At 52.6% G+C, this 136,095-nt stretch overlaps 6 protein-coding genes and 1 long non-coding RNA gene across 19 annotated transcripts; 4 read left to right on the top strand and 3 right to left on the bottom strand.

The window, feature by feature from the left end:
- The first annotated feature begins 1,209 nt into the window (after nt 1–1,209).
- On the top strand, nt 1,210–6,963 carry SUPT4H1 (SPT4 homolog, DSIF elongation factor subunit). Its single transcript, XM_004747302.3, has 5 exons — nt 1,210–1,366; nt 1,929–2,035; nt 5,750–5,805; nt 6,085–6,138; nt 6,593–6,963. The coding sequence occupies exons 1-5, from the start codon at nt 1,298–1,300 to the stop codon at nt 6,658–6,660; spliced, it is 354 nt and encodes a 117-aa protein (XP_004747359.1). The 5' UTR covers nt 1,210–1,297; the 3' UTR covers nt 6,661–6,963.
- Nucleotides 6,964–21,974: 15,011 nt separating this feature from the next.
- Nucleotides 21,975–47,709, top strand: TSPOAP1 (TSPO associated protein 1). 11 transcript variants are annotated; one of them, XR_001178616.2, is made up of 32 exons: nt 21,975–23,186; nt 23,983–24,090; nt 24,376–24,504; nt 25,092–25,271; nt 25,811–25,996; nt 27,209–27,286; nt 27,373–27,456; nt 27,672–27,761; nt 27,953–28,075; nt 28,327–28,431; nt 29,691–29,741; nt 30,169–30,189; nt 30,941–31,145; nt 31,766–31,938; nt 33,114–33,229; nt 33,513–33,622; nt 36,641–37,471; nt 37,620–37,771; nt 38,127–38,498; nt 38,584–38,802; nt 39,148–39,330; nt 39,905–40,765; nt 41,383–41,482; nt 41,574–41,728; nt 42,331–42,499; nt 42,878–42,949; nt 43,355–43,387; nt 43,584–43,687; nt 43,772–43,843; nt 44,071–44,181; nt 44,814–44,903; nt 46,565–46,686. XR_001178616.2 is itself a non-coding variant. In XM_013053660.2 (32 exons), the coding sequence occupies exons 1-31, from the start codon at nt 22,857–22,859 to the stop codon at nt 44,841–44,843; spliced, it is 5,553 nt and encodes a 1,850-aa protein (XP_012909114.1). In that variant the 5' UTR covers nt 21,975–22,856; the 3' UTR covers nt 44,844–44,873; nt 46,565–46,703. The 11 variants fall into 11 exon arrangements, 10 of the variants coding, with proteins under 10 accessions (XP_012909114.1, XP_012909111.1, XP_012909115.1 ...); XM_013053660.2 differs by having other exon boundaries at nt 44,814–44,873; nt 46,565–46,703; XM_013053657.2 differs by lacking the exon at nt 44,814–44,903 and having other exon boundaries at nt 24,376–24,501; nt 46,565–47,709.
- A 12,920-nt stretch (nt 47,710–60,629) lies between these two features.
- Nucleotides 60,630–70,687, top strand: MPO (myeloperoxidase). Of its 2 annotated transcripts, XM_004747318.2 has the most exons (14): nt 60,630–60,741; nt 60,873–60,950; nt 61,073–61,166; nt 61,497–61,672; nt 61,885–62,008; nt 62,102–62,231; nt 62,334–62,540; nt 63,417–63,735; nt 66,128–66,288; nt 67,427–67,682; nt 68,036–68,206; nt 68,836–69,073; nt 69,751–69,965; nt 70,599–70,687. In XM_004747318.2, the coding sequence occupies exons 2-13, from the start codon at nt 60,875–60,877 to the stop codon at nt 69,956–69,958; spliced, it is 2,160 nt and encodes a 719-aa protein (XP_004747375.1). In that variant the 5' UTR covers nt 60,630–60,741; nt 60,873–60,874; the 3' UTR covers nt 69,959–69,965; nt 70,599–70,687. The 2 variants fall into 2 exon arrangements, with proteins under 2 accessions (XP_004747375.1, XP_044926147.1); XM_045070212.1 differs by lacking the exon at nt 62,334–62,540.
- Nucleotides 70,688–72,280: 1,593 nt separating this feature from the next.
- Nucleotides 72,281–95,583, bottom strand: LPO (lactoperoxidase). Its single transcript, XM_004747319.3, has 13 exons — nt 95,403–95,583; nt 91,353–91,430; nt 90,134–90,221; nt 85,613–85,773; nt 83,340–83,457; nt 82,895–83,024; nt 81,911–82,117; nt 80,101–80,425; nt 77,908–78,068; nt 75,562–75,814; nt 74,234–74,407; nt 73,085–73,322; nt 72,281–72,917 (listed from the first exon to the last, which is right to left on the bottom strand). Exons 2-13 carry the CDS (start codon nt 91,426–91,428, stop codon nt 72,710–72,712), a joined length of 2,139 nt encoding a protein of 712 aa, XP_004747376.1. The 5' UTR covers nt 91,429–91,430; nt 95,403–95,583; the 3' UTR covers nt 72,281–72,709.
- A 3,503-nt stretch (nt 95,584–99,086) lies between these two features.
- LOC101694280 lies at nt 99,087–108,926 on the bottom strand. The gene is made up of 3 exons (XR_199082.3): nt 108,266–108,926; nt 102,259–102,407; nt 99,087–99,498 (listed from the first exon to the last, which is right to left on the bottom strand). It is a non-coding gene; the product is annotated as an uncharacterized LOC101694280 (long non-coding RNA).
- Nucleotides 108,927–109,029: 103 nt separating this feature from the next.
- Nucleotides 109,030–120,778, top strand: MKS1 (MKS transition zone complex subunit 1). 2 transcript variants are annotated; one of them, XM_004747321.3, is made up of 18 exons: nt 109,030–109,142; nt 109,541–109,650; nt 110,947–111,017; nt 111,710–111,865; nt 113,113–113,210; nt 113,389–113,517; nt 113,785–113,889; nt 114,551–114,659; nt 115,196–115,252; nt 115,739–115,781; nt 116,032–116,097; nt 117,725–117,795; nt 118,132–118,201; nt 118,291–118,398; nt 119,076–119,209; nt 119,710–119,792; nt 119,878–119,975; nt 120,077–120,778. In XM_004747321.3, exons 1-18 carry the CDS (start codon nt 109,063–109,065, stop codon nt 120,166–120,168), a joined length of 1,680 nt encoding a protein of 559 aa, XP_004747378.1. In that variant the 5' UTR covers nt 109,030–109,062; the 3' UTR covers nt 120,169–120,778. The 2 variants fall into 2 exon arrangements, with proteins under 2 accessions (XP_004747378.1, XP_044926096.1); XM_045070161.1 differs by lacking the exon at nt 119,710–119,792.
- A 220-nt stretch (nt 120,779–120,998) lies between these two features.
- Nucleotides 120,999–130,623, bottom strand: EPX (eosinophil peroxidase). Its single transcript, XM_004747320.3, has 13 exons — nt 130,415–130,623; nt 130,211–130,304; nt 129,837–130,012; nt 129,561–129,678; nt 129,311–129,440; nt 128,339–128,545; nt 126,894–127,212; nt 126,079–126,239; nt 125,439–125,694; nt 124,839–125,009; nt 122,424–122,661; nt 121,681–121,893; nt 120,999–121,411 (listed from the first exon to the last, which is right to left on the bottom strand). Exons 1-12 carry the CDS (start codon nt 130,539–130,541, stop codon nt 121,692–121,694), a joined length of 2,199 nt encoding a protein of 732 aa, XP_004747377.1. The 5' UTR covers nt 130,542–130,623; the 3' UTR covers nt 120,999–121,411; nt 121,681–121,691.
- Between the last annotated feature and the right edge of the window lie 5,472 nt (nt 130,624–136,095).

Raw genomic sequence — 136,095 nt, 5'->3', positions numbered from 1 at the left:
TACCTTTTACTTCACACTCTTGTGATGCTTCAATGACTTTGTAACCTGTAGCAAATACTCTTTGCCTCACTTTTCCACCCATAAAATAGGCCTACTTCACAGAGTTGTGGCAGGGCTCCCCAGGTAAGAGTGAAAGCATATTTGGAGGCGGAAGGTATCCAACGCTGGAGAACATTCTAACCCCAGTCATAAAGCCCATCTGAACAAAGCATGGCAGGGGGCACAAACAGCAGCCCCACCAACCCGCCTTGAAGAAGCTCTGTTTCAGTTCGGAGGCCTGGTTGGGAGGACAGAACATGGGGGCCTGAAACTACCTACTTCTATCCCAGAGCTCCAATTCTGATAAACACAAATGACTGTGCTCTGCCTACTCCTGGGACCACTGTGAGGATCCAGAGCTACTGCTAAGTTGGTATGAATTCCACATAGCCTCTCAAAGCACATTTCCCCTTCTGCTTCTCCAGGAAATGTTTCATAGGGGTCATTATCCGTTGCCCAGTTTTGAAGCAGAGCACAGAAGCATCTAGCTTTCTAGAAGGTGGGGGCAGGGGGGAGACTCTCTCCTATCCCCTACAGATGTTCTCACGTAAAGGAACTGTCTAAATGCTAAAAGATGCACAAAGCCTAAATTATCAGCTGGAACGAGTAAAGTACGTAAAGAGTTTTTAAAAAATAAATATGCCTGTTACGCGCCATCGGCTCACAAGCCACAATTCCGGCGGACGGCAAATGGAAACCCTACACTGCTCTCAGGAAGAAAGGGGCTGTCCCTGATTTCTTTCCCTCTTGGCAGAGATAACCCAGAGGGAGACAGTAGGCTCTCTGGCTCTGCGCTTTTTTAAAACGGCAAGACAAAAAAGGATCTCGGCTGGCATCTGGGATCCTCCTAAGGGGAGGAACGGCCGACTGCCAAGGACCGAGATCAAAGGGCCCGCCCCGCCGGGATTCCGGCTCCGGCTGCGGCGCGTTCCCGCGCAGGCGCCAGCCGCGCCGCCCCTCCCCCATGGGCCCTGCCCACAGGCCCAACGGCCGCCACGGCCTCGCCCTCGCGCTGGCCCAGGTGGCGGGCGCGCGCGCGGGCCCAGGTGACTCCCGGCCGGTCCCGCCTTTCAGGCGGGAGAAACCATCTCCGTAGGACGGGCGGGGGGGGGGGCGGTGGCTGGGACCTGCGACTTCCCACACAGGAAGAGGAAGTCCTGGGCACCGGAACTGGAAGGCATTCTGGGTAATTCGCTGTTTACTTCCTGCGGCTGAAGAATCTGTGGCCCAGTTCTTTGCTGTGCTTTTGTCGGAGAGGATGGCCCTGGAGACGGTGCCGAAGGATCTGCGGCATCTGCGGGCTTGTTTGCTGTGTTCGCTGGTCAAGGTGTCCTTCGGGGAGCTGGTTGTAGGGGCGATGGGGGAATCAAGGTGGGGGAAAAAGTGGAACGGGGCTGGGGGTTAGCGAAGAGAAAATTAAAAAGTTTCCGGGACCCTGGGTTTGGCGGGGCGTAGGGGGATTTGGGAACCTGCTGGAGGCCATCGTTTAAGTCTGCAGAACACAGGCAGTCTTTAGATTCCTTTGAATCCTTAGCTAGCACACGTGCGATTCTTAACAGACGTTCAGTGAACTTCTGTTGACGTCGAAGGCCACTGAGAGTCAGGTGAGGGTGGGGATCTGCAGCTGAGGGAGTAATCAGAGAGGATGTCTGTCCCTGAGGAGACTAGGGAAAGGAATAGGTAAAACGCAGTTAGGAACAAGAGAGGGAGGACTGTGAGGGTGTGGGTGGAACTTTAGAAATGGAGCTGTAGGAGTGGTGGGTGGAAAGCCTGATGAGGCAGAGCCAGCAGGGAGGCTTCTACTTGACCAGGTAGAAGTATGGAGAGAGCTACTCATTCTTTTGGCCTTGTTTATGCTCACCCCTACCCCTTTTCTTTCCCTCTCCCAGACTATAGACCAGTTTGAATATGATGGTTGTGACAATTGCGATGCATATCTTCAGATGAAGGGTAACCGGGAGATGGTATATGACTGCACCAGCTCTTCCTTTGATGGGTAAACTCCTCCAGATTCCTTCATTCACTTTTTGGTTACTCCCATCCTACTCCACCCCACCCCATCCAGTAACTGTGAGACAGACTTTTGAGATCATGATCCTAGTTGTTCTCAAAGTTATGTTCACAAAGTCCTGTGCTGTCCAGTACAGTAGCCACTAGCATGTTCGGCATTGAGCACTTGAAATGTGGCTAGTCCAAACTGAGTTATGCTCCAGCTGTAAGATATACACTAGATGGACAAGATTTAGAACAAGAAAAAAGAATGTAAGGTATTTTAACTTTGTTAATATTAATTATATACTCAAATGATAATCTTTTGGGTATACTGGGTTAAATGAATATGTTATTGAAATTAATTTCACCCATTTGTCTTTTCTTATAAACTTGGCTACTAGAAAATTTTCAATGACTTGTTTATGGTTTTGTTTACTTCTGCTGGACATTTCTTCATTAGACTGTCACCTCATTGGTGGTAGGGACTGTGTTTATCTTGTACACACTGATTTGGCACAGGGCCCAGAAGGTGGCAAAAGGCCAAGAAATGTTTGTTAAATACATGAAGATCCTTTCTGAAAATGAAGGTAAGGTAAGGTACAGTAGTGGTAAATCATTACCTGAAAGCTGATGCTGTTAGATATGTCCCTTGGTGAGATTGTCCAATGGGGAGAAGGGGAAATGAGAGTAACATAAGTGACCAGGTCTCGGGGGGTTTCTTCCTACAAGGTAGGAGCCAGAGAATAGTATCCTTTGAGGGGAATAAGGAGATAACTGTCTTTTGGCCTCTAGGCCAATTAAGGATTTACACATAAGGGTGCCCAAGTGGCTTAGTCAGTTAAGTGTCCGATTCTTTTTTTTTTTTTTTTAAGATTTTATTTATTTGACAGACAGAGATCACAAGTAGGCAGAGAGACAGGCAGAGAGAGAGGGGGGAAGCAGGCTCCCCGCCGAGCAGAGAGCCTGATGCAGGGCTCAATCCCAGGACCCTGGGATCATGACCCGAGCCAAAGGCAGAGGCTTTAACCCACTGAGCCACCCAGGCGCCCCTAGTGTCCAATTCTTGATCTCAGGGTAGTGAGATTGAGTCCTTCCCACAGTCCCTGGCAACTATCATTCTACTTTCTTTCTGTATGAATTTCTTGGGTTTTTGTTTTGTTTTAAGATTTTATTTATGTGAGAGAGGACAAGCAGGGGGAGTGGCAGAGGGAGAGGGAGAAGCTGAGCAGGGAGCCCAACATGGAGCTCAATCCCAGGACCCCCAGGATCATGACCTGAGCCAAAGGCAGATGCTTAACCAGCTGAGCCACCCAGGCACCCCTCTTGCTGTGTGAATTTGAAGTGTACTATGAGTGCTTCATATAAGTGGAATCATAAAATATTTGTGTTTTTGTGCCTGGCTCATTTCATTAACCACCATGTCTTCAAGGTTTATCCATATTGTCGCATGCATCTGAATTTTCCTTTTAAGCTGAATACAGTTTATCCACTCATCTGTTGATAGATTTTTGGGTTGCTTCTATCTTGTCGCTGTCATGAACAATGCTGCTGTGGACATGGGTTTACAAATATCTAATCAAATCCCTGCTTTCATTTCTTTAGGGTATATATCCAGAAGCGGAATTGCTGAGTCGCTCTGTTTAATATTAAGGGGAACTGCCATAATACTGGTTTCATAGCGGCAGCACCATTTTCTGTTCCCACGAGCTATGTGCAGGGGTTCCAGTTTCTTTACACCCTTGCCAACGCTTGTTTTTTTTTGTTGTTGTTTTGTTTTGTTTGTTTGGTTTTGGTAGTGGCTAACATTATGGACGTAAAGTGGTATTGTTTTGGTTTTGATTGCTTTTCCCTGATGATAAGTGAAAGCATCTTTTTATGTGCTTACTGGCCTTTTGTAGATCTTAGAAAAAAGTCTGTTCAAATCCTTTGCCCACTTTCCAAGCAGGTTATTTGACTTTTTATTGTTGAGTTGTAAGAGTTATTTTTGTGTATTCTGGTGTGTATTAGATTTTGGAGTGTGGGTATATCAAGGGCTAAAGGATCTCAGAGGAGGGCCACATGAACTCAGCTAGAAGCTGAGGAGATACTATGTGAATCAGGCTCTGACAGGAAGTACAGAATTTTTGAGGAGGTTGAGGTGAGAGAACATTTTAGAAAAAGCATTCTAAACAAGGGAATGACTTGAGTAGAATCACGGGGTGGGAAAACCAAGCTATGTTTGGCGAATGGTGGGGATTCTGTTAAAGTTAAATCATAAGCTTGGGTGACAGGCACCGTAAGGCTAGAAAGATTGCTTGTGAAGAATAGAAGAGAACATACTATTGGTCCAGACAGCAGCCTGTGGCTACCTCTGGTCAGTCTGTCAGGCCAGGGCAGGTGTTACCCTACTTAACCACCCCAGAGGGTGGCGTCAGTTCCACTCAGCAGGTGGCTGAGAATGTAGGATATGGATGGGGGAGGAAGGCTCCCCAAATAAGAATGCAAGATTGGTGCCAAAAAGAAGAGGGAATGGTTATTTTTTAAAAAGATCTTATTTATTTATTTGACACACGGAGAGAGAAGCAGCAAGAGAGGGAACGCAAGCAGGGGAGTGGGAGAGGGAGAAGCAGGCTTCCCGCTGAACAGGGAGCCTGATGCAGGGCTTGATCCCAGGACCCTGGGACCATGACCCAAGCCAAAGGCAGATGCTTATTGACACCCGCCCAGGCGCCCCGAGGGAATGGTTACTGAGAAGGCAGTTGATAAATGTCAGTATCTATAACAGACCTGTCACAATAGGCAGTCCCCAAGCATTTGATTGAATGAATGATAGAAATGACATAATGTAGCTTCTGAAAGTACCTGGTATTTACCTTTCATGCTCAAGTGGCAGCCTGCTAGCCCTTATTAAATGGCCTTTCTGTTGCCTGTGGATCAGACCTATCCTGGGGAGAACGAGTAAGATAAGGAGAGCTAATGCTTATTTAGCACCTACTCTGTGCTAGGTGTTTGTCATGTATTAGCTCAGTATTTGAGTTTCAGTCCACATAATTCTGAGAGAGGTCTCCAAATGCATCTTAGGCTGTACAGCTCATCAGAGCAGACCTTGGCCAAGTCTAACTTATTTTTTAACCCTGTAAGCATGTTTGTCCTTCACCCTCCCCTTTGCACTATGGCCCAGCCCCCTAGTGGTGGTGTTGCTTGTAATTGTAACTGGCTTTCTACTTTTTTGTTGTTGTTGTTTTAAAGATTTCATTTATTTATTTGACAGAGATCACAAGTAGGCAGAGAGGCAGGCAGAGAGAGGTGGGGAAGCAGGCTCCCTGCTGAGCAGAGAGCCTAATGTGGGCCTTGATCCCAGGACCCTGGGATCATGACCTGAGCTGAAGGCAGAGGCTTTAACCCACTGAGCCACCCAGGTGCCCCTGGCTTTCTACTTTTAAAAGCTGTCCTGTTTCCCAGAGAATCTGGGCTAAGGATGCTTTTGAGCCTGATGAACTAATCCTTTGGGAATGGCAACTAACCTGTGCTTGGCAGGCCAAGAACCTCTGTCAGTGTCCCCAGAATTAGTAGTCCATTTCCCCTGCTTTCTTTCCCAAGCCAATACTTGGCTTTTTCCTTTGTTTCCTCTCCCAGAACTGTTGCTGGCTGGAAGCAGAGTGAAGTGAACATTTTCCTCCATCTCTCTCTTTTCTAGTAGGAAAGGCTCAGGCTGACTCTCTTTCTTTTCCTTTCCCAGAATCATTGCAATGATGAGTCCAGAGGACAGTTGGGTCTCGAAGTGGCAGCGAGTCAGTAAGTATCTCCTTTTCTCCTTATCCTGGCCTACTTGTTGCTGCCCGCTGGGTCTGGTGGGGGAGCCTTAAATCAGGGGTAAATAGCCACAGAATGAAACAGATGGGGTTGTAGGAAACAGAAGGAAAGTGTCCTGTCCCCTGTCACTTAACATGGGAGCCAAAAGAAGTGATTGCTCTTCTCTTGGAGTTATAGCATCCCTTTCATTTTTAGCTTAAACCTCCATTTGGTCTTTCGACTTAACTCACGCTCACTGCCATCTCTCTTCTTCTCTCATAGGTAACTTTAAGCCGGGTGTGTATGCCGTGTCGGTCACTGGTCGCCTTCCCCAAGGTAATAATAATTATAATAGCAGCCAGTGTTCACTTGCTCCGCCACGCTCTGTGGCGGTCCTTTCTGTGACTACACACTAGTCCTCATGACTCTGGAGGCAACTGAGGCACAGAGAGGTTAAATAACTTGCCCAAGGTCATCCTGCTAGTAGTGAGCTAGAATGTGATCCCAGGCATTTTGACCCCAGAACGCTTGGTTTTGGTGACTACAGTGTGTAGTCTTTTTCCTTCTCATTCTTACCCAGTCATTGCCAAACACGTGCCTGGATCTTCAGTGGTAACAAGCCAACCAAGCAGGACTGTTGATGAGCTGTGTAGAAAGGAACTCCATGTTGCTTAGAAATACCTTCCTTCCTTTCTCCCTTTCCCGCCCCCCACCAAAGTGGTCGTAGAGAGACCTTTCTTATCCTCTGGAATATTCCTCAGTCACAGAGCTGTTTCTTTTCCTGCTGCAGGAATCGTGCGAGAGCTGAAAAGTCGAGGAGTGGCCTACAAATCCAGAGACACGGCTATAAAGACCTAGCAAGATACACGGCTGCCAACATCTTTGCTCCCCGCCTCCTGCATCTGCTTATTTTTTGTTATGGAACTAAATGGACAGAACTTCAGAGTCTTTCCCCCTCCAACTCTGAGACTCAGCAGACTGTTGAGTCCCTGAGCCATTTTACCTTTGGACTGCTGGTGGTGGTCGGGTGGTTTGAGCTGGTGGATTAACAGAGACTGACTTGAATGGGGGGTAGGAGACCTGTTTTTTGCCCTTACCCATGAGTAGGACTCTGGGTCAGATGCCAATAAACATGAACCCCTAGGAAAGTTCTTAAACCCATGACAGATGCCTTGCCTCCTCCTTTGGATCTCCTTTTTAGGAAGAACTCACCTAACTCTGTAAGCACTTTCCTAGAGCAACAGAGGCCCTCCAGCTCCCTGATATCCATCTTTCAGCCTTCCAAAGTTGCAGCCTTTCTAGTGTGCTTCGTCGGGTCTTGTTGGAAGGTTTGCTGTCCTGAGTCTAGGCAGCCCCATCAGGCTGGTAGTCCTGGCATCTGGGGGTTGCAGACTTGCTCTAGACCTGGCACAGCAAGTGTCTTGAAAGAAAGTCTGAGGCTTCTCAGTATTCTTTGCCTGTTGACCATATTTATTACTACTCTTCCCTCCCTTTTTTTCCTTCTTTTTACTGTTCTTCCTCTACCTTAGGCCATGACCCTCCCTTGCCCACTTACACACATTCCACTGTGTTTCTTCAGCTGGAGACCCTCAGGTGGCTGCTGGATCTTGGTCCAGTTAGTTTATGCCTTTGTAGGAGTTGGGCATCTACCCTGCCCCTCTGGCCTAATAGGGGGCTTTGATATCAGGTTGTTGGTCAAGGTGAGTTATTTGTTTTAGAATGAAAAATTTACCAGAAATCTTATTTTATTTATTTATTTTTAAAGATTTTATTTATTTATTTGATAAAGAGATCACAAATAGGCAGGCAGAGAGAGAGTGGGAAGCAGGCTCCCTGCCGAACAGAAAGCCCGATGTGGGGCTCGATCCCAGGACCCTGAGATCATGACCTGAGCCGAAGGCAGAGGTTTAACCTGCTGAGCCACCCAGGTGCCCCCAGAAATCTTACTTTAATCTCCACAAAGAATCCTATCGCTATCCTATTGATTTCCTAGGTTTCTTGTTCTCCATCTGTAAAACAACAATAACGCCCTGTTTACCTTAGTTTTGTTATTACAGAAACGAAGCAGTATGAAAATTCTGAAACTTGGGTTTTATGAAAAGTAAAATTCATTTACTCTCTATTAGCTGTTCTTTAATGTTTATAGTAAGCACACAGTTAATCAAATAGTGGGAGAAATGCTGAAAATCCCTGCTGCAGAATGAGCTCCTGACTCATTAGCAGAGGTGTCTACACTAGGGCTTTGCCCGTAGCCACCTGGTGTTGCTAGTGAGTTTGTGTCTCTTGTTCCCTGCGGCCTGGAGTGTGTGGGAAGGAGAGAGAGGAGCTGATTCTCCAGTGACCCCCTGCCGCTCCCACCCCTGTCGTCTGCTCAGAGGCCCCTGCGAGGGCAGCTGGAAGTGGCCCGGGATGCTTAGGTCACTCACAGATCCTCCTCAAACCAGAACTGTTTTGCTGATGCCCTCAAGCTCTGAAGGAGTGGTCCGTTAACCCCAGTTTCAGCTGTTTTTAAAGGATTTCTCCAGCCCAGCAAACTGAAAGAGCTCAAGGGGTGGTGGTTTCTATTTAATTTCAGTCTGAAAGGATCCGTGGGAAGTAGCCCCACCAGGCCAGCCTTAGGATCTGGAGAGAAGTGGGTTTCAGAAAGAGTGCCTAGGCCATGCAGCCAACACCCAACTTTCACTGGCTTTTCTCAAAAAGTCCCTTGGAAATCCCCAGCTGCTGTCCTGCGTGTCTGACCCGGACGTGGCTGCTCGGTGAGAATGGAAACAGTTGTGGGGAGGGGAGGCAAGAGGATCTGTACACAAATAACCACACTCAGGCTGCCTCAGCCCCACACTGAGCTGACGACCTAACTGTTAGCCTCGCAGGAAGTGAAAGACACAGGCCCCGAGGGTTGTGGGGGAGGGGTGCCCAGTCTGGAAACTGGGTGTCACAGACTCGGTCCCAAGTGGGCTCTGCCTGGAAGCTGCTTCTCAGTTCGCTTTCTTGCTGTTTCTGGTCATGGAAGCTGCTTATGGTGCTGCCCGGCAGCCCAGACAGGCTATAAGGTGCTAGAGTCCACCCACTGCAGGGAACCCAAAGAAACTGCAAGAGGGACTGCTGGTTCTTAAAGGCTTCTCAGGAGGGAGGGGCACTACGTGGACAGGAGGTCTCAGCTACCGCTACCCTGCATCACACATCGTTGAGGGCCATGCCCTGCTCCTTGCTCCTGTCAGGTTCAGCCCCATTCTCCCACACCTACCCAGGGTCTTGGTCCCCTGCTCAGTCGTTGGGCTTCCCTACTTCAGAAAGGCAAGGCTCCTCCTCTTTAGTTCCACAATGACAGATGCGAGCCAGGCTAGTGACCAGGCTGCCCTCCTTGTCTGCTTATTCCTTATTCTCTACTTCCCACCAACTACTGCCCAGAGTGTTAAAAAAATAAAAACAGACTCAGTAGTTCATTGCTGAACGTGGCCTCTGTTCCTAGGCAACCATTGGTGGCTAGGATCAGAACGAGGGTCAGAACATTCTGTTTTTAGAGGGGAGCTGTTTCAGAAGAGTAACGGGGATGGGCTGGGGGAGAGTAAGCTCAGGCTGGAATCTTTAGGTTTGGCCTATTTCCTCTGGACATGGCCATGCCCTCTCACTCCAAGCCTGTCTATAACCTGCCATTCAATCCTCTAGTCCCCTCCCTGACACCTGATCCTGTGAGTGCGTAAAACGGGTATGTAATGTTGAAGCACAGACTAGTATCTTACTTTGGAAGTCTCCTTCGTGTTTATCAGTAAAACTTTTCATTTAAATGATGTTTTACTGTTGACAAAAGGGCTTTCATGTCCATTATCTGATTTGATCTTCACGAAATCCCTATTATCATAGTTAACATCCTTATGTCGTGATGAGGAGACTAAGGGTCAAAGTTAAAGTGACTTGGCCATGACCAAGAAGTAGAGCCTGAACTCAAGAAATGCGTTGCTCACGTCCAATTTAAGGCTGCTAACTCCTTACAACATAGTTCTCTCCACATGCGGTGGACTTGCTCCCTTCAGGAGGATTCCACAGAACCAGCATGAGGTTCATTATAAGTGAGAGTTACATGTCCCTATACATTGAGTCCCCCGAACACCCCACATCTTACATCTCTAGTCCCCAAATTATCCAAAGAGTGGGAGGCAGTGTGGGGGAAGGGACCAGGGAGGTGACCCTCCCTGGGCCAAGGACCCCTATGCAGGACATTGGGAAACAGGTCCAGCACTCCCCCAGTTCCCACCTGGCTGCATCTTCTTTTCTACTCCAGCAGTTCTTAGGTGTCTGCTGACCTCTGCCCCATATACCTCAACCTCTTCTGTTTTTTCCCTACTCACTACCTCCATCTGCAGCCCAATTATGGCCCCTTCACAGTCCACTGAAACAGACTTGTGATGAAAGGACATGTGCGTATCCAATTAGGGGCATTGCCCCTGCCTCCCAGTCACTTGACTACTCAAACCATTTCCTGTCTACAAAACTGCTTCAGGCGGCAGGATAGTGGTCACCAGTGATGGCTGGGGGTGGAAAAGGAGACCCAAGGGGATCCCGAGGATAATTATAGTCTTTCTTCATCTGGATGCTGGTTACATAGGTCAGTTCACCTTCTGAAGATTTATTGAGTTATGTACTCAGGATCTGCTCAGTTTTCTTTGTATGCTAACTTCAAACAAAAAGTTCACTTAAGGACACGGCGGTCCTATCTTAGGATCAGTGTAAGAAATACATTAATTTATATAAAAGCCATCTGAAAGCTGTATGCTATTACGTGTGTCTAAGACAACAACTTTATCCAAAGTTGTCCACCTCTAGATAAGTTTCAGGTAAGTGTGGCAAGAATGACATCCCTGTAGTATTGTGGGATGATAGATGTTCAACTACACCTATCATACAGAACTATATCACAGCAGACACATTTTCCTTTAAGCACCGTGGCTTTTAATTTTAATCTCTCTGTTCTCTCGTTTTTTAAAATGACATATGCTATTGTTTTCTTTAAATACATACTTCCTTACTGATTGGATACAAGATTCTGGAAGTGATTTAACCTCTACTTGGCTCAAAGTCATTGTTAGAAACCTCCATTTTTGTATCATGTGGTGAAATGGTTTTGGGACTGATTATTTTTCTACCTCTTGATTCATGTCAGCCTGTCACTTCTGCTACCCATATGTCACTGTCCCCCTTCCAGTCTCGTTTGAGCTAGGTGACTTACACCAGCCGGCCCTTCTTTCGGGTGAGAAGACAGCACCAGAGGCAGTGGTCAACCTGATCCCAAAGGGGTCTCTGCTACTTTATGTATCCTACACTACCTGGCCTGGAGCCTTCTGCCCAGAGATGCTTGTGTTTCTCTCTGCTTTATGATCCCAGAAAGCAGGGACCGAGGGCAGAGAAAACTGAGGGCTGATTAGCACCAAGATCCCCGATCTTCTGAGAAATGTGACCGAAAACCCCTCTCCCACAGAACTCCCATTCTCAACACACCCCCAAGAGTGGAGGGCAGACATTATGGGGTCATGGTCAGAGGACTTGGGGGTCCATCCTACAGATGAAGGCCTGGGACTGTAGGAAATCAGGGGCCTAGCAGGCCCATTTCAAGAGCTCCTATGTGCTGTTTCCTGCCTGTGCACTCTCCTTCCTCCACACTGAGCTCTTGTGCTAAAGAGAGAACTTGAGGGAAGGTAAGCAATAGCTTCAGACGACAGGGTGGAGGGACCCCAGTGTCTCTCCAAAATGGATTTCTCTCTCTTGCCCACCACCAGCCATTGTCACCCTTTCAACCCCTCCCCCCATCCCGGAAAAGACCTGGAAGGAAATGAGTGCTCTGGGGCCACCAGCCGGAGGAAGGGGTTTAACTGTCACCTCGTCCCTGGGGGCTTGAGGAATGGAGGGCAGAGGGGGAAATGCAAATTGGCACTTGGAACAGAGAAGGACTCCACTGATAGGAAGAGGCTGACAGCCATTGTTTTGCTTTCCCCCTGGGCTGTGGTCCCAGCAGGGGCTGGGTAGGCCTGAGGCAAAGGAGTGATCACAGGTCCCAGAGAAGCCAGCGGCTGCCCCCACCTTGCACTGGCAGCTGGGACACTGGCACTTTCTCTGGGCAGCCGAATAGACTCACTTCTTCAGCCCTGCACCCTAGGGGAACCGGGAGGTGAGGGCGGGGTAGGGAGCTCAGAGGGGCCTGGCGGGAGGGTGAGATGGTGGCGCTCAAGGTGGGCACATCATGTCTCTGGTGACTGAGTCGGAGGAAAGGGTGTCTATTCTGCTTCCACAGCAGGAAGGACTAGGCTCAGATTAGAAGGACCCCTCTGACCTCCATGTCTCTCCTCCACTGCTATAAACACCAGGGGTGTCCTTGCAAAGGGATCTTTCACAGCAGTTAGAAGGCAAGAACATGAGTGTGAAGCTGTCCCAGGGCTCCTTATGTTTTACTCTGTCAGTATGGCAATTACCAGGTTCCAAACTGGCCACTTTCGTTATTGAATCCGATCCTCGGTGCCATCTGGGAGGTAGCATTCCCCTTTTACGGACGAGAAAACTGAGTTTCAGTTCTATCACTTGCCCAAGGTCCGCAGCCAGACCAAACTACACTGGGGTGTCAGCCCAGCTGTCCTTAATGGCCGCCGTTGATTTCTGCTGTGGTGGACGGGGATCTAGGGCCCATAACTGGGGCAGGGGTGAGGGGGTCCTCCTTGTCTTCCTTTTGCCCCCTTGGGCCCCAGCCTGTAGGTGGAGCTTTTGGGGATGCGGGTCTACTGGCCTCGGTACCAAGGTCTTTGGGGATGAGGACCTCAACACCTCATGGTGCTCACTCAACCTTGGGTCCTTCATGGGGGGCCTGGGCCCCCTGCCCCAGTCCCCAGCTCACATTTTGCCCCAGGCCTCTCAGCCCGCCCATCCAGCCGCAGCCCCATGACGTGGCTGCCCGCGCCCCATTGGTCAGCCTGGGAGCATTTGCCCTTATTTGGCCAGGCCGGCTCTAGGCCGGGCCTCCACCCCCAGCCCGGCCCCTGCGGGCTCTTCTCTCTCACTTCGTCTTTTTGAGGTTTGGCTCTGGGGCCCTGGCAGGCATCGCTTCAAACGCACTTTCTGGTTGAGTCATTTTTTAACGGCTCCAGGGCTGTGAGCCGCTGCTGTGGCTGCTGGGGGCCTTCAGACGTCGCGGCCAGCTCTCCCTCATCTGACTGCCTAATAGGCTCCCAGGGAAGGGGCTGGGGCCGGGGTGGCGCTCGCTGCCATAGAGATTCCAAGACCACTTGGTTATCTACGGAGTGCCCTCTGCCTCCCCCACAGGCCCGGGGAGCAGGGGCCGCCCGAGTTCCTCCCCACTGCCTTTTCCAATCCCCTTTCCTGGCTGGGTCTGTGAGCAGATGGAGGCTACAACTCCCCTCACTGTTGGGTGACCTCTCTGAGGTCTGGTTCTTTCTGGGGGCACTTTGAATTGAGTTCCTTAGGGGGGCAGAACCGGGACGCAGACTGTTGGCTGGTTTTCAGGAAGGTGAAACTTAACCTTGAGGAGTTTCCGGTTCTTCGTCTCTGAGACGGGGATACCATCATTTTACATCACTGGCTCAGCGTGCTGATCAAATGAGATTCGGGCTGAATGTGTTCTATAAAGTTCTTTAAACGCCTCAGCTGCTGCCCTTCCCCCCAGCTCGGTGTGTGCAACACGGGGCGGAGAGTGAAGCAACAGAGCCCGGAGCCCAGAGCGGTTCGAGGGGCAGACCTCACCTTCTGCCTTCCCAGCTGTCCCTGGCATGTGAGGGACCCTATGGGGGGCAGAATGCTGGTAGGTGGGGAGAGACAGGCCAAGGAATGCCCCCACCCCTTTGTCCCTTGTTCCCAGCCAAAATAAGGGGAGGATTCTGCTCTAGAGCTTTTCCCAACCACCTGCCTTCTCTGAGCAAGGGCAGCTCTGCCCTTGAGCCAGCTGGGGAAATCCGTCAGCTACCCAGGGGCTGGGGCAAGTCTTGGAACCCAGACCTTGCTGCTTCCCCTCCAAGGTTCCTAGGGCCCCTTGCTCTTGGGAACTTCCCAGGTCCTTGGTCAACCTCTTCCTCTGTTTTATAGGTGAAGAAACAAAGACTGCGGGTTGGGGTCCGGGGGGTCAGATTCTGTGAATGGTCCAAAGTCATACTGTAAACAGCTACAGTGTGGGGACTGGGCCCCTTGTCTCCTGCCTCCCAGTTTTGCCTTCTGTTTGGTGGTCCTGATGTTGGGGTAGGGAGTTAAGCTGATGAGAGGTCAACATAGATTCCAGGCAGGAACCAGACCCCAGCTCTTGGGACACACATGTAAAAACAAACAGAGTTCATTCACAGCAGTTAAAACTGGGTTAAACCAAGCACCTCGGCTAGAGAGAGCCAGAAGGGAGCTTTTCCCACTTGTGTCCCTGGGAGATCCCAGCGGCCTTTTGGTTTTGTGGCCGCTCCCTCAGCAGTTGTCTGGGTGACTTTCTTCTTCACACCCACACCTCTTTTCCTACCCAGCCCATCCTGCCTCAGGGGCTGTGGACAAAACCCTGAACTTGGCCTTAACTTGCATTGTGACCTCAGGTGGCCTTCTGCCTTTCTCTGGGCTTGCAGCTCAGTTTCCTGACTCAGGCCAGGTTATAACCCCCTGAGCTTACTGCCTAAAAGGCCTTCAGCATCATGGTCCAGATCGCTGAGCCAGAATCCTGTCCTAGGGCAGAGCTGGCCTCCCAGGGTGCCCTGCGGCTGCCTCTGACAGCAGCACACTAGGAAAGCATGACATTGGGCCTGTAGGAGGGCAGTACAGAGAGGGCGCAGGGGAGAACGCACCCACTCCCCCTGTCTGGAGGCCTATTGGCATGCCTGGTGCTCCCCAAGGCTCTGAGAGGAGTCAGGGGACCTGCTTAGGTGCCGAGTTGACCTCTCAAGGGACATGTGCTGTTGTAGATTCGCAAGGCCCTTTTTCCCCTCAGGGCCCACTTCCTTTAGCGGCCCTTCCAGGCAGGGTGGTGAAAAGTCCTAGCATTTGGGACCCTGGGCCCCAATCGTCTTTGGCCCCATTCTGTCAGGCTGGGGGCTCAGTTTCCCTCCTTTGTAGCCAGGCATGCCCCCAGCCCTTGCTCCCCTGAGGGCGGGCCTGCTCTGCCTTCTGACTTCCTGTTTGCGAGTGGTTAGGTCCTGTGGCTTCGGTCCTGTTGTCTCCTCACAAGGCAGGTTATCTGGGCTGCCATCTCTGCCTGCCTGCCGAGCGGAGACCCGCGCAGCTGCAAGGAGGGCTTCAGCCTCCGTGTGCAGACCGCGCCCTTGCCCTTTCTCCCACCTTCTGGGCCTGTTCTCCTTTGCAAGGGTGAGGCCTTCGAAGGGCCCTTTTACTCCCTGTTTCTCCTCCTTGCCCAGCCAGCTTCTACCCCATCCCCTCCCTTTCCAAACCCTCTTCCATCCACACTCGCTTTCTCCAGGAAGCCTTATCTGATGGGCCCCCAGGACTCTGAGGTCGCTACTGTAGCATTTGTCAGTCCAGCCCTGAGGGCCCCTCCACCCCACCCAGGACTTGATTTGCCCTCATCACTGTCATTTTGAAGGACGTAGGTACGTGTGGAGGTATATATGTGCACCCTACTTGACCTCTCAGATTCGGTGTTTGCTCAAGTAGGAGCCAAGAGTCCCCTTTGGACCTGAAGCTCTACCCCTGCTTTGGTACAAATTGCTCTCACCCCCCCCCCCCAACAAAACTCTCAAACCCTGTGGACCGATCTGTGTCTTGTCTATCAAAGTGGGAGTCCCTGAAGACTGGCCTTGGGTCCTTTTCTCCTCAGGCGCACCTTTACTGACCCCCAGTCTCAGACCGGCACACAAAAATGGCTGTTCCCGGGTCAGCGAGATTGGGGCCCTCTAGGATCCCAGACCCCAGTGGCCTCAGCCCTGCCACCGGGTGAAGGGCTGCTCCCACTTTTGTTCTGATGCCAGCTGCCGTGCCTCTACTCCTTTTCCTGGGACTAAGAATGTCAGAACTAGAAAGGACCATGGGGGACACTTCCTAGCGGAGTCCAAATGAGTGAGGTGGCCCAGGGAGTGTCTGGTGGAGCCGGGACCTGTTGCCAAGGGGCGGAGTTTGTGGAGTCAACTTGAACTCCTCTCTCCTCCATGAAGAGAGGCACCCTCTCTCCGTCACTGGCCATCACTTCTCATCCTGGGGAACTGAGACAACAAGAGGCTTTGCGGGCAGGCGTGGGACTCACTCCTCTCACACAGACCTGCCCATGTTCCGAAGCCATCCCCACTCCCTCTGGTCACCCTCCAAGGGCTGGCCTCAGATTCCCAAGTGAATCTTCCTGGGTGTTTCCAGGAAGGAGGCAGGGGAGTCCAGGAAGTGCGGTGGGTCTTCCTTGAGGTATGTCTGGAGGCCCGAGCTGGGCTGTGACCCATAGCTTGTCTGTGTGGCTCTGGGCCCTGTCTACTGTGTCTCTCTGGAAAGGAGACAGGGAATCTTTGGGGCCCTTTGGGCCCTCCATGTGTGTCTGTGTAGGCACCCGCTGCTTTGCCCTCAGGTACCTGTTGGTCAGTTATATGGGACACACGCATGGGCTATGCCAGCCTGGAGCTAGGCTTCCAGCCCAGTGCCTCTGTTCCACTCACCTGGGTGATCTCTTTGTCCTTATATCAGACCAAGCCCTTTCCTCATCCTTGATTTGTCTTTGGCCCAGTCCTGATTCTCCTGGTTTGAGGCCCATCAGAGCTGGGATCCATTGCCAGGCTGGGGAAGAAGTTCAGGGTCCAGGGACACTGAGCCCCACCTCTGTTCCATCCTCTTCAACCCCAGCCCGAAGGTGGGAACCAGTAAAAGCCCCAGCCCCTCACAGAAACCTCCTGATTCCAGAGGCTCTGGGGTAGAGACACTGGGCCTTAGTCTCTCTCCTAAAACAAACAAACAAAACCCACAAACACAAAAATCAGGAGTGGTCTTTGGCCTTGGGCACTGAGGACCTATATGAAAAAAAAAGCAGTCTCTCAGGGAGCAGGCCTCAGGGACCGGAAAGGGGCTGGGTTGGAGGCTGTTGAGGGACATGTGGGTCGCTGGAAAGGAACCTGGGTCTGACTTGCTTCGGGTCACATGTGGAGGGAGTTTGTAGCCAAGCTGGGCCCTGAAGCCAGGCCCCTGGCTCCCAGTCCGTGGCTCTCGTTTGCTGGGACAAAATCCCTCTGCGGTGATAGCTAGGAGAGCACTCTTAGGCCCAAGGGTGGTGGTGGGAGGGCAAGATGCTCTAGGAGGAGGGGCCCCAAAGGGTGGGGGTCCAGGAACTCAGGTTACTGCACAACTTCGATATTCTTATCCTCTTATCGTGGAGGGCAGCCACTTCCCCTCCACCCAGGGGCTGGAGCAGTGGTGGTCTGTTAAAGGAGCACCAACCCGTTTCGGGCCAGCTCGCCCTCCTCACTGCTGTCTCTTCAGACCCCAGCGGAGGAAGGGCCTAGTTCTCCTTTTCTCCATCCCATTTAGGGGCCTGGGCTGGATAATAATTCTCAGGTTGAGGATCCCCTTTCCTGAAGGAAAGAATGCACGGCAATCTCCCTCCCCACTGGCCCTTACTCCATGCCAATTCTCTTCTGGCCCTTGAATCTGCGTGTTCCCTGAAGTTCGTGTGGGCCTCACCCTGAATGGGGGACCCAGAGAAGAGGCCCATGGCCTTCTGGGAAGGAGTCACTGGGTGATTCTTGTCCATGCATACCACCCTCCCACCCACCCCAAACTATTCTTCTTGATCCCAGAAACAAGCCCACTGAGAGACATGGAGAACTTTAGGGGAAAATGGGTGGCCTAGCCCTAGACCATCCCAGCCCCCACTCAGCCCCACACCCTGTTCCCCTCCCCCAGCCAGGGGCCCTGGGATGGGCAGCTTCCTGCCTTCCCCATGGGGAAAGCGGGGGTGGCATGCAGGTGGGCGGGCCCCGTGCCCACATCCGGCTGCTGTCAGAACCTCCCCTTAGAGTCTCTTTCCCTCCACTCCTCCAAGTCCAATGGCACCTATGCCCTGCCCTAGACGCTGGCCCTCACCACTGCTCTCCCCTGCCCTCCTGTCCCCAAGGGAAGCAGAAACATCCAGTCTAGAGCTAACAGGCCTACTGGCCCAAGTGGGACCTCTGTACTCTCCCGAGGGCACAGGCCTGGCCTTCCACGGGCTAGACCTGGGGGAGAGGGACGGCTTTGTGAGGCACCGTGGCCTCTGACTATGTGAAAGGTGTTGTGATGTGCTGGCCCGGACCTCCCTTCACGCCTCGGTACCTTTGTGGCCTCTCTAGGCAACACGCATAGAGCAGCCATGGCTTGGTTTGAATGGCACTGCTGTCCCAAAGGGCAGGGAGTTTTCTGGGGCTAGGGTCAGAGGGTGGGGCTCGGAAAAAAGGTCCTTTTCCTGTGCTGCATTCTGAACCCTGTGTTCTGGGCACTCAACGAAGGCCCTGACAGGGAGACCTTATCGCCTAGGGTCACCCCCAGTACCCTGAGTCAGGCCCAGGCTCTTGAACCATCCTCTGGACTTGGTGCCATGGGGGAAGGGCAGGCCCCCGGGGTCGCGGAAGCCACCTGCCCAGGGCGTGTGAGATGGTCTCTTCAGCCCCCCTCCCGCCAATACCCAGCCTTGGCGCGGGTTTCCTGTCAGTCTGTCCTCCCCAGGGAGGGGAGGGGCGCGCTAATCTCTGCCGCGGTGTGGGGGCGGGCTCCAAGACCGTTGGGCGCCCTGAGATCTGGCCCACGTGGCCTCAGGGTTATAAGCCCTGCCCGCCCTGAAGGGAACCCCACTTGGGAGCCTGGAGCATAGAGCTTGCTCCTCTGGGCCCTGCTGCATCAGGTAAGAATTTGAACCTTCGCTTCAATCCCAACAAGGGCTCAACTCTCAGCTTCAAGGGGGGGATGAGGGGTTTGCCTTCCAGGCCCTGAGTGGAAACACTCTGGGGAGGGACTTTGAGAGCTTGGGTGTCAAGGCTTTCTGGCAAAGCTCTAGGCAAAGAGGTGCAATAGTCCTCCGATCTATCGGCTTTCGGCTTCCGTGGCAAGACAGCTACTCAAAATGCTGGGCCTTGACTTCCTTCTAGACAAGGAAGGTAAAATGGCTCCTGGCCCCCAGTGAAGAAAGGAGGGGTCCTGGGTTCCAAGGGGCAAGGGCCAGAGAGTAGGGTGGGGATAGCAGGGGGTGGGTGGAGGCTGAAAAGTGGGACTCCGAGTCATCGAGAGGCACTAAATGTCTCCCCCCACCCAACATGGCTACTGTCTGTGTTGTGATAGCCTTGGGCTTCTGCTGGGGCAGCTGCTGGGTGGTGAGGGAGTCAGAGCCTTGGGCTGGTGAGGACACCAAGGACAGAGGCCCTGGTGGGAGGAAGCTGTGGCTGCCTCAGTTGGACTCTGGAGGGCAGGTAGTGTGGTTGGAAGGGGTCACGGCTGGGGGGCAGGGGGTCAGAACTGGGGTCTGAACCAGGGTAGCTATGGTTTCTACCTGAATGTTTCCAAAAGTGGGGGGATGGGGTGGAGCCGCAGGGGGAAGGGAAGAGGGAACCAAAGAGGAAGTGGGGGGAGGGAGGTAGGGGAGGCGAGGACTGGCGCCATGCTGAGTCACCGCCCACAAGGCCAGAGCAGGCCCTTTGGGGGCCATGGGGCAGGGTGGGGGTGTCTTAGGGAGCCACAGGGAGGGCTGGGGGCTCTCGAAGCAGGAGTCAGGAGGAGGAGCGGGCGGCCTGAAGAGTACTCGCAGACGGACAGACAGACAGTGCAGTCACCCATAAAGTAGAAAGCACTACTAACAGCACTGGAGGGTGTAGTGTTTCCTACTTTATGGATGAGTGTACTGTGGGCTTCGGAGACCACGCCGCCGCGCCCGCCACCGTCTTCCTCCACACTCAGGATCATGTGTGACAGGTGAGTCCTTTAGGTATCCCCCTCCCCACCCTGCCCAGACCCCCGAAAGGCCTCCGCTGTCCCCCACGGCATTGCCCCTCTGGTTCTGGCCAACTGGGAAAAGCCCACGTGACCTCGTCTGCCACACAGAGGTCCGGGCGGCCTGCACATCTGGATTTGCCGCAGCTACGGACAGGCCCCAGCAAGGGGGCCCAGCGGCAGGCCCACAGACGCCGGGATGAGGCCCGGGGCGGAAAAGGAGGGTAGATGGTGGGCCATGGAGGGTGGTGGGGCCAGGGGTCCCAACACCAATAAAGAATGGACTCTGCTTCTGTTTTGTCTGAGACTCTGTTGTTGGGGTGGGGGCGCTGAATGGCCTTAGCGGGCACATGGCTGGGGTGGGCACACAGAGGGGTCGGGGGGGAGGATTACTCACTTGCTTGAGAGAAATGGGTTTGGCCCTGTCTGTGAGACCAGAAGAGAGCTCTGGGCCTGGCCTGGCCAGCCTGGGAAAGAAGGAGGGGTGGGGAGGGTATGGCATGGGTTGAGGTGGTGAGACCTCCCTACAAAGCCAGGAACAGGGGCAGGGGGTAACAGGACAGGGAGCGACAGGGCCAGGAGGGGCTCCCCTACCTTATTCCCTGCTCTGGCCCTGCCCTGACCTCTGTTCACACCCCTAAACTGAAAGCGGCCTACCTCCAATCCCAACCTAAGGAAGTTCTGTGGGTCCTTGGTTGTCTAAAAATTGGTATAAACCCACTGTGGCACACACACAAAGCCTCTTATGCATAAACGAGGGCACAGATTCTAATAGCCAACATATACCCACACCATCATGCATGTGCATTTCTGCACAAGGCCCCCCCCATGCTAGCAACATACATGGGCAGTGACATATGCATGTGGCATTCTTGGCATGTCAGTCAATGACACAGGGACACATATGCACACTCAGAACACACACATGTACAACAGTATACACACAGGCAATGCCATAAGCCTACACAATGTGTGCTACACACGGAAGAGCATACAAACACACGGATAGTGATAGTCACGTAATGAACGCATCGGTGCCACACACACATAGGCCAACACACTCCTACATGAGAATCCATACCCAGAAGCTACTCAGTGGCATATCTAAATACAAGGATGTAAATAAAATCATGTCATTGTCATTACACATATTGACGTGACTGCACGAAAGTGTGTCATTATATATTGTGAAATATCTGAGAACGGCACACGTATACATGCCTGTGACATACATGCTATAACTCACACAGAGACCCATAACACACACATACACATACGTGTTTCTGTGTACAGCAGCCCCCTCCCGTGTATACGGAGAGAAATACATGCCTGGTCTGTACATGCATACAACAGCAGGATCCACACCGTAGGCACACACTGATGTACACACTACTGTAAGGAAGTGAGGATACCACCTCCTCCCCGTGTACTCTCCAGCAGTCTCATCAGCTCCCCCCTAGGTGGATCCCACAGTCGGGAACGCTGGGGCCCCTTGCTGCAGCTGCTGTTCCCCAGGGCACCACACGAGGGCCCCCTACGTGGGTGGAGGCCGGCTTGTGTGCAGGAGGATTTAGTCCCACATTTGGAGGGGACAGGGGCTCCTTCCCCAAGGCCATTCCCAACACCCCTGTCTCTGGAGAATTCATCTAGGCTCCTGTCCCCAAATGCCATCTTCCCATGGCACAAAGACCGAGGCTAGACAGACAACGAACTTCCTCACACTTTGGGGCAAAGCCATCCCGACAGGTCTGTGGTCTCCCTGGCTGGCCCAAGATGGCCAGTCTGCCGCCAGAATGAAGTCTGCCAGGAGGGAGCCGAAGCAATTCCATTTTCTTCCTCTGTCTCTGTCTTCCTTCTCATTCTTTTGATTTCTCGGTCTCTCTCTCTCTCTTTGTTTCATCTCAAATCCCATCTTTTCTATACCTATCCTTTTCCATGGCTGGCTCTATCTATCCTACCACCTGGTCTCTGTCTCTACTGGTCTCGGGCTGGGGTTGATGTGGGGAGGACCGTCTGCTGCCCCCTCCCCTCTGTACAAGGAAGGTGCGGGGGCATGTGGGGACGAAGGGTGGGAGGCTACACGTAGCGGGTGGGGGTAGTACTGGGCTGGGATCCCACTAGGAAGAAGCTCTTCCCTCTGTCCCGACCCTGCCTGCTGGTCCAGCCCACCAGTCCAGCGCCATCACCATGGAAACTAGCAGCCGACTTCCTATTGGTGGGCGGGAGAAAACAGGGAGGGGGAGGGGAGGGCTGTCTCTCCCCTGTTCGACCCCCCCCCATCCTGAGGCTCGGCCCTCCTCTGCGCCCACCATCTCGGGGCTCCTGGACTGTAGTGGACCCCTGCAGTCCCTGGAGCTGAGGCCAGGAGGGACAGAGACTATGAGGCAAGCGGCCCACCGACCCAGACCTCCTTAGGACCAGCCGACTGCCCAGCGAGCGGGAGAGCAGCAGCAGAGAGGGGCAGGAGATAAAGGACCACAGCGGACGGCTGAGGATCACCCCCGCTGCTCCTGCACACCCCAGCCAGGCTGAGGGTCGTGATGGATGGCCAGACTCGCAGACGCTGACGGACACACAATGACACCGATGCACACAGCTGCACAGCACTGAGCTGCTCAGATACAACCAGTGACAGCGTCACACGCTGCCACAGCCCTGCAACACAGACACCCACCCACACACACACACGGAGAAACAACTGGTAACTCTGAAACAGGCACAGACAGTGACACGCAGAACCACTACCCTGACACACACAGGCGGGGGCATCCGTCCTCCAAACCCATCCAGGGCAGCGCTGCCCCGGACACACCAAGCTGGAGACACACGCCAACCTTCCCCCAGGCGCTGCTGCTGGTGGCCTCTGCACACCCTCCCTGCCCCCACGGGGACACCCTCGCTCCTCCATACACCGGCGCACACACAGCCGCGAGCAAACATAGCTCGCCTACCCCTAGCTTCGCCTCTGGCAGCTCCGACTCCTGCAGCCTCCTTTGTGGGTGAGGAAGAACGGCCAACCTCGGATGGAGCCTCGGTGAAGCCAGGAGCTCGGAGAAGAGCGGGGTCTGGCCTGGCATGACCCTCGCCGGCCCCTCTGCTTGGCTGGGTGATGTCCCCCGGCCTGGGTCCTGGGGCCCCTCGGCAGGATCATGGAGCAACTGACACCCCTCCCACGGCTGGGGGACCCCAGAGCCATGGAGCCATGGGCTCTGCCCGCCTGGCAGAGCTGGACTCCGGGCCAGGGGAGCGACCCCGGAGGCAGGACCCTAAGCATTGCCGACATTCCAGCAGCTCTGCAGGGTGGAGAGCTGAAGCCTGAGGAGAGCTCCCAGCCTGAGGGAGCCCAGAGCCCCGGGGCGATGGGGGGCACTGAACCCGAAGGAACCAAAACTGGGCTGCCCGGCCTGAGGCACCAAGCAGTGAGCTCCAGACCCAGCTGCCCGAGGCGGGAGGACGAGGAGGTGGAGGCTCTTCCTAAGGTACGGGGGTGCTGGGGAGGGCTGGGGTCTACGTGGTGGGGCCTCTCATGATGCCCTCCAGCTTGGGCACTATATGCCACCCCACGGCCTGCATCTCCTCTCCTGGCCTGTCTGTCTGTGGGTCCCTCTGTGACTGTATGGCTTGCCTTCACTGGGCAGGAATCTCAGGGGCTCCATTTTTTGCCATGTCTGTCCTTCTGACTCTCTGCCTGTCTGCTGCATCTGGCCCTGCCCCTACCCCTTCCTTCTGGGGTCTCTCTCTCTGATGGTCTATGTATCCTCCGAGAGTCTCTGTCCTTGGGGGCTGGAGGATCTGGGGGGTGGGGGTGGTGAGGGTTGTGGAGGTGCGTGGTGGACTCAGAGTTCGAGGAAGCAGATTCAGAGGATGGGGCTCAGTGCTGGGCTGAGTCAGGTAGGACAAGGCTTGGGGTAGATGTGAGCAACCTCCTATAGAAGATGGAAGGACCAGGGCTTTGGGGGAAGGAAGGGGACACAGGGCCCATAAAGAACCTGGAGGGGTGGGGCTGGGAGCTCGAGATGGCATTTCCCAGGAAGAGATGGGCAAAGACGGAAAGAACTCGGGACTAGCAGAGAGGGGACCAGGGATGGAGGAGGCCAGTGTGGGCCCCCTCTGGGCCTCCTAAGCTCATCTCTGAAAGGCCTGGGACATAGGAGGAGAACCATCTCATCTCCATGTCTCCCTAGACTGCTGGCAGGCAGGATGCTTCCATATGGAGGGCTTTGGCTAGGGAGGGTGTGTTCCTGAGGTGCCATGCTCTGTCCTTCCCTGGGCCAGGGCAAGTTGAACACTGGCTGCGGGGACAGGCCTGATCTGGAGCTGCTGAGGGCCTTGGGGGAGCTGCAGCAGCGCTGTGCCATCCTTAAGGAGGAAAATCAGATGCTGGTGAGGCTTGGAAAGCAAGTCCTGAGTCCTGGTTGGAGCTGGGGGAAGGCAGACTCAGACACCCCAGCCCTCTGCCTCAGCAGCCTCCCCATCCCATAAACTCTCCCTCCAAGTGAGGGCTACCTGGAGGGGATATGATCCCAAGACCCAGAGAGAGTGAACCCCAATCTAGAGTTGCCGAGTACCCCACTGTGAGCCCAGGGGTCTAACCCAAGTCCTGGACAGTTAGGATTGGGTCCATGGGGGTGCTCCCAACATGCCCCAATTCTGGCTGACCCTTGTCAGAGGAAGAGCAGCTTCCCTGAGACAGAGGAGAAGGTGCGGAGGCTGAAGAGGAAGAATGCCGAGCTGGCGGTCATTGCCAAGCGCCTGGAGGAGAGGGCCCGGAAGCTGCAGGAGACTAACCTGAAGGTGGTGAGGCTGGGAGGCTGCTGGATGGAGGCCGGGTGACCAGGGAGAGAGGGAAGCCCGACCAGGTCTGAGAGAGTGGGTCTTAGGAGGTGTGGACTCCTAACACCCAGGAAGCAGGAATGGGGGTGGGGGGACAAGGGGTAGGAAGAGCAAATGCTGGCTGGGCTGGGAGGCCGGGTTTCTGGAGTTACGGGGAGGAAGGGAAGGGCTGGGCGGGGAGTTCCTGAAGAGGCAGGGAGCAGGTTTCTGGATTACCACGTGCTGTTGCTGGCTGCAACCTCCCGCTGAGCTCATCTCTGGGTGCAGAGCTGGTGGGGGCAGGGATGAAGACCCATGACAGTGGCAGCCCTGAATTAGCAGCATCCTTTGGGCCTCAACTAGAATGTGGAGTTAACCCTCTCAGTCCTGTCTGAGGATTTGCTGGGATGGAGTCAAGTGAGGCTAGCCTTTCCCTAAAGCCCCCAATACAGGGGGTAAGCAGGAGGCCACACTTCCAGGTTTTCATCCTAACCCTCCGTTGAGAGGAGCTGAGGAGGGGAGATGTGTCCCAATCCTCAGATGACCATTGGCCTTACCCCTCCTCTGGCCAGGTGAGTGCCCCCATGCCCCGTCCTGGGGCCAGCTTGGAGCTGTGCCAGAAGGCCCTGGCCCATCAGCGAGCCCGGGACCTCAGTGAGACAGCCAGCGCCCTGCTGGCTAAGGACAAGCAGATCGCTGCCTTGCAGCGGGAGTGCAGGGAGCTGCAGGCCAGGCTCACCCTGGTTGGCAAGGTGCGAGGCCCGGTCACCCCTTCCCCACCAGCCTTACACGGGGGCAGCCTGCCTGGCTTGTGGGATGTGGACGAGATGTTGATGAGATGCAAATGAAGCAGGAAGGTGGAAGCTGCTGGGGAGTAGGTTCCCCTGGCAACGGCCCAGGTGGGAGCGGGGAGAAGGAGCCTGAACCGAAGGGGGTGGAGCCTCGAGTCCCAGACCTGGGAATCTCTGTGCTCCAGGCTTCGGGCTGTATGCCAGCGGGTCTCGCTGTATTAATCCACACATACCTCACACTTGCGTGAAGCGATGTTCACAAGGCATTTAGCACAGTGCCGGGCACACCGTGAGTGCCCAGTAAATGAGTTACCGTGACTGCACACGGGTTCGCGGAAGCATGTGGCCGGATAAGCATGCACCTATGACCAGGCATGTACGCAGGGAAGGGTCTGCACGTTTACGCGCGTCGGAGCCTCTCCAGCAAGGTGGGGGTCGGGTTCTAGCCCCGGGCGGTCAGGGCTAGGCCTGACTCCCCTCCCTGTCCCCACCAACCCCAGGAGGGCCCCCAGTGGCTCCACGTGCGGGACTTCGACCGCCTGCTGCGCGAGTCCCAGCGGGAGGTGCTGCGGCTGCAGCGGCAGATCGCCCTGCGCAACCAGCAGGAGCCGCCCCGGCCAATCCGGCCCGCCGGCCCCGCGGCCACAGCCAGAGCAGGGGCTCCCGCCCCGGGGGCCCCGGGAGAGGTGAGCTCCGGCGCCGGGGCAAGTATGGGGGCGGGATGTAGATGGGGGGGGGGGCTCCGGGATCTCCCCCGGCACCGGCGCGCAGAGCCCAGAGGACCAGCCAGTGGCGTGCGCTCTCCGAAGGCCCGAGGGGGAGCTTTCCGGACCCCGGAGGGGAGGGTCGCCGGTACCTGCGCCGCGCCGACCCCGGCCATTCGGGGTCCGCCCTCCGCAGGCCTGCGCCCCGTCGCCCCTGTCGCGCAGTCAGTGGTACGGCCCGGCCGCAAATCCCCGGTTGCCCTGGCAGCGGCCCGGGGCCCAGCCCGCGCCGCCGCCTCCCGCCGCCGCCCTAGCGCGGGGACGCCCCCTTCAGCACCGGCCTGGTCCGCCAGGCCCGGCCCCGGCCCCCCGGGGGCGGCGGTGCATCCGCCTCGGCTCGACGTACGGGCGACCCTCCCTGGGCGCTAGGCTTCGGCAGCTGCTGTCGCGAGGGCTTGGGACCCTACTCCGGACCCCCAGAACTTAGAGGTCTGGCTCCTCTCCATCCTCTTTACTTGGGCGGCACCTAGGTTCCCCTCGTTCTGGCAAGAGGGGTGGGAGAAGGGGCACTACAGCGACCAAGGCCTCCGGGCGTGGAGCGCTTCTCGCACAGGTGTTGCCCCTCTGCCCAGCCCAGGGAGCGAGAGGCCCCTCCCTCCAGGAGCTGCCCTCCCCTGGAGTGGGCACAGAGAAACTCAGGTGCGGCGCCGCGGGCTGGGGGGAAGCTAGGGAGAGGGTCTGGCCCGGCCTACAATGCTGTAGGCAGAGCCGGGGCGCCGATGGTCTAGGATTCCTAGCTCAGGGAGCACCACATCCCTGGGGGCGCCGGGCGGTCTCCTAGCTCTCTGCCAGTCACTGAAGGACACCCAGGACGGTTATTGAGTGCAGCGCAGGGCTGCTGTTGGAAGCTAAAAAGGGAAAGCTTTGGCCTGGATAAGGGACCCATCTCCCAGGGCACACACGGGTCTCAGGATCTTGAAAGCAGTATGTCTAGAGGACGTAGGGGTGCCGCCTCTGCCCTCCCCCGTGAGCCGGAGCTGTGTGCAGGCAGCAGTCACTCTCTCTTCTGGAGCAGGGATGGCTTTGCTGACTGTGAGATGGGGTGGGAGCCTACCACACATAGGCCGGGCAGGGGGGCCGGCTGCCCTGGGGCCCTGTTCTCAGGTGCCAGCCCCCATCCCTGGGCATTTCCAGGCCACGCCCCAGGAGGATGTGGAGAACCTACCGGCTGTCCTAGGGGAGCCTGAGAGACAGCAGAGGGTGCAGCAGCTGGTAAGTCCCAGGTCAAGGGCTCGAGGCAACCAGTTGTGGGCAGGTCTGCCTTTCCACATGAGGAGCCCTTGGTTCTGACCCCACAGGAGTCAGAGCTCAGCAAGAAGCGAAAGAAATGCGAGAGTCTGGAACAGGAAGCCCGGAAAAAGCAGAGGAGATGTGAGGAGCTGGTAAGCTCCCAGGGGCCTCCCGGAGTCCAGCCAGGTGGTGGGCTCCCTCTCAGCTCTGCCTTCACCCCTCCTGTCCTTCGGGGCTCTTCTGCCCTGCCTGGCACAGGGTCCAGGTGGGGGAGGAAGGCTTTGTCTGGGAGGGCCAGGTCCTCTGTGTGGGGTGAGGAGGTGTGTGGGCACCGAGCCCCCTCCCCAAAGCTCCCCCGGTCTCTCAGGAACTGCAGCTGAGAGAAGCCCAGAACGAGAATGCCCGCCTTGTGGAGGAGAACTCTCGGCTCAGTGGGAGAGCCACGGAAAAGGAGCAGGTAGCCGCTCTGCCCATCGCCATGGGGCTTGGGCTTCTGCTGGAACCCTGGTCCCCGGGCAAGGGGGACCAGGGTTCCAGCCCTGGTCCCCTCTCCCACCACACTGGGCTCGAGTGTGAAGGGCACTGTCCCCTGGGTGAGGGAGCTGCTGGGACAAGGCTGACACACTTGGCTCCCTGCCCCTTCTCCAGGTGGAGTGGGAGAATGCAGAGCTGAAGGGCCAGCTCCTGGGGGTGACGCAGGAGAGGGACTCGGCCCTTCGCAAGAGCCAGGGCCTGCAGAGCAAGCTGGAGAGCCTGGAGCAGGTGCTGAAGGTGAGGAGGCAGCGGAAGTCGGAGGAGGGTCTCCGACCCTGGTACGAGAAGTAAATGGGACGGTCGAATGTGCCCCGTGTGGAGCACTGGGGTCTGAGGTCCAGTCCTGGTACCGCCAACCCCTTCCCTTCTTTGGCCTCGGTTTCCTTTTTAACAAAGGGTACTGAAACCCATAGGGTCTGAGGCTCTCTCATCGTAGAGCTACAGGATTAGTGGACAGGGGGCCCTGGCCTTGACCTCTTGTCTTTCAGCACATGCGGGAGGTGGCCCAGCGGAGGCAGCAGCTGGAGGTGGAGCATGAGCAGGCCCGGCTCAGCCTGCAGGAGAAGCAAGAGGAGGTCCGGAGGCTGCAGCAGGTGGGAGCAGGGGACAGGGAGGTCTGGGAGGCCGCTGGAGCCCTCAGTCGTCCACTCATCCAGTGAGCATTTACTGAACACCCACTGAGTGCCATGTTCTGTGCCAGGCACTGGGCAGCAGTGGTGGGGAAAGAACAGGTCCCAGACCAGTCAACAAATAAGCAGATGCTCGAGTGAGATGAACCTCGCCACTGACGGGCCCAGGGGGGACATGACCGGGATAGGGCCAGGGGCCACTTTAGAGAGGGCGGCAGGGAAGACCTCTAATACCTTAAGGTTGAGAAGGAGCCCACCGAAGAGTGTTCCAGGTGGGAGAATCAATGGGCAAATGTCCTGTGGCAGGAAAGAGTGTGGGGCCAGAGCAGTGTGGCTAGACTAGAACCCCAGGAATAGGCAAGAATCAGATCACTTGAGCAGCTCCACGGAGTGTAGGGGTTGGGGGAGTGGGCGAGGAGGCAGGTGGTCGGTCGGGTGTCAGGGCTGCCGCAGGTGGGCAAGGATGTCCACCTGGGCTAAAGCGCAGGCAGGGCAGGTGGAAAGGGGGAGGACTTAAAATATATTTTGGACCTAGAATTGACAAGACTCCATAGGATTCTCGTAGCGCCCCTGCTCTTTTCAGCCATTTGCTGAGTAGCCCCTGAGGGACAGGCCTGAGGAGGCAAAGGCTGAAGGGGCCACAGATGTGAGAGTTAGGGAGTACTGAGTTCTGACTTCGCTTCAGGCTAAGTTTGGCTTGTGTGTTAAAAACATACAAGTGGACGTGTCCGTAGACAGTTGGACCTACGGGTCTGGAATCTTGGGGAAGCTGGTCATGAAGATTATAGAGTCATCGACGTGGCCAGCCGTGTGACTAGATGGGACCCCTGGGGAGAGAGTGAAGACTGTGAGGGGGGGCCCAGCCCCATGCCCTGCAGCACCCTAACATTCCAAAAGGGCCAAAGACAGGGAGCAGGCGAAGGAGACTGAGAAGGAGCATCCCAAGAGGTAGGAGGTAAACCCAGAGGGTGGATGTCCCAGAAAGAGAGAAGCACTATCAGGCCTCCCTCTCCCTGACACTGTTACCTTCTGACCTAAGGTGTGGTTCTGGGGTGGGAGTTCGGTGGCCCTCAGCCTTCCCCTTCCCAGCTCCCCTCCCCCCCAACCTTTCCGCTCTTTCTTCCCTCCCTTTGCCCTTGCTGCCCCTCCTCCATCCCTCTCCCTTTATCCTGTCCCCGTTCCTCATCCTCCCCCTCCCACATTTTGCCTCCTCCTCCATGCAGGCCCAGGCAGAAGCCAAGAGGGAACATGAAGGGGCCGTGCAGCTGCTGGAGGTAGGGTCCCTGCAGGCGGCCAGCGGCAGCACCGGTGTCGGGGGGAAGGCAGGGAAGTTCAGGGAGAGCTGGAGTGGACTCTGGGAGGTGTGTGTGTGTGTGGGGGGGGGTGTGGGGTTGCAGGAAGGGCCCTTACACGCTCCAGAGCCCTGGGAACCACCCTCCACCATTGGCCTACTTTGGGCAAGGGCACAGCTGGGCAGGGGCTCTTGGGTCTGGGGCCAGCAGTCTCCCCCACTGCCACCCACCCCAGAGGCTGCCTTCACCCTGAAATATCCTTCCGTTTAGGAACTGCCCAGTCAGTCGAGGGAGCCGACCAGGTAGTGTCCACTTGGGCCCTCTCTCCCTCCCTCCCTCCCTGTCTGCACAGCGACTCGCAGGGTGAGCCATTCTAACCTGTCCTCTGTGCTTTCCTTTCCTGCCACAGTCGACCCTGGATTCCATGCAGGTACACCCCCCGCCCCCATCCTCCCCGGGCTGTCCCTTCCCCTACACCTCTCCAGGCTGGCTGAGCTATGTCTCCTTCCTCAGGTCCAAGTGGCCCCTGCTCTCATGTCCAACAGAGGAGGGTGTGACTGGTAGCAGAGACCCAAGAACGCATAGACGGGTGGGAGGGGGTCACCTCCTCGACCCAGACCTGCCACAGCGCCTGGCAGACACGAGGCCATCCCTCCTCTAAAACCTAGCCTCTCAGACCCTAAGGAAGTTCATCACCAGTCTAACCCATGCTCCTCTTGACCTTGGCCAGAGGAGAGGCGCCAAATGTTGGGATGCTTCTGAAACCTGAGAAAAATTCCTTGAGAAATGGCTCCTTCCTGCCGCAAAGATGTCCCTAGCTCCTGTGGCGGCGGGGGGGGGGGGGTTCTCTCTTAAGGGTAGGGATTTGGGTCACTGACTGTGGGAAGGTGACAAGCCGCAGAGCTGAGAAGGGACTGGCAGTGGAACGGGGAGTGGGTGCTATTCCTTTTGGCCTAGAAGCAGCTGGAAGCAGGAAGTACCACTGCCTGGAGTGGGAGGCACCCTCACTATTAAGGCAGTGGGGCCACCAGGCTGAGGGCTGGTGCCCAGGCCTAGGGCTGGGTGGATATGAGCTGAGGTCTAGTGTGGGCTCCTTCCGTGTGGACAGGGCACAGGATGGGACTGGCCGTGGGACTGGCCGCTTGGCTGGGCCTGGTAGCTTATGGGAGGTCTTGGCCCAGGTCCGGGTTCGAGAGCTGGAGGAGCAATGCCGCACCCAAACAGAGCGCTTCAGCCTCCTGGCACAGGAGCTCCAAGCTTTCCGCCTGCACCCCGGCCCCTTGGATCTACTCACCTCTGCCCTGGGCTACAGTACCCTTGGGGACCACCCCCCACCCCCCTGCTGCTGTTCCACTCCCCAGCCCTGCCGTGGGTCTGGCCCCAAAGGTAAGGTGGACCCCAGGGATATAAGTATGGAATCCCCAGGCCTGGAGCTTTTTTATAGAGCAGAGTGTTCGGAGTCAAAGAAGGCTAACAACTCACCCAGAGTCACACACCAAATTAGAGCCAGGCCTGGCTAGAACAAAGCTTTGATGGGGGAGAAATGAGCTCCTAGGCGAGGCTCTTCTGGCGTCTGGCCAGGCATTTCGGCCACTGCTCGTCTCCCCCAGCAAGACTCTGCAGTCAAGGCTTGGAGCTGGACCCTAGGAATCAGCAGCTGGTAGTATAGGCTTGCAAAGAGCTGAGCCGGGAGTCAGTCCGACTCAGGGGCCCCAGGCCCTTCTCACTTGTCAGCCCACATGATTCTGAGCATGCCACTAGACCTCTGTGGGTTCTGGTTTCCTAAGCCATAAGACAGAAAAATTCAGAGCACCTCATCAAGCTGCTGTGAGGATCATGTGAGATAATATATGTAAAGCACCACCACTTCCACGGAGTAAGTTTCCCCCAAATATTTCCCTCTTAGAGCCATGGCTATGGAGGCCTTGACCCTCCTCTCCGAGCGGCCCCACCCTTGCTCCCTAGTCCCTCCTCAGGCCACAGACCACGTGCCATCTTCTCTTTAGACCTTGATCTCCCTCCGGGCTCCCCTGGGCGCTGCACCCCAAAGTCATCTGAGCCTGTCCCCACCACTGTTACCGGGGTCCCCCGAAGGACGGCCAAGAAGGCAGAGTCCCTCTCCAACTCCTCTCGCTCCGAATCCATCCACAACAGCCCCAAGTCATGCCCCACGCCTGAGGTCAGTGCTGCAGAGGGGCTGGGGGAGAGGGGGGTGGGGGGCCCTATCCTCCTCTGGTGTCCCCAGGAGTGGGGTGGCTGCTGGCCACTGGGGGTCGCAAGTTGGGAAGTGGAGCCAGGCCCTGGGAGAGAAGGGCCTGTGGCTTCCTTGAAGGGCAAGGAGCTCAGGTGGAGGCTGCCCTGCCCTCCAGGGTCCCTGCAGGCCCTACTTAGGGGCTGCCCAGCTCCGCCCCTCCGGGGCTTAGAGAGGCCCCAGAGTACGGAGCTGGATGGAGGGAGACCCTTCGGCGCCGGGATCCGTGTAATGAGACTGTTCATGCGAGTGTCTGAGGCACAAGCAGATGGTTGTGTGGGAAAGAGCACAGGTTCTGGGATTCCCTTCCCAGCTCTGTTTTAGGCGAGTCTCTGACCTTTTCTGGGCTTTGGTTTCCTTGTCAGGATTTGGGATCTAATAAAACCTGCCTTGTAGTATTGTCATGAGAATTACATGAGAAAATAAACAGAAGAGCACTACTGCAGGGCACACATTTATTATCAAGTGCTGGATACCTTGTCCCTCTCTCTACCTCCCAAACCTCAGAAACGGTGGCCTTGGGGGGGCAAGGGTGGCAGGTCTGGAGTGGCCCAGCTGTCTGTGGTTGTGGAACCGGTAGAACCCAGCCCAGCCTCTACTGCCCCCTTGTGGGCAAGGAGGACAGTGCCGTCTTTGGCGGTATGGTTGGGGAGCCTCCCTACTCCCCGCTCAGGACCCTCCATGCAAGGACTCTTCAGCCTCTCTCTTCTTGCCTCCAGCTCTCCCCAGTTGAAGTGCTTTGCTGTGTTTTTCCCTTAAAGAGACAAACTGCCATGGATCGCCCACCCCACACGGGTGTGGCTGGATGGCTTCTGCTCAGACGGGGAAAGCAACCTTACTGGGCCCATGCAGTAGAGGCCAAAACTCAGGAGGGATCCAGGTTATTCTCACTCCTCTTTGCCAGGGCAGTGGGGCTCTGCCAGGGCCTGTGGGCCCAGGTGCTGATTCAGAAAACATCAGGGTTTATTGCTGCTGGCCTTGTCTGGCAGGTGCTCTCTATCCCTTCTTGAAGCAGTGGGTCCTCTGGCTCATCTTGGAAACCTGCCTGCATTGCCATTGGCCCTGGGTCCTGAAGACGACTGGCCCCTTCTGTTTGTCCACAGGTGGACACGGCCAGCGAGGTGGAGGAGCTGGAGGCAGACAGTGTCTCCCTGCTCCCAGCAGCATCCGAGGGCAGCCGGGGAGGAGCCAGGATCCAGGTCTTCCTAGCACGCTACAGGTGGGTGCCTCCCCCTGCTCCCCATTTCCCTAGTGTTTCGGGTGCATGGGAGGAAGGGACCAGGTGAAGAAGACAGAGGCCTCTGGAGGTAGTGGCAGTGGTACGGGGGTCCTGGTTGGACGTGTCCTCTCAGCCTAGTTGGACTGGGTGGGCACAGGAAGCACTCTCCCTGGCTCATGGTGGACCACCAAGGGACCATAAAGACCTCATACAATGGGAGAGAGGAGACGGGACACGAAGATGGATTGTAGGTCCTCTTCCTTCTCCGCACCTCCTTCAACAGCTACAACCCGTTCGAGGGCCCCAATGAAAACCCAGAGGCAGAGCTTCCTCTTACTGCTGGCGAGTACATCTACGTCTACGGCGACATGGACGAGGATGGCTTTTTTGAAGGTAGGATGGTAGCAGCGCTGTTGTGTCCGTCCCCCTGCTTTCAAGCTCTTCTTCCCAGAGACCCCTCACCCCATGCCCCAGACCCTCTCCCCAGCGTGCTCAGCCCACCAGAACTTTTCTGACTCTGCTAAAAGGCAGCCCCTGGGGAAGGGACCTAGGCAAGGGGGTAGCTGGTCTGGCCGCAGATCTGCTTCAAGCAGGGCAGGACAGGGCCTGCCGCCATCTGCATACTGGATGGCGTCACAGGGAATTCGGGCTCAATATGCTTTTGTGCTACCGGACAGGGCGGGGTGGTGCCTAACTCCAGTGACGTCAGAGTCGGGCGAGTGGCTTAGATCTGACACTGGACTCAGCCGGTGTCAGGAGGAGGAATGAGGGTCCAGAGTCCGGGAAATGGAGTTAGGAACTAGTCAGCAGGTGTCCAGGCCCAGGTGGGGCGTGGGCTACAGGGCAGCTCTCCAGGGCTCTTTGGGAGCTCAGGCAATGGAGCAGCTGCCCCGTGACTGAGACTGGACACCAGGGCAGGACCTGCCAAAGAAACGGTCTCCGGACACTTCCCAGGTGGCCCTGGCTGAGCCTGGATTGTGGCGCAGGCAGGGCAGGGGGTCTCTGGGAAGAAGAGCTTGAAACCACACACAGGGATTTAGGAAAGAAGCCAGGTCTGAATCCACAAGGCCCAAAGCTTGGGGTTTGGAAGGCTGGGGCTTCGAGCCCGCTCAGCATCCCTTCCCCGGGCCCGGAGGCTGGTCCCTGAGTAGCTGCCATGAATGATGGTGAAGAGCTGAACTCCCCAGAGATGTGCATTAACAGAAGTGGGATTAAATATTTCCCAGGAAAAAAACGCTTTTTAAAAGTGAAAAATACTCAGAGCCCATACCTTTTCTTGAAGGGGGGCAGCCAAAACACAAAATAGTAACTAACCACAAATTACTAGAATTGGAACTATTCCATCTGGGATAGACTTAAAGGCCTGGAGACAGCTGGGCCCAGGATGCCCTCTCCCCACCCCCTACCCCTGCCTCCACCCCTAACAGACTTAGCTAAGTGATGCGTTTGTCTATGCCTGGTGCCGCCTGGACCGCTGCCCGAGGTTTGAGCCTTGGGAACCGGGACCTGGCTCTGGCTGGGGCTCCAGCACCAGCCTTTCTGGGCAGTGGGTCTGCTTGGTGCGAAGCCTCCTACCTTTCCCATCCCGTTTCTTAGCGTCAGTGCTTATACTGATGTCCTCAGGCTGCCAGACCAGGTTACACGCTGGCTGGCATAAAACAACAGAAATGCTTTCTCTCACACTCCTAGAGGCCAGACATTTGAAATTAAGGTGTTGGCAGGGCCTCATGCCCTCTAGAGGCCCCGGGGAGACTCCATTCCCCATTCCCAGCTTCCGGTGGTTTCCTAACTTGTGAGCGCGTCACCCCTGTCTCTGCCTCTGCAGTTCCATTGCTGCCTTCTCTTCACTCAGTGTCTTGCTCTGTGCATCTCTTAGAAGGACACTTGTTATTTGATTTAGGACCCATCCATGTAATCTATAACAATCTCTCCTCAAGGTGCTGAACTTAATTACATCTACAAAGATGTTTTTCCCTTATAAGGTCACAGCCACAGGCTCTAGGGATTAGGATGTGGACATGTCTGGGGGAGGTCACCAGTCGACCCTCTCCAAGCGCTTACAGTATCTAAGTCATTGGAAGGCACTGTTGTTTCTTCAAGTTTCCTTACGTTCTCTCATTCCTAGCATGAGCAGAGAGTGAGGAGGCTGGGGAAACTCACTGGCTCTCCTGATGCTCAGACCCATTTTCCTCTTCCACACCCTCTTCCTTAAGCTCAGGCCCCTACTTCCCCTTCCTCCAAATAAGGCCCAGCAGCCCCCAGCCTGTCTGTTCCCTGGGAACCCTCTCCCTTCTCCCGAATTAGCTGTGACCTGACACGCTGCGTGCCCAGTTTCCTCCTTCCTGGGCATCCCTCTGTTGTCACGTGTTCAGGGGAACATGCAGAAGGTAACAGAACCTATCTTGGGTCACTGCCTGGACTGGCCGCCAGTCATGCTCCTAGGCCCCCAGCTTGAGGTGGGTCCTCATCTCTTCTAGGACCCGCAGGGGAATCTTCTCTAGCACTCAGGTCTTTTGTCCCTAGAATTGCTTCCGTTGCCCTGACCAGGTGGTGCTTCAAGGAGTTCAGTTTTCCACGAAGGGAAGTTGAAGGGTGCCCCGTCCACGACTCCTTCGGCCTTTGTAGTAGAAACGTTTTCGAACGCCCTGAAAGTTGAAAGAATGATATGGTGAACACCTGTATCCTCACCACCTAGATTCAACGGTTGTTAACATTTTGTCATATTTGCTTTCTCCATCCGTAGATTAAAAAAGAGAAATGAGGTAAAAGCAAGTTGCAGACATGGTGACCATTTGCCTAGCCACGGTTCAGCGCACATCTCAGAAAAGGGACCTTCTCTGACAACTTAGCACCGCCTAGGCTCTTGTTAGAAATGCAGACTCGGGGCGCCTGGGTGGCTCAGTGGGTTGAGCCGCTGCCTTCGGCTCAGGTCATGATCTCAGGGTCCTGGGATCGAGCTCCGCATCGGGCTCTCTGCTCGGCAGGGAGCCTGCTTCCCCCTCTCTCTCTGCCTGCCTCTCTGCCTACTTGTGATCTCTCTCTGTCAAATAAATAAATAAAATCTTTAAAAAAAAAAAAAAAAAAAAAAAAAAAAAAGAAATGCAGACTTACAGCCCTGCCCAGACCTAACTAAGTCAGAATCTGCATTTTAACAAATCTCTAGGCAATTCCGATGCGCATGAAAATTTAAGAAGCGCTGTCCTCTCTCACGGGGCTGTTATCGCTCCTGGGAATATTAGCAAAAACTCCCTACTGTTGACTGTTCTTGTCTTTTAAAAAGTGCTCACAGATAAATGTTGATTTGAGTCAAATGCTTAAGATCATGCACTAACCGAAGCTAAGATGCATTTATTGGACTGGTTTTTCTCTACCTCCTCTCTGTCTTCCCCTTCCCTGCCCTCCCTCTGCCAGGGGAGCTCATGGATGGCCGAAGGGGCCTGGTCCCTTCCAATTTTGTAGAGCGTGTGTCCGACGATGACCTCCTGACCTCCCTCCCTCCGGAGCTGGCCGATCTGTCCCACAGCTCAGGCCCCGAACTCAGTTTCCTGAGCGGAGGAGGGGGTGGCGGCAGTAGCGGGGGCCAGAGCAGTGGGGGCCGCAGCCAGCCCCGACCTGAGGACGAGGCTGCAGGGGACGAGCTCAGTCTGAGCCCCCAGCCTGAGGGCCTGGGTGGGCCCCCTGCTGTGCCTTACCCCCGCAGCCTGGTGGTACTCAGGCAGCTTGCCCACAGTGTGGTGCTGGCCTGGGAGCCACCTCCTGAGCGCCTGGAGCTACGGGGCTACCATATCTGCGTGAATGGGGAGCTGCATCAGGCCCTGGGGCCAGGGGTGCCCCCCAAGGCTGTGCTTGAGAACCTGGACCTGCGGGCCGGGCCCCTCCATGTTTCTGTGCAGGCCCTGACCAGCCAGGGCAGCTCTGACCCTCTGCGCTGTTGCTTGGTGGTGGGTACCCAAGCCAGGGTGGGACCTAGCCAGCTGCGGGTCCACCGATTGACGGCCACGTCTGCCGAGATCACCTGGGTACCCGGCAACAGCAACTTGGCCCATGCCGTCTACCTCAATGGGGAGGAGTGTCCCCCTGCGCGCCCCAGCACCTACTGGGCCACCTTCTGCCATCTGCGGCCTGGGACCCTCTATCAGGCCCGAGTAGAGGCTCAACTCCCACCTCGAGAGTCCCGGGGACCAGGCTGGGAGAGGCCAGAGCAGCGGGCCGCCACCTTGCAGTTTACCACGCTCCCGGCAGGTAGGCAGCCTGGGGCTCCGACTTGGACTTGGACTGTCTGGAGCACCCAGAAGGCGGGGCTGTGGGCGTAATGGGGGGGGGTGCCAACTAGGCTGCTATCTCGAGGTGAGTGCCCGCATCGCTGGGTCTTGTGCCCTCCTCCTTCCAGGCCCACCCGATGCCCCCCTGGATGTGCAGATTGAGCCGGGACCCTCCCCTGGCATCGTGGTCATCAGCTGGCTCCCAGTAACCATCGATGCTGTCGGCACCTCCAACGGTGTTCGGGTCACAGGCTATGCCATCTATGCCGATGGACAGAAGGTACGGCCTGGGGACTCTGCCTCCCTGTGCCCTGGGAATAGGATGGGGGCCTCTCCTTGCTGCACTCAGAGGCTGAGTCTCCCCAGCCTGGCACACAGCTGCCCTGCCCCTGGCAGGTGGGCGCCACGGAGCCAGCAGATTGGTTGAGGGCCCGGGCTTAGGTAGCAGGTGACTATAATTCAAAAAGCATGCCACCAACAGGGCCCTGTGGCCAGGGGTGGTGTTAAGTGAGAGGAGACGCACCAAGGCTACCGGGCAATGCCTGGCAGGACGCCAATGGCCACTGCTGCCCTCGTGTCCTGACATGTGGCCCTTGTGGCCTCCATCCCCCAGCTACGTCCCCTCTACCCTGCAGATCATGGAGGTGGCCTCACCCACGGCGGGCAGCGTGTTGGTGGAGCTGTCCCAGCTGCAGCTGCTGCAGGTGTGCAGCAAGGTGACTGTGCGCACCATGTCACCCCACGGCGAGTCCGCCGACTCCATTCCAGCTCCTGTCCCCCCGGCCCTGGTGGCTGCCTGCCTGCCAGTCACCGTCTCCTGCCCCTCACCGCGGCCAGGCTCCGAGGCCAGACTACCCCTTGCTCCAGCCTCCCCCGGGCCTGGAGACCCCAGCTCACCCCTCCGGCGCCCTGACTCGTGTGGAACTCGTGAGCCCCCTGGGGGCCCCCCTGCCAGAGAGACACCAAAAGGATCCCACGAGGAGGAGCCCATAGTATCTTGCTCTCAGGTACCATGCTGGGGGAGGGGGGAGCAAGGGGAGGCTGGGAGAAAAGCCTAGGTCTTGGGCCCTTTCTCAGTGCGTGCCATTCCAGAAGGAGGCTGCAGCAGCTGTGTTGGGTGCCTCAGAGGATGGGAGGGCCAGCGAGCCAACGGGGGGTGCGAGAGCTCCTGACCCTGCAGCTTTGCCACTGGCCAAGGAAGACGCTCTCCGGGCACCCTGCTCCAGCCAGGGAGCACTGGCCCAGCAGGTGACCTGTGCTGAGGCCTGCCTTGGAGGAGACACAGGATCTGGGCCGAGGCCTAGGGCTGAGGTACGGGGTTGGGGACACTCTGGGCCATCTCAGAATTGGAGCCTGCCTCCCTGCCTCTGCCAGCCCAAATCTGGGGGATCCTCTTCATTTATTTTCTGCTCTGGTCTACGCTCCAAGTTTGCTGCTTTTTCACTTCGTGTTCCCAGATGTCTCTTCCTTTTGGCTACTATCCTTCTTCTCACCACACCTCCCTGCCCCCACCCTGTGCACACCTCCCATTTGGGACATGACCCCCTCCCCCTCTGCCAAGGGACCCCCGTCATTCTGGCTGGGGCCGACCCTTCCAGAGCCCCCTGGGCCTCCTCACACCCTTCCCTCTCCCCTTCTTTGTCTCCCCTCTCGCAGAGGGAGGATGCAGCAGAGCTCGGGGGCCGTCTGGTGAACTCCCTTGTGGACCACGGTCGCAACTCAGATCTCTCAGACATTCAAGAAGAAGAGGAGGAAGAGGAGGAAGAGGAGCTGGGTTCTACGACTTGTTCTTTCCAGAAGCAGGTTGTTGGCCACAGCATCAGGGAGAATGGGGCCAAGGTAATGGGGGGAGGAGGGGCTGGTGGGCCCTAGACCTCGGGTTCCGGGGCCTCTCATCACCCCCGTGCCAGCAGCTGCTCCAGCCACCACTGAGTGCCAGCAACATTCTAGGTGTGTGGCCTGGGCCCTGTCCCGTGCAGCTGATAGGAAGTTGCTCAGGACTGGCCTCTGCCTTCCTGGGAAGAAAGAGGATGAGGAGCTCTCTTCTGCCCCTTCTCCTGCTCACCACATGCAGAGCCCCAGCCATCTGAGATCCCTGCTGGGAGCTTCCAGGGAGGGCTGGGGAGGCCTCTCTGCTGTTACAGGAGCAGTCTGCTCCCCGTCCCTCTGTCCCTCCGGGCCCCAGCATCCAGGCAGCCTGTTGCTTGGGTGTGTTCCCCAGTTCCTCCTCTGGCTGTGCTCTGGCTGTGCTGTGGGGCTTCGGGCCAGTCCCCTCTCTGGTCTTTCCCCTTGATGGAAGCTGAGGGAGGGCTATGGGGTTCCCTGCAACCCCTGCCCTCATTGGAGGACAAAGGTCACAGCTCTCTCCTCTTCCCATGAACCTCTCTTCCCTGCTGCCCTTCCCCCACCCCAGCCCCAGTCCCAGCCTGAGCCCTTCTGTGAGACTGACAGCGACGAGGAGATCTTGGAGCAGATCCTGGAGCTGCCCCTCCAGCAGTTCTGCAGCAAGAAGCTTTTTAGCATCCCCGAGGAGGAGGAAGAGGAGGACGAGGAAGATGAGGAGGAGGACGAGGAAGACGAGGAAAGGCCAGGGACAGGCTGTTCTTCCCGAAACCCGGGCCCACCTGAGCCGGCAGCACTGGGGCTGAGCTGTGATAGCAGTCAGCCTCGAGGACCCGGCCCGTGTCCCTTGTCACCAGAGCCCTGCAGGGCTGGGGACCGCCTGGAAGATGTGCCTGGACTAGTGGGCGGAACCAGCCGGAGGCGAGGAAGTGGCTCCCCCGAGAAGCCCCCAAACCGCAGGCGGTCCCCAGATCCCCGTGAACACTGCAGCCGACTTCTCAGCAATGGGCCCCAGGCCTCTGGACGACCAGGCCCCACACGGGAGAGGGGCAGCCCCACTGTGGGCGAGGGGACCAAGGGTGTGCCAGATACTGGTGGGAGAGGGCGGCCGCCCCCTTCCCGGAGGTGCTCCCGTGGCCGGGCCCCAGAATCTAGCCTGGCCAGCTGCCTCTCCACCAGGTGCTTGGAAATCAGCATCGAATATGATTCTGAGGACGAGCAGGAAGCAGGCAGTGGGGGCGTCAGCATCACCAGCTCCTGCTCCCTCGGAGATGGGGAGGCCTGGGGCACAGCCCCCACGGGAAGGTCCAGGGGGCCTCTGAAGGCTAATTCGGGCCCCAACCCCTACTCACGCCTTTTGGTCTGGGAGAAGGGGGAGCCAGAGCGGAGAGGCCGCAGTGCGACTGGCAGAGCTAAGGAGCCGCCGTCCCGGGTCCGTGCCCACTCCCCACCCTGGCAGCCCCCTGCCTGCTGCCGCCTGGTGGCTCTGCTTGCTGCCCACCAGCCGCTCCCATTCCACGCTGCCGCCTCCATCCGCAGAGGTGGGGCTGGGCCTCTGGGCTCCCTCCCCTTCCTCCTCCCACCTACATTCCACTGCTTTGCTGCTTCTGCTGACCGGAACTGGGACGCACAATATTCTGGGACCGCTAGTCACCAATTGCCGCCAGCCAGCCCCCCACCGCCTGTGGGCAGGGTGGCCCTTTTCTCTGCTTAGCTATGTCTTCTGGACACTGACCCTGAGAAGGGGCTCGTCTCTCTCACGCTCCTCCACCAGCTCCCAGAGCTGACCTTAGTCCCCTCTAACTGCACTCATCTGCTGGGCTGGCTGGAGCCAGGGTCTCCCCTCCCGCCTTCCTCCCACCACTGGGGTGTCCGAAGTCTCCGCAAGACTGGCCAAGGCTCCAGGAGAGGAATGTTGTGCCCCCGCTCGGCTGTGCTGCTTGTGCTACGGGGCAGAGCTGGGGAGCGTCCGCGGGGGCCTGCCCCTGCTGCACTGCCCATCTGTGGGCCAGTGGCTCACTTCTGCTGTCTGTTGCCCTCTCTTTGCAGGCAACAGAGACTGGGGAGCCCAGAGGGCAGGATGGCTCTGGGCGGAGGGGCCCCCTACGGAGAGGGGTCCAGGCCCCCAGGGCATGCACCACTGAGTTGGGTGAGCACCTGATGGGAGCCGGGCTGGGCTGAGAGGACCTCTCCTAACCCGACCCTTTGGCCAGAGCTTATGGTCATTTCTGTCTCCACAGCCCCTTTGAGGAGCCCCCCAGAGGAAGCGATGGTTTACCAGGACCTGCCTGTCAGGGTCTTCGTGGCTCTGTTTGACTATGACCCTGTGTCAATGTCACCCAACCCCGATGCTGGGGAAGAGGAGCTCCCCTTCAGGGAGGGCCAGATCCTGAAGGTGACTGACTTACTGTGGGCCCCCGGTTCTCTCTCCTCTCCTGTCCTGGAGGTGTCCTAGCCTGTGTGGGTGAGAACACAGCTTCCAGAGCCAATTGATGACTCTGCTGCTTGTAGCTGTGCAACCTTGGGTAGATGAACCAGCCTCTCTGGGCCTCGGTTTCCTCATTGGTAAAATAGGGATAATGGTCACGTCTGCCTCACAGAGGCGGCCGAGGGTCAGGTTCAGGTTCAGTACATGCAGAGGACGTCAGCTGCCCGGCACACAGCACAGGCTAATAACCGCTGCTGTTAGCGGTACAGTTTCTGCTGGGTCTCCAGATATTTATTGAAGGCTTTTTGCCGTTGCTCTGAGGTTACAGAGACCTAGTCAGGGGTGGGCTGGGGGAACGGATGTGTAGGCAGTGAGTGACGAGCATGTGAAAAGGGCCATCTTCTCTCATTCCTCTGATCCTTATTCTTAGTTCTTTCCCCGTTTCCCAGTTCACAGCCCGCACAAGGGAGAGCGTTCTGCAATCCTGATTGGGATGCTGCAGAGCTCAGGGCCTGGGCCCCAGGGAGCAAGCTGCCCTGGCCTCCTGAGACAACTGGTCTCTCCTTCAGGTGTTTGGGGACAAGGATGCCGATGGCTTCTACCGCGGTGAGGGTGACGGCCGCATGGGCTACGTCCCCTGCAACATGGTGGCCGAGGTGGCTGTGGACAGCCCCGTGGAGAGACAGCAGCTGTTCCAGCGTGGTTATTTGTCCCTGGATGTTCTCTCTGAAGGCTCAGGTATGACCTGCGGCTGTCCCGTACCTACCTCCCCTACCCACTCCCCCACCTCCAACTCAGCCCCTCCTGAGCAATTTGTATGTCCAGGGTGGCCGGGAGCCTCATCCATGCAGAGTCCAGCAGAGCCTGCAGCCTTGCAGAGACTGAGGCCAGTGTGGCCCCAGCAGCAGGCTTGCCGTGTGGAGCAGGGGTCTGCTGCAGAGGGGCTGGGCCACGTAGTTCAGATGCTGGAGCTTAGGAATGGGAGAGGAATGCCCTTCAGAGACTTGAGCATGAGAAGCCAGGCACAGATCAAAGAGGAGATTCCAGAGTCACTATCCTATTCCCCCTCCCCTGCCTCAGTTTCTTTCTTATATAATACTTGCTTTTCTGGATCAGGGAATGGTCCCTTTGTCTACGCTACGGCCCGCACAGCTGGGCCTCCCCCCAAGCCTCGCCGCTCCAAGAAAGGTGGGTGAGACCCCCTTCTTCGTCGGGGCCTGTGGGGATGAGTGGGGGTGGGGGGCACTGCTGGGCTCTCTGGGGAGACACAGGCGGCGTTTTGAGCCGGTAAAAGGAATTAGGGCAGACCTTCATCCACATCCATTCCCTCCACTGGGGGTCTCCCTTTTAATGGGAGCAGGGAGCGGTCTGCTGGGACCTCTGCTCCAGATCGCACCCGACTGCAAATTCTATTTGGCCTGGAGCAAGTCACTTACCTTTCCTGGGTATTAGTTCACTACCAGACCCAAAGGGCTTGGCTCCGCTCTCAGAACATTTGTGTGATGCTGGACACACTGCCTGCCCCGGTCCATCCCCAGCCTGGGATGATGAGGGCAGCAAGGGGCAGGGCTCACTCGCATGTTCTCCCCACAGCTGAGGTGGACAGCGCTGCCCAACCCTGTGCAGGTGAGGGGCTGGTCCTGTGCTGGGGACACTGGGAAAGATGTGGGGCTGGGTGGTGCTTCCGGGCTCCTGCCAGGGGCTGCAGCTAGTGGAGAGGTGGTGAATAGGGAGTCAGCAGGCCTCCAGTATGGGGAGGGCGGTATGGTATAGGGGGCAGTCCAGAGAGAGTCCCTAGGCCTCTCCCCCTTTCCCTCTGCAGGCCACATCCAGCACGTCTCCTCTGCCAGCCTGAAATCTCCCCGAACCATGGTGGCTGCCTTTGACTACAACCCCCGGGAGAGCTCCCCCAACATGGACGTGGAGGTGAGGACCCACAGAGGGAGGCCAGCCAGGGGGGTGGTGGCAGCACCTGCTCAGGGCTCACACCTCCTCTTGGGCTCTCCACAGGCAGAGCTGCCTTTCCAGGCTGGGGACATCATCACTGTGTTCGGGGACATGGACGATGATGGTTTCTACTATGTAAGAACATTGGGATATGCCCCTCACCCGCCCTTTCAGGGAGGGCTTCCTAGAGCTAAGGAAGGGGATGAGCTAGGGTTCCTGAAGAAAGCCCAGAGGAATGGGCTGAGTCACTGCCCATGACAATGATATTGGTCTCATGTTGTTTCCCCAGGGGCTCCGGGGCCAAGGGGGTGGGCCTGAGGTCTCTTTCCTGGGCTCAAGTCTCACCAGCATCTCCTCCCCAGGGGGAACTCAATGGACAGAGGGGCCTGGTTCCATCCAACTTCCTGGAGGGCCCTGGGCCTGAGGCGAGCAGCTCTGACAGGGAGCCTGGGACACCCCAGGCTGAGAGCCAGGTCAGTGAGGAGCTGGGCTCCCAGCTCAGCAGTTGGGGCTGTACCCTGCCAGAGTGGTGGGGTGGGGGGACCAGGACAGTGTCATGGGAGGGGAGAGATGAGCACTGTGCCCAGGCTGAAACCGCCATGGAGAGCCCAGCCAGGGCCAGCTCCCTCCCAGTATGTGCCCCTCTCCGCAGAGGAATGATGGCTGTGACCCTGACCCCTGGCCCATCTGACCCAGCTGCCCACACCCCCTTGCTGATGTAGGTGAGGGGACCTCATGGAAAAGGACCCCTGGCCCCCACACCTCTAGCTAGTCATAGCCTGGGTTTCAGGGAACTTCCCACCCTGTCGGGTCTGTCTCCCTCCCAGGTGCCTTTTAAAGACAATTGCCCAGCAGGGCCCAGCATCCCAGGTCCTTGTTCCTAGAGCCTCCTTCTCCTTGCAGTGGGGGAATACAGTTACGCTCCAGTATCACAAGGCAGGGAGTGGGGGAGGAGGCCAGGCCCCAGCACTCCCATCTCCAGGATTTCCAAAGGCAGAGGCTGTGCAGAGTTCCAGTTCGTGAGAGCTGGGTGATCTGGTGCCTGGGCAGGGAGCATGTGGGTCAGTCCGTAACCCATCTCCTCTCTTTGTTCCCTGTTCTTCAGAGAACGAGGAGGAGACGAGTCCAGTGCTAGATGGAGATAGATATAGAGAGAGAGCAACGTGTAAGTGGGGGGCTGGCCCCCTCTGTTCCTGTGAGTCCCTGCCCCTTACATCACCATCATCAGATAGCGCTCCTCTGTCTTCCTTACTGGAGCCAACCTGGCTCTTCTCTCTCCCAGGGGATGCTCGAGGGAGATCTTGCCTCGAGCCAGTTCTGGGTGTAGGATCATCGTCCCCTGCCCCTGCCTTTACTCCGGGCAGTGCCAGCTGTTACAGGAATACATGTCATTTTAGCATTCCCTGCCCCGTGTTAGTGGACCGCTCGTGTTCTATAGCTCCTGCAGCTATAGAAGATTGTGTCCGAGCCATATCGTGACTCCTCAGTATATTATGATACCATATGACTATGGTCTTATAATATTGTGATTATTATTGGTGACCGAGGCATGATACAGCAATGTCACCAGTAATAATAGTCTCTCTGCCCTTGTCCTCTGCATCATGTCCTGTTGGGGAGTCAGATGCATGATTTTACTTCTAATTCTCAATTTTCTCTGTTGGAGGGAATAAAAGGCGGGGAGGGGGGGGTGCTTAAACAAAATCCATAGATAACCCCAAACCATTCATCTCTGGGGTTCAGAGACCCAGTTCAGTTGTTTCCCCAGCAACTCCTCCCTCCTGGGATGTTACAGGAGGAGCCCTGGGAAGGAGTGGGAAGAACCCGGGGCTCTCTGGTTGGCTACCAGTCCCGGCTGGTTAGCAGTAGACGCTTAGACTTCTAGGTGCCAAGAGACCTCTTTGGGGGAAGGCCCTGCCACATCATCAGAGCTCTGGGTGGAGTGGCCCCAGGCTGGGCAACCAGCTCCCCTGCCTCTGGCCTGGGCTCCAGTGGCTGGCTCTGGCAAGTAGGGGGTGCGGTTTGAGGAAGGGGAGTGGGGGGCAGGGCTGGGGAACACATGGGCTGGCCAAGACACAGGAGGTCACAGTAGGGATGTGGGAATGGGGAGCAGAGATAGGGAGGCATCCTGGTGGCCGTCCTATTTACTCACCCTGTCCTTTAGACCCCTAATGGCACGATCCGGGTGGGCCTGGAGCAAGGGGAGCCCATCGCGGTTGCCAGTGGAGTTCGGAGGAGCTTCATAAGGGAGAAATGCTAACAGAAGCGGCATGGCAACCTCCGGAGCTCGTGAGGGGCCCTGAGTGATGCCCTCTGGCCCAGGCTCCCTGCAGCCTTCTCAGAGACCATTTAAAGAACAGTTCTCATCTCTCCCTCAGGGAGTGGGCACTGCCTCCACTCCCTGACGGAGCCAGGGGTCCGCCTCTGCTGTCTGTGAGGCGGCACAAGAACTGCCTTCCACGGGGCAGGTGGCTGTCCCTAAGTGGTCCTGGTCCTTGCTCCCTTTGCTGCGAGGGGCTGATGTGGGGGAACTGGGGACACTCATCCCAAGGGGCAGGTCCAAGGACTCCGGAGCTCTGTCAGCCCAGTACCCTATAGAGATGACCCAGAGAAGGGGAAAGCCTTGCCCAGGTTCTGGAAGCAGATCTGGACCTTGTCCCTTCTGACTCCCAGCTCAGCGCTCCCTCAGCGCTCCTAGCCTCACACGCATTGGCCTCTTTGAGCTCTGTTGCGGGGCAAGGGTGGGGTGGTGAGGGCTGTGTTTCTTGACCATAGTCTGTGATGCAGAGGGCTGCAAGCACTCGGTTGGGACAGGGAGTCAGGCCCTGACTTTGCCCCTTTTCTCTCGTTTTCCAGGACTGGGCCCACTCAACTCAAGGGCCCCCGGTGCCCAGAGGCTGGCCCTGGGCCCCTGGCCCTGGCAGCTTCCCCATGGTTCAACTTGGGGGTGCACAGGGCACAAGCGAGAAGGTGTGGGGTCTCCTCTCCAAGGGAAAGCAGCTCCTGAGGAAACTGGGCTCTGGGAAGAAGGAGTGATGCTGTGGCCCAGCCTGCAGGCAGAAGCAGCACCTGGGGCCCCCAGATCACTGGGAGGGTAGGGCCCTGGACGCCCGTTCTTCTGAGTTGACACTGTGGCACTTGGACGGCAATCAGAGACTCGGTGAAGGTCAGAGCTGGTTCTCAAGGATGCGTCCTCTGGATGCAGGAGGGGAAACTGAGCCGCGGAACGAGGAAGAAACTTGGTCAAGGTGGCGGAGCACCTCAGTCACAACCAGGACCTGTGACTCCCAGTCCGCCCACTTCAGCCTAGTTTCCCGCCAAGTTCTGCTAGTCCCTTCTTTGGTCCTCCCCCCTCTTGATGGCTCTGGCTATCCTGTTAAGTCTTCCTCCCCCTGAAGGCAAGTTTGCACTGGATTCCCCAGAGCCCCTCCTCCCAGGGGGCCGGCGGGGCAGAACCCTGTATATATGTACATACTCAGTGCCTCGGTCCAGCCTCGTCCACGTCGCTTCTACCGCACAGGCCCAGGAAGGAGAAAGGCCATGCCAAAGCGGGCCTTCCCCCGCTCCATAGTGCTCCACCCCTCCTCCCTGCCACCTGACCTCCTGGCCCCTGTGTGCCCCACCCCCCCCCAAAGACCTGGGGGCCAGCGGGGCAGAAGGCAGGAGTTGGGTTTGCCTTATTTTGCTCATCGGATTCAATTTCTCTTTTGCATCATTCTCCTCTGGTCCCTGTCAGAGTCTGGGGGCTAGGGAAGAGGACAGATTTATGCAGGTGTTTTCATACATCCCCTGTTCAGAGCGGGGTAGACAGCTCCCCACCCTGACCCTCACCAACCCCTCTAACCCTGTGGCCGGGTGAGTGTCTCTGCATGTTTCCTTCACTGTGGTGGGAGATCGTTCGACTGAACCCCCACCCTCTGCCTCCGTCTCCAGGGGTGTGGAATGGTGGGGGCATTTGTTTAAAAAAACATTTTATTATAATAAAGTCTATTTTCACAAAACCCATGCTGGGCTCTACCTGGGACAAAGGACACCTGGAGAGGAGGGTCATGCTGAGCTTTGGACTTGACCTTAGAACCCAGAAGTTACTCCTGAGGACGACTGGGGTAAAACCAACCAATACCAAGATGACCAAGCTGTGCTTGGGTTTCTTTTCTGAAGAAGATGGTTTGGCGGCCTCCAGAGTCCCTGGTGGCTGGGGCAGGGTCCTGGCAGGAGGCAGAGATCCAGCCAGGGGATGGTGAAACCCAAGAGAAGGCTCAGGTCCCAGGGCAGTCCACTGATCAAACCCCGCCATGCTGACTTTCCTGTGCCAAATGCATAGCCACGATAGATGGATGAAAAACCAACCAGATAAGCGAGCCAACCATAGAGTTCCACCTGAAAGTCGGGGGGGGGCACTTTTAATAGACCAGAACAGCAGGAGTCCAGAGAGGACAGGCTATGTATGGGAGACCTGCAAAGGAGGGTGTGTGCAGGAGACCTGCACATCGTTCCATGCCTAGAGGAGATGCAGACCCAGCCCAGAACCCCCCATCCCACCCTGGTGCTGCTGACGGCTTGAGGAGTCCACATTCCAGGTGGGGAGCAACTAGGTTTGATGGGCTGTTGCACGTTCTTCCTCCCCAGGGGTGCAGGGGCAAAGGTGAGGGTGTCTGCCCTTAGCTAGAAGGGTGGGAGGGGTGGTGTGGGTCAGAGACCACGTGGTGCTCTGGGCGTTGACAGCAGGAAGCATCACTGCCCAGGGTGAGGAGCTCCCCAAGTGTGGCACCTTGGGTCCCGCCCCTCTCTCCCCCAAAACCCTCCCCCTCACCAGCAGCCTCACCTACCCTGCCTGGGAGGGACTCTCAACTCTGAAGGCCGGGACACCACTGAGACACAACAAACAATTGGGACCATGTGAACAACGTTGAGTCTTCTGACCTATGAATGAAGTGCATCTCTCTATTCTTTAGGTCTTCAAGTTCTCTCAGGAATGTTTTGTTTGTAAGTCTTGCACATCTTCTGATTTATCCCTAATTATTTCATATTTCATATTTATTCCATAAATCTTCTGATTTATCCCTAATTATTTCATATTTTTGATGCTATTATAAATGGCATTGTTATTTACAATTTTAATTTTGGATTCTTTGTCGTTAGTATATTGGAACACAACTCATTTTTATATTTTGGCCTTGTCTGCTGCAACCTCACCAAACTCATATAGTAGCATTTTTGTAGGTTCTTTAGAATTTTCTACATATGTGATCATACCGTATATAAAGACAGTTTTACTTTGTCCTTTCAAATTTCAATGCCTTTATTTTTTTTTAAGATTTTTTTTTTAAGATTTTATTTTTTTGACCGAGAATACAAGTAGGCAGTGAGGCAGACAGACAGAGAGAGGAAGGGAAGCAGGCTCCCTGCTGAGCAGAGAGCCCAACGCCGGGCTTGATTCCAGGACCCTGGGATCATGACCCAAGCCGAAGACAGAGGCTTTAACCCACTGAGCCACCCAGGTGCCCCAGTGCCTTTAATTTTTTTCCTTTTTTTTTTTTTTTCCTCTTGCCCCACTGCATTGGACAGACCCTCCAGGACAGTGCTAAATAGAATTTGCAGGAGTAGACACACTTGCCTTGCTCCTGGTCTTAGGGAAAAACATTCAGTCTTTCACCATGAATAATGATGTTAGTGACCTATTCTTCTTATTTATTTATTTATTTTTGTAGAAACCCTTTTATCAAGCTTGAGGAAGTTCTCTGCTAGTTTGCAGAGAGTTGGGGTTTTTGTTTTTTGTTTTGTTTTAAAATATTCAGTAATAGATATTGGATTTTGTCAAATAATCTTTGTGCATCTGATGGGAGATCATATGGTTTTTCTTTCTTAGTTATGGCAAATTTCTTAGTTATGATAAAATTTGCCATAACTAAGAGTTGGCTCAACTCTTACTTGAGCCAACCAAGTAAGGTTGGCTCAGTGTTAAGCCAACATTAGTTTTCTGGGATAAATTCCACTTGGTCCTGACCTGGGAAGAGGATGGAGGTTGAAAGCCTACCCAATAGCATGTGCCCCTCTTGTTGAGTTTGAGGAGTGGGTACAAGGCACAGATAAAGGGGTTGGGGTTGGGGGTAAGATGGGAGACCCACAGCCTAGAGCAGAGAGACTCTGGGATTCTAATCTGGACTCATCCACTCTGTTTCCTCCCTGTCCTCACCCAAGGACTTTACTCCTTAGGGAATCTCCATACTCTTCTGCCAAAGCAAAAACGTCCCCTTAGGTCATTAATAGTCTAGTCCTCAGGGCAGAGGAAAGGAGCTGTCATTTCCACTCCCCAACCTGGCCAGGGTCCAGCATCACTATGGTCCAGCATCACCATGTAATGTCCCCTTTCACCAGCTTTTGCTGTACTTGAGGCGTTTTTCTCCTGACTTACCATCACTACAGGGTGGGCATGGAGCTGATGAGGGCTAGGAGGGTGGAGGAGGCAGAACTAGAAAGCCCTCCCTCCCCGCTACCCCATCTTCTGCTGGAGACTCCTGGCCCCGCCCTTCTCCCCTCTCAGCATGTGCTCCCCTCATCAGCTCTTGGCATTTTTTGCCAACAATTTCACTTTTGTGTCTCATTTCTGCGACATCTCCACAGTCAGGTGGGGCTGATGGATCCTGCAGTTCATGTGAATTCTGCTTTGAAATAGGGGTTGATATATATACGTATTTCAAGAACTGGGTCTACTTGTAACACAGAAATTAACTGCAGTCCTAGATGCATAAGATAATGCAGGAATATCTTCCAAGTGCTGAAGAGAAAGGAATTGGAACTTGAATTCTATATTGAGCCAAATTACCCAGTCATGAAGCCTCCCACAGGGGAAACGCTTACCCCCGAATGCCTCCTGTGTCAATGCTGTCGTGTCAATCTTTGGTAGTGTTTGACTTCATACTAAGAAACCAAAGTAAAAGTAATTCAAAACCACTGATTATGTACAACAAATCAAAATTTGCTACTTTGGGAAGTTAAGGTAGAAGGAGGGATGATTAGTTCTTTTGTAATTGAGTCATTTTTTTCTTTGTGAAACCATCAGAGGACCATTGGTTTTTTATTTTATTTTATTTTTTAAGATTTTATTTATTTATTTGACAGAGATCACAATTAGGCAGAGAGACAGGCAGACAGAGAGAGAGAGAGAGAGAGAGAGGAGGAAGCAGGCTCCCTGCTGAGCAGAGAGCCTGATATGGGGCTCCATCCCTGGACTCTGGGATCATGACCTGAGCTGAAGGCAGAGGCTTTAACCCACTGAGCCACCCAGACACCAAGAGGACCATTGGTTTTAAAGAAACTGCCAGCCCCCCCAGCAGTTCCGTTCCCCAAAGGTAACCACTGTTAACAGGCTTCTGTGCCTGCTTCCAGGATTTCAATGTGTCTTTAGATGTGTATGTACATCTCTCCCTCTGCCTGATGTGGGGCTTGGTCCCAGGACCCTAAAACATAGAAAAGAGCTGGTTCTAAAACATATACTACATGACACAATTTATGCAGACATGCATAAATTGTGTCATGTAGTATATGTTTTAGAACCAGCTCTTTTCTTTTGGCAACATATCTTTCTCTATAGCTACGTGTACACCTCCCTCATTAGTTTTAAAGGTTGCAGAAAACACCGTTATGTGCTATAACCACAAGTTTTTTTTGATGGACATTAGGCTTGTTTCTAGTCTTTTGGTTGTTGCTAATGAAGCTGAAATGAACATTCTTGGGCAGGTATCTTTAAGCTTTCCTAAGAATGCATCTGAAGGATACACTTCTTCTTGGAAGCAGAATTGCTGAGTCAGAGCAAATGTACATTTTGGATTTTGACTGACATTGCCAAATTGCCATTCCATAGCATGGGGCCAATCTGCCCTTATTTTTTTCCCATGCTAACTGGTTCTGGTTTTAGCAGACTTTTTACATTTTAACTAATCTGAATGGTAAAGATGCTGTTAAATTCTTTTACTTCAAGTTTAGTGCTTCATAATTTTAGTGGTTTTTTTTTTTTGAAGATTTTATTCACTTATTTGACAGACAGAGATCACAAGTAGGCTGAGAGACAGGCAGAGAGAGAGAGAGAGACAGGAGGAAGCAGGCTCCCCGCTTAGCAGAGAGCCCGACATAGGGCTCGATCCCAGGAGCCTAGGATCATGACCTGAGCTGAAGGCAGAGGCTTTCACCCACTGAGCCACCCAGGTGCCCCAATTTTAGTGTTTTTTTTGTAGAACTTTGTCTCCTGGATACTTACCCCATTCCCACCACCAATAACCACAGGTATAAAGGGGGTTAATTAAATAACCATCAGACATTTGTATTATTGTATAATTTGACTTTTCTTTACCTTTACAATATTACCTAAAACAAATTTCAGAACTATTATTTGAAATGAACAAAAACTTGAATATTCACTTAAATTAAAAAAATCTTTTTCACTAGGGAGTGGAGTCTTTCTAGAATGGTGGGTTAAAAATATCCAATGTTTTTCAGATCCATGAATCTGACTTCTAAAGAGAACTAAAAGGAGCATACTGAAATTGTTATCTTAAGGAAAGAGCATATTTACAAGATATTACAAGTTCTGTGGAGAAACTTAATGACAAAATTTACATACCTATTTCTAAAAGGAGGTACTTAGGAACAAGCCAGACAAGAAGGTAAAACAACAACATTTCAAGGAATAATATAGAAGTAGACTTAAATGAAATGATATACTGTGTTACTCAAGAACATAAATTCTCTGAAAGTAATTGGGGAATTGCTGTATCCCCCAGTACCCAGGACAGTGCTGGGATATAGGTGCTCAGGAAATAATGTTGAATGGACGTATGTAATGAATAGGAAGATAAGATATTTTTTAAAAAGATTTGGGATTTATTTATTTATTTATTTTAAGGGAGGGACAGTGTGTGTGCACAAGCAAGAGTGAGCACAGGTTGGGGAGGGGCAGAGGGAGAGAGAGGATCTCAAGCTGACTCTTTGCTGAGCTCAGAGCCCTACTTGGGGCTCGATCTCACAACCCCAAGATCATGACCTGAGCTGAAGCCAAGAGTCTAACTCTAACACTTAACTGACTGAGCCACCCAGGTGCCCCAGGATGATAATATCTTAAAGATGACAATTGTCACCCGATTTATGTATAAATTAAATACAATATCAATAAAAATCTCAATAGGATTTCTTATGGAACTAGACACTCAAAAATTCATAAGAAAGAGTAAATACGTTGAATGTGGAAGATTCTTTTGAAAAAGAAGAATGGGGAAGGATAATTTATCTTAATGGAAATCAAAACATATTAAAAAGTTATGGTAGGTCGCCTGGGTGGCTCAGTGGGTTAAAGCCTCTGCCTTCAGCTCAGGTCATGATCTCAGGGTCCTGGGATCAAGCCCCACATCAGGCTCTCTGCTCAGCAGGGAGCCTGCCTCTCCCTCTCTCTCTCTGCCTGCCTCTCTGTCTACTTGTGATCTCTGTCTGCCAAATAAATAAATAAAATCTTAAAAAAAAAATAAAAATGAAAAATAAAAAGTTATGGTAATTGAATGATAAGGCATTGACACAGGAATTGATAGACTAGTAGATCAGGAGAATAGAATACTCTAGAAAAAAACACACATTTATGGTAATTGATAAAGGTAGTATATCATTTCAGTGGAGAAACAGATTATTCAACTAAAGGCACTGGGACAGTTGGATATCCACTTGGAAATGAATGGAAGTAGTTCACTATTACACTGTACACTTACACTATTCACACACAAAAACTCCAGGTGCTTTAGTGATCTCAATGTGAAAAGTCAAAATATTAAGCTATTAGAAGAATATACAGGAGAATATGTTTATGATCTTTAAAAAGGAAAGATCATTTTAAACAAGTCTGAAAAGGAAAATCCATAAAGAAAAAGACTGATAAATTTGACCACTGCAAAATTAAGAACCTATAGTGGGGGCGCCTGGGTGGGTCAGTCAGTTAAGCATCCAACTCTTGATTTTGGCTCAGGTCATGATCTCAGGGTTGTGAGATCAAGCCCCAAGTGTCGGGCTCTTCACTGGGCATGGAGCCTGTTGAACACTCTCTTTCTTCCTCAGCCCCTCTCGCCTCCCTCTCTCCCTCTACAGAAAAAAAAAAAAATTAAAACCCCATAAAAACTATAAATAAGAAATGACAGACTGGAAAAATATTAACAATGTGCAAAATAACTGACAGATTAGTATTATTCAGAATATATGGTAACTTTTACAAATCAATAAAAAGAATGACAATCGGATAGAAAAACAAACACCACCAAACACGGGAAATTTTCAAAAGAGCTAATACAGATAAAAAGATGCTGGCTATTAACTAAAGAAATAAAAATTGAACCAGTAGTATGAGTCCAATTTTGTCCTTGAGAATTTTTGTTGAGTTTGGAGGACAGTTTGATAATAGCTATTTTTTAACAATTCTGAATGCACAACACCTGTGGTGCACTTCTCAGTCTTTACACTGGAGAAAGGGGTGTGTGTGTGTGTGTGTGTGTGCAGTGTGTATAGAGGCCTCTTGCTGCATTGTTTTTAAAATAGTGAGAAAATAGGAAAATGTCAGCTTCCATCAAGAGAGGAATGGTCATGTAATGGAGGTAGAGCTCAACTAAAGAATATGTGTAAAAGTTAAAAAAAAGTTGGCTGTTTTCTAGATGGTACATGATAGGTCTGCAAGATGTCACTGAGCGGGAAAAGCACATTGCTCCGCAAAATATGAGATGTGATATCATGTATGGAAAAACAAAGGCAGAAGAATGTTCCCCCGTAGATCCATACATAGGAATGAATAGAAAGTAAAAGGTCTGGGGCATCTGGGTAGCTCAGTGGGTTAAGGCCTCTGCCTTCGGCTCGGGTCATGATCTCAGGGTCCTGGGATTGAGCCCTGCATCGGGCTCTCTGCTCAGCAGGGAGCCTGCTTCCCCCTCTCTCTCTGCCTGCCCCTCTGCCTGCTTGTGATCTCTCTCTGTGTGTCAAATAAATAAATAAAAACTTAAAAAAAAGTAGAAGGTCTGGAAGGGCCAACGCAAGCATGACAGTAGTGTGCCTCTTCGAGGAACAGAGGAAAGAGACTGCAGTCGGGCATGGGCTCCATAACCTAACCCGGACCGTTTGCAGGATTGGCAATATTTTAATTGTATTCAAAATATATCCAAGCATTATCCATGTCCTTCAAAACCAATTCTTTATAATGTAAAGAGCAGGGAAAGAAGGCCTCTGGGCCAGGTGCCTTTACTGCCCCTGAGGAGTGCTTGGCCCCGCTGCCGCCACCCCAAGCTCCCAAAGCCTCATTCCCTTCAACCACAGACACGCAGGAAATCCGGCGGCAATCCCAACTGAACTCTTTCCTAAACAGCATGAAGAAAGAACGCGCTGTTTTGCAAGCAGTGGCAGAGAGCCCGTTATCCCACAGGCAGTTGGACTTCACCCTAGGGGTGGGGATGTTTGGGGAAGGTAAGTGGGGAGAAGGGGTGGCTCCCTCAAAGGACTACAGTCTGGGGATGTAGGAGTGGCAGCAGTGCCCTCCAGAGGCCACCCCCAGGATGGCGACCAGGCTACCAGGATAGGGCAAGATTGGTCTGGAGTATCTCCTCGGGCAGACATGTTCTTCTGGTTGCTTCGAATGCTGAGAAGCCTTCTGAGCCTCACAGACCCCTGTGCCACACAAACAAGGCCCACACGAGGGATCCCCCATGGGCAGCCTTCAGCAGACCCTGCTGTGTCATCACTGATCGGTTGGAAACCTCGTAAAGTCACGAAGCCTCCCAAGCCTCCACCCACCTGCAAACGCAAGCGCACAGCCCCAGGCCTGAGCCAAAGGCAGGTGGTTTGGGGATGGTTGAGAATTCCTGAGAATCCTCCCACCTCCATATGGGTACAGCAAAGGGCATTTTTAACATCATTCTTTGAAGAGGCTTTAGCTTTCCAAACATTCATTGCATCATTGCCCCCTGTGAGAAAACAGGGCTGGCCTCTCACCCCCAGCCCTTCATCCCAGGGGTGCCTCCTGCCCAGCGTTTAGCCTCTGGGCCTGGAGCCTGGGGCACCCTCCACTCTGCTGAGTCAGCTTTCTAAAACGTACCTCTGAGCCCTTCAAGGCCTTTACGGCTCCCTGGAGCCTTCAGGACAAGAACTTCTCAACAGGCCATCAAGACTGTTAGGTTCCTGCCTTTCCAAGCTCATCCGGCCTCATCCTTGCCCCCAGTTGGAACTGTCTAAATGAAGACCACTGGTGTCAAGGCCTTTGCTCTGCTGTTCTCTGGCCCACAATGCTCTTCCTCCCTGTGTCTACTTGGTCAACCTCTTTCTTTTTTTAAGATTTTATTTATCTAGGGGCGCCGGGGTGGCTCAGTGGGTTAAAGCCTCTGCCTTCGGCTCAGGTCATGATCCCAGGCTCTCTGCTCAGCAGGGAGCCTGCTTCCTCCTCTCTCTCTCTCTCTCTGCCTACTTGTGATCTCTGTCTGTCAAATAAATAAATAAAATCTTAAAAAAAAAAAAGATTTTTATTTATCTATTTGATAGAGAGAGAGAGAGAAATGAGAGGGAAACAAGCAGGCAGAGGGAGAGGGAGAAGCAGGCTTCCTACCAAGCACGGAGCTCAAAACGAGACTCAGCCCCAGGACTCTGAGATCATAACCCGAGCCAAAAGCAGATGCTTACCCAACTGAGGCAGACGCTTAACTGACTGAGCCACCCAGGCATTCCCTACTTGGTTGACTTCTAAACATTCCTAAAGATAGTCTCAAGCACCAACTCCTCAAGAAACCCTTTCTCCGTACCGATTGGTCTAAGTGCTGCTCTTCAGTGCTCCCAAAGAACCCTGCACGAGGCTCTTACGTTTTGTTACTGTGTCATCTGTATTCTCCTGTGCGCTCCTCGAGGACAAGGCCTTCGCTCGGCAGGGTATGCCCAGTGGTGAGCACAGGGCAGGCGGCATATGCAAGGGCCTGGTAAATGCTTGTTGGATAAGTGCCCGAAAGAAAGGTCACAAATAAGTATGCAGAGGTCACTGGGTGAAGAGTGCTGGTGTGGGAGGCAGGCAAACCATAAGAGATGGTATACTCTAGGAAACAAAGAGGGTTATTGGAGGGTAGGGGTGGGGAATGGGGTCACTGGGTGATGGGCATTAGGAGAGCACGTGATGTGATACAGTTAGATGCAACTGAGGAACCACTAAATTCTACCCCTGAAACTAATTATACACTATCTGTTCACACACTGAATTTAAATAAAGAATTTTTTTTTTTCAAGATTGCTTGTGTGGAAGTCAGGAGACCTAACAGCCAGATTATCCTGAACTGTGCCACACGGTCACCTTCGGCACAGGCACTTCCTTTCCTGTCTCTGTCTTTCTCATCTGTGCTGCAAGGGGCTTGTGTTAAATGTCTCTTTCCCCCTAAAAGAGTAAAAGGACGCTGACTGTCAGAGTTGATGAGGGCAACGGGGAACAGGTGTTCCATGCATGGCTAAAGGGAGGGTGAAATGCAATCTTCATGAGGCCATCTGACGATTTTTTTAGTGTACCCCTATGTTTTACAGCAGCATTACATATAATAGCCAAACTATGGAAGCAATCATAGTGTCCATCAATAAATGAATGGACAAAGAAGATATGCAAAGGATGAATTAAGATACATACACAATGGTACATTAGGCAGCCCCCCAGAATAAGATCTTGCCATTTGCCAAGACACTGGTGGACCCAACGGGTAAAATCCCAAGTGATTAAATCAGAGGAAAACAAATGATTCCACTCATATGTAGACTTGCAGAAACAAAACAAGTAACAAAGAAAAAAAGGAGATGAACAAAACCCCAAACTCTTTTTTTTTTAAGATTTTATTTATTTGACAGACAGAGATCACAGGTAGGCAGAGAAGCAGGCAGAGAGAGGAGGAAGCAGGCTCCCCGCTGAGCAGAGAGCCCGATGCGGGGCTCGATCCCAGGACTCTGGGATCATGACCTGAGCTGAAGGCAGAGGCTTTAACCCACTGAGCCACCCAGGCGCCCTAAAACCCCAAACTCTTAAATACAGAGAATAAATTGATAGTTACCAGAGGGGATGGAAGGATGGGTTAGATAGATGAAGGGGATTAAAAGTCCACATATGGTGATGGGCACCGAGTAATTTATAGATATAGAATTGCTGAATCACTCTATTGTATCTCTGAAACTACTAAAACACTGAATTAATTATACCGAAATTAAAACAAAGTAAAATTAAGGTGTTAGGAAAACAGTAGATTCTATATGGATTACAAAAGATATAGTTCTCCAAATATTTTATAAATACTTAACATATGTTTAACTCAAATATTAAAAGAGAAAAATTAAAGTGGGATACTGGACAATTTTTTTAAAGACTTAAAAATATTGATACCTAAATATGCAACAATTTTACTTCAAGGCCTAAGGAAATAATTGAAGATGTGACAAGAGATTTTACCCAACAGATGTTGGCCTTAGTACTGCTTATAACACTGAAAATAGGAAACAACCCAAGGATCTAACAAGAAGGGATTAGTGAGTAAATCCTAGTACTTAATGCAAAATATTATGCAGATATGTGAATGAACTAAGTCTATTTATCGACATAGAGAGAATCCAGGCTAAAGTACTAAAGTACTTTAAGTACTAAAACTAGGTCGTAAAGCAATATTTAAAGTATATTTTTATCACCATTTTAAATACATATTATATCTACATATAGGGTGTCAAATGATTAAATGGGGTTATTTATGCATAGTGGGGTTATGAGAAATTTTCTTCCTGCTTCTTATTTGTATGAAAAATGACAAGCCTGGAAAGATAAAAATTTTGCTTTTAACCTCACTTGATTAGAAGTAATTTTGGTTTATTTTAATTTTTTCTTGTGTTCTTTGACTTTTCATGAATAGAAATATATTACCTGTAGGATTAAAAAAGTATTTTCTTTTTAAAAAAAGTTTTATTTATCTAGGGGCACCTGGGTGGCTCAGTGGGTTAAAGCCTCTGCCTTCAGCTCAGGTCATGATCCCAGGGTCCTGGGATCGAGCCCCGCATCGGGCTCTCTGCTCAGGGGAGAGCCTGCTTCTTCCTCTCTCTCTCTCTGCCTGCCTCTATGCCTACTTGTGGTCTCTCTGTCAAATAAATAAATAAAATCTTTTAAAAATTTTTATTTATTTATTTGAGAGAGAGAGAGCTCAAACAGGGGGCTGGGTCAGAGGGAGAGGCAGACCCCTTGCTGAGCAGGGAGCCAGATGCGGGGCTGGATCCCAGGACCCCAAGATCATGACCTGAGCTGAAGGCAGACACTTAACTGACTGAGCCACCCAGGTACCACTAAAAAATTATTTCAGGGGTGCCGGGGTGGCTCAATGGGTTAAAGCCTCTGCCTTCGGCTCAGGTCATGATCTCAGGGTCCTGGGATCGAGCCATGCATTGGGTTCTCTGCTTGGAGAGCAGCCTGCTTCCCTTCCTCTCTCTCTGCCTCTCTGCCTACTTGTGATCTCTGTCCAACAAATAAATTTAAAAAAAAGAAGGGTCAAATAAAAAAGAAAGTATTTCTAAAGTATAAAATTCTAGATCTGATTCACAAGGAGCCACTTGTCCAAGTTCACACAGAGCAAGTCACTGCGAGAGCAAGCCTGGAAGAATGGCTTCCTCTCTCATGGGCTCCAGTGGTGACGGGATCTGCGGGCACACCCGGAAGGTGTTCTTGTTGTGTTCTGCCCCTTGTTCCTCAGCCAAGATGTGGTGTGGGCATAAAAGACAAGAGGAAGGGCAGGAAAGTGGCTGGAGTGGGAGATGGGGCGAGACCACACATCATACGAGCCCGACAAGGGCCCAGGCAGGTAAACAAGCACAGCCATTAGTCAGAGGGTACCTGTCCTGCCTTGCCAGCGTTCTTAAGGGGAGACACCTCCCCCTCTTCTATTTCAGACCCATTCAGATCCTTTTTTTTTTTTTAAGACTTTATTTATTTATTTGACAGAGAGATCACAAGTGCGCAGAGAGACCGGCAGAGAGAGAAGGGGAAGCAGGATCCCCGCTGAGCAGAAAGCCCAATGTGGGGCTAGATCCAAGGACCCTGAGATAATAACCCAAGCCGAAGGCAGAGGTTTTAACCCCCTGAGCCACCGAGGCGCCCCTTTCAGACCCATCCTAAGAGTTAACCCCAGTCCTCTTAAGTGCACTGATCTTATCCCAGAGAGGCCCTGGGCTTTGTCACCCAACTGACCACTAACCACATCCAGCTCTGCTCTCTCCTGGTTCCTGAAATCCAGGAGCAGATGGCAGGAGTGCTGAAGACAGCCTGCTGCCCGGAGCCAAGAAGAAAGGGGAGGGGACCAGGGAGGGAGGAAGTTACCGTGGTCCCCAGCCTGTAGCCCCCAGGCTTTCCTATGAAACCCAACGGTCTCCTGCCAGGTTTCCTGTCCCTTCAGCCTTTGTCAAGAATGGGGTTGCTGCCAGGGGCCAGCATACTGTTGGGGGTGGGGGGCAGCCCCTCCAAGGCTGATTGATCATTACTCCAGGTGTCCCCTACACCTTCTCTCCTCCTCTGGGGTCATTCCATGTCCTATAGTTTCTTAGGCTGTTGGTTCCTGACTTTTGTACCTTTCAAAGGACCCCCAGATAGTTTAACCAGAATTTTAGAGGGGCATTAATTGTCCCCCATAGGAATAGCGCTGGTCTAGGCACACAATGGGAGCTAAGAAGCTCTAGGGTGGGATGCTAAGTTCAAAGGCTGGGCACTGGTCTGGTCTCTCCTTTCTTGTCCCTCTCTCCCATATGAGGGGCCACGTTTTGGGCACCCCAACCCCAGTGGGGGGAAGAGAGAGCATTTAGTTTCCCGGGGCGGGGTTTCTTCTGCTCCGCCCCCTCCCTCAGTGCAGAAGACATAAAGGCCTTGATTCAGGTTAGCCTCCTGGCCAGTACCAGGTGAACTTCGGAGGTGAGGTCCTGGGGGTTAAGAGACTGAAGCTAGCAAAAGAGGGGCGCTGTGGACCCCTTCCCTGAGGAGGAAGGTAGGACCCACTGAGGTTGTACTGGAGTATGAAGGTGGGAATGAGGGGTCAGGGGGAGAGGGCTGGTGGGGCTCTCTTCTCCCAAATGCACTGGGCCCTCTGGACTTACTGGGCTTGGGGTCTTGTTGCAGAGATGAAGCTGCTACCAGTCCTTGCAGGGCTCCTGGCCGTTCTGGCTGTGCCCCAGCGCTCTGAGGGTGCCAGTCCAGGTAATGGTGCAGAAAGAAGGGAAAAGGGTGTGTTCGGGGTGGTTCTGAGTGTCCAGGACTTGGCACAGGCCACCCTAGCTCTGGGGCCCACTCCTGACTTTGTGACCCCCTGTTCTGGGCAGCTGTCCCGGAGGAGGTAGAGACTTCAGTGGTACTGACCTGCATGGAGGAAGCCAAGCGACTAGTCGACACGGCCTACAAGGAGCGGCGGGAGAGGTGGGGTACCGGGCACTTCCCAGCTCTGGGCACGGCTGCCCCAGGTCTTTCAGAGAAGCAACTTGACACAGGGATGTCGTGGGTGGGAATAGAGCCCCTGTTTGCCTGTTGGTCTTAGTGTCTTTGGGTTTGAGAATACCTTCAAAACCATCCTTCCGCATGGCTTTGCCTCTGTCTGGACACCCAGATCCACACTCCGTTTAGAAAGAGAAACCTTCTTCCTGTCTGTGGTTCTGTCTGCGCTGTCCTGCATGCTGGCCTGGGGCTAGGGCTCTGCGGAGTATCCCCCGCCCCACTGTCTCTGGCCTCACTCCTCTCTTCTCTAAACAGCATCAAGAGGCGTCTTCACAGTGGCTTGGCCAGCCCCATGGAACTGCTGGCCTACTTCAAGCAGCCGGTGGCAGCCACCAGGACAGCTGTGCGGGCTGCCGACTACCTGCACGTGGCCCTAAGCCTGCTGGAGGGGAAGCTGCGGCCTCTGCAGCGGGGGCCCTTCAACATCACTGGTACTGCCACCCCTGCAACCTTGGTCCCCTGCTCTGCTAGTGACCTCGGCCATCTCCCAGTGACCCCCACCTCCCATTCTTCTTCTGGGGAGTCTCAGGTGCTCCGGGATCTGCTTTCTGTGTCCTCAGACTGGGCCCCCAAGGAAGACTCCCCAGCTTAGAATAGGAGATGAGGGGACTAGCCAACCACGCCCCTCTTTCCCTGGCCCCAGACATGCTGACACCAGCCCAGCTGAATCTGCTGTCCAAGTCTAGCGGCTGCGCCTACCAGGACGTGAGGGTGACGTGCCCGGAGAATGACAAGTACCGTACCATCACCGGTCACTGCAACAACAGGTGCGGTCGGCTACAAGTGGCCCCTGGCAGAAGGGCGACTCCCCCCCCCCCCCCGGGGCCACCTTACGTCAGCGCCCGGTCCTCCCTCTGCAGACGCAGCCCCACGCTGGGGGCCTCCAACCGCGCCTTTGCACGCTGGCTGCCGGCCGAGTATGAGGACGGCTCCTCGCTGCCCTACGGCTGGACGCCCGGGGTCAAGCGCGGCGGCTTCCCGGTGCCCCTGGTGAGCGCCGGCCGGCGGTGGCGGGTGGGAGGTGGGGCGCTAGGCCCGGCCCCGAGGCGAGCGCGGGGTCCCAGGTGTCCCCTGACGCTCTGTGTCCCGCAGGCGCGCGCAGTCTCCAACGCCATCGTGCGCTTCCCCACCGAGCAGCTGACCCCGGACCAGGAGCGCTCGCTCCTGTTCATGCAGTGGGGCCAGCTAATCGACCACGACCTCGACCTGAGCCCGGACCCGGGTGCCCGGGTCTCCTTCGTCGCTGGTGTCGACTGCGAGACCAGCTGCCTGCAGCAGCCGCCCTGCTTCCCGCTCAAGGTGCTCCCTTCTTTCCGCCCCGCCGCTGCCTGCCCAGTGGGGAGAGGGGGAATCCTTCCTGGAAACGGCCACCTCCCTCTATGCCTAGAGTTCCCTCCCCAACAACTAGGGCTGGCCCTGCCACCAGCTTGCCTCTGCCTCCGTGCGGAGGACCTTCCCGTCTCCCTCCAACTTCGGGGTGCCGGTGCCAGGTGCTCAGTCCCTTTCCTCCTCACTGACGGCCACCTCCTCACCCCTGCCCTTGGCACACATTGCACAGAGCCTGGGCTGTCGGTTGCAGGAGGGCTGGAGGAGACCGGATGGTTGAGGTACAGTAGGGAAAGGAGTAGAGAAAGGTAGGAGAGAATGGCTGAGAAGGAGAGAGGGAGAGGAGACCAAGGCACGGGCCAGAGTGAAAGACAGGAAAGGGACTGGGAGGTGGGGTGGGGGGAGCAGGAAATGAAAAGAAAGAGGAGGCTAAAAAAAAAAAAAAAGAAAGAGGAAGCTAACGGAGAGTTCGAGACCGCATCCAGAGAACAGGGGAGTGAGAGGCGGAGCCCCTGGAGTAAAGGAGAGAAAGAAAGGACATTTAGGCTAGGACTGGTTGGCCCTCCTCCAGGGGGCCCGCACATTCCCCATTCCGGAGTTCTGGTCACACCCCCAAAGCTGGTAGCTGGGAGGAACACATCAGGTGCAGCCTCAGGTAGTGAGCCTCTGTGGGCCTCGAGAGGCCCCCCTGCAGGCCGAGGGGGCCAGAAGTCCTGAAAAACCCTCCTTTCGGTGTCTGGGTCTCCCCCTCTGGTCCTGGGTTCCAGGCTGCTTTGGAGGTGGGATCAAGGCCTTGGGACTAGGGGGTGGACAGGCAGAGAGCCAACCGGCCCTGTCTGTGTGTCACAGATCCCACCAGATGACCCCCGCATCAAAAACCAACGTGACTGCATCCCCTTCTTCCGCTCCTCGCCGGCCTGCACAGACAGCAACATCACCATCCGCAATCAGATCAACGCGCTCACCTCTTTCGTGGACGCCAGCATGGTGTACGGCAGCGAGGAGCCTCTGGCCACCAAGCTTCGGAACACGTCCAATGGGCTGGGGCTGATGGCTGTCAACACCCGCTTCAGCGACAACGGCCGGGCCCTGCTGCCCTTCGACACCCTGCATGATGACCCCTGCCTCCTCACCAACCGCTCGGCAAACATCCCCTGCTTCCTGGCAGGTCAGCCCAGAGTGGGAACCTGGGGTGGGGGGTGGAGGCGGGCCGCAGCGCTGGCGCCGCAGGGGGCCTGTTTGTGAGCAGCCTGTGGGTTTGCACTTAGACGGACTCTGTGGGCTCCCTCACCAACTTCACCTTAGTCCAGTTGCCTTGGTGACAAGTTGGGTGGAGCCGGGAAGGCAAACAAACCAAAAAACCCAAACTGAAACTAACAAAAAACCAAAAAGCCAAACCTAAGAAGGAGACTCAGGGATGGGTGAGGAGCCTCTGTCCTTCCGTCCATCCCTTTCTCCATCTCTCCTTTTCCCTCTGGACTCTGGCAGAGAGATGGGTCCCCAGGAGCAGTGAACTGTGGGGACAGAGAGGAACGCGGCGTCCTCACTCTCTAGGACGGCATCATCTGCCTGTGGTAACCAGGCGCCAAATGTGGCAATTTTCATTTAAATTTAAATTAATTCAAATTAAATTAAATAAAATTCCGTTCCTCTGCCGGTCTAGCCACATTTCAAGTGTTCAGCAGTCTCCTAGATTAGTGGTTCCCATGTCGGGCAGCACAGATGTAGAACGTTTTCATCAATTCCGAAAGTTCTATGGGATGGTGCAGCTGCAGACTATCCCCTCCTGCTGTCTCCAGTCCCTGTAATACGAGAGGGTGAAATTTAAATTTAAATTTAAACATGTGGCAGCTCTAGGGAAGTGGTTGGAGCATAATGGTGCCCACGCCTAGAAATTTTCCACTGTGGGTTTTTTTTTTTTTAAGATTTTATTTAATTTTAAAAAAAGATTTATTTATTTGTTTGTTTGTTTGTTTGGGTGGGGGAGGGGCAGAGGGAGAGGGAAGAGCACTCTGGAACATGATATTGGGCTTGATCTCAGGACCCAGAGATCATGACCTGAGCCGAAATCGAGAGTTGGACATTCAACTGACTGAGCTACCCAGGAGCTCCAAGATGTTATTTTTAAGTAATCTCTACACCCAACCTGGGGCTAGAACTTATAACCCCCAAATCAAGAGTTGCATGTTCCACCAACTGAGCGGCCAGGCACCCGTTCAGTACTTTTTTTTTTTTTTAAAGATTTTATTTATTTATTTGAGAGAGATTTTATTTATTTATTTGAGTGAGGAGAAGGGCAGACTCCCCGTGGAGCTGGGAGCCCAATGTGGGACTCGATCCCGGGACTCCGAGACCATGACCCGAGCCGAAGGCAGTTGTCCAACCAACTGAGCCACCCAGGCGTCCCCCCGTTCAGTATTTTTTAACGGAAATCCGTTAAATCAGGGTAGTGGTCCTGAGGCCCTTCTGTTCACATCTGGCCTCCCAGCCTCTCCTCCTGTTGGCTTCCAGTGGCCTCTCCTCTGCCTGGACACTGGGGAGGAGAGTCAAGGTCAGCTCTGGTCCACACGGAGGCCCATACTTTTCTGGGCTAGTGAGGGAAAAGAAGGGCTCCTCCTCCAGCCATGGCCGCCCCCATCCTGGAATCAAGCTGCGTGTCCTGGGCCTGGATCGTCATGACCCCAGGCAGTTCATGGGATAGTAAAACCTGCTCTCAAAGAATTTCTTTCCCACCAGCATCTGGAGCTGATAAAGACTGGACCCAGCGTCCTGCTCATAGGGTCTGGCCCCAGTTCTCTGGCCTTCCAGAGAAGAGGTGGGGAGGGCTGGAGGGATTAGAGTTCTTACTTGGCTTTTGTTTTTTTGTTTTTTTTGAACAGTCTCAGTGGACTGTAAGCACCCTAGGACCTAGGCCCTCCCCCTACCCCCCACTCCTGGGAGCCTGAGCAGGCTTCAAATTAGCATGTAGTAAGGATGGGGATGGCAACTCTGATCAGATGGTAGTGGCTTTCTAGAGTCTTGTGTTGAGGTTGCATCCAGTTTGAGCAGGAGAGAGTGCTGTGATCATTAGCTGCTGTGCACAGGCATGAAAATAGGGAGGGCCAACGAGCACGCTACGTCTTGGCCCTCCATGCATCAAGGGAATAAGTCAACCAGGCAGTTCACGGATCACCCACTTTGTAGCCGGCACGGTGTTAAATTCCACATGTCTCTTTGCGAGCTGGATGGAGGGCCAGATACAAAAAGGCACAAACCTTGGTCCTCGTCCTCCAGGAGCCCCCAGTCTCGGCTACCAGAATGTGGCCAGTCATGTGTCAGCTCTGTTGCCTACTGAATGAGCATCTCCACCCAACAGGACCCCTACACAGAGGAGGAAGTTATCATGGTGGACTTGGGCATCAAGGGAGGACCTCCTAGAGGAGGTGAAAACTGAGCATGGTGTGGGAAGATGGACGGAGAGGAAGTCTGGGTCTCAGACCTTGGCTGGGGGAGGGAGTTTGGGGGGAGCAAATCCTTCCTGATGGGATTTTAGGAATGACAGCAACTTTTGCTTCCCCAAGGCGATATGCGCTCAAGCGAGATGCCTGAGCTCACCTCCATGCACACGCTCTTTCTGCGGGAGCACAACCGGCTGGCCACAGAGCTCAAACGCCTGAACCCCTGCTGGGATGGAGAGAGGCTCTACCAGGAAGCCCGCAAGATTGTGGGAGCCATGATCCAGGTAGCAGGCCTGAGTACTGGCAGTGCCAGGGGTCAGGCAGGCTTGGGATCCAAACATGCCTACACCATATCCTAGCTGTGTGACCTGGGGCAAGTTAACCCCCGCCTCCCATGAGCCTCAGCGTGTGCAACCATGATGCTGTAAAGATTGAATGATAAGTGTGAAAACGCCTAGCAGATACTAAGCACCTGACAAGGGTCACTTGGCTTCCATCCACTCCTTCCTAGGCTGACTCCCCTTTCTGCTTCCTGTCTATGGGGAATGGTTTTGGGAGGGTTAAACGGGTGGGTCTGCAGTGCCTGGTGCACCGTAGCTGGACAGTAAATGCTTTCCTTTCCTCGTCTCCTTGTGACTCCTGGCTCCTTTACCCACTCAGCTCTATCCTAGCTCACCCAGTCTCCTCACCCTTGGTTAACCCTGGGAAGTGCTTCTGGTTCTCTCTCCCAGCTTCTGATGCTTCAGCATTCCCATCCTCTCCCCGAGAGACACACACACACACACACACACACAGGCATGCAGGCACACGCATGCGCACCTTTTTTATACTCTTAGACTCGGAGTGGGAGAAGAGTTGCAGGTGTGGAGGGTAAGTTTTTGCTTTGCACTAAGAATGTAGGTGAGATTCACTGAAGCCTCAGAAGATTCCAGACTCTAGAGTCTATGACTCCTGTTTGCCCTGGCGGAAATCATCTAGGGTGGCCCTTTTGCTTTTTGCTTCCCCTTCTCCGCAAAGGCCTGTTGAACCCTACGGTGAGCCAAGTGCTTGCTGGGCCCCGAGTAATTTCAAGAGAAATGAGATACAAGCCTGGCCCTCAGGAACTTATAAATTAGGAGAAAAAAAGACTGGAGTAACTTGAGGGCAAAGGATCCGTTGATTAACAAAGCTCTTCGTTATTTAATCCTTTAAGGCAGAGGGGAGGGTAATTATCCTTAATTTACATTTGAGTAACTGGGGCTCACCGAGCTTCAGGACTGGTCCAGGGTCACACAGAGTGGTGGAGCTCGGTGCCACCCTTTTAGACCCAGACCCAGTGCTGTGAGAGACAACTCCCTGACCTGGACAATGGAGGGGACCCCCCCCCCCAAACCAGGAGCAGCTGACAGTCTGCACAGAGGGTGAGTGGGGACTCTTCCTCAGATCATCACTTACCGGGACTACCTGCCCCTGGTGCTGGGACCTCAGGCCATGAGGAAGTACCTGCCCCCCTACCGCCGCTACAATGACTCGGTGGACCCCCGCATCGCCAACGTCTTCACCAATGCCTTCCGCTATGGCCACACCCTCATCCAGCCTTTCATGTTCCGCCTGGATAACCAGTACCGGCCCATGGGGCCCAACCCCCGTGTTCCACTCAGCAAGGTCTTCTTTGCTACCTGGAGGGTAGTGCTGGAAGGTGAGAGGGACCTCAGCCAGGCTCAGTTCACCTGACTGCTTCTGTATATAATACTAAACCCAGGGGTGCAGATGGCTCGTAGGGAGCTGGGTCCTTCCTGTGTATTATGATTCTTAGTGACCCAGGAGCCCAGGGGATTGGTGCACCCCAACTTGCAAATCTGAATGGCATTATCCCCTGAGATCTCAATTCCCCAGCCAAGACTTTCCCACTGAGGCCACCTTGGCACCAGGAGCTGCGTGTGCCCAGCCCTCTTCCAATGCCCTGACGGCACCTGGGACTTTTTCCTAACTCCAATCTGAACTCTGGCTTATAAGCCACACCCTTCCCCAAGCTTATTCCTCTTGTCCCAGGTGGCATTGACCCCATCCTGAGGGGCCTCATGGCCACCCCTGCCAAGCTGAATCGCCAGAACCAGATCGTGGTGGACGAGATCCGGGAGCGGTTGTTTGAGCAGGTCATGAGGATCGGGCTGGACCTGCCTGCCCTGAACATGCAGCGCAGCCGGGACCACGGCCTTCCAGGTGAGGGGCTGCAGGAGCCCCCCAGGTCCCCCACCTCCCCCTCTAGGGTCCTGCCCTAGAGAGTGCCCCCAGCTGCCCAGGTGGGCTGGAAACCTGGCTCTATCACATATCATGTTGCTTTGTTTTACAGGAATTTTGAGGGGGAAGAGATTATTATCACTTTCATTTTACAGATGAGAAAACTGAGGCTTGCCCAGGTTCTTCTCCAGCCAAGTCAGTGATCGAGCTTGAATTTCAACTCAGCTTAGCCTAACACCAAAGCCTGTGCCTAAATTATGGGACAGCTGGTTTGGCTGAACCCTCTAGACACACCTCCCCCCTCATAGGTCTGAGATCTTCAGAGGGGGACAATGAGCTGTACCTATACTTGGAGGCTGTAGGACTTATGGCAGTTTAGGATCTGCCTCACAGTGGGGTGGGGCAAAGGAAAGAGAGAGGGCCTTGGCCCCTCAGTTCGGGGTTCCCTGGGGGCTTAGAGCCTGGGAGAAGGTGCTCTATGTCCTCCTCTCCCTCATGTCCCTCAGTAGAGGGTCGCGGCCTCGATCATGGTCATGGTCATGGGGTGTTGGCGAGGTGGGTTTTGTGGGACCCTCCCTCACCTGCCGTTCCCCCCCTCCCCCGCCCTGCAGGATACAATGCCTGGAGGCGCTTTTGTGGGCTCCCCGAGCCCAACACGGTGGGCCAGCTGGCCACAGTGCTGAAGAATCTGCAGCTGGCGGAGAAGCTGATGCAGCAGTACGGTTCACCCAACAACATTGACATCTGGATGGGTGGCGTGGCCGAGCCCCTGGAGCCCTTAGGCCGCGTGGGCCCGCTTCTCGCCTGCCTCATTGGGACCCAGTTCAGGAAGCTCCGCGACGGTGACCGGTGAGGGGCGGCGAGCGGCTCAGGCCGGTCATGTGGTTGCAGGCCTGTTCTCAAACCTCTGGGGGTGGGGGCACTGTGGGCGGGAAGGAATCTGTGGTTTTCCAGGGTGTTCCGGGGCCTCGAGGTCATCCCTCATATACTCTGAACCTACTATGCAGCCAGGAGGGGCCTGGACCCCTCGTTGTGAAAGAGGGAAGACAGAAAGCACAGCTCTTCCTTACTCCTCCGGTTCCGGGATGCTCGCTGTTGAACAGTTCCTAAGGCTCTGCTAGTGTCGCGACATCTGCCACGCTCAGTTCTTACCTAGCCCGTATTACACCCTTAGGAAAACTAGAGAAAAGTGTCCCTCTCTGGGTGGAGCCATTGTAAACCGACAGCAAGGTTCTCTGCACCACCCTGGACATGGCCCCGGGCCAGAGTGCAGGGAGTCGTGAGGGAGCACCGCCACCGCTCTCCATGCAGCGTGAGTGGGGTGCCGAGGGTGCTCCTCTCCACCGCACTGTGAGGAGGGCCCCACTCGTGCGAAAGCCCCTGTAATGCCGGGGTTCCCGGAGCCCTCCCAGCCGTGGAGCTGGTGTCTGCGGTGGTGCTCTTACATCCAGGGAGCTGTTCAAGCCAGCAGAGGTGCTCCCGGCCGATGCAGCCTGGGCACAGTGTCTGCGGGTGTCCCCATGCAGGTTTTGGTGGGAGAACACGGGCGTGTTCAGCAGGCAGCAGCAGCAGGCGCTGACCAGGGTCTCCCTGCCCCGTATCATCTGTGACAACACGGGCATCACCACCGTGTCCAAGAACAACATCTTCATGTCCAACATGTTCCCTCGGGACTTTGTCAACTGTAGCACACTCCCCAGACTGGACCTGACTTCCTGGAAGGACAGTGACTAGAAGCTGGGTAAGGGGGTGTGCTGGTGAGGGGTCACCTGGGCAGTCCCCAGGCTGGTCCCATGGGGGCCCCTTCCTGAGGTGAGCTCTTCCCTGTTCCACCCGAGAAGATGAGTGTGTGTGTGTGCGCGCACACGCAGTATGGATAAGTTGTATGTCCTGTGTGTGAGTTTTCTGAGACCGTGGGTAGTGTTTTGTGTGCTGTGTATACGAGTCGTTTTTATGAGGGTGTGTTTGCTGTTCATGGGAGGGTTAAGAATACGGAGGAGAGTAGAGTAGCGTGTGGAGGCTGGCTCTGAGCCAGGAGCCAGCCCGCTGGGTTCAAATTCTGACTCTGCCCCTCTCCCACTGTGTGACCTTGAACAAATGACTCAACTTCACTTTTCTTGAGAAAACCTTGAGTTTTCTTCTTTGCAAATCAAAGCTGTCATGGTTCCTTAGAGGCTCTGTTTACACCATGTCTGGCCCCAGGGAGCGTATACCGGGGAGTGTCCCGGCTAGTGGAGGTGACTCAGTGACCCCTGGGGAAATGACCATGAGCAGTTAGGCTGGGAGTGCTGGTTGAGCTGTGGGCTCAGGGGTGCAGGGCTCGGCCGGTGGCTCCCCTTTTGCTTCCTTACACTGTTCTCTTGCTTGTTCCCAGGAGCCCCCCTGGAGAGGAAGTGGGGCCCATTGGCCCTTCTGTGCTATGTTTTTGTACCTGACGTGACAATAAAGCGCCACTGATGGGGATCTTCGCTCTGTCGTTGTCTGCTATGGGGCTGGGCCCTCGGCATGAGGCTTGCTCTGGTTTCTGATTTTGAACCAGGGTGGTCCGTGCCTCCGAAATGGGGGTGGGGGAGAGGGTATCTGGGAGTCATCCTCTGATGCACACGCAGCAGGCAGTTCTTAGAAGCCTCCGGGCCCGGACAAGCCCAGCAGACTATCCTGACTCACCTTCCACCCACACCATCCCAGAGAACAGACACTGCAGTCACCAAGGCCTCACGTGCCTTCACTGCTCTAGCCAATGTCTGCTGTGTCCTCACTCTGTGTCAGGCCTGTGTCAGGGGTTGGGAGATGGAGGGGACACAACGCTGTCCTGCAGGAGAGAAAGGACAGAGGTGTGATAGGAAGGTAGGCCCTTCCCAGGTGATGGGGTGCCTCTGGCTCGGGCATCCCTGCAGCCTGGCATGGTGGCTCGGAGGCCCTCAAGAGAGCAGACTCCTCAGTCCTGGCTTCATGCAGCCAGTTTCCGAGAGCAGGGACAGCAGATGGCTGGCTGGGCCCAGGAGGACAGGGCCAGAGCTGACGGAAGGGAAGGAGGTATTTCCCAGATAATCTTGCCTGGAGCTTGACCCCCTCTATCTGAGACTGATGGGCTCCCCTGCGCCCCGTCCCAACTGGAAGCCTGAAGGTGCAGGATACTGAGGCTTGTGTACCCATAGGAGCCACAGGCCACATTAAGACCTCCCATAACAGGACAAATACTCCACATTTCACTGATGCCAGAGAGGTGATGGGGCTTCTCTGAAGCTCAAAGACATAGGTGCGAGAGCTAGGACAACAGCCCAGGTCTTTGGCCTCCTGGACTCTTCCCAGAGGATGGCTAAGAGCCTCCCACCCCTACTCCACCGCTCAGGGGACCTGGAGGTGCCAGCTAGGCTGACCGTACCTGGAGGGTCATTTTATTTATTTATTAAAAAAAATTTTTTTTAAAGATTTTATTTATTTATTTGACAGAGAGAGATCACAACTAGGCAGAGGCAGGCAGAGAGAGAGGGGGAAGCAGGCTCCCCCCTGAGCAGAGAGCCCGACACGGGGCTCGATCCCAGGACCCTGAGATCATGACCCGAGCCAAAGGCAGGGGCTCAAGCCACTGAGCCACCCAGGCACCCCAAGGAGGGTCATTTTAAAAGAAGACATGAGTATATATTGGGTAGCAGTGCAAGGAATATTCTGGAGATGCCCCTTCAAGGGTCTTATAGGCTCCAAAGACTGCCCTCAAAGAAGAGGGTAGTTCCCAGAAGGGTTTCTGGAAGGAAAATCAACTTTAGCTGTAGAAGAATCCAGGCTTGGAAGTCCTCCCTGTTTGATCCCTGGACAGCACCCCAAACCCTCTCCCTTGGCTCTATCTGTGGTCATTGTTTCTTTCCCCAGGAGCCCCTTGCTTCCTTCTTTTCTCTGAGAACTGAAATCTCCCCACACCATAACTTCTCACCCCCTAGACCCATGCACACAGCATCTTAGTGGTAAGACATGTCTGCGCTGTAAACCTCCAGTTACTTATGTGGCCGTGGTTCCAAGGTCGGCCTTCCGGAAGGGAATAGCGTCACTGCCACTACCTTCAGTCACCCATCAGATGTTTATTGAGCCTGTGCTGTGTGCTGAGCGTCATGCTGGGTGCCACAGGGGACACACGGAAGCAGACTGGTCTCTGGCTCAAGGAGCTTACAATCTAGTTGTAAGAGCCCAACGGCCGCAGCCTCAGATGAGACATGTTGCAGGGAGAGGATAGGAGACATCCTGTGGACCGAGGGGATGACGTGGGAGCAGTAGAATTCAGGTGGAAATGCTGGGAAGGCTGAGGTGCTGGTCTTGGGCTTGAGCGCAGTGTGCATCTGGTGAGTAGAGAGAAACCTGGCTGGAAAGAAGGGCCGGGATGGGGTGTGGAGCTCTAAGGAACGGGGTCACCAAACTTGCTTGAAATGGGATCAAGGACCAAAGGGAGCGGCGCTACTGCACAGTGCCACGGAGGCCAGGAAGCCTGGGTCCCTAATTCTCCACTGAGGCCCAGGGTGACAGGTCCAGCTTGTCAATGGCCGAGCAATCCACAAAGCCCTGGGGGTAGCTGTTGGCCTGGAATGGGTCGCGTGGGACCTTGGTGATGTGGGTGTTGTCACAGACCAGACGTGAGAAGGACATTTTCTGGAGAGAGTCCCGTTGCTTCTCAGTGAAGACCCCAGGGTTCTCCCACCAGAATCTGCAGAGACAGAAGCAGGGTCTGTCCACACAGCCCCGCTGGCGGCCCCTCCCGCGCCCACTATGGTGAAGGGGAAGGAAGGAGGTGGCTGGGAACACGTGGAGGTCTGGGCCCCCCCACAGAAAAGGGTCTGCTCTCCCCTGTCTTCCTCACAAGATCTCACTTGCCTGTCTCCGTCACGGATTTGCTGGAACTGCTTCCCCAGGAGGCAGGCCAGGAGAGACCCCACTCGGCCCCTCTCTACCAGGGGCTCAGCAACGCCCCCAACCCAGATGTCAATGTTGTCAGGGGTTCCGTAGAGATCCAGTAACTTCTTAGCCAGCCTCCGGTTCTTCAGCACAGCGTTCAGCTCCTTCAGGGTCTGGGGCCGGGGGAGGTCACAGAAGCCTCTCCAGGAGTTGTACCCTAGGGCAGAGGGGCCGAGGCTGTCTCATCCCAGGGGCTTCTCCCCCATAACTCTCCTTGGGGACATACCTGCTCCAGTTCCACCGGCCCCAGAAAGCCTGGCCTCATAGCCTCGGGGGCAGGGTGGGCAGGGCTCCATTGTTTTACACTTGTGGTCCTTGAGGCTTGAGAAGGGTAGCAGGTTACACGGGGCTCGCTGTGGGCCCAGGCACTATGCCAAGCTCTGTACAAATATGTCAGCTGAAGAAGAGAGATGCTAAGTAACTTGCCCAACATGTCCCTAGAAATGGCACAGCTGGGATTTGAAACCCGGGCTGTCGGCTCTTAATTACTACATTAAATTGCCTTTTGTGGGCACAAAAGAAAGGTCCAAAAGTCATTGGTTTGTCTCTATTCTCCTTTCTTAATGTTTTTCTGGGATTTTTTAAACCAGCTTGACAAGTCAGTTGTTGGCCTCTTGTTCATCTGAGGAGCTCTGGACTGGTACTAGGTATGTTCTCTTATCTCTGCAGTAGGGAGAATGGAAGGCTCCATTTCACAGATGAACAAAATAAATTTTTTTAAAAACTGGCATCTGGGGGGTGCCTGGGTGACTCAGTGGGTTAAGCCTCTGCCTTCGGCTCAGGTCATGGTCTCAGGGTCCTGGGATTGAGCCCTGCATCAGGCTCCCTGCTCAGCAGGAAGCCTGCTTCTCTCTCTCTCTCTTTGCCTGCCTCTCTGCCTACTTGTGATCTGTCAGATGTAGAAATAAAATCTTTTTAAAAATAAAATAAAATAAAAAAATAAAAACTGGCATCTCTGCTAAAGTTTTAGAATTGGCCAGATCCCCTGGGTTATAGAAGAGAGTCCCTAAGACCCTCAGAAAGTAACGAGAAGTTCCCTGGGCCAGGCGGGACCCCAGGCCCACTCACCAGGCATCCCATGGTCTCGGCCTCGCTGTATGTTGATGGCGGCCAGGTCAAAGCCGTGGATCTTGTGGGTGGGCTGGAAAAGCTTGTTGCGCAGCTCTCTTGTCATCATTTTGTTCTGATCCAGGAGCTTGGACTTCTTGGCCAGCAGGCCCCTGACCAGAGGGTCAATTCCACCTGCAAGGGAGGAATTGAGGCCATCCTGGGGGCGGGGGGTAGGGTGAGGCTGTCTTCCACTGCTAGCCCCTCCCTCCACCAGACGTTTCCTATCAGGTAAAAAGTGAGGCCAACTGAACATCTCAGGCTGGCAGCCGGGAGAGAAGAGCGAGGCGCAGCCTTCAGGGTGTGCTGCGCCGAGGGCGTCTAGACTGCCTGCTGGGGGTGAGGAGGGGCTGGGGAACGGACCTTCCTGGGATGATGGCAGGAATATAAGCTTCAGGAGTTTTCTGAGCTTGGGCTCAGAGAGTCGGCGCGTTTTCCTTCCATGTGTTCCCCCGGGGAACTCTGAAGCATGGGGAGAGGTAGCAGGAGGCTACAGAGAAAGGCCCTGAGTTGTCAGGACTTAAGCAAAGCCAGGTTCAGTGCAGCCCCGCCCAGCCTAAAGAGGAACTGGCCCAATCTTTGGCACCTGATGGAGGTGGAGAGTCCTAGAGGACAGCAGAAAAGAGTAATTTATTTACCAGACCCATGAATTCTTTCTGTAGGGAAGCCTGTGGCAGGGAAAGGTCAGACACCTTGGAGGCCAGAGGAGGAGAGAAAGAAGTATAACTCATTTATTGACCACCTCCTGGGTCTCAGAAACCATTGTAGTGCTCTCCACACCTGTGCCACATGATTTTTTGTATATCCTACTGCTGTGGGTACCATTGTGGTCCCTGTTTTACAGATGAGGAAACTGAAGCTGAATGAGGTGAATTCACTTGCCCAAGGTCACATAGGAAGGAAGTTCCTGGAATCTGACTTCTAAGCCAGGGTTCTCTAGAAGCAGGGCGCTGTGCAGGACAGCCAGGTCACAGTGCCTCCCTGAAAGGACATACTGTCTTTTTTTTTTTTTTTTTTTTTTTAGGACTTTATTTATTTATTTAACAGATTGAGAGAGAGAGAGAGAGAGATCACAAGTAGGCAGAGAGGCAGGCAGAGAGAGAGGGGGAAGCAGGCTCCCTGCTGAGCAGAGAGCCCGACTCGGGGCTTGATTCCAGGACCCTGAGATCATGACCTGAGTTGAAGGCAGAGGCTTCGACTCGGGGCTTGATCCCAGGACCCTGAGATCATGACCCAAGCCGAAGGCAGAGGCTTTAACCCACTGACCCACCCAGGCGCCCCAGACGTACCGTCTTTGACTATCCTCCAGGTGTTGAAGAAGAGGGTGTGAAGGGGAAGCTCTGCCTCTGGACCCCACGGCTGATAGTTCTCATCCAGGCGGGACACAGTCGAGGGGACCTCCAAGTGGCCAAAGCGGAAGGCAAAGGTGAAGACGTTGGAAATTCGGGGGTCGGCAGATTTGTTATAGCCTTGGTATGGGGGGATCCACTTCTGCATCTCCTCACCGAGCACAATGGGTAGGTAGTCCCTAAAGGTGATAATCTGCAGGGGGAGAAACATCATGAGCCGAGGGTGGGAGAATGCAGAGACCTCTGCAGAGTGAGGCTGGAGGAAGCTGCATCAAGGGGACAAGTGGCCAAAAATCTAGGAGGGCAAATGGAAAGCAAACGTGCCCATTTCCCTTCCTGTGACCGTGGTAGACAGTTGCTAACTGATCATGACATTCTTTCTGCTGGCTGCTCATCGTCGGCCTCGAAACACGGGCCCTACTGATCAGTCCTTTGAATTGGCACTAGACATGTACTCTCTTGGTCACCTCTGCTCCAGGTCTACGGCCTTGAAGCTAAAGTGACAGTCCTCGTGTGTCACTTGAACATAACGATGCCACATCATCCAACTTTTCCCCATAGAGCCCAGAGCAAAAGGAACGATGAACCACAGGAATGGTTCACAGTGTGAGTTCACCTCATCTCCAATTCTGAGACAAATGGTGCACCATGGAGAAGCAAGTTGGGGGGCTTGTTATACTCAAAGCAATGAGTTAACACAAACAGGAAAAAAAGAGAAAATCATGACACCACATAATGCAATAATTCTATTTTTTCTTTTTTCTAATCTTTGTCCATACGATGCATATTTTTACACACTTGTGCTCCTAGAGAAGACATACTTTTACTTTCTGCTTTTTCATTTTAAGCTTCTCATATTTCTACCTAGGTCACCATTACTATGTATTTCAACCTGCATAAAATTCTCTTGCATTCACGGATCCTTTTCTTATTGTTTTACTTTTAGGTTGCTTCCAATTTGTTCAGCAGCAAAGGCTGTAGGGATTTCATCCTTGGAGCAGGCAGCTGCTTCTCAGACTCTGCAAGGTAGCTGTGGCATCAGACCAAGCTGGTTAGTCAGATTCTCACTCTCAGAAATTTTGGAGTTTTGGATCCCACAGTCCTGGACAGTTCACAGTGGCATCATTCAGAATAGCCCCAAACTGGAAACCATTCTAATGTCCTTCAGTGGGTAGATGGTTAAGTCAACCATTGAACACTGCTCAGCAGCAGAAAGGGAGGGACTTTACACCTGCAACAATCCCAGCAGACCTCAGGGGCATTACGCTGAATGGAAAGAGCTGATCTCAAAAGGATACAGACTGTTCTCGAAACAACGTAACTGTACAGACAGAGGGCAGACTGGTGATCACCTGCGGTTAGGGACCTGGAAGGAGGTGGATGGGTGCAGCTCTCAGAGGGTAGCAGGCAGGAGACTTGTGGTGATGGCAGAGTAAAGTTTCTTTATTGTGGGGGTGATTCCCTGAGACCACCCATGTGATAAAGTTGCACAGACACACACACACACACATACACACAGGACTGCATTTCTAACGGGTGAAATCTGAATAAGACCTTTGGTTTTTGTCAATGTTAATGTCCTGGTTTGTTTGTTTGTTTTAATTTGACAGAGAGATCCCAAGTAGGCAGAGAGGCAGGTGGAGAGAGAGGGGTGAGCAGACTCCTCGCTGAGCAGAGAGCCTGATGCGGGGCTCGATCCCAGGACCCCGAAATCATGACCCCAGCCGAAGGCAGAGGCTTAACCCACTGAGCCACCCAGGTGCCCCAATGTCCTGCTTTTGATGTTGTACCACAGTCATGCAAAACATTAGCACTGGGGGAGGCTGCGTGCATGTGCTGCTTGTTTACAACTTCCTAAGAATCTGTACTTATTTTTTAAAAAATGCTTAAATATGTGCCCAGTTAATTCTAGCTAGTCAATCAGCCTATCTCCTAGCACTGGACGATGCCTGTGACCTGTGGCTTGGATGTGGAGAATTTACAAGAAGAGCATCCAGCTGAAACAGCTCGCCTAGCTGCTGTTCAACGGTCCTGGGCATGACAGAGACTTTGGTCCCAGGAATGACACTGGAGTGACCAACATACAAATGACTCTCGGACACTCTGAATCCAGATATTTGTTTTGGGGCAAAGATGCTAAAGAAATGAAAGGGAGGGTGAGAAGCATGAGACAGAAGGAAAGAAGAAACAGAGAAGGAGAAGGGGAAGCAGAGGTAGGGGAAACAGAGCAGAGCCAGGGGTGGAAGCCAGGTGGGCATGGGAGGCAGGGCTCCTGGGCTTCTGTACCTGCACGAAGGCTCCCAGTATCTTCCGGGCTTCCTGGTAGACCTTCTCTCCATCCCAGTGAGGGTTGAGTCTCTTTAGCTCAGTGGCCAGCCGGTTGTGCTCTCGGAGAAAGAGGGTGTGGGAAGTGGCCAGCAAGATCTGCTCGGAGGCTCGGGAATCTCCTGAAAGCCCAGAAGGCAGGAAGGTTCGTTTCCCCAGAGCAGTCCCAGAACCCAGTAATCTGCTCAAAGAAATAGATGATAGTGCCCCCAAGGGCCCTTCTCCTAAGCCCCTCCTTATAGTTAACCTAAGGGAAGTCAAGTGGAAAAGGGATCAGGACGGGGAGTCACAGGTTTGAATCTTAGCTTCACACTCACAATTTTTAGCTGAGTCACTTTGGACAAGTTACTAGGCACTTCCAAGGCTCAGTCTGTGGGAGAATGGGGATAATAACGCTGACTGCACAAGAGTGTGCTAAAAACTACAGATGACACTAAAAAGGAAAATTTTGCTGATTACAATCCCAACTGCTCACTAAAACGGGGCAGTACAAATTAACGGAGGCTCTTTGGTGGAGCAACTTCGGAAGTTTTAGGAATGCCAGTTTGAGGCCAGGAGCATGGGTAGGGTCGAATTTCTCCGTGCAATAACGGGAGAAGAATCTAGAGATGGGGGTCTTTGGGAGAAAGGAAAGAAGGGAGGAATGGGGGTGGGGACTTAGTTAACTGGCAGAAGAGCAGGTGTTTCACAAGGGGACATTTTGTGTCCTCTAATCTTCAGGAAAAGTCTACTAAACTCACAAACGCTTGGTATGCACGGGTATTTTTATGGAAAACAGCAAAGGGTTTGGTTTTGTATCTGGATTGATGTGAGATATGTGTGAACATGGAATCCAAGAGGTCTACCCAAGAGATCTGGGCCTATGGACTGGCTTTCTGCCATGTCTGTCTGGGTGGGCAGGAGGTTTGCCCTGCAGAGTGGATTTTTGGAAGAGGAAAGGTCTCCAGAAGCCCAAGGCAGAGGGCCTGAGGGCATATGAGGAGGACATGAGCCCCCAGAATGAACAGAATTGGGGGGCTTTGGTTGTGCGCAGGTTGTATAGAGTGGGGACTTTGTGTTGAGTTTATAAAAAACCTTAAAAATAGGCATCCCTAGGGTGCCTGGGTGGCTCAGTCGTTAAGTGTCTGCCTTCGGCTCAGGTCCTGATCCCAGGGTCCTGAGATTGAGCCCCGCATCAGGCTCTCTGCTCAACAGGAAGCCTGCTTCTCCCTCTCCCACTTCCCCTGCTTGTGCTCCCTCTCTCACTGTGTCTCTCTGTCAAATAAATAAAATATATTTTTTAAAAATAGGCATTCCTCTTAATCTAGAATCTCCTCCTCTAGCAAGTTATCTTAATAAAATTATTAAAAACGAGGGGCACCTGGGTAGCTCAGTCAGTTAAATGTCTGCCTTCAGCTCAGATCATGATCCCAGGGTCCTGAGATCGAGCCCCGCATGGGGCTTCCTGCTCAGCAGGGAGTCTGCTTCTCCCTTCGTCCCTTTCCTCCACTTGTGCTCTGTCTCTCTCTAATAAATAAATAAAATCTTCAAAAAAGTAAAAATTAAAAAATGAGTACAAAGATTCATCAACAAGGATGTTCATGACCTAAAAAACAGCAATAAATCACAGAAAATCTAGAATTATTTAAATGCTTCCAAGTAGGGTTGATAAAATAAATTATATGTCATGGAATACCAGGCAGCCAGTAAAAATCAAGTTGTAGAAGAATGATTAATGATGTGATATATTACATGAAGATATCAGGTTATAGAACACAACTGATCGTATAACCCCAATTATATAAAAACAGTGTAGAACTCTACCTATGATTTTTTCAAAAAACTCTGGAAAGATGGGCACTAAAAATGTTAACAATCATTATTGGTGGGTGGCGGGGTTTTGTGGATTTTATTATTTGTGCTTCTCTGAACTGATTTTTTTTTTTTTTCATAGTGAATACACGTTCTTAGATTTGTTTTCGTCTGGGCCCTTCTGTCACGCCTGAACCGGAGCCAGAGGCGGTGGCGACTTGGTGTGCGTTTTTTTTTTCCAGAAGGCACAGGAGAAGAGGCAGTGGCAAAGCCTCTTTGGAAGTGCCTAGTAGCCTCCTGAAGCTTTTTTGGTGTCTCTCTGCTCCCAGTCCTTGGGTCCCTCTGTTCCCAGCCTAGACTCACCTGCCAGGAAGCAGGGCACTCGGGCGGTGGCGTTGATGAACTCACAGGGGCTTGGCTTCTTGATGTCGAAGGGCAGGTAAGCCAGCCCGTGGTCACAGAACTCCTGGTTCACAGCCATGAGGCCCAGTGGGCTGCTGAGGTTGCGAAGGCGGCTGGCCAGGCTGGGTTCGGGGCCGTATACCAAGCTGGCGTCCAGGAAGGAGGTCAGAGCGTTGATCTGATCTCGAGCCAGGGACTGGTAAGGTGGAGTGGGGCAGACGAACCCAGCTCGGAAGAAAGGCATGCATTTTCCTTGAGTCTTCAGCTTGGGGTCATTGGGAGGGAACTGTGGAGAGATTGGGGTAGGTGACTGGGCAGAGCTGGCACAGCTGGGAACTGACAACCTCTCCCCAGGGCAGGTCTGGATGCGGCTGGCAAAGATGCTGACGGAGCCCTCCTGGAACCCTGAGACCAGACACTGGCTTCAGAAACCTCCTGCTGACATTGTACCTCCTGGGCCACGATGCCCTGAAATTCTTTACATTGCCACCATGTAAAATAGGCTGAGGGGGATCATTCAATCTTTCATAGCAAAGCTTCCACATTTTTGGTGGGGAGGGAGTCCTGAGATCCCTGGACAGGGAAGCAAGACATGACCCAGGAAAGGCTCTCTTACTAATTATTACCAACAACAGCTACCATTTATTTATTTTGGATCTAACATGTGCTATGCATAATGCATACCTTTTCTCACTTCGGTCCTCAAAAAAGGTAAGGTAGATCATTCAGTCCCATCTTACAGGTGAGAAAATGGAGGCTCAGAAATGTTAAGTAATTTGCCTAGGAACTTAGAAACCGGAAGGGATATATGGGATTCAGATCTAGATTGACCTCAGTCCGCAGCTCATGTTCTTTATATCACAGCACATAACCTTGATTTGTTTGAGTGAATAAATCACTCTTCAACTGTAAAATCACAAATAAGAAGAAAATGGGGCACCATGGCAAGTTCCTCTCTCTTCCTGCTGGAAAGCCCCACGAATCCCGGCCCTGGCTCGGATTCACCCATCCAATTGCATCTTTTTCTGGGAGCAGCCCTCCCAGACCCCACGGTGACTTACAGCAGTGTTCTACCAAATGAACTGTGTATCAAAAGCATCTCCCGGGGGCACCTGGGTGGCTCAGTGGGTTAAGCCTCTGCCTTTGGCTCAGGTCATGATCCCAGTATCCTGGGATGGAGCCCCGAGTCTGGCTCTCTGCTCAGCGGGGAGCCTGCTTCCCTCTCTCTCTCTGCCTGCCTCTCTGCCTACTTGTGACCTCTCTCTCTCTGTCAAATAAATAAATAAAATCTTAAAAAAAAAAAAAAGCATCTCCCGGGGATCCTGGTATAATGTAGACTTTGTTTCTCTCCGTCTGGGAGGAAGCTTGAGCTTTAATATCCCTAGTAATGGGAGGAAGCTTGAGCTTTAATATCCCTAGTAAGTCCCTAAGTGATGCCACTGCTTCCAGGGCAGGCACAGAGATGACCCTACCCAGAGCTCCCCCCAATTCTGCCATTAGCGATTACTTGCCCATTTCCCACACAGGTCTCAGTCTTTGAGGAAAGGAGCAGTGTTTGATTCCCCAGCGCTTAGCTCACTGCCTGGCATGGAGTCGGTAATAATGTCTATTCATGGGATAAATGCAAGGTGAATGAACGGATGTGTGAGGTTTGGGAAGCCGTCAGATCAGCATTTGGGATCTATCCTGAGCCCCTGGCTGACCAGCTGGGAACGTCTTCCCTGTGGTCAGGGAGGTGAGAGGCTTGTCACTGACAGCCATAGGGGCCTACCATGATGGGGAAGCAGTTGTCTCCCTGGATACAGTACTTGTCACACTGGGCTTTGGAGTACTCGCTGCTCCCCAGCTCGGTGTCGGGGGCAAAGTCCAGGTCATGGTCCACAATTTGACCCCACTGCATGAAGAGCAAGGATCTGTTTTGGTCCAGAACACCCTCCTCGTTCAGGTAGTCTACAATCTGGTTGGATACGTCTCGGGCCTGCGGACGGAGAAAGGGCAGGAAGGATTGGAGGAGGAAGAGCTTTGAGGGGTCCAACTCAGCTGCGGTTTACTGTAAACCTCGGGCGCAACAGTGTGTACCTGTGTCCTGTGTACCTTCCATCCCCATGGCAAGTTTGTAAAGTGGGTGGCATTACACTTGTCCTATAGGGGACGGCACCCAGTCCTGGAAAGGCCAGGCCAATCCCCAGCAGTCCTGCAGCTACCAAGGGGTGGGGACAGGACTGTGCACGGGTCTGTGTGACTTGATGGCTTGCAAGGCCAATGCCCTTTCCACGACGGAAGGAGAAAACAAAGTCTCCTGCCGTCAGTGTCACTGAGGTGCCAGGTGTCTGGCAATAGGAGAGGGGCTCTGGGGAGGGGCTGCCAACTCAGATGAGGCCAACAGATAGGACTTCCAGGCAAACAACAGCTGATGCACCCCAGGGGCGGGGGCGGGGTAAGCGCAGGCAGGATGGGGCAGGGAGGCCATCTGCCTGGGCCACCCCAGGGCATCTGGCCTGTGGGGCCTCCGGGCCGCGACCACCGCGTGGCGGGGCCCCGGGCTCTGCTGCCCTCTCGTGGCACTTTGGGGGAACACCGCCGGGAGCCCGACCAAACCTCCATCTCCGCCGCCGCGGCCTCGCCTCGCACCCTCTACCCTCCCACCTCTTTTTTCTGGCATCCCGCGTGTGTTTGGGGGCGCATCCCCACCCCTCTGACTGCCCTCCCGCCCCCTCCCGCTCGGGGCTCGCGCCCACCCCGGGCCCGCCCTCACCAGCGGGACGGGGAAGCCGTTCCGGGTCCTGCCCGGCGTCCACCCGAAGGGCAGGGAGAGCCCGTCCTCGTACTCGGCCGGCAGCCAGCGCGCCAGCGCCCTGTTGGCGGCGCCCAGCGCGGGGTTCCTCCTGAAACCGAGCAAGACCCGCGCTCAGCCCGTGGGGACCTGTGTGGGAGCCGCGGGAGCCTCCGCCCGCGGGAAAGGGGGCGCGGAGGAGACGCCTCTTACATGTGGGGTCTGGGAAGGTCGGGAGGGTTCCAACAGAACCTTCCGGTGGGCCGCAAGCCCAGGAGGGTAAGGTAAAGGGGGCTCTGCCGGGAACGCCCCAGCCACCCCGGGCCCCGGCTGGGTTGGGCAGGGCAGGCGGGCGGGGCTGGAGCGGGTCCTCTGGGCATGGCCTTTGGGAGGGGCCGCCCCCCCACCCCGGCCTGTGCCCGCTCACCTGTTATTACAGTCTCCTGTAATGGTTCGGTAAGGACTGTCCTCGTCACATCGCACCACCGGAACAGGGGCGTCACAGCCCACCTCCCAAGACAGTGCAGTCAAGTCCAGACTGGGGTCTGAAACAGAAGGGGCGCCAAAGCTGCTGAGTTCTTTCTCCATTCTGGGGCACTCGGGGAAGGCAGGACACTGAAACCAGAGGTCAACTTACATTTCTTGGAATACAGGTCTATGTTCTAGGGAGGTAATTCTTGGGTGGTTTCTGATTCAATCCTGACAACTCGCTAAAGTAGAATTTTAATTCCCATTATGCAGATAAGAAGCTGAGATCACTGTGCTGAAGAGACTTTCCCCCGAGGCCAAACAGTTAATTGTGAAAGTTCCCAGAATTGTGAATGTTTCTTTGTTTTTATCAGGTCATTTGAAAAAAACAGACCTTTCTTTTAGAATGAAAATGCCCTTGAGAGGTAGAGCACCATTAGTCTGAATTAGTTTGGTAAGACTGCTTTTCTTCTAAAGGGGAACCCTCCTGCACTGTTGGTGGGAATGCAAGCTGGTGTAGCCACTCTGGAAAACAGCATGGGTGTTCCTCAAAAAGTTGAAAATAGAGCTACCCTATGACCTAGCAATCGCACTACTGGGTATTTACCCTAAAGATACCAAATGCGGTGATCCGAAAGGGCACATGCACTGGAATGTTTATAGCAGCAATGTCCACAACAGCCAAACTATGGAAAGAACCTAGATGTCCATCAACAGATGACTGGATAAAGAAGATGTGGTATATATACACAATGGAATATTATGCAGCCATCAAAAGAAATGAAAACTTGCCATTTGCGAAGACAGTGGATGGAATTGCAGAGTATCATGCTGAGCAAAATAAGTCAATCACAGAAAGACAATTATCATATGATCTCCCTGATTTGAGGAAGTTGAGAGGCAATGTGGGGGGCTTGGGGGGTAGGAAAGGAATAAATGAAACAAGATGGGATCAGGAGGGAGACAAACCATAAGACTCTGAATCACACAAAACAAACTGAGCGTTGCTGGGGGTAGGGGGGTAGGGAGAAGGGGGTTGGGTTATGGACATTGGGGAGGGTATGTGCTATGGTGAGTGCTGTGAATTGTGTACACCTGGTGATTCACAGACCTGTACTCCTGGGGCTAATAATACATGATATGTTCATAAATAAATAAATAAATGACTACAATACCTAAAAAACAAAAACAAAAACAGATTGCTTTTCTTCTAGAGCTTCACTGACATCTGAAGTACCAAGCAAGCAGGAATCTAGATGAGGAAGATGTTGGGAAGGGACAGGGAATTTTCAAGTGAGAAGCACGGTGGTCTTGGAAGGAGTACCATGGTGTGGGGGCTTCAGGCATCGAAGGCGCAGAGAGGAGGGAACTGCTAACCTAATGCAGCCTGAGAGGCACCTGGGTGCTTGGGTGGAAGGGAGGCAGGGGAACCTGGTTCTGTGGGGGCTTCGTCAGGGGACCATCTGTGAAGGGTGGCGGGGGCTGGGGTTCAACCTGCCCCTCCTTTGGAGTCTCATAGTTTCAAAGTGATTGCTACTTCTCCCCACCTTGTCCCAGTTTCCTTCTTTTGGAACTTTGGAATTTGCCCAAGTCCTGGGCCAGTTATCTTCCCACACTTGATATTTTCTCAGGGAGAACCTACAGCCTCTTCCTCCGGTTGGGACCAAACCCCTTCCTCCATGACCCTCCAGGAACGGTGACATTTGGTGGGGCGGGGTGGGGGGAGGCGGGCTGAGGGGTTGGAGGAGGTCACGCTCAATCCACTACCTCATTGTTTCAGGTCCTTACCCCAAACAAGAGGGAAATCTCATCTCCTGTGACCTAATCCCAGTAAATCCCCCTGATCAGGTGGTTTAAATGTCTCCTTTACAGGCCGTAGTGGTGGCACTGTGGTTTGGGACAGGGAGCCCATGTTTATTGACTTTAGAACTTCCTCTGGACGGAGGCTTACAGATGGCATTATACAAAGAGCATGAATGTCCCCTCATTTGGAGTTGGCAACGTGATCGTGCTGGGCCTGGGCTCCTTTCTCTGCAAAACACACCCCACATTGACATAGCTTCTTCTCTGTCCCTCCTCGCCCTGCAGGTCCATGACTCTGAGAAGGGAGAGCCGGGAGGACCCCTCCTTGGAGGTGCTCCTAAGAGAGGATGCAGGTTTTGGAGGCTTCTGTTCTCTCTTACAGAGGGATGGCCCCTTGCTGCCATCAGAGGGTTAGTGGGTTTTCTGTACCTGTGGCATTGGTCAAGGCCGCTTTCTGCCTCAGTCTCTTTAAGGACTCTTCCCACACCTGCCCAATGCGGATGGCTGTGCGTGCCCGGCCTTTGGCATGCTTGAGGTACTCGGAGAGCTGTCGAGTGGTGGGTGCCTCGGAGCTCATGTCCGTCTTCAGCCTACAGCAGAGAGCAATGGGAGAGTCATGACCGGACCCCTCGAGTCAGACCCTGTAGAAGGGGCGTGAGGGGACGTGTGGGGATGTGGGCAGCACACAGGAGACAAGCGTTCCCTGAGTTCTTTTCTCATTTTCCTTTGGATGCCTCTGGAAAATCTCTTCTGGGAGGAGGAAGCTACAGTGTGTCTGGTTCTGAGAAAGGGCAGAGAGCTGGAGCTGAGCGCTGAATGAGAATCAGAGGGTTGTAGCTGTGCTGGCCGGGTCAGAATCAACTGGGGGAAACTTAAAAACACCCAGACCCACGATGTACGGGTTCAGACTGAGGAACTCCTGCCATGTGGCTGTGCAGACCAAGAATTCTAGAACGAGCAAACCTGTGGGCCTGTAGTTCTTCCCGTAGAAACACCCCCAGTTCCATGTGACCCTAGAGTCCGAGTGGAGTTTGTTTAGATGTGGGCTGTAGCACCCCGCCTTTTATGGACCATTTTTGGGGCAAGATGTTCAGTCTTTTATTCTTAATTTCCCGTGTGTAAAACGAGAAGCCCCAATCCCTGCTCCTAAGAAATTCATGACAACACAGAGATGACTGAGCGCAGGGTGGCGTCAGAAAAGTCCCTCTGTGAGAATCCACCACCCCTTCCCTGTGCCTCAGTCTCCTCAGGGGGGAGAGGAAGGGGTCTATGAGAGGATGTCCGTGGCTCTGAGACTGAAATCTTGGAAGTGGCTCACATTCTCCAAAAGATAGCTCTGCTTTGGGGGGCTCACTAGCTCCAATATCTGGGCTGCCACTCATCAGGTTCTTAGCTATTTCAAGAGTGAGGGGCATGGTGTCTCCGCTGAGGGACTTTCTGGGCTAGCGGGAGAGGCACAAGGACAGCTGTGATAACTGGGTTCTCATCAGCAGGCCTACCCCTGACCAACTTCCCCCAACCTCAATAAAATAGGACCCAGGAAAAGAAACGAGGCTGTCTTGTGGCTGCTGTCGCAGGGACAGCATGGCCCAGTAGCCCAGAGTGCTGCCCTGTCCAACATGGTAACTGCCAGCCATGTGTGGCTATTTAAATGGAACTTCATCAAAATCAAGTTGAATTCAGCTCCTCCCTGGCACTAGCCACATTTTAAGTGCTCAGTAGCCATGTGTGATTAGTGGCTCCTGTACTGGATGTCCCAGATATAGAACATTGCATTATCCTAGAAAGTTCTAGCGACCAGCCCTGGCCTAGAGTTTGAGCTTAGGAAACAAGATTTGAATGTTTGGCTGTTTTGACTCTGTTTTGATGCCTGCCACTTTCTAGCTGTATGCCTCCGGGCAAGTTACTCAGCCTCTCTGTACCCAGCTTCCTTATCCCTAAATGAGGATAATGACAGTAACCTTAGGTCCAACCGTGCTATTTGATCATTTTGCCCTCAACAACAAGCTACTTGACATCGGTGGAGTTAGTACTGCATAGGGTTGTGGGGAGGAGGGAGCGTAAAGCTGGCATAGAATAAACAAACCCTCATGCATGTTAGCATCAGTGCTACCATCCTCATGAGCCAGGACCCAAAGGGACCCCCCCACCCCAGAAACAAGGTGGGCTGCTGAGCCTTGTAGGGCTCTGCCTGGAAGGTCTCACGCAAGGTTGTCTGTGCTCCTTCACGCTTCCTCTGCCCTGAGTTGTGGTGTGGCTCTCCTGCCTGAAGGCTGAACCCCGGGGCACTTACCCCCTACTTGGCTAGGGCCTGGGCTCTGCGGGAGCAGTCAGGGTGTGGGGAGAATTCTACCCATCTCCAGGCCCGCACCCTCACCCTAGCCACCATGCCCTCCCACCCAGACGGCTGCAGCAGCCTCCTGACGGCCCCGCTGCCCCTGCTCCCATCCCTCTCCCGTCTCCTGTCCATGCCCCACACAGCCGCAGCAGGGACCTTTTGAGAAGGAAAAATAGACCACGTTACTCTGCGTAGCAAAGCCCTTCATCGGCTTATCCTGGGGACATGGATGAATCCATGAGGATTCATGGAGCACTGCACACGTGCTCCTAATGTTGCAGAACATCTTCATCACCCCCAAAAGAGATGCTGTACTCCTTAGGCAGTCACTTCCCGTTCCTCCCCTGCTCCCCCTTCCTCACCGCCCCCTCCCCCAGCAACCACTGATCTGCTTTCTGACTCCCTGGCCCTCAGGACCCGCCTCTCTCTCTCACCGGTAGATTACCGCCTCCACCAGCACTGGCCCTCTTAGCCTCCGAAACCTCTTTCCTGCCTTAGCACCTTTGCCTTTGTCCCTCCCCTGCCCGGCTCTCTACATGGCTAGCTGCTTCTCATCCTTGTCAGGCTTCCCTGGTCCCTGACCTCCAGCAGCAACCTTTGCTCTGTGTATTTCCCTGGTCCTTTTCACAAATCATGACTTGGATTGTTTGTGTTCGTGTCAGGAGAGGTTTCTGTATGATCCTTTATGTCTGAGGCTCCTGAGTCCAAGAACTAACCAGTGGGGATGAGTCCCAAAGCCGGGCCAGTCGTCCTGTGCACAACTTGCAAAGAAGTGAGGAACTCTGATGTTGTGGGTTTTACTCTAGCCCCACCTTGGGGCGATAGAAGGGTTGAAGCTAAGCTGGGAGAGAATGTTCCTTTGGAGGTGGCTGCTGAAGTCCCAGGTACTTCCCTGCTGCCAATCTGGGGCTTCCCCCTGTGCTTTAATTCTGGTGACAAGGACCTCAGGAGGAGGGCCTGACTGTGTGTCCTAGAGTCATGGCCAGTGGTTGGCACCTGCTCAAAGAGCCCCACGGGGTGGTGGCTGTCACTATGCACCTGAGAGAAAGCGTGAGCCAGACAGGGCAGCCCTGGGCAAAGTCTACACAGCCTCTGGCCACGGAGCAAAGCCTTTTGTCTTCTAGAGCCTGCTTAAAAGGGACCTGTCTCATGAGGGGGCTGGGAGGTGAGAGCTGAGCCAGATGGTTCTGGGTTGAGGGTTGGAGCTGTAGGCTACTGGCCAGAGACTTCTCTGGGTTAGGCAGCTGGCAGCAGAATCTCCCAGAGAGCTGACAAGTGCCCCAGGTGGGGAAGACCCTCTGTCTTCCTCAAGGCACTACGCTGTGAGGTGACTTAGACCTTGACCTCTGGTGTCTCTCCCCCTTTCCCCAACGTAACCCTAAGGAGTCAGACACCTGTGCTGGGGGAGAGAGAGGAGCCCAGGAAAGAGAGGGATCTGCAGACTGTGCTCCCTTTCTCACTCTAAGCCTAATGTGGCCCCAAGCTGGGGGAGGTGAGATGATCTGGATTTGATCTCCTTATGTTGACGTAGGAACTCCTGAAGGGACACTGTTCTTGGGACTAGAAGTGACGACAGCACGTATTGTCATCTAAAAGTCAGCAGAACAGGGGGTACCTGGGTGGCTCAGTGGGTTAAGCCTCTGCCTTCAGCTCAGGTCATGATCTTGGGGTCCTGGGATCGAGTCCCACATCAGGCTCTCTCTCTCTCTCTGCCTGCCTCTCTGCTTACTTGTGATATCTCTCTCTCTCTCTCTCTCTCTCTGGGTCAAATAAAAGTCAGAACACTTAATGGGACTGCTTAAGAGTTCATTCAAAGGCCAAGAAGGAAGGAAGCCCCAATTCCAGCACAAAGGGACAGCAAGAGGAAGGAATAAAGTTGCCTTCTGCTCAACACAATGGTTATTGTTGGTCTGCCTTTAGCTGGCTGGGCTTGGTGAGGGCAGGGACCCAGCCGGCACAGCCCGCAGAGCTGGGGTCGGAGATCCCAACTCCACCTGTGGTTGGAGGGTGGCTCACTCTGTGGGGTCCCCAGGCACCCTCGGGTCTTCTTATGGGGTTGGGGTGATGTGACCCTAGCCACCCCGGGTGCAGCTGCTGAAGGCTCACATCTGAACCCGTCTGGTGTGATTACTGAGCCAGTCCTTGCTTAACTTCCTCCTTCGAGCTCCCCAGCTCGTCCCCTCACTCCATTCACAGCTTTCCTGAGAGCATGCCTTAGTAAGACCGCCTGTGTAGGAGCCCACGCGTCAGATTCTGCTCCCAGGGAACTGGACTTAAGTTAGTCAATGTTAGTTGAACGAACAGAGAAATTCTACCTACAAGCTTGCTGAGACTCTGGAATGCATGACCCAAGGAAACACTGGGCCACGCGGAAGAAAGTCCTTACAGGGTGAGATTAGACATCCTCTTCAAGGTGGTTTATGGGCTGAGGATTTTTAAGACTCTAGTGGGCTATTACTCCCACTTGGCACACACTACAAGCCAAGGAGGTGGGGTGAGGGTAGCACAGCTTGTAAAAGGCTTTGCTTGGGTTTGTCAGGGCTGGCCCGGAGGCGCTTGTCATTAGTTAGAAGCCAGGAAGGGGAGGTAGGCTGTGTGTGCATCTCACGTACCTGGTCCGGGATTCCAGAAAGGCCTTGTTGACTTGGACCTTGACCTGACTCACGGCATCAGAGATGGCAGCAGTCGTGGTGGTCTGTGCTTGGAGAGGGAGGGGCAAAGAGCCAAGTATCTGACACCATTCCTTTGAGATACCCTCTGCTTCTGTCTCCCTCTTTCTCAGCCATTACCCCCACCCCTCAAATCTGGGCAGGCAGAAGACCGAGATTAGGAAACATTCACAAGAAAGAGAAAAAGCACAGAATGGGACGGATATTCTCTGGGCCTTGCTAAGATGTCAAAGTTGCTCTTTAGGAGTCCACTAGAATACCCAGAGATGGGACTAAGGTGGGTGACCATTCAGGTTGGCTCAGGCTACTGGGCTGTGGGGATTTTTCTGGTTCTTGGTAAGATAGATGCTTAAGCAAGTCCATCAAAGGGCTTGGCTGATCAGGGCCCTGAGGTACAGAAGGGGATGGCACAAGGTAGAGGAAGGATTTCTTGTTTTCACTTGTATTGCCCTCTAGTGCATGGGAGGCAGGATGCATTCTCTGAACAGGGAAGTCTGGTGAGTTAAATGGTGTCCCACCCCAAATACATGTTCAGCCAGAACCTCAGAATATGACCGTATTTGGAAATAAGGTCTTTGCAGATGTAATGAATTCGGATGAAGTCATAAAGGTACAGGATTAGGGTAGGCTCTAAATCCAATGACTGGTGGTATTACGGCAAGAGGAGAGGGCACACGGGATTCACATAGGTGTGGGAAGACAGGGACAGAGACTGGACTGCTGCAGCTCTAGGCCAAGGAGTACAGAACTTGCTGGAGCCACCAGAAGCTAAGAAGAAGGAAGGATTCTCCTCTAGAGCCTTCAGAGGAATGGGACTCTGCTGGCACCTTGATTTTTGGATTTCTAACCTCCTGGACTATAGGAAAATAAATTTCTTTTTTCTTTTTTTTTTTTTAAAGATTGATTTATTTATTCCAGAAGTGGGGGGACGGGCAAAGAGAGAGGGAGAGAAAATCCTGAAGCAGACTCCCCATTGAGCGTGGATCCTGATGGAGGGCTCAATCCCAGTACCCCAAGATCGTGACCTGAGCCAAAATCAAGAGTCAGCCACTTAACCAACTGAGCCACCCAGGTGTCCCTAAACTTCTGTTGCCTTATGCCACCCAGTTTGTGGTCCTTTGTTTCAGCAGCCCCCAGGAACCCCATGTAGGGAGACACTTACCATTTGCAGCCAGTGCTGCAGTCTGGAGCAAGGTCAGGGAGGCCAGAAGGGCTGGGAGATGGAGAAGGACCCGCATTGCTGAAACGAGACCCAGGATCATATGTGAGCTTGCTGTGTTCTCACAGGAGGGAGTGAGTCACAAAAAGGGGATGGTAAAGCAGAGAAGGCCCAGGGACCAGCAGATGCCCTCACACTGGAGCAGAGAAGGGGAGACTAACTCAGCATCTACCATCTGTGAGATCCATGCCAGGTACTGGCACACTTGGGAAGAAGCAGTACTAGAAGGGAAAGAACTTGGGCTTTGGGGTCAGGACATCCTGAGTAGCGTACTTCTGCATTTGCTATAACTAGCTCTGTGACATCGGGCAGGCTACCTAACATCTTTGGGCCCCTGGTCTGCCAAGTGAGGGAGCGAGACCAAGTGACCCAGGATGTCTGACTCTGCCCTGACAGCCTGTGACCCGAGATCCTGCACCTGTGGTGACAGGTGTGAGACATGCTGTTACCAAACCTGGAGCAGGGCTTTGGAGTTCCCCTCCCTCCCTTGAGGATGTATTGCATCAGGGAAGTGTGACTGAGAAGCAGGCACTCAACTCCTCCCTTCTGAAACCAGCAGGGGCTGCCCCTTTCCTTAAAGAGCCTATTTAATGGGAGCATAGGAATGGAAGTCGTGACAAAGCTCAGGGCTTACCCAAGCTCATAGCTTGTCCCAGGCTGCCTGGAGAGATTCCAGCTCTTAGATGAACCCCTCCATTGTAAGCTTTAACCCTGAACCTGAGTCATCAGACTAAAATTGGCACAGCCTTGTTTGCTGATGAGGGGCTCTGGGGCTTATGTAGAGTGTTTCATGAGGTTTGGTGGAATAGAACCAAAACATCTTTCGAGTAGATTCTAGCTCCAGCCCGGGGAAGAACCCACGGCATGCAAATGGAATGATGCTGTGTTTAGACCTTACTGGCAGGCCTCTTCGGTTTCACAGGTGGGCATGGGTTCTCCCCTCCATGTGTATTCCCTGGTTGGACTCCAGAAACATACCAGGGAGAGCATCTCAGATTGGCTGCCCCCTCCATAGTTGCTTGAAGCTCCCTAAGGAAAACTGTGACTTCCCTAAGGGAAACTTGCCTGAGGGGCCACCCCGCTGGTCTCCTGGACACCCACTGATACACTCCCCTTGAATTAGACCAGCCCAGAAGAGAACTGTGTATCTAGACAAGGTAATTTTGGTCTAACACTCCCCCAATAGTTCCCTCTGTCCTTCTACGATTCCCCTACCAACTTTTATCTTGTTGAGTATATTTTTTGTAAGCTAACTCTAGAAAAAAAAAAAAAGTATGAGTAAACACCTTTCTGGCCAAGAGTCTACTTGGCACTTTTATTTTTTTCCAAAAGGAGTTCCCAAATGGCTTGGGATCCTGTCTTACACTTCTACGACCCCAAGTAGAACCACAGTCCTTCCCTTTGTGACTCGAGGGGACCACTGAGCCAGCAGAAATCTGTCCTTTAAGGCACACAAAGATGATGGTTTGGGAGTAAACAACAACAACAACAACAAACCAGTACTATATATATTTTTTAATTCTGGTAAAAACACATAGTATAAAATTTAGTATCTTAACCATTTTCAACCATCCTTCACAGTGGTGACTAGTATATTCACGATGTTGTACAACAATCTCTAGAACTATGTCATCTTGCAAAACTGAAACTCTATACCTACTAGAAACCAACTGCTTTTCCCTCTTCCCCTTGCCCCTGGCAACAGCCATATCGTTGATTTTTTAAAAGGGCTGTTGGCTACACAAGTATTCATTACACGACTCTTTCAGTGACTCGTAATAAATTAAAAACAAAAAGGAGAAGGTCCGTCTATGAAAAAGGGCATCATCTGAGATAGACTGAGGAAGAAAAATATCATAGCTGAAGACATGACAGTTGAGAAATCTGAACAGGGAAAAACAACCTCGGGGCTCGTTTCTCTTTTCCTTTCCTTGGGACCCCCTTTATGCTCCCCTCACTGGGAAGCAGGGAAGGGACCTCGAGGCCAAAGTCAAATTGTTTTCCATGTCTTGGCCAACTTCCCTGGTACGTGTGAAGGAAGGACGTAGGGCAGAAAGCAGACCCAAGCAAACGCAAGTTCATGCCACTGCATGGGAAAAAAGCTGTGCTAGAAGATCCTCAAGGATCTTTGAACACCTGGAGGCACACTGTCTACAGCCAGAGCCAAGCAGGACAGAGGCAGGAGGACTTGGAGCTTCAGAGTGTAAGAGGCCAACCAGAGGCTTCTGTGATGTTTGGATATTTGTCCACATTCTTATCATCATGCTCAGTGAAGAAGCATGCTCATTTCCTAGTCCTTTGGAAGCCTGGAGCCTTCCCTGTGACATGAAGCATTATCTGGAGACAGAGTCATAGCCTCTGCTTCTCTAATGGCAGGCTGACCGATGAATTATTCATTCTTCAGCAGTCAGGCCAAATGCCACTTTCTCTGTGAAGTGAGCAGACTTCTCCAGGCAAAGTTAGGTCATTCACCTTCCCGTCCTCCTGTACTCTATTCATATCATGTACCTCTGTTTTCATCAGACCATGAGCTCCTCAAGGGCTATGTCTTATTTACTTTTATTTTTTTCCACACCCAAGCATACTGTTGGTACATAATAGGTGTAGGTACATATGCTGAATGAATGAAACTCCTAGGACAGAGAAGGAGTTCAGCACCTGGAGGGTGCAGAGGGTGGTGATGGTCCCTTAGCCTACACCTTAATGTGCCTACTAATCACCTGGGGACCTTGTTAAATGCATATTATAACTCAGAAGGTCACAGAAGGGGCCTGAGAGCCTGTACTTCCAACAGGATCCCAGGTGATGCTGATGTTGTTGGTCTGCAGACCACACACTGAGTACCAAAGCCTTCCAGAGACAGGCTTTCGGATTTGCTGAGAAGTCACTACATTACACTGGAATGTAGAAAGGCATGGGAAGGGAAGGAATTAGTGGGATTCTTTTCCATGAGTGACAAGAGCTCTGTTGAGGGTGGTGGGTTGAGCCAATAGGAAAACCAACAAACACAATCACTCCTTGAGCAGCTCCAGGGTCAAGAGGGAAACAGTGAGGAGAAAGTTCTTCTCAAGATCTCTTTAGGAGAAACAATCCCACACCTCAGCCACAGGGTTTTGGACATTTGATTACATAAAACACAGTAAAATCCAACCACTCCATTCTCCCAAAGTGAACCCCATTTAATATGACTGCAACTCATATGTCTGATTGAGATTCAGGTGTACACAAGAGCATTGAAGACACCTGGGACTAGACATTCAGGGATAACTAGGTGTTTAGATATGTTAGAAATAGCAGGTCTGCGATGCTGGAAACAAGATAAAGAGTTAAGAGCCCCAACTTAGGGAACCCTTAAAACACTGCACAATTTTCCCTCTAGAATGTCACAGGATATCACCTTAGTCTCAAGAACACCATACAGAGCACCATTCTGTTACTCTTCATCCCCAACTCTCTGTGTTATCTCTTAGGCTTCAGTTTCTTTCTTTCTTTCTTCTTTTTTTTTTTTTTTAAGATTATTTATTTATTTATTAGAGAGAGACAGTGAGAGAGAGCATGAGTGAGGAGAAGGTCAGAGAGAGAAGCAGACTCCCCGTGGAGCTGGAAGCCCGATGTGGGACTCGATCCCAGGACTCCAGGATCATGACCTGAGCGGAAGACAGTTGTCCAACCAACTGAGCCACTCAGGCGTCCCTAGGCTTCAGTTTCTAAAGAGGATGGATGAGAGGTCTCTGGTATCTTCCAGACCTAAAACTTTACGATTCTGTGACTGTTTTCAGACTCAGAAAAGCTGCCTTGCTCTACCATGGATTTAGTCACATTCTCCCTTACACCAAATAGGCATGAACCACCATGGCGGCAGCCAAATCTGGTGCCAGATATTACCCAAGGAGGACAAGTCCCAGTGCAGTACCAAGCTTTCTGAGAAGGCTTTAGGAAATTTCATCATCAACTTTGTAGAAATCAGGAAAGATTAAAGTTAATGAGTCTTACCTGCCAAACGCCTTGGCCTCTGGTGGCAGCCACGGAGTTGTTCTGCTTGGAGGAGCTGACGTTTTATAGCTTCCACCAAGAACTTCTTACTGGGAAAGGCCCAGAAGGAAAGGTTTTGAGGGGCTGATGTGACTAGGAGGAGACACTCAGGTTCAGCAGGAAACACCCTGCGGCTCCAGGCGGATGCACGAGGAAACTGCGGTGATTGGTCGATGCAGTATCACTGGCCCGGTAAAGCAGAACTTCTTCTTCCCATTTTTGAGGTTAAATACATCATCCTCCTGCAGTCGTGGAAGGTAAAACTCCAAACTCTGAGCTCTCCGTGGGATCCGAACAGCTCTTAAGAGAACAGAATTCAAGAACAACTGAATCGCTCTCTTTCCCAGTCACTTATTCACTGTCTTTTGATCCCTTCTTTACTTTTCCCTATTCTTTGTAGAAGCAGGTAGATTTGTCTTTTGGATTTAAAACAATTAAAAAATGCTGACTTTTTTTTTTTTTCTTCTGGTCTAAATTTCAAAATACTGCCCCTGTTTGAGCCACCAGAGGGGTTCAGAACTCTGGACTTGTTCTCAGCGTGGTAGATTATAAGTCCTTGCTTCTGTCATTATATGGCCCCTGGGAGTCGTTTTACCCTCTGGTATGTCACATTCTCTAGTTTCAAAATTGATAGTTAAGTCAGATAATTATTAAGGTGGCCCATGAAAAAATACCAGTATCGGGAAACATATTGATTTAAAGCCTAAATATAATATTATATACCACCCCTACTTCTACAAGTTTGAAACTTCAAGTTCATTAGAGCCACACAGGAAGGAAAAAGAAAGGTTCAGAGAAAGTGAAATTTCATCCAGATGTATTTTACAGACAGACTATTTAAAGCATAAGCTCTTTATGAAATTATATCTTGGGTCGAAAATACTCTGGGAGATTGTCAGAAATTCAACAACCAAACGTGAAACTCCTGGGTTTACCTTCCAAAAAGTGATATCCCTTTTCTCCGGCTGATGGAGTGTAGTTAAAACCTGCTTCTCTTGGGATTTGCTCAGGCAAATGAGCTGGGCATCTCAGAAAAAGGCAGCTGTCCAGGAAACATGAGTGAGGGACGTCAGGCTCTTCTTGTTTTCTTTGAAAGACATTTCTGTTCCTCAGCCAAGCATTGTTTCTCTTGGTCTGACCATTCCCTGAACTTTGGGGCTTGTTTCTCAAGGCTCTTGCTTCTGAGTTTCATGCTTTATGGGTTAACAAAGCTGTGTCTTTATATGAATCTTGACCTCGTTGGTTTTGATTGATTTCGAGATGGAACTTTGTTCTAGAAGACCTATGGGATAACACCACTTTCCTAAGTGCGATAATATAGTGAACTGCTGGAGTCAAGGTAACAGCAAAAGGCAGGTCTGACTGTGCCCGGCTCTTGATCATCTTATAACAAGATGTGATATTTTCTAGACCTGACCATTTTTGTAATGGGCAAGGATGGGGCAGTGTCAACTCCAGACCTCTATGACCCTTCCTTTGTTCTCCGTATGAAGCATACCTGGAGCCAGTCACAGGGACGTGTAACTGTCCTGTGGTTAATTTGTGTCTTCAGAACTTTGCTGTCATGTGATGACATGTTTTCACGGAGTTATCTCAATCTAGTTAAATCTGTTCAGCACAGCTAGATGTCTCCCTACTAGGGAATGGCAAAGTGGCCTGAGAAATGGAGACTGGAGGACAGAATGTCAAGTAGAGGGGCACCTGGGTGTTCAGTCATTAAGTGCCTGCCTTCAGCTCAGGTCATAATCCCAGGGTCTTGGGATCGAGCCCTGTGTTGGGCTCCCTGTTGGGCAAGGGAGCCTGCTTCTCCCTCTCCCACTCCCCCTACTTGCGCTCTCTCTATTGCTATGTCTCTCTCTGTCAAATAAATAAATAAAATCTTGAAAAAAAAAAAGTCCAGTAGAAAGCTATAAAACCCAACACATTTTCATTTATAAGCGCAGAGATTCCAAGATATTTTAGTAATAGAGCAGCAGCAGCTGGGAGTACCAATGGAGATAGAGTCCAACTGACCTCAGACATGGTTGGGTCACCTTTACCACCTTCCAGAATTAGAATTCTGAATGCTGCATACCAAACCTTTGGCTGGGGCACCTGGGTGGCTCAGTGGGTTAAAGCCTTTGCCTTCGGCTCAGGTCATGATCCCAGGGTCCTGGGATCCAGCCCCGCATTGGGCTCTCTGCTTGGCAGGGAGCCTGCTTCCTCCTCTCTCTCTGCCTGCCTCTCTGCCTACTTGTGATCTCTGTCTATCAAATAAATAAATAAAATCTTAAAAAAAAAAAACCTTTGGCTGATCAAAGCGACACTCATGGTTAGTGATATAATGGCCCCTCTCTTTCTATGAGGTGATTGTGGCTCTCAAACTCCCCATGGATCATGCCACCGCCCATAGACCCACCATTTCAGGTGCCATCTTCCTTGGAAGCTTAGCTAGTCCCTTCCTCAGCTGTCTGTTTGCATCCATCTCCCAGTGGCTTGGCTATCAGTCAGAGCTGGACGGGTTATTTTTTTCTTTCCTGGCTAAAATGCATTTCCTTTTCTTGTTTCCCAGAACACCAAACAAATAGACTTCTTGTCCCCAGCATGGCTTCATATGCCAATTTTTTTTTGTTTTTAAAAAAGATTTATTTATTCATTTTAGAGAGAGGGAGAGATAGTGTATGCCGTAGGGAGGGGCAGAGGGAGAGGAAGAAAGAGAATCTCAAGCCGACTCCCTAGTGAGCATGGAGCCTGGCACACAGGGCCCTATTTCACCATCCCGAGATTATGCCCTGAGTCAAAATCAAGAGTTGGACTCCTAACCAACTGAATCACCCAGACGCCCCTCCATAGGCCAATGTTACCCTGTCTATGCCTTGTCTATTTGTTCTACTTCGAGAAGGTGGAACCCAAGTGCTCTGGCTTAAGGACCCCAGGAACCTTGATGGAGTGGGAAGAATGCTGTCCCTCCTTTCCCTTCATTAAATGAAAATCCTGGGGCGCCTGGGTGGCTCAGTGGGTTAAGCCTCTGCCTTCGGCTCAGGTCATGATCCCAGGGTCCTGGGATCCAGCCCCACATCGGGCTCTCTGCTCTGCGGGGAGCCTGCTTCCTCCTCTCTCTCTGCCTGCCTCTCTGCCTACTTGTGATCTCTGTCAGATAAATAAAAAAAAATAAAATAAATGAAAATCCTTTTTTTCGGTCAAGGCCGTTCTCCCATTTCCCACCAGACTTCTTCCTTTCATTCTCTCTCCTCTTGGGTATTTGCTGAGCACCTGGCCTTAATGTCTGTCCCATTTTTTTTTTCTTTTCTTACTCTCAACCCTCTCTCTTCTAAGCTTACAAATGATGAACTCGTAAGTTTGTTTTAAAATGAAAAAGGCATCAGATCTGTTCCCTGCCTTGGCAGGGTAATGTCAGGAAAGGGCTGCGAGAAGCAACAGATCTGAGTTCCACCAAGACAATGTGACCCCAAGTAAATCCAGACATGCTGAGTGTAGAGATGGGGAGACAAGCTAATTATCGTATAATCACACATGAACTCTGGATTTTCTTTTTTTTTTTTTAAAGATTTTATTTATTTATTTGACAGAGACTACAAGTACACAGAGAGGCAGGCAGAGAGAGAGAGGAAGAGAAGCAGGCTCCCTGCCGATCAGAGAGCCTGATGCGGGCCTCGATCCAGGGACCCTGGGATCATGACTTGAGCCGAAGGCAGAGGCTTTAACCCACTTAGCCATCCAGGTGCCCCAAACTCTGGATTTTCAACAAAAGCAACCTTGAATTATTACCATTATTATGTGAGGAATCTGGTAAGGTATGCTTTATGGTAAATCCACAGACAAAACACCACTCCAATAAATGCCCCTGGGGCTCAAGCAAGCACGTGTTGCAAGCACGTATTGCACACATGCACATGCACACACACACGTGCACACACATGAAACACTAAGCAACATGCAGAAAAGCAAGGAGCGCTGGTGTAAGATGCAGCAAGCAGCTTCCAGTCTTAGCTCACTTCTCACTGGCTGTGTGACCTTGGGGAAGTCACTCTTCATCTGCAGGCCTCAGTTTCCTTGTCTGAAAAGAGAAATGGATCCACTAAATAACCAAGGTGCTTCCCTGAGCCTCCGCCATTTAGGATCCTGTCATCAGATCCAGAGGCCCTAGTACCTGTCTGCTTTGTCCCCTGGAACAATTCTGTACCAGTCCCATCTCCTTGAGTTCTCTTTGCACAAACAGGGAACCAGAATCCCATGTTACCAGCTGGGACGGGGTTCTCTTTAGTTCTGGGGGACAATCAAAACAAAAGAATGAGAAGATTCTTGCTGACAAAGGGGAAGTAAAATTCTGCTGGGGATATGATCATTCGCTCAGTCACCCAAGCTGGAAACCACAAAGTCCTCCTGGATGCCTTTATTTTTCTCCTCTTCCTTCTCCTCCCCTTCCTCCTCCTCCTTCTCCTCCTGCTCCCTTTCTTTCTCTTTCTCTTCCTTCTGTCTCACATCCCAGTCACCAGCTCCTATCCATTGGTCCTTCATAAATCTCTTGCATCTCTCACTTCCTTGCCTTCCTCACATTCTGGTTCTGCTCTGGATTACCTCAGCTTTGCTGCAGTGTCACTCCTTCTCCCTGGCACCACTTCTCTCCACCCCAGCCCTCCCGTACAATAGCCTTTTCACCACAGAACTCCCACTACCCAAAGGACAAAGTCTTGAGTTTAAGCCAAGTTTCTATCCTGCCTCCCAGCCCACCTCTCCTAGCCCATCACACATCACCCCCCAACCCAAGCGCTCCATTCCAGCGAAACTCACCTACTCCTTTGCTCTAACATGCTGTGCATGTTCCTGCTCCTGTGCCTTTCCTTTTGCCATCCTCCATGCCTAGCTTGTTCTTTCCCTTTTTGTCCAAGCCCAATGTTTAGCTCAAGCCCTATCTTCTCCAAGAAGCCTTCCCTATCTGCCAAGCTCCAGAGGGCACTGCCCATTGGTTCTTTCTCTCCCCTTTGCTTTTCCTATTTATTATCTCTTTATACATTTTTCTGTTGTCAAAATTAGATTATTGATATCTTAAGAGCTCTAAATTATATTGAAAAATCAATGATAGTTGTTTTGATTATAAAGATGATGACAGTGGTGTAACCCTTGACTTAAGTTAGTCATTCAAGTTCAAGTTCATGACTATCAGTTCTAAAGCTGTTTCTGGAAACCATTTCCTGGCCTGATTAAAATACTCTGACTCTTTCAGGTGTAGCTGGAGGAGATAACTTCTGGATTTTTCTCTTCTCTCCTTCATTTTCCCCCAGTTAGAGCCCCACCGCCCATCTTAAGATGCACAGAGACAGAGCCGAGTGATCATGAGGAACATCTGAGTCTTGGTCCTTTCATAGTTGGGAGAAAACATCAGCTTGAAGCTCTTTCTCAACCTGAAGGTGAAACTCCAATGCCTATTTCTCAAGTGGTTGAAGACTCTTGCAGGAGCAGCAGGACCCATGTGCCCCTAGTCTTGTAAAGTTGCCTCCGGAGGTCCCTGTGCTGGGTGGAGGCCGGAGTCCTGAATGGACCTCCCTGAGAAGGCAGCCTGCTTCCCTGATGACTAGCCCACCCCTCGGGGGTGGTGCCTGCTGGGTGCCACTGGGTGCACTTTCCACACTTCCTGTAAGAGGACGAGTTCTCATTACTTCTTGCTGGGGCTCCACCCAGGTGATCTGGGGGTGTGCACGGATCACATGCTCTGGAAAAGTGTTGGAGAGGCTAGAATAGGGTGAGGTGCCTAAACCAACTCTATAATAGAATCCCTTCCACTCTGGTGGGAACCTGGGGTGTGCTCGGTGCTTCTTTGCCTGTCGTTCTTCTCGCCGTGCAAAGAAGGGGCAGAGGCCCAGGGAGGAAAGAATCTTTACAGTTCTGCCTTTTTGTTCTTTTCTTAAGAAATCCAGACTTGGGGCGCCTGGGTGGCTCAGTGGGTTAAGGCCTCTGCCTTTGGCTCAGGTCATGATCCCAGCGTCCTGGAATCGAGCCCCGAATCGGGCTCTCTGCAGAGAGCCTGCTTCCTCCTCTCTCTCTGCCTGCTTGTGATCTCTCTCTGTCAAATGAATAAATAAAATATTTAAAAAAAAATAAAAGAAGAAATCCAGACTTTTTAGGAAGCTGTAGAATGTCCTTCTATTCTGCAAACAATAGGGCATGGGCGATGCTTTTCAATTATCGACTCTGTGCACCTCTAACAAAATGGGACTGTGAGCAGGTACTCCTGGAAGAATCTGAGATCTTACAATTCTTTAAATGCCTCACCTTTTTAGACAGAACTTTTACTTTGGAACACTTCTGGATTTACAGTATTACCGCAAAGAGGGCACAAAGCTCCACAGACCCACACCCAGCTTCAGGTATGATGACATGTCACTGCGGTACGTTTGTCACAATTAATCAAGCAACACTGTTACATTATTATTAACTAGAAGTTTGGTATCTTGCATTTTCACTTTCAAGAATTATGCTTTCATGTCCTGCTCCAGAAGTTACCTGGGTTTGTTTTTACACAAAAATTTTAAATTTTCTTCACATCCAGCTAAAACAGACACCATGATAGGAGCCACATTCACCTGGGCTCTGTGTTCTCTGGGCTACTCTCGCTACCCTGGAGAAGCGTCTGGCTAGCCTGGGCGGTAGGGGTCACAGACAGTGAGCTTAGAAGGTCTAACTGGGTCTCACTTGGTCAATCGGTCTCTAAGCCTTGGCTTCCTCCGCTGGCAAAGGGAATGACAACACCTGCCTGTCTCCTGGGGTGCTGCCGGGGCCACCCGCGATCCCGCGTGCAGACATATGAGGCATGACTCACATGTGCCAGATGGTTAGCAGGAGGCGTTCTGAGCCATGGGGGCCAGCAGCCGCAGCAGGGTGAGCTTGTTCTTAAGACTTCACATTTCGCGCTCCCTTGGAGTCTCTGGAACCTCCAGCTATAGTCCCAAGCAGGGTCCAAAGCTGAAACTAAGAAAGGAACCTGCTTAAATCCCATGTCCTCATTGCCGGGTGGTGTGTCACCAGTGGGAGAGAGGGAAATAAAAATTGTTTGGCATCTGCTGTTGGACTTCCTGTCTGTCTCGGTGACTGTGGGGAACCCCACCCCGCACCCCCATGGCCTGCTTGCTGTCTGATGAGAGAGAGGTAATGGGAACCATGAGGACCACCCTGTCTCCTGAGGTGTCAGCTCTTGGTTTTGAGCTAGCTGCTCCCTGCTCTCAGAAGTCCCTGTGGGTCTGGCTACTACACAGGTGGGGATGTCTGTCCACCAGAAAGCAGTCTTGCAGGCTTTCCTAGCATTACGTCTTAAAACCAGCCTTCAGTGTTAACACTAATCTGTGTTTTCTCTTTTCTCTTCTGACTGCAGACCTTAGGAGGCCACCCTTCATCTAAATACCAGGGCTTCTGAGTTGATGGCCTCACTGTTGCCCTCTCCTGTCCAAACCCTGGAATTCAACCCGCCCACCCCACCCCACTACCCCCGAACTCTAGCTCATTCCCTGGGGCACTGCGACTGCTGATCTTTTAACTCTGTTCAGTACAATCCAAGTAAGCATGCATTGAGCAATTGTTTGGGTTACTTGAGGATACAAAGATAAATTAAGTCTGGGTTCTTCCTCTTAGGAAGCTTATTGGTTAGTGAAGCAGAAAGAGTTATAAAAAGATAATTGTTCATTCATTGAACAAGTGCCTACCCTGTGCTGGGCTCTTATGTTCTGGGGATGCCTTGGGACTCAAAATCAATGTGATTTCTGCCTTCATGGAACTTAGAGATGGGAATAATTCTTTTTTTTTTAATTACACTTCTAACTATGTAACTACAACAGAGAGAATGGCAGAAAATAAGGGAACATGTGCTCTGAAAGCATGTGGCAGGTGTCTAACACAGAGGAGAGTAATGGAGGCTACCCTGAGCAAGACGACATTGGGGGAAGGTATAGGGAAGTGGGCTCACGTAGGGAAGTAGAGGAGTAGAAGGGGGCCCACAGTGAGAACACCCTTGTGTGTTGTGGGGACACTGGATGGACACAGGATCCTGACTGATGGGACTGTGGGAAGATCACCCAGAAACAGGCCCCTATATGCCTGTTTTCTTCCTCTGGGCCTGTACCCGTTTGCCAAGGCACTCGTCAGGGCCAACCTTACGGGCCTTCCCTAATGCTTGCGTCTTTCCAGGCTCTCCCCTGTAGCCCATGGATTTTGCATCCTACCAATTCACTGGCCCTTCTCTGATCCCCTGTTGTGTGGGGGAATGTCCAGCTTCTCTCTCCAACCCCAAGGCCTAGGACCATGTCTTTGCCATCTCCACGAACCCTTCCGTATGTGACTCTGTCACAAGAAAGGATAGGGATGATGCCCAGGTATGAAAAACAGGAATCACTGTCTGTGATTCTGTCTTCTTGGAATTTATTAAATCTACAAAATAAACATCTATAGCCTTAGATTAGGGCTCTGCAACTCTTGGCTCACAGCTGCTTCTGGATTAAGAGATCATGGCTCTAACAAGCCCCATTTGGGTTATTCATGTTTATGGGATATTTTCAATGTGTCACACAGGGCCGAGATTTCCTTGCTATTTTTGTCTTTGGAAAAATTCTCCAAGAAACTCATGGTGGAAGTTCCTTTTTTTTTTTTTTTTTTTTAAACATACTTATGTTATAACACCATGGGTTGATGGTGCTCAAGAAATCAATAACGTAGCTATTTTGGGAGCGCAATGGAAGTCACTCTGCAAAAGGATGGAAAATGCCAAGTTCCCAGGAAAGGTAGTGAGTGTAAATGTAGATTCCTATAACAGGGAAATGTTTTGACCTTGTGCTGGCTACCATGTAACACTGCCGGCCTCCCTTTGTCTTATCCTGATTGATATTTGTCAGATTGTTGAGAAAAGGAAGCTTAGAATTTGAAATACATTTAGGAAACTTCTGGTTCAGTGGTTTCCAAACATGGTCTGAATTAGTGGGAAGCTTGTGAAAAATACACATGTCTAGGCCTTGCTCCTGATCCAGGAAATTCAAATCTCTGCCACTGGGCTAAAGAAGCCTTATTTCTAATAAATCTTCTGAGTGAGTCTAACATGCAGGCAAGTTTGGAAACTATTAATCTAGTTGAACTTTCTACCTATCGTAGGATTTCCCACTGTATCCTGTATACTCAAAGTGAGGTTTGAGGACAGCAGCGTTGTAATCTCCTGGGAGCTGTTTAGAAATATAGAATCTGGGGGCACCTGGGTGGCTCAGTGGGTTGAGCCTCTGCCTTCGGGTCGGGTCATGATCCCAGAGTCCTAGGATTGAGCCCCGCGTCGGGCTCTCTGCTCAGCAGGGAGCCTGCTTCTTCCTCTCTCTCTGTCTGCCTCTCTGCCTACTTGTGATCTCTGTCTGTCAAATAAATAAATAAAATCTTTAAAAAAAAGTACAGAATCCCAAGCCTTATCCCGGACTGCCCATTCAGAATCTGCGTCTTTCACAAGATCATTTACATCAAAGCTGAAGAGGCATGGCTCGTCCTCATCCTTGACAGATGGTCACCAAGTCACTGCTTACAACCTCCAGGTTGGGGAGCTCATTGCTTTCAGTAGCAACCTACTTCTTTGCTCAGTACTTTTTTCCCCCTCTTCTTTTTAAAAATTTTTATTTATTTATTAAAAAGATTTTATTTATTTACTTGACAGACACAGAGGCAGAGAGAGCGGGAAGCAGGCTCCCTTCTGAGCAGAGAGCTTGATCCCAGAACCCTGAGATCATGACCTGAGCTGAAGGCAGAGGCTTAACCCACTGAGCCACCCAGGCACTCCTAACATTTTTTATTTATTTGACAGAGAGAGTGAGAGAGCACAAGTAGGGGGAACAGCAGAGGGATAGGGAGAAGCAGGCTCCCCACTGAGCTGGGACTCCCGTTGTGGGCCTTGATTCTAGGACCCTGGGCTTATGACCTGAGCCAAAAGCAGATGCTTAACCAAATGAGCCACCCAGGCACCCAAGAGGAAATTAAAAAAAAACTATGAGGATACCAAGGGAGAGAGGAGCACAGAACGTGAATTTTAAAGTCCTTGTATTTCTAAAAATTGAAACTTCTTGGTGTGGGGAGGGGCCGTAGAAGTCAATGTCATCAGAGTCCTACTATTTAGAACACTCCTATTGCTCCAAGTCTTGACATGTCACTGAAGACCTGGGCTAACCTGTTGGGACACACTGTAGGGAAAATGGGGCTGCCCAAGATAAAAGCAGTTAATTATCAGAAACAGAGTATATTTCTTGGGCAAAGGCACTTGAGATCTGACTAGGGCATATGAAGGAACGTCTTCAGAAGCTGAGCTTCTGGGTACTGCGTACCTATTGTATTCTCCTGCCAGCTCTGGTGATGTCAGTGTGCAAACACCCATGACGTCCCACCTATTCCACACTGCCTGGAAGAAGCGAGGGAAAGGAATGCCCTGAGTGAGCTGGCCTGGGGTTAGCCCCACTCGCATGCCGGTGTTTCCTAGGATCACCTCCCTCAAATGTACTTGTAACAGATGCTGCTGGTGCCCTGCCCAGGTACCCCTGACCAGCTGCTAAGCACGCTAACTGTCAACAGCTCATACAACGACCTACCTCAGGATTGCTCTAATGGGTGCTCCCTAGCCCAGAGGTGCCTAAGAGGTTCCATTCTGCTTCTTTCAAGGAATCAATCATTTCTCCAATGAGCCCTGATGGCTTTGTAATGGAGAATGGTATGGTAGGAAGAAACCAAGGTCTGGGTATGGGATTAACTAACTGGCCTGTATTCAAGTTTGCTCATTCATTTTTCTGCCAGTGCTAATGTGCTATGGAGGTTCTCTAGTGAATTTTCATTTCATTTATTGTTCTCTCCAATTCCAGAATTTCTATTGTTTCTTTTCAAAAATAAGTTATATTTCTTTACAGATATTCTCTGTTTGGTGAGACATCACTCTCTTACATGCCTTTCATTCTCCAGACATAGTTTCCTTTAGTTCTTTGAACATATTTATATAAAAATTCTTTTCATATAAACATTATACATTTTTAAGCTCTCTATTTCTCATATATGGATATAGATATGATAGAGTCAAGCATCTCATGTCTTTCCTGGATATACACACCACCCTGCACATGTATGTGGTCTTCTAGATTTCCAGGATAATATCGGAGCTTTGGAAAACTCCAATGGGCATATCAGTTCCCAGTTTTTCCTTTCAAGGCTTTGGTTAGTTTCTTGGTTGTTTCAGTTATTATCATCATCTCAAGCAGCTGCAGTATTAAGAAAATGCAATAATAAACAAAAGCAATGTCATTGCTTTTGACATTCCCCCAAGGAGAAAAGGCTATTCACAGTAAGCTTGAGCTGAGGAGAAGAAAGAGGACAATTAAAATGCCACATATCTCTCAGTTCCTACTGAAATATGGCTGTTTTGCCTGAATAAATGCCCCTTGGATTATCGCATGCCTTTGGTTAACTTCTAAATTTCTGAAAAAGTTGATGATAAATGTTGCCAGCGTTCTCACTGCTTTTATGAACAAGTCAGTTTTTGAGTAAAAAAAGATTGTCTTTATGTTTCCTATTTAATTGATTACTGCTCTTAGGTTTATTGTTCTTTCTCTGCTTCTTACTCTGGTTTTATTTTCTTCCTAGATTATTAAAACTGAAATTTAGATTATTGGTTTGAGAGTTCTTTTTTTTTTTTTAAATTTATTTATTTGACAGATAGATCACAAGCAGGCAGAGAGAGGAAGGGAATCAGGCTCCCTGAGAGCCTGATGCGGGGCTCGATCCCAGGACCCTAGGATCATGACCTGAGCCAAAAGCAGAGGCTTTAACCCACTGAGCCACCCAGGCACCCCAAGAATTCTTTTCTTATAGAAGCATTTTATACTATAAATTTCTCTCTAAGCATACCCAACATTTTGATACATTGTATTTTGCTTTTCATTCAGTTCAAGATATTTCCTAATTTCCATTATGACTTCTTTCTTGAAAAATTGATTATTTAGATGTTAAATACCAACTATTCAAATTTTCCAGATAAATTTCTGCCTTTTTTTTTTTTTAAGCTTATTTATTTGTCAGAGAGAGAGAGAGAAAACACAAGCAGGGGGAGCAGCAGGCAGAGGAAGAAGCAGGCTCCCCGCTGAGCAGGGATCCACATTCGGGGCTGGATGCCAGGACCCTGAGATCATGATCTGAGCTGAAGGCAGAGGCTTAACCCACTGAGCCACCCAGGCATCCCTATACTAAACTCTTGCTGCATGCTCCGCCTTTGTCATTTGTTGTTCGTGTGGCATAGTGTTGTCTATTTACAATTTTAAAAGGAAAAATGAGACTATTTTGTAAGAGCAAGTATTCTGAAGCCTCCATAGTTCTATCTGTTGAAATAATTGTTTCCCACGTTGGAGATTGTGTGCCTTTATGGACTAACGAGCTCAGTGGTAAGTGAGAGGTTGCAAGGCAGAGTGGAAGGTGTTTAGGCTTCGAAAGAAGGACCTGGATCCCAGCTCCTTCACCACTTAATGAGAGTTCAAACTTAGTAAGCCCATTAAGCCCTGGCCTTCCCTAACTTCATCCATTACATGGAAGTAGCAATGCCTACTTAAGGGTTTTCTATGAGGATTAGGGACAGTGCGAACAGAGTGCCCAGGCTGTATTAGATACTAAATAAATGGCACTATTATTATGGTGAGTCCTTGGTGTTACACAACAGCAGCTATGCTGTCCAGGACTCCCAGTGCCATATAATCAAACTGGCATGAGATTACTGAGTTTAGGGGACAACTGCTTACTCTCTTGGGGGAGTGGCAAATGTCAAAGGTTGATAACTGGTGACCTACCCCAAGGTGCCAGGGAGCCAGACTGGCGGTTACGATGTGTCCCTGCTTTGATCGTCCAATGAAGCATGACTTCTGGATAGCACTTTGCTGACTTTTCAGGAGGCCAGTAGAGTGTCTTAAGGTGGCTTAAAAATCCGGAAATAACATATACAGGGGAAAAACCAGTTCAATAATAAGAAAATTTCCTTCCTTACTGTTAGCTTCCTTGTTTCTTCTTTCTCCGGCTCAGTGAATACCAACACAAGGACTACTAACTCTTCTGACACTTTTTTTTTTTTTTGGTTTTCTTCCAAGAATATATTTTCTTGTCTGAGTAAGTGCCAACGCCTTCCCTGACTCCTTTGGGAAGAATGGGTGCATTCTGTGAGTCATGTCCACCGATTTTCAGGACAGTTTCCGAGCATTCTGTGGAAAGCAGTGCGGCGTGGTGAGAAAAGTCGAATCCGGGACTCAGGTCACCTGGGTCTAGTCCCCATCATCATTTCTGAATCTACGTGAAAAGGGCCGATGGCACTGCCTTGGTTTCCTCATTTATTAAGTGCATCATGTGCAGTCTTAGGTGTGAGCGAGCTTTGTCGCACACGTGGTAAGCGGTGACTCCGCAGTACCCCAAACGGACCGCGCTCACACCCTCCACCGGGGTCCGACTCGCTTTGGGCTCGCGCCGGCGGCACATTGCAAGAAACCTTAGGTTGCGCGCGCAGCATCTCCTCCGCCTCCCGAGTCCCGCGTCCCTGTTGCCAGGGGAACTGGGGGCGGTGCGCTTTCCGGCGCTGTCGCGGCGAGTCACAGCTGTCATGGCGGAGGCGGTCTGGAGCACTGACACCGGGGAGGCTGTGTATCGCTCCCGGGACCCCGTGCGGAACTTGCGCCTCCGGTAGTCGCATCGTCCCAGAGCCTGTGCTTTTATGCTCTCAGATAATTCGAGCCTGAACCTCACTTCTTGTTTGCTGAGTGCCCACCTGCGCTTTCAATCCCGACTCTGCCTCCTGGTCTCCCGGCGTCTCCCTCACTACCCTCAACCCGCTCCACTTACGGCTTCCAGACCTACCTAAACCCTTTCAAGCCTCTGCCCTTCTCAAATTCCTCAGAACTCTGTACCCAATGCACTTATCCGCACCCTTCCCCTTAAGACCCCCGGCCGTGCTCACGCGCACACAACACACCTTGAAGCCCCACCCTCTTCTTTCTTTTGTTCCTCCCATCTTTGCTCTGTGTTCATCTTCAGGTTGTGTGTCTTGTCATGAGTGTTCTGGGCTTTTCTTTTCCTGACAGAGTCCACCTGCAAAGAATCACATCCAGCAACTTCCTCCGTTACCAGCCTGCTGCCCAGCCTGGGAAGGACCTCATAGACTTGGCCACTTTTAGGCCTCACCCAACTGCCAGTGGGTGTATGGTGGTGATGTGACCCCTTGGGGACTTGGGGAAGGGCCTGGAGCGGTAGTTGCCTTTTAAGACAGAGTAGGCCCATATCTGTAGTCTGAGAAAAGGCATAGAGAGGTTGTGTTCCTTGCCCAGGGTCACATGGTTGCTAAATGTTGAAGCAAGGATTTGATCTCAAGCAATTTTAACGATTCCGTTATGTTGTGTTAAGAGAATTGAGTAAGACATGATTCTTGCCATCAAGAGCTGAACTGAACTATGGCCAGATGTTGTAAAATAACAGAAGACTATACTTTTGATAGGTTAAACACCTGCCTGGCAAACTAGATACTGATTGTGGCATTTTTTGCTAAGAGAAAATATGCTTCAAACTCCTAATGTATGTGGATACTATACATAAATGTCTGTACTATGCATACATATATACATGGTGTGCGTGTACTACATACATGTATATAGTGTATAAATGTATACTTTATAAATACATACTTTATAAATTAAATGTATAAATGTATATTATAGTGTATAAATGTATACTTTAAATACATTTATAAATGTATACATAAATGTATATTTATGCCCACTACCTAAAACAATTTTAAAATTGGGGTAGGCTTGAAAAAGGTACATATTAACATCAACTGTGCTTCTGCAGTTTCCTTATCTCAGAAGCCAGAAGAATGAGAAAGAGAGGACAGTGTGTTTGTGTTAAATCACTAGTCTCTCTGTATTTGTTGTATGTGTTCAGATATATTCCCAGGCATGAGTGTGCACTGGTGTGTTATGAAGCAAATGTCTCAAAAAGGCATACTCAGCCAAGAGTGTATTCGGTTTGGTTCTTTAAGTAATAATTTATTTGCTTTTCCTCTTCTCTTCTGGCACTTTGTCTCCTAAGGTTACAGTGCTTGTGGTTCTAGACGTATGGCTTCAGGAACAGTAAGGACAAGGACGCCAGGGCTCCTTTCTAGAAAATGTGGACAGTGGGATTGAGGAAGAGCTATCCAGCCTATATCCTGAATTTAACTCTTGACACTGAATTAGATTAAATAATTCCTGGGAGCCATGCCTTCCTTTTATTCAAATTAGAGTGATAATTAAGACTGCTTGGGCCTAAACCTGGCTTCTACATACATCTACAGCCTCTCTAACCTTTGTTTAGAGTGAGCACTTAATAAATCCCCAAACTCCAGCTGGTTTTGTGGCAAATATTAAAGCAGGGACTTGGGTTATAACCAGTCACAGAGTGAAAGGTGGGGCTGATTTGACTTAAACATTTGACTTCTCTGTGGTCTTTGGAGGTGGACACCGCTCAGAGGAAGAGGAAGAGGAAGAGGTCGTGATTGGGTGGCAGGAGAAGCTCTTCAGCCAGGTGAGCCCATGCCACCTCTCCACTCAGTTTACATCCACCTGCTCTGCCTCCACCTGGCTGGTAGCAGGGAAGCCTTCCTGATACATACTGCCTAACTGATTTCCAGAAAATTATAGCAGTTTATACTTTTCCCTGTTTTATTTTTTTTTTAAAGATCTTATCCTTTTATTTGGGGTGGGGGGAGAGAGAGAGAGAGCATGAGTGGGGGGAGTGGCAGAGGGAGAGGGAGAAACTGACTCTCCATGGAGCATGGAGCCTGACATGGGGCTCGATCCCAGGATCTGGAAATCATGAACTGAGCCAAAGGCAGACCTGCTTAACTGACTGAGCCATACAGGTGCCGCCCCCCTCACCCCCCATTGTGTTTAAAGGGCAATATGACATAGTGAATGACACTACCCAGTTCTATGATCCTGGGTAAAACACTTTTCAGTTCTGGGTGAAATCTGCTGTCTGTAACAGGGTCTGGACCCAGACCTAGACCAGGGTCTAATTGTTGTAGACCCTCACTTTGGTTCCATTTAGCTCTAACATTCTTTGGATCCCCTGCCCTCTGTTAGTTCAGATAAGTGGAAGTGGGCTATGGGAACATATCAAATTATACTGGCTCTATAGAACTGATTTGACGAAACAGTTACAGGAACAAAAGTTTGACATATTCTCAGTAGATCTCTGTGTCCTTGTGACCTCAGTTTGAAGTAGATCTGTACCGAAATGAAGCAGCTTGTCAGAGCCCTTTGGATCATCAGTACCGACAAGAGATCCTGAAACTGGAGGATTCGGGCGGCAGGAAGAACCGACGAATTTTTACCTACACAGACTCTGATAGATACACCAATGTGGAGGAGGTATTGTTTTTCCTGGGCTCCCATAGCTTCCTTCTTTCCCTCCCCTAGCTTTCTGGCCTCATTGGGTTCTGTGTGTTAAACCAGAAGCCTGTTCAGACAGGCAGCCTCTCCAGAAACTGCCTGGTGCTGCTGGTAGCCAAGCTGGAGTCTGGGCCCAGTCTTCACGTGGTGTGGCTGCTGCTCCTTCTCCACCTGCTGGAGGGCCTGGGGGAGCAGGCAGTGTCTCTCATGATAGGCAGGCTAGAGACCCAGGGAAGACTTCCTCCATGCCTCATGAGATAAGGCAGGTGGGTGGAGCCTTGAACCATCTAGATAATGCAGCCACAACTCTGAATCTATAGGTTTCAAGAAGGATTCAGTACAGCTGTGGGGAGTGGGTTAGTGCTCTCTTCCCCACTGCTCACATACCCTTACGTTTGCCTCAGTCCCTGTATGACATGTTCTTTCTTCTCAGGAGATTTTTAAAAATTCCTTGAGAGAAAAGCCTGTATTTTCTGATTTTTGCCTATGACCTTTGTAGTTCTGCAAGGAGCAGGTATTAAATGAATGTTTTTGAAAGACTGATGCTTATGTTAGGTAGCATATAAAAGTTGGGTTTTCTGTTTTAGAAAAGTAAATGAAATTAGTTAGTGTTGAATTACCCATGGGAGGACTTTTCACAGGATACTTTGTATCCCCTTTGGCATCTTTCAAGTACCTGGTAACATCAGCATCTACCAGGCACACTCACTCAACTTTTTGTTGGTATGTACTCAGAGATTGCAGACTCATTTATTTTTTTTAAAAGATTGATTTATTTATTTGAGAGAGAGAGAGCGCGTGCATGGTGGGGTAGGGACAGAGGGAGAGAAAGAGAGAATCTCCGGTGCTGAGCATGGAGCCCGATGAGGGGCTTGATCCCAGGATCCCAAAGATCATGACCTGAGGCAAAACCAAGAATCAAATATTCAACTGACTGCGCCACCCAGGTGCCCCTGCAGACAGACTCATTTTAATGTTAGCATAAATAAACTCATTTCTGAAGGATGATATGCTGCTAAAATCTTGGAACAAACCAAGGCATGGTAGGAATCTTCTTTGGCTTCTTTGTGCGACTGCTCCCCTCCCCTAATGTTTATAACTGTGAGGTGGGTGTACCTCTTAGATATAGGTTCCAGATGAGGTTTCAAAAGGAGGGCTTGCCTTCAGCACTTCATCCCATGTGGCCCTGACCAGAAGGGTCACACAGGGCTGTTCCCTTTCCCTAGCACTGTCAGAAAATGACCACCGCAGCCTGGGAGGCGCCATCATTCTTGGTGGAACGGATGGCCAATGTCAGGCGGCGACGGCAGGACAGGCGAGGGATGTGAGTACAAATAAGTAGGGGGTTGGGGCGGGGGGCTTCATAGTCCTTCCAGGCCAGTGTCTGGGTATGTCTGCCACCTCGAGCTTCCTGTTCTGCAGGAGGCCTCCTCCGGGTGTGCTCCCCCAGGTGCTTCCTTTGGGCTCTTCAGGGGGTGGCGCCTTCCTGTGGTGTCTTCCAGGGAGGGCAGCATCCTCAAGTCACGGATTGTCACCTGGGAACCCTCAGAAGAGTTTGTCAGGAACAACCATGTCATCAACACCCCTCTTCAGACAATGTACATCATGGCAGACCTGGGACCCTACGGGAAGTGAGTGAAGCCCTCACTGCCCAGCTCAGATCCTCCTCTTCTTCTCGTCACCCATCACGTACCCTGTTATAGTTCCCCCGGGGAATGCAGAAGGGAGGGACTGTTTCTTCTTTTTCCTCTTAGTCGTACTCAGAAGAAGGCATTTGACTATGACAGTTCTCACTCCAGCCTTTGTCCTCTCCCCTGACGTGGGCTGACTACCTATTCCTCTCTCCTCTTAGTGGGACCAGCAGTGTTGAACCTGGGTGTTGATTTCCTGGTTTCTAGGCTTGGCTATAAGAAGTATGAACATGTCCTCTGTACTCTGAAAGTGGACAGCAATGGTGTGATCACAGTAAAACCTGACTTCACTGGCCTCAAAGGACCCTACAGGTGAGGAGAGGAAGAGAGGGGGCGTGGGGACTGGCATTCCTTTTCTTGGCTTCACTTCTTGCCTCAAGTTGAGGAGATTCTGAGAAAGTCCTTCATCTGCCTTGGTTTCTAAATTCCCAGCTAATGGTTCATATTCTCTTTTATAAGAGACCATTAGCATCCCGGGGACCCTGTTCTTGGAAAGTGGGCAGCTGTACCAGTTTGAAAGAGCTAAGTAACTTCAGTGGCATCGTTAAGTGAAAATAATTCTCTGTGCTGCTGCCTGCAGGGACCAGCCAGAGCAGGGCAGGACGAGCTCTGCCAGGTCTCTTCCTCTGGCCTGACTCTTGCTACCTCCCTGTCTTACAGTAAAAGAGCTATAAATTAGAAATGACCTAAGCCTACCTGTTGGTTTTTTAGGCGAGTGAACTGGTTGCCAGGAATGTCATGCTTTAGGGTTTCCGCATGACTTTGAGGCAGAAATGGGCCCCCAACCCATGCTCCATGTCCACTCTAATGCTCTTTCTGCTTTTCCATTTTGTTTCCCTCACCTGCTCATCGTTCCGGCCACTTTCGTCCTCGTTTGCTTTGAGCAAGGTGTATGGCCAATGATGACTCATTCCTGGGCTAGGTCTGGAGAGATCTCATCAGAGCTGGTCTTTCTGTGGCTTTGACCTTACAGAATTGAGATCGAGGGGGAGAAGCAGGAGCTGTGGAAGTATACAGTGGACAATGTGTCCTCCCTCGCGCAGCCAGAGGAGGAGGAGCGGGAACAGCGTGTGTTCAAGGATGTAAGAGTGACCTCCTTCCAAGTGCAGGGATGAGCCTGGGTGCCTGGGAGCTGAGACCGTGTCTGAGGTTCATGCCCAGATTTGCAGGGTCTTTCTTACTGGCCCTTTCCTGACATAGGAAGCACTGCTGACATATCAGACCCGAGCTTTTGATCCTACCGTAACATCATAATAATAACAATGGCCATTTATTTGAGCATGTACCATGCTCTGTGAGGCCTGTCATGTACTTTATTTCCTCACTTTAAGGTGAGTGCTTTTATTATTACCATTTTATAAATGAGGAAGCTGAGATTGAAAAGCCAAGAAGTCTGCCCAAGGTCATGGGGCTTATAAGTGCCAGGAACAGGACTGGGCCTCAGAGCAGCAGACTCCGGAGCCTCTGTGCTTTACTTGAAAAAGTTGGCGGTGTGGATGCTTCAGCCTGGGCTCTCTGTGGCATTTCCTGTTACAGCATCTTTTCTCCCTCCCATTCAGAACTGACCCCGGTCTGGCTGGGTTTGCATCTTGAGTTTGCTTATGGTTTTTTTCCTCAGCTGTATGGCCGGCACAAGGAGTATCTCAGCAGCCTCGTGGGCACAGACTTTGAGATGGTGAGTGGCTTGGCTTCCTGCCCCACCACAAGCTGGCTTTAGCCAGAGCATTTGGACTGTGGCTGAGTAACATCGTGTCTCTTAAAGGACATGGCTTCTGGCTTCATGCCAGAAGGAAATCAGACTGGCATATAGAGCACAGTTCTTCTTAGGTGTTTTAAAATATAGCAGAGGTGCATAGGTGGCTCAGTCGGTTAAGCCTCCGACTCTTGATTTCAGCTCAGGCTGTGATCTCATAAGGTAAGGGTCTTGAGATAAGCCCCACGTTGGGCTCCATGCTCAGCGCAGAGTCTGCTTGAGATCCTCTCCCTCTACACCTCCCGCCCACCCCCCAGCCTCGCTCGTGTGAGGGGAGAGTGGGGAGGAAGCCCACGGCAGCACATAAGGCGGCTGCCAGTGTCAGGTCTTCCAGGGACTGGTGAACGGCTGGAGGACGAGTGCCGACTCCCCTGGCTCCTGATCCTGTCCCACTTCTGTCTTCTTTAGACTGTACCAGGTGCCCTCCGGCTCTTTGTAAACGGAGAGGTGGGTAAGTGCCTTGCCAGACAGGGATCCCCTGATGCTTGGGCAAGGCCCTGACAGTTGTGAGGTAATCTGTCCCCGCTGGTGGAGGTGCTGGCTTGTCTGCCCTACTTGGGAAACTCAGTCGTGAGCCTTTCCTGGAAGCGCCCTCAAGGGCCTCAAGGGCCTTGCTTCCCGAAGTGCATAGGCCATTCAGTACAGGGTTGGGTGCTAAGGGTGACAGGAGAATAAGCTAAAATTGTTTATTGTTTTCTTAGTTTCAGCACAAGGCTATGAGTATGACAATCTCTACGTCCACTTTTTTGTGGAACTGCCATCTACTAGTAAGTAATATTCCTAAGTTTCTTTTATATCCATTCTGATAGTTTTGTAGAGGCATTAAGTCATGCTTCCCCACTTTGTTTTTTTTTTAAAGATTTTATTTATTTATTTGACAGACAGAGATCACAAGTAGGCAGAGAGGCAGGCAGAGAGAGCGGGGGAAGCAGGCTTCCCACTTGAGCAGGGAGCCTGAAGCGGGGCTCGATCCCAGGACCCTGGGATCATGACCTGAGCCAAAGGCAGACGCTTTAACCCACTGAGCCACCCAGGCGCCCCAGGCTTCCCCACTTTTTTCGGTGAAACTGTGACTGTTCTTTTCAAGATCATAGATCACTTTCAAGTTGTCAAATCCTGTGGTGACATCTTTGCATTCCTGCTACATGACCTCTGAGAAGCACGTGGCACAGCTCACGTTTCCTCACTCGAACTCTCCTCTTGGCTTCTGGCTCCACGCTCCTCTCTTTGCTCTCATTGGTGGCTCATGAGTCCCCTTGGTTCTTGGCTCATCTGTTGGTCTCAGAGCTGTAGAGTGTCCAGGGCTGGGCCTGGGCCTTCTATTTCTCCCTCTCTGTAGTCTTTCTAGGTGGTTCCGTCCATCTCATGGTTTGTCTACTACGTATGTCTCGGGCCCCTAGTATTCTCTCTAGCCTTGGCCTTTCCTCCGAACTTCAGGCTCATATCCGCTTGTCATTCCTGCCTAACATGATCCAAGAACTCTTGATTCTCCCTCTTGTGTCAAACCGGCCTTCTTGGTCTTCCCTAAGGGACATGATGATGCCGTTTACTTAGTTGCTGCTGCCAAAATCCTGGGAGACATCCTCGATTCCTCACTTTCTCTAGCTTCCCACAGCTAGTCATTCCATCAACAGTTTCTGTTGGCTCTATCTCCTGAAGATGTCCCCGTCCCCTCTATCAAGCACCTTGCACCAAACCTCCTCCATCTCCCGCCCAGGCCCATGAATTAACTTTCTAACGTACCCCTTTACCCCTTTACCTCCTTTACAGTTCCTTTGCCACAGACACCACAGCCAAATGGAACCTTTGAAAATGTGAATTAGTTGGATCTTTCTTGAACTTTAAACCCCAATAGCTTTCCCTCCCACTTAGAGTAAAATCCCAGCTCCAAAGCTGGAGCAAGCTGGCCCCTGCCGATCTCTCCCTTACAATATTCCAGCCATACTTTCTGTTTTTGAACATGCCAAGTTCATTTCCTCCTTAGGGCCTTTTGGAGGTCATTTCCTTTGTCTGAAACCCTTTCTGTCCTATCTTTGCACGACGGAGTTCAGGTCTCAGCCCAAGTGTCCCCTCTGAGAGGTATTCCCTCACCACCCTGTCTAAGAGCCTGCTCTGTATTTAGTACGGCCTCTGTCACTACCCGATAGCCTCTTGTTGGTTTGTTGCCGGTGTCCCCCACAAGCTGGCATGCTAGCTCCTTGAGAGACAGGGATCACTTCTGTTTGCCCACCACGATATCCCCAGTGACTGGTCATGGCACATAGGAGACACTCAGCAAATGTTAGGTGAACGTTGGTGTGTGTGAATGCATGAAGAGGTGAAGGAACTTTGTTCTTTTCTCAACCCCTCACCTCCCTCTCAGGTCAGTTACCATATATGGTCTTTGGCTTTCAGATTGGTCAAGCCCAGCATTCCAGCAGCTCTCAGGAATAACACAGACCTGTGCCACCAAATCCCTGGGAATGGTATGGAAAACAGGAGGGCTCTCTGGCAGGGGAGCGGGACTCTGGAGATTATTGGGCGCCGGCCGGGGAAGCAGTCAGAGTTGCGTCCGGCCCTTCTCTGCAGGCTCTCAGGCTGCCGCCTGGTGCAGGGCTTCCCTCTCTGTCTTTCTGAGGATGGTAGCAGCTTATATGTGGGTTCTCTGTTCCGTCTGAGCCTCTTATTTCCCCTGTTGGGGGGGGGGGGATAGTTTTTCTTTCTCCCTTGTGAAGGTGTCACTGGCCTCAGAGAGAACAGATTCTCAGTGAGGCCTTGCCTACCCCTGACCCTGAGTATGAAATAACACTTCTCTTGTTTAGGATAAAGTGGCTTACTTCTCCTACCCGTTCACATTTGAGGCCTCCTTCCTCCATGAAGACGAATCTGCTGGTGAGTAGCTCAGTAGATCCTGGGCCCAGGCTGTCCTCTGGTTGGGGGAAGGCCTCCTGTGACCTGGCTGCTTCTCTCACTTTTCCCAGACGCCCTCCCGGAGTGGCCTGTGCTCTACTGTGAGGTCCTCTCGCTGGACTTCTGGCAGAGGTATCGTGTGGAAGGCTATGGCGCTGTGGTGCTGCCTGCCACCCCAGGTGATGTCTCGTCCCTGCCCTCCACGTCGCCCACATGCCCCAGCTCCGAGGACTGACACTAACACTTCTCAAACATTTGGCCTCTACCAGAGGAGGAGGCACAATTTAGAATTAGAAGCATTGAATTTGCTGGATTCCTTGCTCCTTTGAGGCTTTCTCCCTGCTCCCTGAGAGACAGCTGAGTGAGCCTGCGGCTACCTCGGAAGCTGAGCAGCCCTGGCGTCTGTGGCATCTGCTTCGAGCGCCTCTGTTTTGACTCTCAGCCTAGAGGGAGACGCTCAGGCAGGGTGGGCTCTTGGTATCCGTGCATTGAATGGATTGGTAAGAGCCGCTGTGTCCTGTGTGCTGGGCATTGTGTACGGGCTTCCTGGGTAATCCCACCAGCCACTCTGCGAGGTGGAGGCATTACCATTGCCCTTTTACTAGTGAGGGGCACGGGGCTCAGAGGAGTGAAGAAACTTCTGCTGGGTACACAGGTAATAACTGGCAGAGCTGAGGTGTGAATTTCTAGCTGACTGATTTCCAAACAGGTACCCCAGACCACCAGGATCCCCTCTTCAGAGGTCAGGTCGTCCCCAGACAAGATGTTCCAGTGGTGGCTAGGCTTGTGTCACTGCTGGGAGTCCGGTGAGGGACCGCATGCCCTCTCTGGCTGAGGCCCCACTCTCCCGGCACAGGCTCGCACACCCTGACAGTCACCACGTGGAGGCCCATGGAGCTTGGCACGCTGGCTGAGCTGAGGAGGTTTTTCATCGGCGGCTCTCTGGAACTGGAGGACCTCTCCTACGTGCGGATACCAGGAACCTTCAAGGTACCTTTTGTCTCAGGGCAGACTTCACGTTGGGAGCTTAGGTTCCTATTTCTTCTGCAGAAGGTGGGATCAGGGTTAAGGCCCCTTTGTTGCCTCATTATTACTTAGTCCCTTCTTTCCCATGGCTTCAGCTGGAGGTCATGGCCACATCTTAAACCAGGTGCAGACATCTACACTGCTATCCTGGGAGATCTTGGGAAATGAGTAGATTTAAAGTCCTGTCAGAGTGACTGGCCACTCCTTCCAGACCTTCACTGAGGCTTCAGTCACCAAAGGTGGCAGACCTCTTCTCAGACTGCTTATTCTCAGCTGAGGTTAGGGCATCCCCTGATGTACAGTTGGGAGCCCCACATTAACCTTGAGGTGATGGAGTCTGGGTGCTGGGAGGAGGTCCCCCCCAGTGGATCTCTTTTCCAAGAGTGGGAGTAAGAATGGGTCTGCACAGTGCTTGGGGTCTAGAACCCCCAGAAACCTGGCACTGTCTTAACTGCATGCCTCAGGGGGAGCGTCTGAGCCGCTTTGGTTTCCGCACCGAGACCACTGGCAGTGTCACCTTCCGCTTGCACTGCCTACAGCAGTCCAGGTGAGTGACCCCGGCCCTCCGCCTCGGGGAGCCTTACCCCATGGGCTGGGCAACAGCCCTGACCATGTGCTGGGCTTCTGTGCAGGGCCTTCATGGAGTCAAGTTCCCTCCGGAAAAGGATGCGGAGCGTGCTGGACCGTCTGGAAGGGTTCAGCCAGCAGAGTTCCGTTCACAATGTGCTGGGTAGGTTTCCCTCCACCCCTTAGCCGGCCACCCCGCATTGGCACAAGCCCCACCCCTCCCCACACCTCGGTGGCTGACCACTCCACTTGCTCCCCTCACAGAGGCCTTTCGTCGTGCCCGGCGCCGCATGCAGGAGGCCCGAGAAAGCCTTCCCCAGGACCTCGTGAGCCCCTCGGGGACCATGGTTTCCTAGCTCACAGCGGCCCTGTCCCCCTTCCCCCCTGTGCAAGAGGATAAGACGGGTGATGTTTGAGGCTGGTGTCGTCCTGCCTCTTCATCTTTCTCCCCAGCGACCCCACCAGCCTGCTGAGACCCGGAAGAGCAGAGAGTCCCAGGCCGGTGCCTCTGCCTAGTCTTCGGCAGGGCCTCCCTCTGCCCGGGGGGCGGTACCGCTGGAGACCTGCGATCCCTCTCTGCATATTTCAGTTCCTGCGAGCGGCTGTCATGCCAGGGCAGGCTTGCTGGGTTAGCCCAGTGTAGGGTGACCCCACCATTAGTCCTTGCTCACACAGCCTCTTTTCTGGCTTGTCTCGCTGTCTTGAGAGCAGAGAGCTGCAGGCGCCTCCTGCCTCACAGCCTGCGTTACAAGCGGAGGCTCAAGAAAGGAAGAGGAGAAGATCCGGAATGCCTGGCCTGGGAGCCTCGGCCTCCTCTTTCCAGGGTAGCCTCCTCCTGCCACTCGGGGCTTGTTGGATTTGAGATACAAGGAAATGAAGGCTGAAGGCAGTGCCCAGTCCTTTCTGCTAGCCGGGTAGTATCTTTTATTGTGTTTTTTGTACATAAAAACTTTTTGTACGGACTAACATGTTGGCCGTTTTTCTGCTCAGGTTGCTGGCGTGGCCAGGGTATTCTCCTGAACCTTCCCTTTTCTGCCCTTCCCCACTCAAGAGTGTCTGGAGTCAGCCCACAAGAGAGGCTTAGGGGTTAGTCCCAGTGGGGCCCTGGCAGTGCTCCTCTCAAATGTTTGGAGCAAAGCACGAGGCTGAGGCTGTGCCCTCCCCAGCCTAACGCAGAAACCAGCTCTTGCCCGAAGCAGTCTTTTATTGGTACAAGCGGAGCTCACCACCCAGCCTGCAGGCTCAGCAGAGGGTGGTGGGGTGGCTGGGTCCGGGTGTGGTGTGGGCTGCAGTCATGGCCGGGGGATGGGGACAGGCTGGGAAATAGCAAAAAGGTCAGAGACCAACCAGATGACTCTTCTTGCCTGGGCCTCAAGACCTTCTTGCATCCAGAGGCAATAGACCTAAGACCTACGAGGCTCCCAAGGTGGGCAGGTTCACTGCTGCCAGGAGCCCTGGCTGCCGCTCCCAGCCACAGAACCAGCCATGAGCCAGAGCCAGCAAAAGCGTCAGCAGGTGCGGTTGCTCCAGGGGAGGAGGCCTCCTTGTGGTCTTCCCCGGGTTCCCTTGTGCCTGTGGCCGGAGGCTTGGGGTGGGCTCCTATGGAACAGCAGACATGGGCAAGTGAGGAACTTGCTGGAGGTACAGATACAGGGCTGCTTTAGGATGCTGACGACTAAGCTAAGGCTTCCCAATTGCCCCCCAAAGTCCTAGGCCTTGGATTAACTCTGTCCAGAAGCTAGCATACCGGAAGCTAGCAGGGAAGACTACCCTGCCTCTGGTGACAAGTTTGGTTGTCTCTGCTTGGAAGTCTAAAAGGACTCAGCCATCTGGTCAGGGAAGGATGTTGGAGGAGGGCCGCCCCTTACCTGTAGAGGCCTCATGTGCCCCGCCAGGCTGACAGGTTTAGCTTCGGGATGGAGCTGCAGCTCACAAAGCCCCGCGGGTAGGTGTTGGCCCTGAAGATGTCCCTTGAAACAGTGGTGATACCGGTGTTGTCACACACAATTCGAGACAAGGAAATCTTGCGCAGGGCCTTGCGCTGTCTCTTGGTGAAAACACCCCGTTTTTCCCACCAGAATCTACCAAGACAAGTCAAGAGATGGAGGTGAAGGTCAGGGAGGAATGAACATAACCAGCACCTGCGGTATGCCCTGAACGTCACATTATTTCACTCATTTCTCCAGAATTCCTGCAAAAACTTATAAATGAAGAAATTCACAAATGAATTTATAAATGAAGAAACAAGTACAGTGGTCAAAGAAATTGCTCAGTATTAAGGGCGTAGTAATTTAAGCGGCCAGGGCTGGATTTGAACCTGGGCTCGGGTCGTAAATGATAAGCTTTATTGGAAGGAAACCAGATTTAGTCCTTTCTGCCTATGTTTTCTGGGACCTACTGGCCAAACAGCTCAGGCACCATCAGCCTTGCCCAGCCCATGGTCTCTCTCACGCTGACCAGGCTCTCCGCAGAAGAGCCTCCTGGCCTCAGACCCTGTGAGCTCAGAAGAAACGAATCTAAAAAGGGCGCTTTCCCCCTTGCTGAGTCTTGACATGCTAGTGCTTTTCTGCCCTGTCTCTGGGGCTGGTCTCTTCAGGGGAGGGTCCCTTACCTGTCCCCATCTCGGGCTCTCCTGAACTGGTTTTCAAAAAGACAAGCCAGAAGAGGCCCCACTCGGGCCCCTGGCAAAAGAGGCTCGGCAATGGCCCCAATCCAGATGTCAATGTTGTCAGGTGTCCCGTACAGATTCAGGAACTTCCTCGCCAAACCCCGGTTTCGCAGCACCCGGCTGAGCTGTGCCAGGTTCCGGGGCTGGGAGAGCCCACAGAAGCGCCTCCAGGCATTGTACCCTGTAGGGAAAGGGGATGGAGGAAGGTCAGTCTCACCCTGCTGACTTCCCCTTAGCTTCTGCTTCTCCACGGTTTCTTGCGAGAGAGCTCTGGGGTCAGGAAATGCCAGGCAGAGCAAGATCCCTGCTGACAGAAGAGACTGAACCTTCCAAAGATCAAACCACTGCCCTCTAGTTTCCAAAGTGAGTAGACAACCATGCTCTGTTTGCACCAAACTGAGGAGTGTGTCCTAATACAACACCTAATACCCCAGGGCTCTTGGGCTCAAGTGCATCACTTAGGTACAAATGAGACAGACACAGAACATAAAAGACTCTTACTCAGATCTGGAGAAGGAAAGAATGAACAAATACATAGGTGAACAAACAAAGAAATGAAGAGCGTGGTTAAAGTTTATTCAGAAAAGGACCACATGCTGTGTGATTCCATCTACATGAAAGGTCCAGAACAGGCAACCACGTAGACATAGAAAGATCAGTGATTGTCAAGGGCTGGGGTGGGGACAGGCAGTGACCGTTATTGTAAGATTTCTTTTGTGAGTGAGGAAAATGTTCTGACGTTAGCAGTGGTGATCAGTGGGCCAAAGACCTTAACAGATGCCCACCCCGCAAAAAGAGCGATAGATGCACAACTCTAGATATACTGAAGTTATAGAATCGTATACTTTATATGGGAGAATTTTACAATATGATAATTATATCCCAACAAAGCCATTTGAACATTTTTTTTTCACTACCAAGGCCAGTCTTCTGATTTCTCTGCTATTAGGATCCCACCCAGGACCAAGCCAGAGGATGGGGCAGGGACCATGAAGATAGGAGACAGATTTGCCCTAACCTTGAAGAAACACCTGCCCAAATTTGTCCATTGAACTACACCTCACAAACCCCATCCTCAGGGTGAGCAAAGGAAGACGATATAATGCTTTACTAAGCACTGGTCGTGATCATCTCTTAGGGTCCTCACAGCACCTCTGTGAGGCACTTTGTAATCTCCATTGTATCAATGGGTCTTTGCCCAGCTTGAGCAACTGTGACTTTCTTCAGGTCACCCCATGAGTAAGTGAATTTCATACAAGCTCTTCCAATTCTAAATTTGGTGTTGAACTTGGGAAGGGATTGGAGGAGTCTGTGGGAGCTAGTGTCTGGACAGTATTTCTGGGACAGCTTGGAAGGCAAGGTGTAGCACCTGAGTAACTGGCAATCTCAGTTCTCCAGCAGGGGGCGCCCACGGCTCTTTAGTGGTGGGAAATTGCCCCCCCCCCCCCCTCCGTGTAAGGAGGCAAGAACAGGTTCTTGAGTACCAGCTGTGAGCCTACCAGGTGCTGTGGTAGGTGCAGTGGAGACTGTCCCCATCCCATTACACAGAGCCACAGATGAGCGGAGGCAGATGGTGATTCAGGTAGTAGACAGGAAAATAGGGGAGGGGGAAAGGGGACAAGATGGTGAACAAAGCCTTCCCCTAACATTATGACTTGCACAGAAGGGAGGAAGGAGACATTCTGAACCTGATTCAAATTTTACTGCTTCCTAGTTATGTGGCTTCGAGAGGATGACTAGCTGTCTCTGAACTTATTTCCTCATCCATTAAAACGGCCGTAATAATTGCTTCTCAGGGTCATTGGCAGAACAAAATGATTAGTAGCCATGAAAATTCCTGGCAAAGTGCTTAAGTTGCCTTCTTTCCTCGGATACACTTTTCTTCTTTCCTGCGATTTTTTTGTCCTCAGGAAATAGCCAAGGCCGTCTTAAGTTTACTCTACCTGGGTTCCTGCCTCTTGGGCTCTTTGCCTTTCTGCCAGGAGCCAGTTCCTATGTCCCCAGAACTAGAATCTTTCTCCTTGGAACTCGCCAGGGTAGCGGGGAACGGGGCACTTCTTCCCTGCCCTTTGAACCTACTGTTTTCTCCACCCAGGATGTCCTAATCTGCTTTGTCCACAAGCAGATCGTGGCCGTGCTATGCACCTACAGCTAGAGGACCTACAGCAGGGGGCGAAGATGTGGCAGGATGGCAAAAGGTGGTCCCAGGGACACTTTCCTTTCCTTTCCCAAGCTCGGCCTTATGTGCTTCTGAACCACAGCGCACGGGGTACATGGTTGCTGCCAGAAAGGATGCCCCAAGGGTCTCCTCTGAAACCTGCCCCCGCACCCAGCGGCAGCCCCTGGCAGGGCCCTCACCTGGGAGGCCATGGTCCCGGCTGCGCTGCATGTTGAGAGCTGCCAAGTCCAGTCCGATCCTTCGCACCTGCTGAAACAGCCGGTCTCGAAGCTCATCCACCAATATGGAATCCTGACGGTTCAGCTTGGCAGGGGTGGCCATGAGGCCTCGGATGATGGGGTCGATGCCACCTGGTGGCGGGAAATGTGAGCAGCAAGGACCAGATCGGCCTCTGGGGAGACCCTAGGTCATTAGGAGACCAAACTAGCTCAGAGGGGGACAAGTCAGTGGCTTACATTCCGTAATGTTTGTATCAGGAAACAAAGGCCTGGGTAGACTTGAAGGGAGCTGAGCTGGCAGGGAAAGAAGTTACCCCTACTTCTTGAAGAAGGAGCAGAAGACAACCTCCTACCCAGCCCACAAGCCCATCTGACATGAGTCTCCTTCCCTTTGGAAATCCTCTGATCCCCGAGAGGGTGGGAGGCCCAGGCTGAGGGTCTTGGTGCAACTGCCTTGTACTGCCCTGAGGAGATGGTTAGCAGTGGCCTGAGCAGCAGCCGGCCTCCTGGCACAAAGCTTGGCCCCACCCCCATTTCCATCTGCTTTTAAGACCTGGTCACCTTCATGCACGATTCGCCAGCTGGCAAAGAAGCTCGTGCTAAGCGGGACACGTGAATTGGGAGCTGAGGCCCGGTACTGGCTGTCCAAGCGGAACATGAAGGGCTGGAGCATGGTGTGGCCAAAGCGGAAGGCCAGGGTGAAGACATTGGCCACACGAGGGTCCACTTTGGAGCAATACCCATGGTAGGGTCCTAGCGTTCTCCTGGCCCGGGCCTTGCCCAGAACCAGGGGCAGAAAGTCTCGGTAGGTGATGATCTACAAGAGATGGCGGGAGGAACATCACCTTAGCAGCCGCCCACCCCATTCCTTTGCCTTTGGACAAAACTTTTGCTTTCTGAAGGGCCCCTCAGGCATACCAATTCTTTACTGCCATCGTGTCAAATGTGGAAATATGCATTTCCCATTGGTCGATGAAGGTCCCAAAGCACAGAGAGCGGGGTGACAAGGACAGTGTCACACAGCAAGTTAGTGGCAGAGCTTGCCACACAGGTCAGATCTCAGGTACACTCCCCATTACCCAGACCCAGCTGATTTGAGGCACAGCCCCAAAGGATGTATTAAGGGAAGTGGGAGCCACTCTACCAAATGGTGTCTCATGCCAGATTGTCTTCTGAGAGTGCTGGGCCCAGGACTCCCTACCTGTACCATGGCGCCCACGATCTTCCGGGCCTCCTGGTACAGCTTGTCTCCCGTCCACCGAGGATTCAGACGCTTTAGCTCCGTAGCCAGCCGGTTGTGCTCCCGCATAAAGAGGGTGTGCATAGCCGCCAGTTTGGGGGTTTCTGATGATCGGGAGTCACCTTGAAAACCCCAGGTTCAGAGTCAACACAACCCTCCCCAGAGAAATGTCTTTCTGCTAAGGCAGACAGAGCTCTGGGGACCAGAAGGAGGTGGTAGCATGTTATGACCTGGGCCAAGTTCCCGGTCCTCACTGGACCTCCATCTCCTCAGCTGGGCAATGGGGCTCCTCACTGACTGCCACCCGCCACCCCACACAACAGGTCAGGACAGGGGAGACAGTGGGGTCTCAGGTCCCAAATTTATTGAAACAGGTTCACACAAGCGGGAAAGCACAGAGCAGCTGCTGGGCTTGGGCATGATTCTATTCTACCAGTGACCAGGCCTACAGCTGGTGGAGGGACACAGATGACCCTAGGAACCTTGACTTTGGGACTTTGAGCCCACCTGTCCGGTGAACTTAAGCCATCAGCACACTCTCCACTAAGAGCTAGAACTTTACCCAGCTGTGGACTTGGGAGCAGACTGCTTTCCCCAGGAGCCCAGGGGAAAGAGAAAGAGGGTTGCATAGAGCCTATTCCTATAGCCAAAGCTTCTCCTGGAGGCCCGGAAGGAAAGCAAATTCCTGGGTTTTACAGTCACTTGCTGGCTTTGAACAAAACCCTTTTGTACCAGGTCTTATTTAACCTCTTATTCAGGCGACCACTGGGGCTGACCTGCTAGGAAGCAGGGGATGCGTGCCTCGCGGTTGGTGAGGAGGCAGGGGTCATCACGAAGGTTGTCAAAGGGCAGCAGGGCCCGGCCGTTGTCGGTGAAGCGGGTGTTGACAGCCAGCAGCCCCAGGAAATTGGTGTGGTTGCGAAGCCGCAGGGCGAGGGAGACCTCGCTGCCGTACACCATGCTGGCATCCAAGAAGGAGGTGAGCGAGTTGAGCTGGTTTCGGACTTTGTTCCTGTTTTGGGGGCATGCGGGTGCCGAGCGGAAGAAGGGGATGCAATCACGCTGGTTCCTGATGCGGGGGTCATTGGGTGGGATCTGAGGTGGAAAAAGAGCCAGTGACAAGGGGGGCCCTCAAGAGCAAGCTCACTCCTCTGGATCATTCCTCACCTGCTTCAAAACATTTCTTGAAACTCTTCTCCTCTAGGAAGCCCTCCTTGACTCACCCAGACACATGCTGCTCAGCAGGTCAATCTGAGCATCCTTAGTGCTTTGTATCAGAGAGTCACGAAAGGATCCTCATTTTACAAATGGAGAAACTGAGGCTCAGAGAAAGGAAGTGACAACTCATTAGCAGGAGAGGAAGGCTTATGACCTAGTTCTCCTGACATTTGGGATTGTGTTGCTCTCATTCCATTTAATTCTACAGACATTTCCTAAGCACCCTTCTATGCTGGGCGCTTTGGAAACCAACAAAGGTCAGCACAACCCAGCACAGGTTGCAGGAAGCTGGCGTTCAGTGAAAACAGGTGCACAAATAGGGAATGTGACTCTAAATTGATGCGTTATTTGATATGCTTGATCTAAAAGCCAAAAACAAAAGGTGTGCTAGGAAGATATATGAAGAGTCCCCCAAGGAGCTGCCCTTGAACCAGAGCTTGAGGAATGGGTAAGATTGCCCCATGAATGTCACCCTACTTGCTGGGATGAATGAATGTGGGAGTGTATGCACGTGTGTCCCCCGCCTCCCTGGGCCCATATCCCCAGAGAGGCTCTGCTCCCTGGAGCCCAGCTTTCCTTCCCCAGTGCTCTCCACTGTCCTTGCCTCTCAGCCTGAATGATAGCACCCTGCTCACAACAGCACCCCAGGAACTGGTGAGAGCTGCAGGGCCCTTGGACCTCTTCAGGAAGGAAAGAAGGGCAAGAGCTGAGTCCCTAAAGGCTCTCAAAAGCAGCAGTCGAGAGGCTTCCCCTGTTGGGATCAGACCCATGGGTCAGGGCTAGTCTCCAGTGCTTCCTCCTCTGTGAAACCTGCACTAAACCTGCTGGCAGAGTGCCCCGCCCCCATCCTCACCCTCCAAACAGATACAGAACCCGGGGTTATGTACAGGGTCTAGCTCCTTACCTTTGTCCAACACTTCAGCACCACAGACAGCTCCTTAAATTGGGAGCTTTACCTTACACACCCCATCCCCAGCTGTTGCCCGGGGCCCATCGCAGGTACCTTGATGGGGAAGCAGGGCGGCAGCTGGGCACAGCTCTTCTCGCAGTCCACACCCGCAGTGAAGGCCACTCTGGCTGGGGACTCAGGGGTGAAGTCCAAGTCATGGTCAATGAATTGGCCCCACTGCATGAACATAAGGGCCCTGCCCCGGTCGGACGTCAGCCTCTCACTGGGAAAGCGCACGATCTGGTTGGAGACGGCTCGGACCTGGTGGGAAGAGAGGTCAGTGTGAGGCATCCCAGGCCAGCTCTGCAGATTGCCCTTGCTGGCGTGAACACGGTCTCTCCTCCTCTCTTGCCCTTCCCTCCCAATTGCACTTTGTCCCACCCACTGTGGGGTGCTCATGGCCTCAGGTGTGGCTCCTGAGGATTCCAGGAGTAGAAAAAGGCAGAGGCCAGGTTGGCTGGCTGAGACCTGACCAGCTCTTCCAAAGAGGTAAACAAATCGAATGGATAGATCAGTTTATAGACCAATGAGATGACAGAAGTGACTGAGAGATGCATGGGCCAGTTGGTAGGTGATGGATAACAAATACAGAAGGAATTGGACAGACAGATGGAAGAATTAATACACAGATGTTGATGGAGGAGTCATATTGACATATGAATAGAAAATTGATAAACTGATAAATGTGAAATCATTTCAATCAATAGACTTAGAGTAAGACATGCCGCTCTTTTACTTGGATAGATACTTTGATACCAATTCTTTTGGCCCTATACTGGCTGGCATTACTAGATCACATCCTATGTAGATGTTCATACTAGGGACCTTATAATTCACACACCAGAAATACGAAGTGGATTCTATTGCCATTTTACAGATGGGGAGACTGAGACTCAGCTGTAGGAGTTGCTCAGAGTCGGAGCTGGCCAGTGGCAGAGCCAGGATTCCAGCTGGCTGGGGGCTGTGCTGTTATTGTTTCAAAGCGGCGGAGTGCCCTCTGGACCTGGACCCGCAGCCCCTACTCACAAGAGGGAGGAGGAAACCATTGCGCTTCCTGTTGGGTGTCCAGCCGAAGGGGAGAGACAGCCTGTCCTCGTACTCAGCTGGCAGCCAGCGGGCCAGGGCCTGGTTGGAGGACCCCAGTAAGGGTCTTCTCCTGCAGCAGAGAGTTGGCTCTAGTCGGCAGGAGTTCTGGGCCTGGAGAGCACTCACCGTGGGGTGAGGGGCGGCAGAGGGGAGAGAGGCCTCCTCGGTCAGGTGCAACCCCCGCACCCACCTGTTGTTGCATCTCCCGGTGATGGTTCGGTACTTGTTGCTGCACTTCTCCTCCTGGTCCTGGAGAACACAGCCACTGGCCTGGGACAGCAGCCGAAGCTGGGGTTCTGTCAGTACATCTAGGGGTGGGACAAGGGGGCAGGGTCTTGGCTCCTTCCTGAGCTGGTCTGTTCCATGCCTCCCATCCCCTGAGCCTCTTCCCTCCAAACAGTCCAGGCTGTGTACCCTCCTTTCCCAGGCCAGGGCAGGCCCTGGGGCTCAGTAGGGAGCACAGTACCAGTGACGTTGAGGGAACTGGGTCCCTGGAGTTGTAACTTCCCCTCCAGCAGCTCCAAGGCTACTTGCATGTAGTCGGCAGCCCGGACCACTGTCCTGGTGGTTGCTAACGGTTGTTTGAAGTAGGACAGGAGGTCCATGGGGCTGGCCAGGCCACTGCGGAGGCGCTCTGTGATTCTGCGGGGGAAGAGCAAGGGCTGGAGAAAGGAAGCAGAGCCCCCAGCAGAGCCCCAGCCTGGGCAGTGTGAACCGACAGGATGGACGGAAGGGAGACTCTCTACCGACATGTCACTGTCCCAAGTGCCCAGGGGCAGGGTGATGGCTGACATGACCATGGCTGGAGCCCACCCACTGCACTGATCCTCCCAGACCCACCTCCTCTGAGTCTGATTGTAGGCAGAATCCACCAGCAGCTTGGCCTCTGTTATGCAGTCCCGAAGGACGGAGGTCTCCACGGTCACAGGGGAGGCTGTTCAGAGGGAAGGGGACTCAGGGTCCAGGGGACCCATGGGCTCCCCCCAGACCTGGACACCTCCTCCCTCCGTTGCCCTCCTCCTTGGCTGCCCAAAGGGCTATTACCTGAGCCAGTGCTCTCACAAGGCAGGGCAAAGATGAGTGTGGCCAGGACCCCTGCCAGGGCAAGGAACAGCTTCTTCTCTGCAATGAGGCCCCCGGCGACAGTGGGGCAAGGGATCGACACCCGCATCCTGCCCACAGGCAGGTCCCCTGCACGCCTCTCACCTGGAGGTCTGTGAGCTGACACCTCTCACCTCCTCTTTTCTGCAAGGAGCTAGGAAGGGACTTTTATATCCTGAGGGTGAGAGAGGGGAAGTCCAGCCTCCTGAGGTGGGGCCCTGGAACTTCCCTCTCATTTTCAGGGGAAGCATGAGACTGAAGCACCCCACCCCCACCCTCCTTACTACTGAGCTCACAGATGTATTTCCCCGAGGCTCAGGGTAGGGCCTGGAACACAGGTATTGCTCAGTGAGAATTTGCTGGAAGATTGAGGAGCAGCGTGCCTCCGAAGGAGCCTGGGTCTGAACCTGCTACGAACTAGTTGTATGGCCTTGGGCAAGTCACTTCCCCTCTCCAGCCCACATCCTTAAATGATACTTGGACCTGATGGTTGGAAAGGCTTCTCTCATCCCCCTAACTGGGCAGAAATGGGTCTGCCTTGCTCTTGTATCTCCCGAGAGGCCTCAGCACTAGGCCGGGTGTTCAGTAAGTGCTCAATAAATGTTTATTGAATGCACGAATGATGTCCGATCAGTGATTCTAGCCCTCCCCCTTACTCCCCTTTCCTGCCAGGTCTCTCTAAGATGCAGGAGAGGACCAGGCGATGGTGGAGGCAGGGCTGAGCTGTGAAAACTAAGGTACTGCATCAGGGGCCCCCCGTGGGACGTGGTGAGCTATCACAGGGAAAGTGCCAGCAGAGCGATGGTAGCGGGACTCCACGCAGGCTGAGGGTGGTCTAGGGCTTCACGCTGCTGCCCAGGTGTCCTCAGTGAGCCTCCCTGACAGGCTTGTACCCGAGCAGTGGGCCTGGGTCTGGACTGGCTCAGGCACTACCTGTGTGACTCTGGCTGGGCCTCCATTTCCACGTGGGAAGGGTAGAAGGCCCTCAAGGGCGGTGCCTTCTCATACCCTTGCCTTTGCTCCCTGGGCGGCCTCCCCTCTGGGCCTTGGCTCCAACATATCCCAGTCCACCCCAGGCTGCTGAGCTCCAGAATCCTCACCCCAGCCCAGCCCAGCCCTCCCCCGACACCCCACAGCCTGCCTATCCTTGCTCCTGCTCCAGAGCGGCCCCTTCCTCACCTGCTCCGAGGCCCCATGTCACCCGCCCTCCACGGCCCCCGTCCCACCTCAGAGCCCCCGGCCGCAGCGGCCGTTGCCCTTGAGACACCCCTTCAGCAATGTCTTTCACAAGCTCCCGTTGAAGGCCTGGGCTCTACTGATCTTATCTCCCTTTCTTCAGCAGGTGCTCCTCTCCTGTGACAAGGCAGCCTAGAAGGAAAGTCACAGTATAGTGGCTAAAAGCACATGGCGTTGCTGGTGCTGAGCCCCTGCATGGCCTGGGGTAAATCGCAAAGTCACAGAGTGCTCCTCAAACGCGCCTCACCTCCCTGCATGCAGGGAGCCAGTGGCCACAGGAGACTGAAGTCAGCAGCCATAGGACACTGGCAGCCAGGGTAGGCTGGAGGTCACCCAGGTTGCCCTCTCTCCAGGATCCCCCTAAAGAGGACTAGGAGTGAGTTCCGCTCTCCCCCCAGAGAGGACTTTAGCTCTCCAGCAGTCATGAATTGTGGGGTCTGCCATAGCCACGGGCTGCCGTGGGTTCCCTGGAGAAGCTTGGAACAGAACCTGGACTGTTGGCTGGTCTCTGGGGCAGCTGACCCATTGACTGCTGGAGATGGTGACGAGAGGCAAGCAGATAGAAAGGGACTGCCTTGGGGCACCTGGGTGGCTCAGTGGCTTAAAGCCTCTGTCTTCAGCTCAGGTCGTGATCCCAGGGTCCTGGGATGGAGCCCCACATTGGGCTCTCTGCTCAGCGGGGAACCTGCTTCCCTTCCTCTCTCTCTGCCTGCCTCTCTGCCTACTTGTGATCTCTATCTAATAAATAAATAAAATCTTAAAAAGAAAGAAAGAAAGGAAGGAAGAAAGAAAGAAAGAAAGAAAGAAAGGAAGGGACCGCCTAGGGGCCCTGTACAAGCAGCTCATGGAGGGCAGTTTCCCAGGGGTTATGGCCAGGGCTGGGCTGATGGGCAGAACTTCTGGCAAGGAGACCAAGGATAGGTCTACCCTGGGCTTCTCCTGTCCCTTCGGCCTGCTTTCTGCTGCCCTCCGGCAGGACCCTGCCTCTAAGCTCCAGACGCCTGACCCTACATGGACAATGTCCCCCGCACCCCTGTCCTCTGCTTCCAGGCCTCTCTGGTTCGGTAGGAAGGCTCCCTCTGAGGACAACAGCCTGCGCACTCGGGAGCTCACTGACCAGCACCCACTCGGGTCAGCTGCTCAGCCCCTGAGCTGGCTTCTCCACTGTCAGATGGAGGTCATTGCTGTGTCCACCCTATGGGAACCCATGTAAAATGCCACTGCCGTGCCTGGCACACAGCAGGCACTCAGTAATGCTGATTAGGTCTTGCTGTCCGGCCTCGGGTTGCTTCCTTTATCGAGCTCACTCCGGGCTGTGCTGGGAGGAGAGCGACCACCCTCAGGGTGAAGGCAGGGGCTGATGAATATAAGGGCTTTGGGGCCCGTCCAGGCCGGGGCACCTGAAAGGAAGGGAAGAGAGGGAGGGAGAGAGGGAGTAAGGCAGGCCCCTTTAAGTTAGGTTTGTTCAGACTTGGGCTCTCTGTGCCCGCCCTCCTGCTCCATCAGAGTGGGCATTCCAGCTGTCACACCGGGGCCACAGGAAACCCAGTGGACTGACAGGGGTGGAGGGAGAAGCCATCCAGAGGCTCCCCAGTTTGGGGACCTTCACTGGGAGGCCGGCCGGTCCCTGTGGGGTCCTTGCCAGGTCACACAATGGTTTGCTTTGATGTGTGCTGTTTTCTGTGGTCAAGGTGGAATACACCCGGAGGCCAGAAGAGGGATATGGGCTGGGGTCACAAGCCAGTGCCCACTGGGGCTTCCCAGAAGGGATTTCAGATTTTCTTTGGGGCTAAGTGTTGCCCAGTGGTATCTAGAGTATCTGCTACTGGGAGCAGACTGTTTTTTTGATAGCCTCTCCTTTACATAACAAAATTATTTCCAGTAATACTCATGACATGAAACAAGTAATGATAATGGTTAGAAAAGAAATGTGTGCGTGTCCTCATATTCAATTTTGTATGTGGAATCATACCAGTAAAGAAATAAAAATAAAATAGTAAAATACAAAAAGGTAAAGAGTATTGGATTAATACTTTTTAATTATGTGACTGTGTTTTAAATAAAAGGGGAAAGCTACCCACATATTGATGGTTTAAATATAATAGTTAACATGTTATTGCAGTTTCTGTTTTCTTGATTCGTTTTTCAGTTTTAAAATAAACAACTTGAAATTTTTTTTAAAAGATTTTATTTATTTATTTGTCACAGAGAGAGAGAGATCACAAGTAGGCAGAGAGGCAGGCAGAGAGAGAAGGGGAAGCAGGCTGCCCGCTGAGCAGAGAGCTCAGTAAACTAGCAGTTTACACTATTTCACTGTTGCAAATTTTAAACACAAATTATAACTCCAAATGGTCACAGAAAGTGACAGAATTGAAGGAAATCAAGTTCTGTCTCTCTATCTTTGCAATCACTATGTTCTCACTGTTGTATCAAACCACTTTTTTTTTTTTAAAGATTTTATTTATTTATTTGACAGAGAGAGAGATCACAAGTAGGCAGAGAGGCAGGCAGAGGGGGGGGTGGGAAGCAGGCTCCTCGACAGCAGAGAGCCTGATGCAGGGCTCGATCCCAGGACCCTGAGATCATGACCTGAGCCGAAGGCAGAGGCTTAACCCACTGAGCCACCCAGGTGTCCCCCCCCCCTTTTTTTAAGATTTCATTTATTATTTATTTGACAGAGAGAGAGACACAGCGAGAGAGGGAGCACAAGCAGGGGGAGTAGAAGAGGGAGAAGCAGGCTTCACGCAGAGCAGGGAGCCCGATGTGGGGCTCGATCCCAGGACCCTGGGATCATGACTTGCGCCGAAGGCAGATGCTTAATGACTGAGCCACTCAGGTGCCCCCACAAACCCACTATTTATTTATTTATTTATTTATATTTTTATTTTTATAAAAATAAGCAGAGAGCCCGATGCGGGACTCGATCCCAGGACCCTGAGATCATGACCTGAGCCGAAGGGAGCGGCTTAACCCACTGAGCCACCCAGGCGCCCTATTTTTATTTTTTTAAAAGATTTTATTTATCCATTTGACAGACAGAGACCACAAGTAGGCAGAGAGGCGGGGCGGGGGGGAAGCAGGTTCCCCACTGAGCAGAGAACCCCGTGCAGAGCTCGATCTCAGGACCCTGAGATCATGACCTGAGCCAAAGGCAGAGGCTTAACCCACTGAGACACCCAGGTGCCCCCATAAACCCACTATTTAAAAGCAAGACTGTGCAGCTCAAGGGGGTATGGAAGGCGCCAAGGGCAGCCAAAGCCAGCCCCAAGACCAAAGCTTCCAGATGAATGCATGCACGCAGCCCAGGGAGCCACGCTGAGCCAGAATTCTCCTACATGACTTCCGGGGAGAATATGGTGCTATTAAAGGATGGGTAAGAAGGACGCGTTCATTTGAAGCTTACGCGTATTATTATTAAGGCAACAGTCATTGCAGAGCGGAGACCCACAGAAGACATCTTTGGGAAGGAGTGTTTATCACTGACACTGCCTGGCATTGCCTACATGATCATCAGGAGCGGCCCCACCTTTTGTCTGGGGTATGAGGACGCTTACATTTCCTTCAGACAGTGCGCCCCTTCTTTTCTGCACAGAGGTGACTGCCTCCTCTGCCCTGCTGTTGGTACTGGTGCTTTGCCCCTTCCACTTGCCCTTGATAAAAGACAAGTCAGGAGGTTTTCAAGTCCCTCCTCACACACTCCAACTTTGGGTGCCTGGGAGAGGACAGAGGGGGAGCACGGGGCTCTGAACGCCTGGGGCTGAGGAGAGGGCTGCTTAGGAGTTATGCTGGGAGTGAGCCTAGCCCCTACCAGGATTCTAATGGGCAGCATCATGGTCTCTGAGAGCCTGCACAGCAGCCCAGGGAACCCCGAATCCTTGCATGTTTCTAGGCCCCGCAGGATCCCTCCAGCCTCCACTCATTCCTCCCCACCTGCTCACCACACTCCAGCCTTGAATTCCCTGATGCTTTCTGGAAGCACTATGTTCTCCCTCACCTCCAGGTCCCTGTAATGTTCCCGATGAACTTCTACTCAACTGCACAACCCAGCTGAGAAATCACCTCCTCCAGGAAGCTTTCCTTCATCCCTTTCTTTTTCACCCCCCAACACTGTCTGGGTTACATCAGCAGAGCTCTGATGCTTTTCTCAGCACATATCAGGCTGTATCAAAGGCACACTGTCACTATGTCCATCTCCCGGACTGGCCTCTGAGTCCTTTGGGGACCCCAGGCCTGATCTGGTTTACAGCCATGTACCTAGCACCTTGTACTGGCTGGGCCCATGGACAGTGCTCAGAAATGTTTGTGGAACATGAGTGAACTGTGCTGTGTCCCGACTTAACTCAGGGAGTCAGCATACCCTCTTCCACCCTGGGAAGGAGGACATGTCC

The sequence above is a fragment of the Mustela putorius genome, unplaced genomic scaffold (assembly GCF_011764305.1).
Source record: "Mustela putorius furo isolate JIRA1106 unplaced genomic scaffold, ASM1176430v1.1 tig00003962_pilon_pilon_pilon, whole genome shotgun sequence".
Taxonomy (NCBI): Eukaryota; Metazoa; Chordata; class Mammalia; order Carnivora; family Mustelidae; genus Mustela; species Mustela putorius.
The sequence above is the reverse complement of the archived record's forward strand: the minus strand, read 5'-3'. Positions and strand labels throughout refer to the sequence as shown.

What these genes read in the sequence shown, in the direction of transcription:
- LPO (XM_004747319.3), bottom strand. Translation starts at nt 91,428, where the DNA reads ATGCGGGTCCTTCTCCATCTCCCAGCCCTTCTGGCCTCCCTGACCTTG. An exon ending in CTGGAGGATAGTCAAAGACG is followed by an intron (nt 74,408 to 75,561) that starts GTACGTCTGGGG and finishes CCTCCCTTGCAG; the next exon opens with GTGGAATTGACCCTCTGGTC. An exon ending in CCGAGACCATGGGATGCCTG is followed by an intron (nt 73,323 to 74,233) that starts GTGAGTGGGCCT and finishes CCTCTGCCCTAG; the next exon opens with GGTACAACTCCTGGAGAGGC.
- MKS1 (XM_004747321.3), top strand. Translation starts at nt 109,063, where the DNA reads ATGGCGGAGGCGGTCTGGAGCACTGACACCGGGGAGGCTGTGTATCGC. An exon ending in AGGAGAAGCTCTTCAGCCAG is followed by an intron (nt 111,018 to 111,709) that starts GTGAGCCCATGC and finishes TTGTGACCTCAG; the next exon opens with TTTGAAGTAGATCTGTACCG. An exon ending in CACTGCCTACAGCAGTCCAG is followed by an intron (nt 119,793 to 119,877) that starts GTGAGTGACCCC and finishes GCTTCTGTGCAG; the next exon opens with GGCCTTCATGGAGTCAAGTT.
- MPO (XM_004747318.2), top strand. Translation starts at nt 60,875, where the DNA reads ATGAAGCTGCTACCAGTCCTTGCAGGGCTCCTGGCCGTTCTGGCTGTG. An exon ending in CTCTGAGGGTGCCAGTCCAG is followed by an intron (nt 60,951 to 61,072) that starts GTAATGGTGCAG and finishes TGTTCTGGGCAG; the next exon opens with CTGTCCCGGAGGAGGTAGAG. An exon ending in AAGCTCCGCGACGGTGACCG is followed by an intron (nt 69,074 to 69,750) that starts GTGAGGGGCGGC and finishes GTCCCCATGCAG; the next exon opens with GTTTTGGTGGGAGAACACGG.
- TSPOAP1 (XM_004747306.3), top strand. Translation starts at nt 22,857, where the DNA reads ATGGAGCAACTGACACCCCTCCCACGGCTGGGGGACCCCAGAGCCATG. An exon ending in AGCAGAGGGTGCAGCAGCTG is followed by an intron (nt 27,287 to 27,372) that starts GTAAGTCCCAGG and finishes CTGACCCCACAG; the next exon opens with GAGTCAGAGCTCAGCAAGAA. An exon ending in AGTCATGCCCCACGCCTGAG is followed by an intron (nt 31,939 to 33,113) that starts GTCAGTGCTGCA and finishes GTTTGTCCACAG; the next exon opens with GTGGACACGGCCAGCGAGGT.
- EPX (XM_004747320.3), bottom strand. Translation starts at nt 130,541, where the DNA reads ATGCGGGTGTCGATCCCTTGCCCCACTGTCGCCGGGGGCCTCATTGCA. An exon ending in TACAATCAGACTCAGAGGAG is followed by an intron (nt 130,013 to 130,210) that starts GTGGGTCTGGGA and finishes CTTCCCCCGCAG; the next exon opens with AATCACAGAGCGCCTCCGCA. An exon ending in ATGGTTTCCTCCTCCCTCTT is followed by an intron (nt 128,546 to 129,310) that starts GTGAGTAGGGGC and finishes TCTTCCCACCAG; the next exon opens with GTCCGAGCCGTCTCCAACCA.
- SUPT4H1 (XM_004747302.3), top strand. Translation starts at nt 1,298, where the DNA reads ATGGCCCTGGAGACGGTGCCGAAGGATCTGCGGCATCTGCGGGCTTGT. An exon ending in TGCTGTGTTCGCTGGTCAAG is followed by an intron (nt 1,367 to 1,928) that starts GTGTCCTTCGGG and finishes TCCCTCTCCCAG; the next exon opens with ACTATAGACCAGTTTGAATA. An exon ending in CACTGGTCGCCTTCCCCAAG is followed by an intron (nt 6,139 to 6,592) that starts GTAATAATAATT and finishes TTCCTGCTGCAG; the next exon opens with GAATCGTGCGAGAGCTGAAA.